A 143,424-nucleotide genomic window follows, 5' to 3' on the forward strand; every position below is an offset into this window, starting at 1 on the left:
CCACCAGCCGCAATCATTTACCTAGGCTGACCATATTCTGAAATCCCAAAAAGAGGACACATATATGCGTGCTAAGGCGGACAGCACGCCAAGGCCGGGGCTAGGTGAAAATTTGCCAATGATACTTGAACTTGCTTTATAAATAATATATTTATTTAAATAAAGCATTTTTTCTCCTCTGTTGACAATATAACAAAATAAGTCACACTTCTATTCTGTAACATTCACAGTTTTAGAAAAAGTACAGAGGTAGCAATATTCAAAATAACCTCTTGTATATAATATAAACATAAATTATGCCTCAAAACAGGTTAATTATATTTAAACAAAAAACAGGTAACAGCCCATTCTTTAAAATGTCTCTTCTCAGTCTAGTGGACCATTCTAATGTAAAAAATATAAATAATGCCTCAAAACATTTGAAACAAAAACAGATGTTTTCAGAGAATACACCATAGGTGAAGAGTATTTCACAAATCAGTTAAAACAACAAAAACAGAGGTAGCATTTCTGAGCCAATTATTTTAGGCTTCTGTAAAAAAAATAAAAAAAATAATGCAGAGTCAACATTTAAAACAAATAAAAGGAGAAGTAGTGTATTGCGTTTCTTCTTATTTAGTCGTCTTGGCCTTATCTCCTTGGTTTTCCTCCTCATCTCCCGGGTCTTCATCCTCGTCTCCCTGGCCTTCCTTGTTTGCCCATGCATATTTAGCTGAAGAGCTTATTTTCCCCAGCAGTTTCCGGTTGCTCATCAAATAAGCATGGAAGTCCGTGCAGGATGTTTCTTTGAAGTTGTATTGTACAAATAGAAGCCCTTTCAATGACTCAACAGACAACCTGCTCTTTTCCTTGGTCCACTGGCTCTGCATCAGTGAGAAAACCCTCTCAACATTTGCATTGTGAGAAGGAAGGGCAAAGACAAACTGTGCAATCTTCAGCGGCTCTGAGTAACATGCAATGCTTTTGGCCTTCTCAAAATATTTGCACCACTTCTGGTGCACTTGCAGGCCATTGAACTCTCCAGCACTGTTGCTACTCTCAGTGAATTTCTTGAGATTGGTGACCATTATCAAAACACTTGGCATCATCAATTGGCACCCCCTTTTCTCCAAGGTACTTGATGCAGGCTTCCACATCATTCCAACTAGGTGTCTGACTCAGATCCATCCACATGAATGGGGTGAATTCTTCCATGGGTGTCATCCACTTCTGGAGATACTGCAGGCATGCACTGTAGAGACCCTGCACATCAGCATAGAACTGTTCACATTCTTTTCCACGCCCATCTGTGCGCTTCTGTGCCAGGAGTCCCTTAACTTTCAGGGACATGAAGTTGTTTCTCTGCCGTTCCTCAAGTGTTGTGTGGACTCTCTGCAAGATGTTACGCACTTCAACAATGGAATTATTTTCCTTTTCCATTTCTTTAATGGGTGAGTGGAACACACACATGAGTGAATGCATGTGCCAGAGGTACATTTCACTGAATTCATTTTCAAAAAACCTCTTGATCAGTGCAGGTGTTTTTTCCTGTGACATAAAATATCCCTTTAATGCTGGAAACATCTGCAGCAGCCTCTCGATTCCAGGGAATAATGACAGCCATCGTGTCTTGCTGTGGGAAAGGAGCTTTCTGTATTCAACATCTACAAAGTCACAGTACTCCTTCAAACTCTCAGTGCGCACAGTGTAAATGTGGAAGTACTGGTAGATTTTGAACATGATATTCTCAATTTCAATATCAAGTGTGTCTGCACCATGATGGACACAATTGTTCATTATGTGTGCTGGGCAACCCACACCGATCAGCGTCTTATTCCCGGTGCTGCTTCTTCAAATTTGCATACACATTCTTCCCCCCTTCATCACGTCTGATTCCTCCGAAGTTTGTGTTGCAGTTGTCACCAGTAAATGCTATACATTTTTCTGACAAATTATTTTTTCTCAGTGTTTCAATCAACAAGTTTGCAATGGTGTCCGCTGTCTCATTAGGTGTGTCTTTGACCTCAAGCAATGTTGATTGTACACCACCTTTCTTCCAGTCAAAATACTGGATTATGATTGGGAATATTTTCACTGCACCATGGTTACTCACATCTGTAGCGATGCCACAGTACTTTATTTCTTTGAGCGCCTCTAGCGCAATGTCGATGCTGTGGGGTGCTATAACACTGTTGACTATCGCCTCTGTTTTGGTGCGTGCACTTGAAAACTTTTTTGCCGTGTCTGAGTCTGGGAATGCTTTTTTCAGCAAAGCACTGATACAATCCATCGACCTGTAACTGTTATGGTGTTTGACTGTGTGGAATGCTAAAACACCCTCTGCTGCGTTTACAACGTCTTCTCCTTTTCCAGGTCGCACAAAGTACTCTGTCAATTTAGTAGACAAGCTCTCGCCCTGCACAGCTGTTTTGTGCTTTTTAGTGTCAATATGGGCTTGTAGATCTTTAGCCCCTTTATTTGGCAAAGATACGTACGTTCCTGCTTTGCACACGGTGCATTCTGCTTCCCAGGTGTCACGGCTGTTTCACTCTAGTCCGTTATATTCCCAACCATAAAGAGTGGACGGTTAGAGCAGTATAGTTGCTCCCTTGTACTTTATTGGCAACTTCCGTGCAGGTACAATTCCAGGTGACTCACTCACACTAGCCCGCTTACTTCCTGTACAGTGTGTCTCACTCTAAACGTTCCCCCCTGCAACATATATTAATATGCTGGAGTATCATATTGTAACATCCTTTCTCTTTTCTTTTTTTTCTTTTTTCAATAGAGATTACTTTACCTTAACACTATCCTGCCTAATTATATAGAAAAACATTGTATTGCCAAAATACAATAAAACTTAGATTGTAGACATTCTATAAAACAATTACAGTAGAACATGAAAGTATCATCTTACTTACAAACCAACCCAGGATGACAACAATAAATAACAGTATCACCTGTCATTGTTTACTTTTACAGTATGGTTTTCTTTTCGTCTTAACAGAGACATTTCACATCACATAGCAAGATATTTGCATCTTCCCTTTTTTTTTTTTCAAACACAACTAAAATAACATTTAACCCAGCAACTTGTTACAACTTTCTTTTTTTTTCAGCTTCAAAAGTCATTGTGTATAGTCTTTCAGAAAATGTGGACGAAAAACTCTACGACCTGCTCTGGTCACAGCAACCGACTGGTCATCTCTACGTTGTTGAATATCCATCGTAGTCGTGTCATTGAATGTTCCTGATTGTAGAGGCGGGGCAGGTGTTTCATGGCTGCGCCTGAGGTGTCACAGCACCTGACTCCAACTTCACCTCGTAAGACCTGGGGTGCACCTCCTTCACCACCTTTGCGACTTTCCAGACTTTACACGGCTCAAAGGGCTGAACTCTCACACTGTCTCCACTCTTGAGACCATCCAAGTCCTTGACTGAGCAGTTGTAATATCTTTCCTGCCTCACTCTGTTGCCTTTCAGTCCCCGCTCACAGTCCATGACCCTTGGTGTCAAGAGGGTATCTTTTGTTGGCAGTAGGGTCCGAGTCCTCCTACTAAACAGTCTCTGTGCAGAGCTTGTCTCCAGGCCTTGACTGGGTGTGTTTCGATGATCCAGCATAGCCAAGTACGGATCTTGCCCGGCAGCTTCAGCTTTTAGCATAAGTCGCTTGGCTGTCTTTACAGCAGACTCGGCCATCCCATTGCTCTGTGGGTATCCCGGTGATGAAGTTCTGTGCACAAACTCCCACCTTAGGCTGAATCTCTGGAACTCTTCGGACGAATATTGTGGCCCATTGTCTGACACAACCACATCCGGTATGCCATGTCTTGCAAGATCCGTACTTGGCTATGCTGGATCATCGAAACACACCCAGTCAAGGCCTGGAGACAAGCTCTGCACAGAGACTGTTTAGTAGGAGGACTCGGACCCTACTGCCAACAAAAGATACCCTCTTGACACCAAGGGTCATGGACTGTGAGCGGGGACTGAAAGGCAACAGACTGAGGCAGGAAAGATATTACAACCGCTCAGTCAAGGACTTGGATGGTCTCAAGAGTGGAGACAGTGTGAGAGTTCAGCCCTTTGAGCCGTGTAAAGTCTGGAAAGTCGCAAAGGTGGTGAAGGAGGTGCACCCCAGGTCTTACGAGGTGAAGTTGGAGTCAGGTGCTGTTCTGCGGAGGAACCGTCGACACCTCAGGCGCAGCCATGAAACACCTGCCCCGCCTCTACAATCAGGAACATTCAATGACACGACTACGATGGATATTCAACAACGTAGAGATGACCAGTCGGTTGCTGTGACCAGAGCAGGTCGTAGAGTTTTTCGTCCACATTTTCTGAAAGACTATACACAATGACTTTTGAAGCTGAAAAAAAAAGAAAGTTGTAACAAGTTGCTGGGTTAAATGTTATTTTAGTTGTGTTTGAAGAAAAAAAAAAGGAAGATGCAAATATCTTGCTATGTGATGTGAAATTTCTCTGTTAAGACGAAAAGAAAACCATACTGTAAAAGTAAACAATGACAGATGATACTGTTATTTTTTGTTTTCATCCTGGGTTGGTTTGTAAGTAAGATGATACTTTCATGTTCTACTGTAACTGTTTTATAGAATGTCTACAATCTAAGTTTTATTGTATTTTGGCAATACAATGTTTTTCTATATAATTAGGCAGGATAGGGTTAAGGTAAAGTAATCTCTATTGAAAAAAGAAAAAAAAAAGAGAAAGGATGTTACAATATGATTGTTACGTTGATACTCCAGCATATTAATATATGTTGCAGGGGGCAATGTTTAGAGTGAGACACACTGTACAGGAAGTAAGCGGGCTAGTGTGAGTGAGTCACCTGGAATTGTACCTGCACGGAAGTTGCCAATAAAGTACAAGGGAGCAACTATTCTGCTCTAACCGTCCACTCTTTATGGTTGGGAATATAACGGACTAGAGCAGGGGTCACCAACGTTTTTGAAACCAAGAGCTACTTCTTGGGTACTGATTAATGCGAAGGGCTACCATTTTGATACACACTTAAATAAATTGCCAGAAATAGCCAATTTGCTCAATTTACCTTTAACTCTATGTTATTATTGATAATTAATGATATTTACACTTAATTGAACGGTTTAAAAGAGGAGAAAACACGAAAAAAATGACAATACAATTTTGAAACATAGTTTATCTTCAATTTCGACTCTTTAAAATTCAAAATTCAACCGAAAAAAAGAAGACAAAAACTAGCTAATTCGAATCTTTTTGAAAAAATAAAAAAAAGAATTTATGGAACATCATTAGTAATTTTTCCTGATTAAGATTCATTTTAGAATTTTGATGACATGTTTTAAATAGGTTAAAATCCAATCTACACTTTGTTAGAATATATAACAAATTGGACCAAGCTATATTTCTAACAAAGACAAATCATTATTTCTTCTATATTTTCCAGAACAAAATTTTTAAAAGAAATTCAAAAGACTTTGAAATAAGATTTAAATTTGATTCTACAGATTTTCTAGATTTGCCAGAATAATTTTTTGGAATTTTAATCATAATAAGTTTGAAGAAATATTTCACAAATATTCTTCGTCGAAAAAACAGAAGCTAAAATGAAGAATTAAATTAAAATGTATTTATTATTCTTTACAATAAAAAAAATAAATTTACTTGAACATTGATTTAAATTGTCAGGTAAGAAGAGGAAGGAATTTAAAAGGTAAAAAGGTATATGTGTTTTAAAATCATTTTTAAGGTTGTATTTTTTCTCTAAAATTGTCTTTCTGAAAGTTATAAGAAGCAAAGTAAAAAAATTAATGAATTTATTTAAACAAGTGAAGACCAAGTCTTTAAAATATTTTTTGGATTTTCAATTTCTATTTGAGTTTTGTCTTTCTTAGGATTAAAAATGTTGGGCAAAGCGAGACCAGCTTGCTAGTAAATAAATAAAATTAAAAAAATAGAGGCAGCTCACTGGTAAGTGCTGCTATTTGAGCTATTTTTAGAACAGGCCGGCGGGCTACTCATCTGGTCCTTACGGGCTACCTGGTGCCCGCGGGCACCGCGTTGGTGACCCCTAGACTAGAGTGAAACAGCCGTGACACCTGGGAAGCAGAATGCACCGTGTGCAAAGCAGGAACGTACGTATCTTTGCCAAATAAAGGGGCTAAAGATCTACAAGCCCATATTGACACTAAAAAGCACAAAACAGCTGTGCAGGGCGAGAGCTCATCTACTAAATTGACAGAGTACTTTGTGCGACCTGGAAAAGGAGAAGACGTTGTAAACGCAGCAGAGGGTGTTTTAGCATTCCACACAGTCAAACACCATAACAGTTACAGGTCGATGGATTGCACCAGTGCTTTGCTGAAAAAAGCATTCCCAGACTCAGACACGGCAAAAAAGTTTTCAAGTGCACGCACCAAAACAGAGGCGATAGTCAACAGTGTTATAGCACCCCACAGCATCGACATTGCGCTAGAGGCGCTCAAAGAAATAAAGTACTGTGGCATCGCTACAGATGTGAGTAACCATGGTGCAGTGAAAATATTCACAATCATAATCCAGTATTTTGACTGGAAGAAAGGTGGTGTACAATCAACATTGCTTGAGCTGGTCAAAGACACACCTGATGAGACAGCGGACACCATTGCAAACTTGTTGATTGAAACACTGAGAAAAAATAATTTGTCAGAAAAATGTATAGCATTTACTGGTGACAACTGCAACACAAACTTTGGAGGAATCAGACGTGATGAAGGGGGGAAGAATGTGTATGCAAATTTGAAGAAGCTGCTCCTGGATAAGACACTGATCGGTGTGGGTTGCCCAGCACACATAATGAACAATTGTGTCCATCATGGTGCAGACACACTTGATATTGAAATTGAGAATATCATGTTCAAAATCTACCAGTACTTCCACATTTACACTGTACGCACTGAGAGTTTGAAGGAGTACTGTGACTTTGTAGATGTGAATACAGAAAGCTCCTTTCCCACAGCAAGACACAATGGCTGTCATTATTCCCTGGAATCGAGAGGCTGCTGCAGATGTTTCCAGCATTTAAGGGATATTTTATGTCACAGGAAAAAACACCTGTACTGATCAAGAGGTTTTTTGAAAATGAATTCAGTGAAATTTACCTCTGGCACATGCATTCACTCATGTGTGTGTTCCACTCACCCATTAAAGAAATGGAAAAGGAAAAAAATTCCATTGTTGAAGTGCGTAACATCTTGCAGAGAGTCCACACAACACTTGAGGAACGGCAGAGAAACAACTTCATGTCCCTGAAAGTTAAGGGACTCCTGGCACAGAAGCGCACAGATGGGCATGGAAAAGAATGTGAACAGTTCTATGCTGATGTGCAGGGTCTCTACAGTGCATGCCTGCAGTATCTCCAGAAGTGGATGACACCCATGGAAGAATTCACCCCATTCATGTGGATGGATCTGAGTCAGACACCTAGTTGGAATGATGTGGAAGCCTGCATCAAGTACCTTGGAGAAAAGGGGGTGCCCATTGATGATGCCAAGTGTTTTGATCAGGTCACCAATCTCAAGAAATTCAGTGAGAGTAGCAACAGTGCTGGAGAGTTCAATGGCCTGCAAGTGCACCAGAAGTGGTGCAAATATTTTGAGAAGGCCAAAAGCATTGCATGTTACTCAGAGCTGCTGAAGATTGCACAGTTTGTCTTTGCCCTTCCTTCTCACAATGCAAATGTTGAGAGGGTTTTCTCACAGATGCAGAGCCAGTGGACCAAGGAAAAGAGCAGGTTGTCTGTTGAGTCATTGAAAGGGCTTCTATTTGTACAATACACCTTCAGAGAAACATCCTGCACGGACTTCCATGCTTATTTGATGAGCAACCGGAAACTGCTGGGGAAAATAAGCTCTTCAGCTAAATATGCATGGGCAAACAAGGACGGCCAGGGAGACGAGGATGAAGACCCGGGAGATGAGGAGGAAAACCAAGGAGATAAGGCCAAGACGACTAAATAAGAAGAAACGCAATACACCACTTCTCCTTTTATTTGTTTTAAATGTTGACTCTGCATTATTTTTTTTATTTTTTTTACAGAAGCCTAAAATAATTGGCTCAGAAATGTTACCTCTGTTTTTGTTGTTTTAACTGATTTGTGAAATACTCTTCACCTATGGTGTATTCTCTGAAAACATCTGTTTTTGTTTCAAATGTTTTGAGGCATTATTTATATTTTTTTACATTAGAATGGTCCACTAGACTGAGAAGAGACATTTTAAAGAATGGGCTGTTACCTGTTTTTTGTTTAAATATAATTAACCTGTTTTGAGGCATTATTTATGTTTATATTATATACAAGAGGTTATTTTGAATATTGCTACCTCTGTACTTTTTCTAAAACTGTGAATGTTACAGAATAGAAGTGTGACTTATTTTGTTATATTGTCAACAGAGGAGAAAAAATGCTTTATTTAAATAAATATATTATTTATAAAGCAAGTTCAAGTATCATTGGCAAATTTTCACCTAGCCCCGGCCTTGGCGTGCTGTCCGCCTTTGCACGCATATATGTGTCCTCTTTTTGGGATTTCAGAATATGGTCAGCCTATATAACATACATCCATAAATGTGGATGCATATGCAAAAGTGCAATATATTTATCTGTACAGTAATCTATCTATTTATATATGCACCTTATTGTTTTTTTTATCCTGCACTACCATGAGCTAATGCAATGAAATGTCGTTCTTATCTGTACTGTAAAGTTCACATTTGAATGACAACAAAAAGGAAGTCTAAGTCTTGTTCCACACTGTGATTATTGTAATTATTATTGTCTGATCCAGTGGTTCTCAAATGGGGGTACGCGTACCCCTGGGGGTACTTGAAGGTATGCCAAGGGGTACGTGAGATTTTTTTTTAAATGTCTGTCAAAAAGAACTGTGAAAAGAAATGCAACAATGCAATATTCAGTGTTGACAGCTAGAATTTTTGTGGACATGTTCCATAAATATTGATGTTAAAGATTTCTTTTTTTGTGAAGAAATGTTTAGAATGAAGTTCATGAATCCAGATGGATCTCTAATACAATCCCCAAAGAGGGCACTTTAAGTTGATGATTACTTCTATGTGTAGAAATCTTTATTTATAATTGAATCACTTGTTTATTTTTTAACACGTTTTTAGTTATTTTTATATCTTTTTTTCCAAATAGTTCAAGAAAGACCACAACAAATGAGCAATATTTTGCACTGGTATACATTTTAATAAATCAGAAACTGATAACATAGTGCTGTATTTTACTTCTTTATCTCTTTTTTTCCAACCAAAAATGCTTTGCTCTGATTAGGGGGTACTGGAATTAAAAAAATGTTCACAGGGGGTACATCACTGAAAAAAGGTTGAGCGGTCTGATCCTTTTGTTTTCTACTTTGCTTTTATCTTTATTTTTATTTGTTATAATTTATTTTCCATTTTCTATACTTGTTTTTACCATGTTTTTACTAAATCATGTCTTTTACTGCTGTGAAGCACTTTGAGCTGCAATTCTGTATGAAAGGTGCTACACAAATAAAGTGTATTATTATTTATTACTAAAGTGACTGGATATGCACGTTCTTATTCACATTTCTCATATTTGACATGTGAGGGGGATGTACAAAATGTAGTTACATTGCAGAGTTATTACGTGCCAAGTTATGATACAGATAGTGAAGAAGTCCCGCCCACTATCAATGCTCCAATCAGATGGCGGCATGTAAACCACTTCCTGTTTACTTCCGTGTTTGGGCTCAGTTGTCGGCTAGCAATGGTAAGCGCGTCTTTTTCTTCATGTCAATTAACATTATTTTACAGTCACTGCTTGAAAATACATTTTCGCTACCTATAATTAATGTATAAAACGATATCGTACCGCTCAGACTACCGCTGATGTAGTCTTGTTTCGCTAATAAGCTAGTAGCTGTATTAGCATAGGTTGCTAGACGACGTTCGATCATCTTGTGATGTCTTTCTCGCTCAGCGGTTCCGTTTCTGCGGGGATTTGGACTGTCCGGACTGGGTCCTTGCCGAAATCAGCACGCTGGCAAAAATGGTAAATAAAAGCAGGTTTTTTGTTTTGTGATGACAATCGTCCATCCATCTTCTTCCGCTTATCCGAGGTCGGGTCGCGGGGGCAGCAGCCTAAGCAGGGAAGCCCAGACTTTCCTCTTCCCGGGGGATCCCGAGGCGTTCCCAGGCCAGCCGGGAGACATAGTCTTCCCAACGTGTCCAGGGTCTTCCCCGTGGCCTCCCACTGGTTGGAAGTGCCCTAAACACCTCCCTAGGGAGGCGTTCGGGTGGCATCCCGACCAGATGCCCGAACCACCTCATGTGGCTCCTCTCCATGTGGAGGAGCAGCGGCTTTACTTTGAGCTCCCCCCGGATGGCAGAGCTTCTCACCCTATCTCTTAAGAGAGAGCCTCGCCACCCGGCGGAGGAAACTCATTTCGGCCGCTTGTACCCGTGTGTGGGGAGGCGTGGCCGGCAGACCGACAGCGAGGCGGGGCACGCCGGGGACGACTCTGAGACGGCGGCGAGGAGGCCTGGCCGGCGGATCAGCGGCGAGGAGGGACGCGGAATAAACGTCAGGTGCGTGGATCGCCCAGCTGGGACAATCCAGTAATCTCCTCTCACTCAAATGTGACAGACTCTTTCTGTCCGGGTTCCACTGACCACCAAAGATCGACATGACGGCGAGCAGATTGCGACTTTGCTTTATTATTTCATTAATGCTTCGTCTGTCTGGTCACTTTTCAACTCCTCCTCGCTCTGCTCGCTCCGCCTCCGGTGGTCCAGCCGAGTTGGGCGCCAAATTGTGGAGGTCTTGCTCCTCCGGGTTCGTCGGACCACCAATCATCGACATGCCAGGCTCTTCCAGGTTTACAAAAGGGTTTTATTTTACAATAAAACGTGCAAAGTCTTTTGGGTGCTTTTCAACAGCTGTCTTTTTCTCAAGTGAGCACTCGAATGGTTTTTCTCCAGTGTCGTGTCTCACTCTCGCTCGGCTTCGCTCTCCACCATCAACAACACCTTGCTCTCCTTCCCGACTGCTGCCTTTAAAGGCCTACTGAAAGCCACTACTACCGACCACGCAGTCTGATAGTTTATATATCAATGATGAAATCTTAACATTGCAACACATGCCAATACGGCCGGGTTAGATTAGTAAAGTGACAATCATTGGTACTTTAATCTTTAATCTTAATCTTAAAGTGCAATTTTAAATTTCCTGCTAAACTTCCGGTTGAAAACGTCTATGTATGATGACGTATGCGCGTGACGTCAATCGTTGAAACGGAAGTATTCGGACACACAATGTATCCAATACAAAAAGGTCGGTTTTCATCTCAAAATTCCACAGTATTCTGGACATCTGTGTTGGTGAATCTTTTGCAATTTGTTTAATGAACAATGAAGACTGCAAAGAAGAAAGTTGTAGGTGGGATCGGTGTATTAGCGGCTGGCTGCAGCAACACAAACAGGAGGACTTTGACTTGGATAGCAGACGCGCTATCCGACGCTAGCCGCCGACCGCATTGATGATCGGGTGAAGTCCTTCGTCGCTCCGTCGATCGCTGGAACGCAGGTGAGCACGGGTGTTGATGAGCAGATGAGGGCTGGCTGGCGTAGGTGGATAGCTAATGTTTTTAGCATAGCTCTGTGAGGTCCCGTTGCTAAGTTAGCTTCAATGGCGTCGTTAGCAACAGCATTGTTAAGCTTCGCCAGGCTGGAAAGCATTAACCGTGTAGTTACATGTCCATGGTTTAATAGTATTTTCTGCCTATCCTTCCAGTCGGGGGTTTATTTCTTTTATTTCTATCTGCAGTTAAGCCCAATGTTATCACGTTAGCTCCGTAGCTAAAGTGCTTCGCCGATGTATTGTCGTGGAGATGAAAGTCACTGTGAATGTCCATTTCGCGTTCTCGACTCACGGGACGGCGTGGCGAAGTTGGGAGAGTGGCCGTGCCAGCAATCTGAGGGTTACTGGTTCAATCCCCACATTCTACCATCCTAGTCACGTCCGTCGTGTCCTTGAGCAAGACACTTCACCCTTGCTCCTGATGGGCCTGGTTAGCGCCGTGCATGGCAGCTCCCGCCATCAGTGTGTGAATGTGTGTGTGTGAATGGGTGAATAGTGTCAAAGCGCTTTGAGTTCCTTAAAAAGGTAGAAAAGCGCTATACAAGTACGACCCATTTACCATTTACCATTTTCAAGAGGATATAGTATCCGAGGTGGTTTAAAATACAAATCCGTGATTCTCAATAGAAAAAGGAGAGAGTGTGGAATCCAATGAGCCAGCTTGTACCTAAGTTACGGTCAGAGCGAAAAAAGATGCGTCCTGCACTGCACTCTAGTCCTTCACTCTCACGTTCCTCATCCACGAATCTTTAATCCTGGCTCAAATTAATGGGGTAATCGTCGCTTTCTCGGTCCGAATCGCTCTCGCTGCTGGTGTAAACAATGGGGAAATGTGAGGAGCCTTTCAACCTGCGACGTCACGCTACTTCCGGTACAGGCAAAGCTTTTTTTATCACCGACCAAAAGTTGCGAACTTTATCGTCGATGTTCTCTACTAAATCCTTTCAGCAAAAATATGGCAATATCGCGAATTGATCAAGTATGACACATAAAATGGATCTGCTATCCCCGTTTAAATAAAACAATTTCATTTCAGTAGGCCTGTAACAGAGCGACAGGTGATCAGACAAACACTCTCATCTACACACCTGCCTCTGATCTCGAAGCCGGTCCTGGCACGCCCCGCTTCGCTGCAGGTCCGCAGGCCACGCCCTCCCACACCGTGATCTTGTCCTTTCGGTCATAACCCAACGCTCATGACCATAGGTGAGGATGGGAACGTAGATCGACCGGTAAATTCAGAGCTTTGCCTTCCGGCTCAGCTCCTTCTTCACCACAACGGATCGATACAGCGTCCGCATTACTGAAGACGCCGCACCGATCCGCCTGTCGATCTCACCATCCACTGATCGTGCAGCGGTTTATTTTGATGTCCTCTTTATTGCAGTCCAGTGTCAAGATGAAACTCCTCTGTGTTCAAGTGCTGAAGGGTTTGCTCGGTGAGGGCATTGATGTAAGTTTGACTGCGTCCTACATTCTTTTATTCACATTTCCCTAAAACTAACCTGTGCTTTATAAAAACCTTTCTAGTATGATAAGGTCACAAAGCTTACAGCAGATGCAAAGTTTGGTAAGGAATAAGAATCTTCTTTTCTGCTACTAAGATATGCACTCAGTATTGCAGATTGCTTGTAGAAAATGCAAATGTTGTGTCTTTTGCTGCAATGTTTTTATGAAACAATATGAAAATGGATGGATGATATTGTGCCATTTACTGTTTCAGAGAGTGGAGACATCAAAGCCAGTGTGGCCGTGCTCAGCTTCATTTACTCCAGCGCAGCCAAGCATGATGTTGACAGTGAATCTTTGTCCAGTGAGCTACAGCAGCTTGGTCTGCCTAAAGGTTGGTCTACTAAATGTTTGACGATTGGTCCTCCTATATTAGAGCTCGACCGATTATCGGCGCCCAGGATTGGCATTTTTACGTATATCTGTATCGGCCTCTTTTTTATCAATATCAGTATTTTTTTTTTTTTTTCACAAGTTGCATCAGCAGATACAATACATACAGTACAGGCCAAAAGTTTGGACGCACCTTCTCATTCCAGTGTTTCCCACACATTCATTTATTTGTGGCGGCCCGCCACGAAAGAATTACGTCCGACACAAATAAAAAATAAAATTTTTGTTGTTGTTGTTGTTGTCCTGTCCAGCTTCTCAGTCAAATCATATAGTTGATGTAGATGCCCATATAGGCTGTTCAGATTTACTTTACAAAAGAGAAGTGTAGGATACTTCTCTTGTTTGTATTTGACCACTACTGTTTTCTGTTTATTTGTTACTGACTGTGGCAGGACACCTCTGCCTCTGTTTCACTTTATGTTGCTGGTAAATAATATGGTTGTAGTAGTAGACTAAAGTTTAATTATTTAGTATGCACTAATTAAAGGGGCAGAGCTTTAAGAGACATTTTAGGTTTTATATTTTGTAAGAACCACAATTAATAAATATATTTCAGTGAATAACTTATTGTTCAAATCTGTATATAAATATGTACATAAAGTGTTGTAATTATATTGTAAAATGGATGGATGGCTGGATTGATGGACGTTTAAAACAAAACTGTTATTAATTAGTAAGTATACATTTTTTTAGCCTTTTTAGAGAAAATCATATCATTGTAGTAAATTATGCAAATTACTCGATGATGTCATGTTGATCACGCCCATAGCCACGCCCCCACCGCCACAGGTATCTTGGCAGTTTATGGGAAACACTGCATTCAATGCGTTTTCTTTATTTTCATGACTTTTACATTGTCATCATCGGCGGTCACTCAAAGCGAGTATGACGATCCTCCTGCTAGGGGACTATCCCTTTATGGAGGATGCTTGTGCGTGACTTTGTTTAACGTGGGGAGACTGGTGCACAGACAGTCACCACTGGGTCAGGGTCCAGGGGCATGGAGTCCAATACGACTGGGGACCCTTTTCTGCTGCAGCCTTCATCCGCCATCGCAGCCGTAGTGACGCTCCATAGCGTTAGCAATCATCCTCCGCCTGTTCCACCGTTGAGGTCTCGGGTTGTTATTTCCCCATAACTGGGCCCACATGGATGTGGGGGTGCCTTTTTCTGCCACTGCAGCCATTGTGGTAGTTCTTACGTCTTCCGCCTGCTCCGCCGTTGAGGTCTTCACCGTATCCCTGGCTAGGGTGCAGTCAGGTACTAGGCCTTTGCCAAGGGCCACCTGGGGTAAAACTAGTAAAGAGGTTAACCTCCTAGTGCCCCAAGACCCCATAGAGGAGCCTCCACTGCCGGATGCACTTTAACGTCATGCCCAGGACATAAAAATGTACATTGTAGATTGTGACTGAAGGCATCAAAACTATGAATGAACACATGTGGAGTTATGTACTTAACAAAATAAAAGGTGAAATAACTGAAAACATGTTTTGTATTTTAGTTTCTTCAAAATAGCCACCCTTTGCTCCTCTTCAAGAGGTCGTCACCTGAAATGGTTTTCACTTCACAGGTGCGCTTGAAGCTCATGGAGAGAATGCCAAGAGTGTGCAAAGCAGTAATCAGAGCAAAGGGTGGCTATTTAGAAGAAACTAGTATATGAAACATGTTTTTAGTTATTTCACCTTTTTTTGTTAAGTACATAAAGTTATAGTTTTGATGCCTTCAGTGACAATCTACAATGTAAATAGTCATGAAAATAAAGAAAACACATCGAATGAGAAGGTGTGTCCAAACTTTTGGCCTGTACTGTACACATATGACATCAGTATTTAAAGGCCTACTTAAATGATTTTTTTTTATTTAAACGGGAATAGCAGATCCATTTTATGTGTCATACTTGATCATTTCGCGATATTGCCATATTTTTGCTGAAAGGATTTAGTAGAGAACAACGACGATAAAGATCGCAACTTTTGGTATCTGATAAAAAAAAGCCTTGCCTCTCCCGGAAGTCGCGTGACGTAGTCAGTTGAAAGGCTCCTCACATTTTCCTATTGTTTTCAATGCAGCTAGAGCGATTCAGACCGAGAAAGCGACGATTACCCCATTAATTTGAGGGAGGATGAAAGATTCGTGGATGAGGAACGTTAGAGTGAAGGACTAGAATGCAGTGCAAGACATAACCTTTTTCGCTCTGACCGTAACTTAGGTACAAGCTGGCTCATTGGATTCCACACTCTCTCCTTTTTCTATTGTGGATCACGGATTTGTATTTTAAACCACCTCGGATACTATATGGGGCGGCATGGCGTAGTGGGTAGAGCGCCCGTGTCAGAAATCCGAGGGTTGCCGGTTCGCTCCCCGCCTCTTACCGGGCCGTTGTGTCCTTGGGCAGGACACTTCACCCTTGCCCCCGGTGCCGCTCACACCGGTGAATGAATGTTGAATGCATGATAGGTGGTGGTCGGAGGGGCCGTAGGCGCAAATTGGCAGCCACGCTTCCGTCAGTCTACCCCAGGGCAGCTGTGGCTACGAAAGTAGCTTACCACCACCATGCGTTGTGAATGAATGTTGGGTTTTTAACATGTAAAGCGACTTTGGGTACTTAGAAAAGCGCTATATAAATCTCAGGTATTATTATTATTATTATTATATCCTCTTGAAAATGAGAGTCGAGAACGCGAAATGGACATTCACAGTAACTTTTATCTCCACGACAATACATCGACGAAACACTTTAGCTACGGAGCTAACGTGATAGCATCGGGCTTAACTGCATATAGAAACAAAATAAATAAACCCCTGACTGGAAGGATAGACAGAAGATCAACAATACTATTAAACCATGGACATGTAACTACACGGTTAATGCTTTCCAGCCTGGCGAAGCTTAACAATGCTGTTGCTAACGACGCCATTGAAGCTAACTTAGCAACCGGACCTCACAGAGCTATGCTAAAAACATTAGCTATCCACCTACGCCAACCAGCCCTCATCTGCTCATCAACACCCGTGCTCACCTGCGTTCCCGCGATCGACGGAGCGACGAAGGACTTCACCCGATCACAGATGCGGTCGGCGAGACGGAGGAAGTTAAGGTGAGTTCGGCGGCTAGCGCGTCTGCTATCCATCTCTGTCCTCCTGGCTGTGTTGCTGTAGTCCGCCGCTAATACACCGATCCCACCTACAGCTTTCTTCTTTGCAGTCTCCATTGTTCATTAAACAAATTGCAAAAGATTCACCAACACAGATGTCCAGAATACTGTGGAATTTTGAAATGAAAACAGAGTTTTTTTGTATTGTATTCAATGGGGTACCAATACTTCTATCAACCGTTTACGTCACGCGCATACGTCATCATACATAGACGTTTTCAACCGGAAGTTTAGCGGGAAATTTAAAATTGCACTTTATAAGTTAACCCGGCCGTATTGGCATGTGTTGCAATGTTAAGATTTCATCATTGATATATAAACTATCAGACTGCGTGGTCGGTAGTAGTGGCTTTCAGTAGGCCTTTAATATTTAAAAAAATAACTAGTCAAGTAGATAGTTATAAACTCTGCTCAAGCACCAGCCTGTTTTTCATACATGAAAAACTGCAGAGCTTACTCCTATTCCCCCCCCAGAAAAACGTTCAATATTTACCAAGAGACCAATTAAAGACGGGGAGTTTTTGCAGTTAATTTGCTGATTAGAGCGTGCAAACTTTTTGTATGATTTTTGCAGGATTCTATGCCAAGTGGACAACATTACACTATTATAGGGTGGAGGATGTTTACTTAGGGATGGAAATGGAAAAGCGGTTCTGATTCAGAACCTGTTCCCAATGTATCAATTCCTTGGAATCGCTTGCCATTTTGTCAACCGATTCCGTAAACGGTTCTTTCGGGTGAGGATGATGTCATCACGCAACGTGCGTAGTGACGTCAGACAGCGCCAGAGAGCGACGGGGCGTAACCGAGCGAAAGAAGCGCTCCGAAGTTTTTACTTACACTTTACCAAAAAAAGATTGCAACAGCGCTACTTGTAATAATTATGGTGTAATAATGTGATAATGAAGTAATGATAATGGTAGCTATTTCATCAAGCAATACGCTGAAACATTTGAACACACAGCATGCAACCAATGAATTTTGAACGGCGCCGATCATCTGACGTAAATACAACAGGTACTAATAGCACCTATAGTGTTAGCGCTAGTACCTGTTAAATTCAAAAGGAATACCTTCTCATTCAGATGAGCATGAGGAGACGTATTCTGACTGGAAAAGTAATAGCTCCAGTTCACCGCGGCAGGAAGGAGTACCAGGTGAAGTTGCCTGGAGGTGTTGTTTTAGTGCGGTTTTGAAGGAGGATAGAGATGCCCTTTCTTTTACACCTGTTTGGAGTGCATTCCATATTTATGTGGCATAGAAAGAGAATGAGTTAAGACCTTTGTTAGTTCGGAATCTGGGTTTAACGTGGTTAGTGGAGCTCCCCCTGGTGTTGGGGTTATGGCGGTCATTTACGTTAAGGAAGTAGTTTGACATGTACTTCGGTATCAGGGAGGTGTAGCGGATTTTATAGACCAGGCTCAGTGCAAGTTGTTTTACTCTGTCCTCCACCCTGAGCCAGCCCACTTTGGAGAAGTGAGTAGGAGTGAGGTGTGATCTGGGGTGGAGGTCTAGAAGTAATCTGACTAGCTTGTTCTGGGATGTTTGGAGTCTAGATTTGAGGGTTTTGGAGGTGATAGGGTACCAGGAGGTGCATGTTCAATTGTACATAGTCAGAGAAAAGTTGCATGTTTATCCTCCAACATTTAAATGATAAATGATAAATGGGTTATACTTGTATAGCGCTTTTTCTACCTTCAAGGTACTCAAAGCGCTTTGACAGTATTTCCACATTCACCCATTCACACACACATTCACACACTGATAGCGGGAGCTGCCATGCAAGGCGCTAACCAGCAGCCATCAGGAGCAAGGGTGAAGTGTCTTGCCCAAGGACACAACGGACGTGACTAGGAAGGTAGAAGGTGGGGATTGAACCCCAGTAACTAGCAACCCTCCGATTGCTGGCACAGCCACTCTACCAACTTCCCTCATATTTTAAAGGTGGAGCTCATAAAAGGAGAATATCGTGTAAAAGTTCATTTATGTCAGCAATTCAACTTCAAATGTGAAACTAATAAGTTATATCAACTCATTACATGCAAAGTGAGATATGTCAAGCCTTTATTCATTATCGTTTTGATGATCTTGGCTTACAGTTTTTGAAAACCACACATTTTCTGAGATTTTAAATTCAAGGTTTTCATAAGCTCTAAGCCATAATCATCAAAGTTATATAAAAAGAAGGCTTGAAATATCTTGTGTTGCCTGTTAGGAGCCCATGTCATTATATTAGTTTCATCTTGTAAATCTAAACAAACCTTTGAACAGTACATTTTCTAGGCAGATTACAAAGATTCTTAAATTTTAAAAATATTACGAATGTTACATTCTGTTGTAATTTCCACATATGTTTTCTTTTGTTAAATTCTACAGAATAATGCATATTATTTTCAAAATATTTTTTCTGTGCAATGTGCCTTTAAAGGCCTACTGAAAGCCACTACTACCGACCACGCAGTCTGTTTATATATCAATGATGAAATCTTAACATTGCAACACATGCCAATACGGCCGGGTTAACTTATAAAGTGCAATTTTAAATTTCCCGCCAAACTTCCGGTTGAAAACGTTTTTTTATGCTGGCGTATGCGTGTGACGTCAAGGGTTGGTACGGAAGTATACGGACCCATTGAATCCTATTCAAAAAACTCTGTTTTCATCTCAAAATTCCACAGTATTCTGGACATCTGTGTTGGTGAATCTTTTGCAATTTGTTTAATGAACAATGAAGACTGCAAAGAAGAAAGTTGTAGGTAGGATCGGTGTATTAGCGGCTGGCTGCAGCAACACAACCAGGAGGACTTTGACTTGGATAGCAGACGCGCTATCCGACGCTAGCCGCCGACCGCATCGATGATCGGGTGAAGTCTTTCGTCGCTCCGTCGATCGCTGAAATGCAGGTGAGCACGGGTGTTGATGAGCAGATGAGGGCTGGCTGGCGTAGGTGGATAGCTAATGTTTTTAGCATAGCTCTGTGAGGTCCCGTTGCTAAGTTAGCTTCAATGGCGTCATTAGCAACAGCATTGTTAAGCTTCGCCAGGCTGGAAAGCATTAACCGTGTAGTTACAGGTCCATGGTTTAAAAGTATTGTTGATCTTCTGTCTATCCTTCCAGTCAGGGGTTTATTTATTTTGTTTCTATCTGCAGTTAAATGATAAATTATAAATGGGTTATACTTGTATAGCGCTTTTCTACCTTCAAGGTACTCAAAGCGCTTTGACAGTATTTCCACATTCACCCATTCACACACACATCCACACACTGATGGCAGGAGCTGCCATGCAAGGCGCTAACCAGCAGCCATCAGGAGCAAGGATGAGGTGTCTTGCCCAAGAACACAACGGACGTGACTAGGATGGTAGAAGGTGGGGATTGAACCCCAGTAACCAGCAACCCTCCGATTGCTGGCACGGTCACTCTACCAACTTCGCCACGCCGTCCCCAGTTAAGCCCGATGCTATCACGTTAGCTCCGTAGCTAAAGTGCTTCGCCGATGTATTGTCGTGGAGATAAGTCACTGTGAATGTCCATTTCGCGTTCTCGACTCTCATTTTCAAGAGGATATAGTATCCGAGGTGGTTTAAAATACAAATCCGTGATCCACAATTGAAAAAGGAGAGAGTGTGGAATCCAATGAGCCAGCTTGTACCTAAGTTACAGTCAGAGCGAAAAAAGATGCGTCCTGCACTGCACTCTAGTCCTTCACTCTCACGTTCCTCATCCACGAATCTTTCATCCTCGCTCCAATTAATGGGGTAATCGTCGCTTTCTGGGTCCAAATCGCTCTCGCTGCTGGTGTAAACAATGGGGAAATGTGAGGAGCCTTTCAACCTGTGACGTCACGCTACTTCCGGTACAGGCAAGGCTTTTTTTTATCAGCGACCAAAAGTTGCGAACTTTATCGTCGATGTTCTCTACTAAATCCTTTCAGCAAAAATATGGCAATATCGCGAAATGATCAAGTATGACACATAGAATGGATCTGCTAACCCCGTTTAAATAAAACAATTTCATTACAGTAGGCCTTTAAGACCTCACTGGTGGCTTTGTAAGGTCATGATAGCTCCAAACAAAACAAAATGAATTCTAATCCACCTTTTAGTTATTTTTTTTCTCCAAATAAGAATCGATAAGAGAACCGATAAAGAACCGAATCGTTTAGCAGAATCAGAACCGAAAACATCTTATCAATTGCCAGCCCTATGTTTACTCATTATTAACTGTTACGTCATGATGATACGTTAGCACATTTTGGTAACACTACTTTCATGGTCTTGTGCCAGAGTACATCTCTGACCTGTACTTTTCTGTAAAACATTTTCTGAGTGGTGCTCCATAAATAAACTCGCCTCGCCTACTACTAATGTTGTTTAACGTTTTGAGATGCCTTTGTGATTAATCAAACAAACTCTTTTAGAACACACAACAGGGCTGTGCAAGTCGTATGAAGAGAAACACACTGCAGTGCAGGACAAACTAAGAGAGACCAGCTTGAGATGTAAGTACAATATTGATGTGGGTCTTACTGTGGAGTGTTCTCTGGTGACATTTGCTGTGGGCTTCATTTCAGTGGGAAGATTGGAGGCCGTTTCCTGGCGCGTGGACTACACTCTCAGCTCCAGCGAGCTGAAGGAGGTCAATGAGCCAGTTGTTCAGCTGAAGCTGCAGACTCAAGGAGCAGAGTCAGGCTCCTCGGAAACCACTGTAGTCTCACTTTCTGCTGACAAGTTCAGAGTCTTGCTTTCAGGTTTGTTGTGCGTCCATTCTTTATAACAATGTGCGATACCACTGATTTTCTTTCCAGTTCGATACAGAGTAAAAGTCAGGCTGGTAGCTGACCAATACATTTTGTGCAAATGTGTCTAATGTGTCTGGTAAAATTTAAAAAATATTGTATTTCAAATAGTATTTAAAATGTAATATCGGAAATTATCGGTATCGGTTTCAAAATGGTCGGTATCGGTTAGAAAAAGTAAAATGCATGACTTTTTAAAAGGCCGCTGTGTACACGGGCGTAGGGAGAAGTACAGAGCGCCAATAAACCTTCAAGGCACTGCCTGTGCGTGCCGTCCCAGTCACATAATATCTACGGCTTTTCACACACACAAGTGAATGCAAGTCATACTTGGTCAACAGCCATACAGGTCACACAGAGGGTGTCCGTATAAACAACTTTAACACTGTTACAAATATGCGCCACACGGTGAACCCACACCAAACAAGAATGACAAACACATTTCGGGAGAACATCCGCACCGTAACACAACAGAACAAATACCCAGAACCCCTTGCAGCACTAACTCTTCCGGGACGCTACAATATACACCCCCCGCTACCCCCTACCCCGCCCTCCCCAACCCCGTCAAACTACTTCCTTAACGTAAATTATTTGATTGTAGATTATAAATAATCAAATGTAAACAATCAAATGTAGACACTTTTTCTTATACTTTCTGATCTCTCTCTCTATGTCCACTACTTGCTGTACATATCCTACCAAGTCAGTCCTACACTGTTTCAATATCCATTTCTCTGATGATGCAATTGTTGATGACTGAAGTGTTGATACCAACCAAACCTAACCCCCCCTCCTCCATATCCCACACCCCGAATTGTAAATAATGTAAATAATTCAATGTATATACTCTGATGATTATCTTGTGTGATGACTGTATTATGATGTTAGTATATATTTGATAGTATTTGATAGTATATATCTGTATCATGAATCAATTTAAGTGGACCCCGACTTAAACAAGTTGAAAAACTTATTGGGGTGTTACCATTTAGTGGTCAATTGTACGGAATATGTACTGTACTGTGCAATCTACTAATAAAAGTTTCAATCAATCAAAACCTCAACCTCCTCATGCTCTCTCAGGGAGAGTGTGTCCCAAATTCCAAGCTGCTGTTTTGAGGCATGTTAAAAAAAATAAAAAAATAAAAAAAAATATGGCAGTGCCATGTTGGCTTTTTTTCCCATAACTTGAGTTGATTTATTTTGGAAAACCTTGTTACATTGTTTAATGCATCCAGTGGGGCATCACAACAAAATTAGGCATAATAATGTGTTAATTCCACCACTGTATATATCGGTATCGGTTGATATCGGAATCAGTAATTAAGAGTTGGACAATATCGGATATCGGCAAAAAAGCCATTATCGGGCATCTCTAATTTCAAGTGTTGCTGCTCTTAAGGGGAATTCTCTTCAAACAAAATAAAATCACAGGGCGTAAAAAATGAGGGCGTTCTCTTATTTCTTATATTCAACTCTGAAGTAGTCTCTCTAATACCCTACAATAAAAGGATAAATACACCTGCTGTTTTACAATACTAATAGTCTTTAATTATGTAGTTACTTTACACCAGGGGTGTCCAAACTTTTTCCACTGACGGCCGCACATGGAAAAATTAAAGCATGTGGGGGCTTTTTTGATATTTTTCATTTTCAAAACATAACAAAATATATGGATTTTTTATTTATTTTACCTTTAGGGGTCCCGAGGACCATAAAGGGTCTCAGTCATTAAAATTTTAAAAATAAGTAAAATTATAATTTTTTATTTAACGCTTACAGTCAATCTCTATATCAACTTCAAGTTCAAATAAAGTAATTAAAAAAAAAGGTTTTATGGCTTTTCTGTTAAAAACAACTTAGTTTTTTTATAGTAAAACTGAAATATGCAGTATTTAGTAATTACAGCCTTAAAAGATCAATAATGCAGGACACCATTGATTTTAATTCTTTCATATTTTTGAGTACGGTAGTCACAGTGAAAAGATAAATACAATACCACTAAATATATTTGGGTTCCAAAAGGTGCCCCACTCATAAAGTGATACATTTTTATTAGGTTTTTCTTTTACTTTCAACACTTAAGTTACAGGATCAACTTCAGATATATCTGTCCATTTTACGTTTAAACTACTATTTTTTTGTTTTATGCTCTTTTGTCAAATGGGGCGGCATGGCGTAGTGGGTAGAGCGGCCTTGCCAGAAACCTGAGGGTTGCAGGTTCGCTCCCCGCCTCTTACCATCCAAAAATCGCTGCCGTTGTGTCCTTGGGCAGGACACTTCACCCTTGCCCCCGGTGCCGCTCACACCGGAGAATGAATGATGAATGAATGAGTTGTAAAAATGAATGATGGGTTCTCACTTCTCTGTGAAGCGCTTTGAGTGTCTACAAAAGCGCTATATAAATCTAATCCATTATTATTATTATTATTAAAACTGTAATGTTTTTATATGGCATCTGCACAATATATGCAATATTTACCACATAAGACATTTTAAAGTGGAATATTTGAAGTAACTGAAGCCTTGAAAATAATTCATTATTACATGGATTTTTTTTGTCATTATTATTTTTTTTAACCAATTGCAAAAAAAGAAAAAAAGAAAGACAAAATAAAATAAAAAAACAGCCTGCATGGCAGCTCTGTGTCAACTTTTTCTCGTTACATTTCACCTCATTCCACTTTTTTGAATGTTCTTTGTTTATTTTTGCAATAGCATTTCCAGAATGGATTGTAAATAATGTAAATAATTCAATGTGATTATCTTGTGTGATGACTGTATTATGATGATAGTATATATCTGATAGTATATATCTGTACCATGAATCAATTTAAGTGGACCCCGACTTAAACAAGTTGAAAAACTTATTTGGGTGTTACCATTTAGTGGTCAATTGTACGGAATATGTACTTCACTGTGCAACCTACTAATAAAAGTCTCAATCAATCAATCAAAGCGCATAAAGATCTGGTATCGGCGGTATTACTATTTCAGTATCAATCCGGACATCAAAAACTCTTAATGCCACCAGTTATGGTTTAATATTTCTATTTTATGTGCTTTTTTTCCAGAGCTCAAACAAGCCCAGACAATGATGAACGCTCTACAATGACCAAGAGTTTGAAGACACAAATGCTGAAAGTGCCATTTATACATGTTTGGAATATTGTTTTTCTTATAAAATGGAGTTGTGTTGATGATAATGAATGTACTTTCTAGATCACATGTGTCAAATTCCGTGTTATGTAACTCATTTGAATTGTTAATAAAAGATGTGTTCAACGGGTTGTGCTACAGATAACTACACTTCCCATCATGCATTGCGCTGCTCACACAGTACTTCCGCCAATATAATACTTGGTTTTAATTGAAGCTAACATAAAAAAATGGATGGATGGAGGATTTTTAGTTAACAGTAATATAATATGTGTTTTATGACAAATGTAATGTGGTGGAGAAAGTTGAAAGATGGTAGAAAAGCTTACCTACAAAATCTCGCGATATCTTCGCATTGTTCAATGGCTGGTTGGCGGTAACGTTACACAACATGTTTGGTAACATGCACGCGGTGGTAAAGCCATGACGTCACTGACGACGCCTTCCTGAAGCATATGAAATATAAACACATCAAATATAACTTGGCGTGAAAAAACGGAATATAAAAAGTGCTCTCAAATACAGTTAAGATGGCTGCGGCGTCTACTTCAGGTAAGTCGTTTAATTTGTAATGTCTCAGCAAAAGTGCACTAAAAGGCTTGCTTATTCAACGTGCTAACAAAATAAATGAAGAATTTCATTACGTGCGCGCAAAGTATGTATTTTACAGGACGTGTGGTCTAAAAATACAATATAAATTGAGGTTGTACCTGCGATGTTTGACTATCTCCAATGCTACCTGAAGTCATCTGATGTTAAATACAACAAAAAAAAGGTTATCGTAACTTTTTTAGTTAACGGGTTACAATCAGTATAACATTGCCGAGCTTGTGTGCAACATCTAATCATGAGGTCTAAGATATTCATGAAATAATTCAGAGACTTAAGCTCACCTTTTGACTGATTGTCAAAAGAAAGAAAAAAACATGCAACAACCAGATTCATTCTGGGTAAAACAGTAAAGTAGAAACCCTGTTTCCATATGAGTTGGGAAATTGTGTTAGATGTAAATATAAACGGAATACAATGATTTGCAAATCATTTTCAACCCATATTCAATTGAATGCACTACAAAGACAACATATTATATGATGTTCAAACTCATAAACTTTATTTTTTGCAAATAATAATTAACTTAGAATTTCATGGCTGCAACACATGCCAAAGTAGTTGGGAAAGGGCATGTTCACCACTGTGTTACATGGCCTTTCCTTTTAACAACACTCAGTAAAGGTTTGGGAACTGAGGAGACACATTTTTGAAGCTTCTCAGGTGGAATTCTTTCCCATTCTTGCTTGATGTACAGCTTAAGTTGTTCAACAGTCCGGGGGTCTCCGTTGTGCTATTTTAGGCTTCATAATGCGCCACACATTTTCAATGGGAGACAGGTCTGGACTACAGGCAGGCCAGTCTAGTACCCGCACTCTTTTACTATGAAGCCACGTTGATGTAACACGTGGCTTGGCATTGTCTTGCTGAAATAAGCAGGGGCGTCCATGGTAACGTTGCTTGGATGGCAACATATGTTGCTCCAAAACCTGTATGTACCTTTCAGCATTAATGGCGCCCTCACAGATGTGTAAGTTACCCATGTCTTGGGCACTAATACACCCCCATACCATCACACATGCTGGCTTTTACACTTTGCGCCTATAACAATCCGGATGGTTCTTTTCCTCTTTGGTCCGGAGGACACGACGTCCACAGTTTCCAAAAACAATTTGAAATGTGGACTCGTCAGACCACAGAACACTTTTCCACTTTGTATCAGTCCATCTTAGATGAGCTCAGGCCCAGCGAAGCCGACGGCGTTTCTGGGTGTTGTTGATAAACGGTTTTCGCCTTGCATAGGAGAGTTTTAACTTGCACTTACAGATGTAGCGACCAGCTGTAGTTACTGACAGTGGTTTTCTGAAGTGTTCCTGAGCCCATGTGGTGATATCCTTTACACACTGATGTCGCTTGTTGATGCAGTACAGCCTGAGGGATGGAAGGTCACGGGCTTAGCTGCTTACGTGCAGTGATTTCTCCAGATTCTCTGAACCCTTTGATGATATTACGGACCGTAGATGGTGAAATCCCTAAATTCCTTGCAATAGCTGGTTGAGAAAGGTTTTTCTTAAACTGTTCAACAATTTGCTCACACATTTGTTGACAAAGTGGTGACCCTAGCCCCATCCTTGTTTGTGAATGACTGAGCATTTCATGGAATCTACTTTTATACCCAATCATGGCACCCACCTGTTCCCAATTAGCCTGTTCACCTGTGGGATGTTCCAAATAAGTGTTTGATGAGCATTCCTCAACTTTATCAGTATTTATTGCCACCTTTCCCAACTTCTTTGTCACGTGTTGCTGGCATCAAATTCTAAAGTTAATGATTATTTGCAACAAAAATTTTTTTTTATGAGTTTGAACATCAAATATGTTGTCTTTGTTGCATATTCAACTGAATATGGGTTGAAAAGGATTTGCAAATCATTGTATTCCGTTTATATTTACATCTAACACAATTTCCCAACTCATATGGAAACAGGGTTTGTAGAAACAGATGTGTCCAAACATTAATAGACATCCGTCAAGTCTCCCATAACAGTGTAAATGACAACAACACTGTAGAAAGGACATAACCTCATTGTTCTTTTTTTTTGTTGTTGCAGTTGCATAACTTCTGACTTCCTTCCAACCAAAATGCCAGAGGGACCCGAACTCCACCTGGCCAGCCTTTATGTCAACAAAATGTGCAAGGGTGTGGTGTTTGCTGGACCTGTCATGAAGTCTGATGTCAGCAAGAGCCCCGACGTGGCCTTCACCTGCGATGCGTACCGCATCAACGCCACTTCCAGAGGGAAGGAAGTGAAGCTCACGCTGACGCCCATCAAGAGTGACGCCAAAGAGGCGCAGCAGCCGGTGGACGTTGTCTTTCGCTTTGGCATGTCAGGGTTCTTCCGCTTCACCGCCGTGGATGAGCTTCCCAAGCACGCCCATCTGCGCTTTTATTCCAAGGAGGATCCTGGCAGAGTGCTGAGCTACGTGGATGCACGCAGGTTCGGCAGCTGGCAGCCAAATGGGAAGTGGCAGCCTGACAGAGGACCCTGCATCATGTTTGAGTACAGAAGCTTCAGGTTGGGACCGCATCCATTACAATCACACACACTAAAAACCAAACGGTCATTTCCCTGACTTGCACTTGGCAGGGAGAAAGTGGTGTCGCATCTGTCTGACCGTGTCTTTGATCGACCCATCTGTGAAGTCCTGCTCAACCAGAAGTACTTCAACGGCATTGGGAACTACCTCAGGGCTGAAATCCTTTATAGGTATGTATTCAGGCAGGTCTAAAACTACTCGTAAAGTGCAAATATCGCCATGGTGGAAAGGATGTGGTCTGCATATCTACACAAATGATTCCCCATTCTATAAACCCCGTTTCCATATGAGTTGGGAAATTGTGTTAGATGTAAATATAAACGCAATACAATGATTTGCAAATCATTTTCAACCCATATTCAGTTGAATATGCTACAAAGACAACATATTTGATGTTCAAACTGATAAACCTGTTTTTTTTTTGCAAATAATCATTAACTTTAGAATTTGATGCCAGCAACACGTGACAAAGAAGTTGGGAAAGGTGGCAATAAATACTGATAAAGTTGAGGAATGCTCATCAAACACTTATTTGGAACATCCCACAGGTGAACAGGCAAATTGGGAACAGGTGGGTGCCATGATTGGGTATAAAAGTAGATTCCATGAAATGCTCAGTCATTCACAAACAAGGATGGGGCGAGGGTCACCACTTTGTCAACAATTGCGTGAGCAAATTGTTGAACAGTTTAAGAAAAACCTTTCTCAACCAGCTATTGCAAGGAATTTAGGGATTTCACCATCTACGGTCCGTAATATCATCAAAGGGTTCAGAGAATCTGGAGAAATCACTGCACTCAGTTCCCAAACGTTTACTGAGTGTTGTTAAAAGGAAAGGCCATGTAACACAGTGGTGAACATGCCCTTTCCCAACTACTTTGGCACATGTTGCAGCCATGAAACTGTAAGTTAACTGAGGAGACACATTTTTGAAGCTTCTCAGGTAGAATTCTTTCCCATTCTTGCTTGATGTACAGCTTAAGTTGTTCAACAGTCCGGGGGTCTCCGTTGTGCTATTTGAGGCTTCATAATGCGCCACACATTTTCAATGGGAGACAGGTCTGGACTACAGGCAGGCCAGTCTAGTACCCGCACTCTTTTACTATGAAGCCACGTTGATGTAACACGTGGCTTGGCATTGTCTTGCTGAAATAAGCAGGGGCGTCCATGGTAACGTTGCTTGGATGGCAACATATGTTGCTCCAAAACCTGTATGTACCTTTCAGCATTAATGGCGCCTTCACAGATGTGTAAGTTACCCATGTCTTGGGCACTAATACACCCCCATACCATCAAAGATGCTGACTTTTGAACTTTGCGAGTATATCAATCCGGATGGTTCTTTTCCTCTTTGGTCCGGAGGACACGACGTCCACAGTTTCCAAAAACAATTTGAAATGTGGACTCGTCAGACCACAGAACACTTTTCCACTTTGTATCAGTCCATCTTAGATGATCTCAGGCCCAGCGAAGCCGACTGCGTTTCTGGGTGTTGTTGATAAACGGTTTTCGCTTCTACATAGTAGAGTTTTAACTTGCACTTACAGATGTAGCGACCAACTTTAGTTACTGACAGTGGGTTTCTGAAGTGTTCCTGAGCCCATGTGGTGATATCCTTTACACACTGATGTCGCTTTTTGATGCTGTACCGCCTGAAGGATCGAAGGTCACAGGCTTAGCTGCTTACGTGCAGTGATTTCTCCAGATTCTCTGAACCCTTTGATGATATTACGGAGCGTAGATGGTAAAATCCCTCAATTCCTTGCAATAGCTGGTTGAGAAAGGTTTTTCTTAAACTGTTCAACAATTTGCTCAGGCATTTGTTGACAAAGTGGTGACCCTCGCCCCATCCTTGTTTGTGAATGACTGAGCATTTCATGGAATCTACTTTTATACCCAATCATGGCACCCACCTGTTCCCAATTAGCCTGTTCACCTGTGGGATGTTCCAAATAAGTGTTTGATGAGCATTCCTCAGCTTTCTTAGTTTCTTTTGCCAGTTTTTTTTTTAAACATGTTGCAGGCATTAAATTCCAAATGAGCTAATATTTGCAACAAAAAAAAAAGTTTCTCAGTTCCAACATGAAATATCTTGTCTTTGCAGTCTATTCAATTGAATATAAGTAGATTTTCAAATCATTGTATTGTCTTTTTATTTACCATTTACACAAGGTGCTACTTCACTGTACATGTTGACGCTACATTGCAGTGTTACTTTGTTACAGCTGTGTCTACTGTGTGAAGCACTTTTGCAAGTGAAAAGAAAGGAAGCAATAATATTACACTACACCAAAGAGCCTGCAGCATAACAAATGACCGTTGAATGAAGATAAATTCTCAGGTCACCGCCTAAACTTTGTGATCTGAAAAGGAGAGTGAAGAATGTTTTTGTACTCCCCAGATTCTAATCAGCCCTCACAAGTTCCCCTTTCATCGTGGATGAATAAACAACCAATTCATCATTTCACTTGGAATTGTGTTTACTATGAAAGTGTAGCACTGTTTCCACACAAAATACCTTCTGTTGTTGGCAAGAAGCGCATGTGTGTCTTCCAGGTTAAACATCCCACCCTTTGTGGCTGCCCGGACTGTTCTGGAAGGCCTCCAGTCAGAGGATGCGTGTGAAGACAAGAAAGATGTAAAAAAGGAGATCCATAGCAAAAAGGTGAACGAAGTACAAACAAGTATTTGACCCACATTATTAACAGTTTGTTTTGCCAACAAATGTTAAGGGAGCCAAAAAGGCCAAAATGGAAGAGGAGAATGCAGACCTGCTCAGACTTTGCCACACAGTCCCGCTGGAGGTGGTCAACTTAGGTAAGAATCCGTGTTTAAAGGTTGATCGGGGTGGGGGGGAGACAGCGACACAAAGGTGCTCCTCTTATTTAGACTGTTTGTTTATGGAGGTGGGAAAGGTTACGATCCACAGAAGGCAGACTACTCCGATTTTGAGGCGTGGTTGCAGTGTTACTACGTGGATGGAATGAAGTCTGTACGCGACCACAACGGCAGGACTATGTGGTTTCAAGTAGGCGGACACATTTTTATACCTAACAACTACATTTGTGGCATGTATTGACTAATGCAAAATGGTGTCATTCCAGGGCGATCCAGGTCCTCTGGCTCCTAAAGGTAAACGCCAGAAAAAATGGTGGAGATACCAATTACATACAAACCCCGTTTCCATATGACTTGGGAAATTTTGTTAGATGTAAATATAAACGGAATACAATGATTTTCAAATCCTTTTCAACCCATATTCAGTTGAATGCACTACAAAGACAACATATTTGATGTTCAAACTGATAAACTTTTTTTTGTTGTTGCAAATAATCATTAACTTTAGAATTTGATGCCAGCAACACGTGACAAAGAAGTTGGGAAAGGTGGCAATAAATACTGATAAAGTTGAGGAATGCTCATCAAACACTTATTTGGAACATCCCACAGGTGAACAGGCAAATTGGGAACAGGTGGGTGCCATGATTGGGTATAAAAGTAGATTCCATGAAATGCTCAGTCATTCACAAACAAGGATGGGGCGAGGGTCACCACTTTGTCAACAAATGCGTGAGCAAATTGTTGAACAGTTTAAGAAAAACCTTTCTCAACCAGCTATTGCAAGGAATTGAGGGATTTCACCATCTACGGTCCGTAATATCATCAAAGGGTTCAGAGAAATCACTGCACGTAAGCAGCTAAGCCTGTGACCTTCCATCCCTTAGGCTGTACTGTATCAACAAGCGACATCAGTGTGTAAAGGATATCACCACATGTGCTCAGTAACACTTCAGAAACCCACTGTCAGTAACTACAGTTGGTCGCTACATCTGTAAGTGCAAGTTAAAACTCTCCTATGTAAGGCGAAAAACGTTTATCAACAACACCCAGAAACGCCGTCGGCTTCGCTGGGCCTGAGCTCATCTAAAATGGAATCATGCAAAGTGGAAAAGTGTTCTGTGTTCTGACGAGTCCACATTTCAAATTGTTTTTGGAAACTGTGGACGTCGTGTCCTCCGGACCAAAGAGGAAAAGAACCATCCGGATTGTTCTAGGCGCAAAGTGTAAAAGCCAGCATTTGTGATGGTATGGGGGTGTATTAGTGCCCAAGACATGGGTAACTTACACATCTGTGAAGGCACCATTAATACTGAAAGTTACATACAGGTTTTGGAGCAACATATGTTGCCATCCAAGCAACGTTACCATGGACGCCCCTGCTTATTTCAGCAAGACAATGCCAAGCCACGTGTTACATCAACGTGGCTTCATAGTAAAAGAGTGCGGGTACTAGACTGGCCTGCCTGTAGTCCAGACCTGTCTCCCATTGAAAATGTGTGGCACATTATGAAGCCTAAAATAGCACAATGGAGACCCCCGGACTGTTGAACAACTTAAGCTGTACATCAAGCAAGAATGGGAAAGAAATCCACCTGAGAAGCTTCAAAAATGTGTCTCCTCAGTTCCCAAATGTTTACTGAGTGTTGTTAAAAGGAAAGGCCATGTAACACAGTGGTGAACATGCCCTTTCCCAACTACTTTGGCACGTGTTGCAGCCATGAAATTCTAAGTTAATTATTATTTGCAAAAAAAAAATAAAGTTTATGAGTTTGAACATCAAATATCTTGTCTTTGTAGTGCATTCAACTGAATATGGGTTGAAAAAGATTTGCAAATCATTGTATTCCGTATATATTTACATCTAACACAATTTCCCAACTCATATGGAAACGGGGTTTGTATAAGAGAAAGTGTGTCTTATCTTTTCTCACACACCAGATTCAAAGTCTCCAAAGGCCAAAAAGAGAAAAGATACAGATGTGGACCATGATTACACCCACACGAAAAAGGTATATACAGTAGGTAATCACCACCAGCACATACAGTCGCGATCAAAAGTGTACATACACTTGTAAAGGACATCATGTCATGGCTGTCTTGAGTTTCCAATCATTTCTACAAGTCTTATTTTTTTGTGATAGAGTGATTGGAGCACATACTTGTTGGTCACAAAAAACATTCATCAAGTTTGCTTCTTTTATGAATTTATTATGGGTCTACTGAAAATGTGAGCAAATGTGCTGGGTCAAAAGTATACATACAGCAATGTTAATATTTGCTTACATGTCCCTTGGCAAGTTTACCTGCAATAAGGCGCTTTTGGTAGCCATCCACAAGCTTCTGCTGGAATTTTTCACCACAAAATTGCTGCAGTTCAGCTAAATGTGTTGCTTTTCTGACATGGACTCGTTTCTTCAGCATTGTCCACACCTTTAAGTCATGACTTTGGGAAGGCCATTCTAAAACCTTCATTCTTGCCTGATTTAGTCATTACTTTACCACTTTTGAGGTGTGTTTGGGGTCATTGTCCTGTTGGAACACCCAACTGCGCCCAAGACCCAACCTCCGGGCTGATGATTTTAGCTTGTCCTGAATAATTTGGAGCAAATCCTCCTCTTTCATTGTCAATCAATCAATCAATGTTTATTTATATAGCCCTAAATCACAAGTGTCTCAAAGGGCTGTACAAGCCACAACGACATGTATGTGTGAACAAGAGAGGAAGTAGAAAGAGTCACACGTTGTTTTGCAGACTCTAATTATTTTGTGATATATTTTATTTTATACGCTAGGCTAAGCCACAGCGCCTCAAATGTTATCTTTTTTTTGTAAACTGAATTTATTAGGAAAAACATGAAAAAAAAGAAGTATTTTCTGATTTTTTGTCTCATTTAAAGCAGCAGTTCCATTGGCAGCAAAACAGGCCCAGAGCATAATACTACTACCACCACCATGCTTGACGGTGCAGTGTTTCCCACACATTCATTTATTTGTGGCGGCCCGCCACGAAAGAATTAAGGCCGCCACAAAAAAAAGTGTTTTTTTTTTTTTAATTGGTTTTTTTTTTGTGTGTCCTGTCCAGCTTCTCAGGCAAATCATATAGTTGATGTAGATGCCCATATCGGCTGTTCAGATTTACTTTACAAAAGAGAAGTGTAGGATCAAGATTTTTGGAGCTCTTTGTTCAGTGGATCAGATGTTTGATGAAGCTTTATGTCTATCTACCACCACTACTGTTTTCTGTTTATTTGTTACTGACTGTGGCAGGACACCTCTGCCTCTGTTTCACTTTATGTTGCTGGTAAATAATATGGTTGTAGTAGTAGGCTAAAGTTTAATTATTTAGTATGCACTAATTAAAGGGGCAGAGCTTTGAGACATTTTAGCTTTTATATTTTTATAAGATATATTTTTTGTAAGAACCACAATTAATAAATATATTTCAGTGAATAACTTATTGTTCAAATCTGTATATAAATATGTACATAAAGTGTTATAATTATATTGTAAAATGGATGGATGGACGTTTAAAACAAAACTGTTATTATTAATTAGTAAGTATACATTTTTTGAGCCTTTTTAGAGAAAATCATATCATTGTAGTAAATTATGCAAATTACTCGATGATGTCATGGTCACCACGCCCAAAGCCACGCCCCCACCGCCACAGGTATCTTGGCAGTTTATGGGAAACACTGCGGTGGGCATGGTGTTCCTGGGATTACAGGCCTCACCTTTTCTCCTACAAACATATTGCTGGGTATTGTGGCCAAACAGCTCCATTTTTGTTTCATTTCCTCCAGAAGGTCTTATCTTTGTCCATGTGATGTCAGATGAAACAAAAGCTGAGCTGTTTGGCCACAATACCCAGCAATATGTTTGGAGGAGAAAAGGTGAGGCCTTTAATCCCAGGAACACCAGACCTACCGTCAAGCATGGTGGTGGTAGTATTACCGTATTTTTCGGACTATAAATCGCAGTTTTTTACATAGTTTGGCCGGGGGTGCGACTTATACTCAGGAGCGACTTATGTGTGAAATGATTAACACATTAGCGTAAAATATCAAATAATATTATTTATCTCATTCACGTAAGAGACTAGACGTATAAGATTTCATGGGATTTAGCGATTAGGAGTGACAGATTGTTTGGTAAACGTATAGCATGTTCTATATGTTATAGTTATTTGAATAACTCTTACCATAATATGTTACGTTAACATACCAGGCACGTTCTCAGTTGGTTATTTATGCCTCATATAACGTACACTTATTCAGCCTGTTGTTCACTATTCTTTATTTATTTTAAATTGCCTTTCAAATGTCTATTCTTGGTGTTGGCTTTTATCAAATAAATTTACCCCAAAAATGCGATTTATACTCCAGTGTGACTTATATATGTTTTTTTCCTTCTTTATTATGCATTTTCGGCCGGTGCGACTTATACTCCGGAGCGATTTATACTCCGAAAAATACGGTATGCTCTGGGCCTGTTTTGCTGCCAATGGAACTGCTGCTTTAAATGAGACAATGAAATAGGAGGATTAGCTCCAAATTCTTCAGGACAAGCTAAAATCATCAGCCTGGTTGGGTCTTGGGCGCAGTTGGGTGTTCCAACAGGACAATGACCCCAAACACACCTCAAAAGTGGTAAAGGAATGGCTAAATCAGGCTAGAACGAAGGTTTTAGAATGGCCTTCCCAAAGTCCTGACTTAAACGTGTGGACAATGCTGAAGAAACAAGTCCATGTCAGAAAAGCAACACATTTAGCTGAACTGCAGCAATTTTGTGATGAAAAATTCAAGCAGAAGCTTGTGGATGGCTACCAAAAGCGTCTTATTGCAGGTAAACTTGTCAAGGGACATGTAAGCAAATATTAACATTGCTGTATGTATACTTTTGACCCAGCCCATTTTCAGTAGACCGATAATAAATTCATAAAAGAAGCAAACTTTATGAACGTTTTTTGTGACCAACAAGTATGTGCTCCAATCACTATCACAAAAAAAACAAGACTTGTAGAAATGATTGGAAACTGAAGACAGCCATGACATGATGTTCTTTACAAGTGTATGTAGACTTTTGATCGCGACTGTAGAAATGTAACCCCACTGCGGCTGTACTTCAGGTGTCCAGGAAACAGAACTCTGACAGCACAGTGAAGAAAAAAGCAGGCAAAAAGCCAACAAAAGCAGCAAAGGAAGAAGAAAATGTACCTGAAGAAGAAGCCAGACCCAGAAGAAGATCTGTCAAGTCCTCGGAAGCAAACACACCTCAGCGAGAACCGACATCCACTTCAGGCAGGAGGAAAAAGAACAACACAGAGCCAGCAGCAGGTCTGATTAGAACAATATTCACATTTTTGAAAATATTGGGAGCCTGATCTTTGAGGATCCAAATACCACACGCTTAACTGTGTGTGCAAACTATAAAATAGCGTGTACTCTTTGTGGACGTGTTGTATGTGATCTACTATGTGCAATTGATAACTGCAAAAGTGGCGCAGACCACCCTATTATTGTGTACCAGCAGCATTATTATTGTGTACCAGCAGCATTATTATTGTGTACTAGCAGCATTATGTGCCCTTGGAATTACTTCTTTCCCTCTACATTCATGTTATTATGCTCTCCAACTGGAGGGAGGCTTATATTAGACTATAGCACATTTTCTGCAATATAGAATCACTATATGTATACTATTTGCAGCAGAAATGATCAAAATGCAAGAAAATGCTTATTGCAAGACCTTTTTGAAGGAGTTATACTAAATACAAAAAAATTAAAGGCCTACTGAAATGATTTTTTTTTATTTAAACGGGGATCGCAGATCCATTCTATGTGTCCTACTTGATCATTTCGCGATATTGCCATTTTTTTGCTGAAAGGATTTAGTAGAGAACATCGACGATAAAGTTCGCAACTTTTGGTCGCTGATAAAAAAAGGCCTTGCCTGTACCGGAAGTAGCGTGACGTCACCGGAGGAAGGGCTCCTCACATTTCCCCATTGTTTACACCAGCAGCGAGAGCGATTCGGACCGAGAAAGCGACATTACCCCATTAGTTTGAGCCAGGATGGAGGATTCGTGGATGAGGAACGTGAGAGTGAAGGACTAGAGTGCAGTGCAGGACGTATCTTTTTTCGCTCTGACCATAACTTAGGTAAAAGGGCTCATTGGATTCCACATTCTCCTTTTTCTATTGTGGATCACGGATTTGTATTTTAAACCACCTCGGATACTATATCCTCTTGAAAATGAGAGTCGAGAACACGAAATGGACATTCACAGTGACTTTTATCTTCGCGACAATACATCGGTGAAGCACTTTAGCTACGGAGCTAACGTGATAGCATCGTGCTTCAATGCAGATGGAAACAAAATAAATAAGCCCCTGACTGGAAGGATGGACAGCAGATCAACAATACTACTATCAGGAGACACCGAACCAAACACTGGACCTGTAACTACACGGTTAATGCTGTGCCGCCTGTCGAAGCCTAGCAATGCTGTTGCTAACAACGCCATTGAAGCTAACTTAGCTACGGGACCTTGTCAGAGCTATGATAAAAACATTATCTCTCCACCTACGCCAGCCCTCATCTGCTCATCAACACCCGTGCTCACCTGCGTTCCAGCGATCGACGGCGCGACGAAAGACTTCACCCGATCATCGATGCGGTCGGCGGCTAGCGTCGGCTAGCGCTTCTGCTATCCAAGTCAAAGTCCTCCTGGTTGTGTTGCTGCAGCCAGCCGCTAATACACCGATCCCACCTACAGCTTTCTTCTTTGCTGTCTCCATTGTTCATTAAACAAATTGCAAAAGATTCACCAACACAGATGTCCAGAATACTGTGGAATTTTGCGATGAAAACAGAGCTGTTTGTATTGTGATACAATGTGTCCGAATACTTCCGCTTCAACCATTGACGTCACGCGCATACGTCAATGGTTCCACCGGAAGTGTGGCGGGAAATTTAAAATTGCACTTTATAAGTTAACCCGGCAGTATTGGCATGTGTTGCAATGTTAAGATTTCATCATTGATATATAAACTATCAGACTGTGTGGTCGGTAGTAGTGGCTTTCAGTAGGCCTTTAAAATAAAAACGCAACACTTTTGTCCTTGCTCCCATTTTTCATGAGTTGAACTCAAAGATCTAAAACTTTGACTGTAAACACAAAAGACCTATTCCTCTCAAATATTGTTGACAAATCTGTATACATGTGTTAGTGAGCATTTTTTCTTTGCCAAGATAATCCATCCCACCTCACAGGTGTGGCATATCAAGATGCTGATTAATCAGCATGACTACTGCACAGGTGTGCCTTAGGCTGTCCACAATAAAAGGCCACTCTGAAATGTGCAGTTTTATCACACAACACAATGCTTCAGATGTGGCTAGTTTTGAGGGAGCGTGCAGACTGCAGGAATGTCCACCAGAGCTGTTGCCCGTGAATTAAATGTTCTTTTCTCCACCATAAGCCGCCTCCAAAGGTGTTTCAGAGAATTTGGCAGTACATCCAACTGGCCTCACAGCCACGGACCACATGTAACCACACAAGCCATCATTGTCTGAGACCTGCCACCCGGACAGTTGCTGCAACAATTGGTTTGCATAACCATAGCATTTCTGCACAAAACTGTGAGAAACCGTCTCAGGGAAGCTCATCTGCATGCTCGTGGTCCTCATCAAGGTCTCGACCTAGCTGCAGTTCGTCTTCGTAACCGACTTGAGTGGGCAAATGCTCACACTCGATGGCGTCTAGCACAACACAGAGGATATGGTATGGGCAGGGGTATGTTATTATGGACAACGAACGTATGTGCATTTTATTGATGGCATTTTGTATGCACAGAGATACTGTGACGAGTCCCACTGTTGTGCTATTCACCCGAGGCCATCACCTTTACAAAAAAAATGTACAAACCCCGTTTCCATATGAGTTGGGAAATTGTGTTAGATGTAAATATAAACGGAATACAATGATTTGCAAATCATTTTCAACCCATATTCAATTGAATATGCTACAAAGACAACATATTTGATGTTCAAATTCAAACATTTTTTTTTTGTGCAAATAATCATTAACTTTAGAATTTGATGCCAGCAACACGTGACAAAGAAGTTGGAAGAAAAACCTTTCTCAACCAGCTATTGCAAGGAATTTAGGGATTTCACCATCTACGCTCCGTAATATCATCAAAGGGTTCAGAGAATCTGGAGAAATCAATGCACGTAAGCAGCTAAGCCCGTGACCTTCCATCCCTCAGGCTGTACTGCATCAACAAGCGACATCAGTGTGTAAAGGATATCACCACATGGGCTCAGGAACACTTTAGAAACCCACTGTCAGTAACTACAGTTGGTCGCTACTAGGGTTGGGTATCGAGTATCGATTGGAACCGGGACTAACTTTCCGATTCTCCCGGAATCGTTCAAAAGTTTAAATTTCGATTCCTAGTTTCGATACCAAGTCCGCCGACCGGAAAAAAAGAATAAGTCTGCTGACCGGAAGAAGAAGCCGCTGAACACCAACGAAGAAGCGCCCACCGTCGGAAGTGTTAGCATAGCCGAGCCTATGTAGCCGAGCGAGTCAGTCAAGCATGGATAGCGGGCGTCGGCGGTCGAAAGTGTGGCTTTATTTTACTAAAAAAAATGAAATATCGGCGAAATATAACACGTGCGACAGGACTGTTTCGTGCTTAGGAGGGTGCACGTCGAACATGATGAAGCACCTCCGAGTTCATGAAGTACAAATATATGCATATCCCGTCTTCGACGCGCTGCGCCGACCGTCCTCCTCCTGCTGTCAGGGGCCGTATTTATCAAGCTTCTTAGAATTACTCCTAAGAAGTCTGCTAAGAGTTAACTTAAGAGTAAATAAATTCTTCGCTGAAAGCTGCACTTGAAAGTTAGTTATCAAGCGTCTTACTCACACTTTCAGCGAAGTGTAGGACTGAATCTTAAGTGTCACACTCAGAGCTGAATTACAACATTACTATGTGCCATAGACAGAATTTTAGGTGACGTAATTTCTGTGTCCATAGAAATGACCAATCACGGAAGGGAATCCCTTGTCTAAGAATAAAGAAATATCTTAGAAATATTTAAGTGGACAATGGGAGTGTATATTTTGACAATAAACTACAAAATAATACAAAACAAACTAGTCCCCGCCCGCACTCACGCTACCGCCCCCTCTCTTCTCTCGCCCACACACTCACTGACGTCACTCACCTCACACATACGCTACTCTCAAAACATTTTTTTTCCAATTCATTAATTACGCAACTAATTTGAAACTGGTGTGGGTTGTTCTATATATAATATACCACTGCAGCCACATACAGTAATCAACAAGCAATCGAAAATTATTAAATCTATGACAAAAATAATACCTGCTCTGTCTAAACGATACCGTTTGATCAGCTGCTCGTCATCAAACAAAGCCAGGACATCCTTCCCTCCCTGAACGTTCACGCACGTCTCTCTCGCCTCAGTGCCATCCCCCGCTGGCAACTCCTAACCACTTATGACACCTCTGAAGGTCTCTTAAATATCGTGGAGAGTAGGAGTGATTCTTAGACTTAAGAAAGTTGATAAATAGCTTTTATTCTTAAGTTTGAGAGTAGGACTAAATTTCGCAAATTCTCAGCACTTAAGTGTAAAATGGCACTCTAAGACGCTTGATAAATACGGCCCCAGATCTTGCTTTCTCCTATTTATGCGTTCAAGCTTCTTCCACACCCAGCGGACGTGTATTTTCCACAGCAGGAGACACTATCTGTCCAGAACGCTCACGCATCCTGCCTGAGAAGGCGGATATGGTCATTTTCCTAAACAAGAACTGTCTCTGATTTTATACTGTACCTGCTGCTAGTCTGGACTGGGTTTTGCAAGTTGTTTCTTATTGTTTATTTGCTTTTCTGCACCAGGTTAGCCCATCAGTGGGAGCACGGTAACATGTTTAAGTACCTGCAGCATCATACACTTGTGTGTGTAAATGTGTTTTCATGAGGTTTCCTGCAGCATCATACACTTATGTGTAAATGTGTTTTCATGAGGTTTCCTGCAGCATCATACACTTATGTGTAAATGTGTTTTCATGAGGTTTCCTGCAGCATCATACACTTATGTGTAAATGTGTTTTCATGAGGTTTCCTGCAGCATCATACACTTGTGTTTTCATGAGGTTTCCTGCAGCATCATACACTTGTGTGTGTAAATGTATTTTCATGAGGTTTCCTGCAGCATCATACACTTATGTGTAAATGTGTTTTCATGAGGTTTTCAAAAATAAAGCTCTCTTGAGGAAAGTGTACCCCTGTGAAAATGTATTTATAATATTTATATTCAAGTTCATAGATTTGATATTTATGTTCTAGTTGAAAACAGCCCTGTGAGGAATTTATAGTAAAGTTCATAAAAAGTTAATAGAATTAAAATTGATGGAGAATGTCAGACTATTTCATTCAGAAAGACTGTATGTAGGTTAGCTAGCTCATTTAAAATATCCTAAACTTTTTTTGACCCTGCCTCTTAAAAGAATCGGAATCGAGAATCGTCAGGAATTGGAATTGAAACAAAGAATCGGAATCGGAATCGTTCGAATTCAAACGATACCCAACCCTAGTCGCTACATCTGTAAGTGCAAGTTAAAACTCTCCTATGCAAGGCGAAAACCGTTTATCAACAACACCCAGAAACGCAGTCGGCTTCGCTGGGCCTGAGCTCATCTAAGATGGACTGATACAAAGTGGAAAAGTGTTCTGTGGTCTGACGAGTCCAGATTTCAAATTGTTTTTGGAAACTGTGGACGTCGTTTCCTCCGGACCAAAGAGGAAAAGAACCATCCGGATTGTTATAGGCGCAAAGTGTAAAAGCCAGCATGTGTGATGGTATGGGGGAGTATTAGTGCCCAAGACATGGGTAACTTACACATCTGTGAAGGCACAATTAATGCCGAAAGGTACATACAGGTTTTGGAGCAACATATGTTGCCATCCAAGCAACGTTACCATGGACGCCCCTGCTTATTTCATCAAGAGGATGCCAAGCCACGTGTCACATCAACGTGGCTTCATAGTAAAAGAGTGCTGGTACTAGACTGGCCTGCCTGTAGTCCAGACCTGTCTCCTATTGAAAATGTGTGGCGCATTATGAAGCCTACAATAGCACAAGGGAGACCCCCGGACTGTTGAACAACTTAAGCTGTACATCAAGCAAGAATGGGAAAGAATTCCACCTGAGAAGCTTCAAAAATGTGTCTCCTCAGTTCCAAAACGTTTGCTGAGTGTTGTTAAAAGGAAAGGCCATGTAACACAGTGGTGAACATCCCTTTCCCAACTACTTTGGCACGTGGTGCAGCCATGAAATTCTAAGTTAATGATTATTTGCAAAAAAAAAAAAAAGTTTATGAGTTTGAACATCAAATATGTTGTCTTTGTAGTGCATTCAACTGAATATGGGTCAAAAAGGATTTGCAAATCATTGTATTCCGTTTATATTTACATCTAACACAATTTCCCAACTCATATTGAAACAGGGTTTGTACTAACTCACGTTGCAGCATGACAATGCACGGCTCCATGTTGCCAGGATCTGGAAGCTGAAAACATCCCAGTTCTTGCATGGCCAGCATACTCAAACCAGACATGTCACCCATTAAGCATGTTTGGGATAATGTGGATCGGCATATATGACAGCGTGTTACAGTTCTTGCCATAATCCCCCCAATAAAGCAAAACTGCACATTTCAGAGTGGCCTTTTAATGCGGGCAGTCTAAGGCACACCTGTGCAATAATCATGCTGTTTAACCAGCATCTTGATATGACACACCAGTGAGGTGGGATGGATCATCTTGGCAAAGAAGAAATGCTCACTAACACAGATTTTTGTGAGGAATAGGTATTTTGTGGGAGCAAAAACAAAAGTGTTGCGTTTATATATTTGTTCAGTATACAGGTAAAAGCCAGTAAATTAGAATATTTTGAAAAACTTGATTTATTTCAGTAATTGCATTCAAAAGGTGTAACCTGTACATTATATTTATTCATTGCACACAGACTGATGCATTCAAATGTTTATTTCATTTAATTTTGATGATTTGAAGTGGCAACAAATGAAAATCCAAAATTCTGTGTGTCACAAAATTAGAATATTACTTAAGGCTAATACAAAAAAGGGATTTTTAGAAATGTTGGCCAACTGAAAATTATGAAAATGAAAAATATGAGCATGTACAATACTCAATACTTGGTTGGAGCTCCTTTTGCCTCAATTACTGCGTTAATGCGGCGTGGCATGGAGTCGATGAGTTTCTGGCACTGCTCAGGTGTTATGAGAGCCCAGGTTGCTCTGATAGTGGCCTTCAACTCTTCTGCGTTTTTGGGTCTGGCATTCTGCATCTTCCTTTTCACAATACCCCACAGATTTTCTATCGGGCTAAGGTCAGGGGAGTTGGCGGGCCAATTTAGAACAGAAATACCATGGTCCGTAAACCAGGCACGGGTAGATTTTGCGCTGTGTGCAGGCGCCAAGTCCTGTTGGAACTTGAAATCTCCATCTCCATAGAGCAGGTCAGCAGCATGAAGTGCTCTAAAACTTGCTGGTAGACGGCTGCGTTGACCCTGGAAAAAAGAGCTGGACTGCTGCTGAGTGGTCCAAAGTCATGTTTTCTGACGAAAGCAAATTTTGCATTTCCTTTGGAAATCGAGGTCCCAGAGTCTGGAGGAAGACAGGAGAGGCACAGGATCCACGTTGCCTGAAGTCTAGTGTAAAGTTTCCACCATCAGTGATGGTTTGGGGTGCCATGTCATCTGCTGGTGTCGGTCCACTCTGTTTCCTGAGATCCAGGGTCAACGCAGCCGTCTACCAGCAAGTTTTAGAGCACTTCATGCTTCCTGCTGCTGACCAGCTCTATGGAGATGGAGATTTCAAGTTCCAACAGCACTTGGCGCCTGCACACAGCGCAAAATCTACCCGTGCCTGGTTTACGGACCATGGTATTTCTGTTCTAAATTGGCCCGCCAACTCCCCTGACCTTAGCCCCATAGAAAATCTGTGGGGTATTGTGAAAAGGAAGATGCAGAATGCCAGACCCAAAAACGCAGAAGAGTTGAAGGCCACTATCAGAGCAACCTGGGCTCTCATAACACCTGAGCAGTGCCAGAAACTCATCGACTCCATGCCACGCCGCATTAACGCAGTAATTGAGGCAAAAGGAGCTCCAACCAAGTATTGAGTATTGTACATGCTCATATTTTTCATTTTCATACTTTTCAGTTGGCCAACATTTCTAAAAATCCCTTTTTTGTATTAGCCTTAAGTAATATTCTAATTTTGTGACACACGGAATTTTGGATTTTCATTTGTTGCCACCTCAAATCATCAAAATTAAATGAAATAAACATTTGAATGCATCAGTCTGTGTGCAATGAATAAATATAATGTACAAGTTACACCTTTTGAATGCAATTACTGAAATAAATCAAGTTTTTCAAAATATTCTAATTTACTGGCTTTTACCTGTATATGTTCTAAATTAAAAAAGGAATACCATTTTAAAAAAAACACCGGCAGACATCAAAATACATTAATTTTATTTGTTTTAATCGGCCCCTTAAGTCATCCAGCAGCTATAAAATTATATTGCTGAATATATTTATTTTTATTTCTAACAGTCCAAATATGACATGCACACGTAGAACAAAGGCTTCTCTGTCCAGCTGTCTTTGCAGCGTGATCGCCTCATTTCAGTTTGCACGCAGACTTCAGACTTTTTAAGATGCAAAATACTGCCTGCAGGACATTTTCAGCATTGATAAATCTCACTGCGCATGTTGAGTGATTTATATTTGCATTTTTGCCTTCCAGTATTGCGGGCGTTCTGATAATCAACATATATTCTGCATATATCATTAAGACAAAGATATTAAATGGATTGCACTCCTTATTTTGCTCATTAATCGACAAATATTTAAATCAGCTTTGCGTGTGCTATCAAGTTTGCATGTGTTTTGATACACGTAAACCTTTCGTCGATTATGCCCTAAGTGTGGTGAACTTTCTTTTTGTTGCAGGCTTGAAGAAACGCAGTGGGAGACTGACAAGACAGAATGTCAAGTAAAAACATCTATTGGGAAATACTGTTTTTATTCCATGATACATATTTTTAATAAACATTTTACAAGCTTATTCTTGGCATACTGTTCAATCACAATTTACAATACAGTAAATCATTTGCTCTAATGCACCAGATTGCACACCCAGGCTGCGTTTGATGAATAAAGTATGGCCTGGGATCATTTTGTACACACACAGCAAAAAATATACCGTATTTTTCGGACTATAAGTCGCAGTTTTTTTCATAGTTTGGCCGGGAGTGCGACTTATACTCAGGAGCGACTTATGTGTGAAATTATTAACACTTTAGCGTAAAATATCAAATAATATTATTTAGTTCATTCTCGTAAGATACTAGACCAGGGGTCGGCAACTCGCGGCTCCGGAGCTGCACGCGGCTCTTTGACCACTCTGATGCGGCTCAACTGCATACTTGCCGACCCTCCCGATTTACCCGGAGACTTCCGGATTTCAGTGCGTCTCCCTGTAATTATTATTCTCCGATTTTCACCCTGTCATCTATAATAAGGGGATACTGTGATGACACAGCATTTAGCGCCCTCTATAGCCGGCAGTATCAGCGTGCCAGTCCAGGTACATGTTGTATGCAGCTTCTGCTTGCACACGTACGTAACAGCAAGGCATACTTGGTCCACAGCCATACAGGTCACACTGACGGTGACAATATAAACAACTTTAACACTCTTACTAATATGCGCCACACTGTGAACCCACACCAAACAAGAATGACAAACACATTTCTGGAGAACATCCGCACTGTAACACAACATAAACACAACAGAACAAATACCCAGAATCCCATGCATCCCTAACTCTTCCGGGCTACATTATACACCCCCTCTACCACCAAACCCCGCCCCCCACACATCAACCCCCCCCCCCCCCTCCTCTGTGCGTCGGTTGAGGTGGGCGGGAGCTGCATACAACATGTACCTGGACTGGCACGTTGTCAATGTTGGTTATAGAGGGTGTTATTATTGTTGTTTGGGTGATAATCAGCAGACATTCGAGAGTAAAGTGGACTTAAATTTCGGGGATCTCCCGGTAAAATCGGGAGGGTTGGCAAGTATGACGCTGTCAAGCGCCATTCATATAAAACTCGTGGTCCGCACTAACATTACATTTTCATATTAAGATGCGGGCTGCATGTTTGAAACCCCTGGTTTATACATAGCATAAAGCAAAAAAAAACCTTTGTATGCAGTGTTATTTCATTTTAAATTTCAAAAGACTTTTGTGGCTCCCATTGTTATCTTTAATTTGTGAAACTGGTCAAAATGGCTCTTTGAGTGGTAAAGGTTGGCGACCCCTGGACTAGACGTATAAGATTTCATGGGATTTAGCGATTCGGAGTGACAGATTGTTTGGTAAATGTATAGCATGTTCTATATGTTATAGTTATTTGAATGACTCTTACCATAATACGTTACGTTAACATACCAGGCACGTTCTCAGTTGGTTATTTATGCCTCATATAACGTACACTTATTCAGCCTGTTGTTCACTATTCTTTATTTATTTTAAATTGCCTTTCAAATGTCTATTCTTGGTGTTGGCTTTTATCAAATACATTTCCCCAAAAAATGTGACTTATATATGTTTTTTTTTCCTTCTTTGTTATGCATTTTCGGCCGGTGCGACTTATACTCTGGAGCGACTTATACTCTGAAAAATACGGTAAGCTTGACAAAGCCTCTAATCAAGCAGTGAACAGAAATGATGGCTACCGAGCTCCACTCTTTCCTCTCTCCCTCTTGAGTACAGGTAAAAAAAAAAAAGCTTCTTTATGGTGACGGCCACCTATGTCACGTGACACATGCTTCTGTTCCTCGTGTACACATCCACAAACACCACGTGACATACACACATGATCTTGCTCCTACAATGACTAACATGGCTAATTTGCATAAGACACTAAAAACTACTACTACACACCGACGTGTGTTATCAGTATTCTTCTATTGTGACATCACAAAAAAAAACCCACATGTACATTTAAATTAAATTATGTCACTTGAGGACAATTTGTGCAACTTAAGGCAAACCTTCCCTAAAAAATACCTTAAGAGGTTCCACTCTTTACCTGATGACTTGCTGTTTCAAATATAAGCAGCAGCGATCTAACTTGGAATGGAGTGAAGTGGAGAATGATCCCATCTGCAGTCACACATGCTGGCTGAGTCGTGTCTGTTTGCTCTAAAAGATCACAACTGAAAGGAAAGAGTATATTGTAGTCAACACACATACGTTTTATTGAATAATATTCTACAAACCCCGTTTCCATATGAGTTGGGAAATTGTGTTAGATGTAAATATGAACGGAATACAATGATTTGCAAATCCTTTTCAACACATATTCAATTGAATGCACTACAAAGACAAGATATTTGATGTTCAAACTCATAAACTTTATTTTGTTTTTGCAAATAATAATTAACTTAGAATTTCATGGCTGCAACACGTGCCAAAGTAGTTGGGAAAGGGCATGTTCACCACTGTGTTACATGGCCTTTTCTTTTAACAACACTCAAACGATTGGGAACTGAGGAAAGTAATTGTTGAAGCTTTGAAAGTGGAATTCTTTCCCATTCTTGTTTTATGTAGAGCTTCAGTCGTTCAACAGGGTCTACGCTGTCGTATTTTAGGCTTCATAATGCGCCACACATTTTCGATGGGAGACAGGTCTGGACTGCAGGCGGGCCAGGAAAGTACCCGCACTCTTTTTTTACGAAGCCACGCTGTTGTGACACGTGCTGAATGTGGCTTGGCATTGTCTTGCTGAAATAAGCAGGGGCGTCCATGAAAAAGACGGCGCTTAGATGGCAGCATACGTTCTTCCAAAACCTGTATGTCATACTTGCCAACCTTGAGAACTCCAATATCGGGAGGTGGGGGGGGCGCCTTGGTCGGGGTGGGGGGCGTGGTTGGGCTGGGGGGCGTGGTTAAGAGGAGAGTATATTTACAGCTAGAATTCACCAACTCAAGTATTTCATACATATATATATATATATATATATATATATATATATATATATATATATATATATATATATATATATATATATATATATATATATATATATGTGTATATATATATATATTTATTTTATTATATATATAAATAAAATAAATACTTGAATTTTAGTGTTCATTTATTTACACATTTCCACACACACACAACCAACACTCATCTACTCATTGTTGTACTTGAAAGTACAATGCTTTGTTAAGGGTTGAATTGTCCATCCTCTTTCTATTCTCTGTCACTATTTTTCTAACCATGCTGAACACCCTCTCTGATGATGCTTTGCTGTGTGGCACGCACAAAAGTGCTTTCATCAAATGCACGAGAGTGTGGAATCTTCCATCTCTCCCTAGCATGGCCCAAAACCGGTCAATCCTTGCTTCCTGGGGAAGATCTTCCCTGGCAAGCAATTGGTACTCCAGTACTTGTACCCGGAGGCTGGTCAGGTCCAATCGCAGCTGCGGCAGACTTTTTATTTTTTGGGGCGTGGCCTCCAGCTTCGGCTGAATGCCGGGAGTTTGTCGGGAGAAAATCTCTGTCGGGAGGTTGTCGGGAGAGGCGCTGAATATCGGGATTCTCCCGCTAAAAACGGGAGGGTTGGCAAGTATGCTGTATGTACCTTTCAGCATTAATGGTGCCTTCACAGATGTGTAAGTTACCCATGCCTTGGGCACTAATGCACCCCCATACCATCACAGATGCTGCCTTTTCCACTTTGCGTCGATAACAGTCTGAATGGTTCGCTTCCCCTTTGGTACGGATGACACAATGTCGAATATTTCCAAAAACAATTTGAAATGTGGACTCGTCAGACCACAGAACACTTTTCCACTTTGCATGAGTCCATCTTAGATGATCTCGGGCCCAGAGAAGCCGGCGGCATTTCTGGGTGTTGTTGATAAATGGCTTTCGCTTTGCATAGTAGAGTTTTAACTTGCACTTACAGATGTAGCGACCAACTGTATTTAGTGACAGTGGTTTTCTGAAGTGTTCCTGAGCCCATGTGGTGATCTCCTTTAGAGATTGACGTCGGTTTTTGATACAGTGCCGTCTGAGGGATCGAAGGTCACGGTCATTCAATGTTGGTTTCCGGCCATGCAGCTTACGTGGAGTGATTTCTCCAGATTCTCTGAACCTTTTGATGATATTATGGACCGTAGATGTTGAAATCCCTAAATTTCTTGCAATTGCACTTTGAGAAACGTTGTTCTTAAACTGTTTGACTATTTGCTCACGCAGTTGTGGACAAAGGGGTGTACCTCGCCCCATCCTTTCTTGTGAAAGACTGAGCATTTTTTGGGAAGCTGCCAATCATGGCACCCACCTGTTCCCAATTAGCCTGCACACCTGTGGGATGTTCCAAATAAGTGTTTGATGAGCATTCCTCAACTTTATCAGTATTTATTGCCACCTTTCTCAACTACTTTGTCACGTGTTGCTGGCATCAAATTCTAAAGTTAATGATTATTTGCAAAAAAAAATTTTTTAATCAGTTTGAACATCAAATATGTTGTCTTTGTAGCATATTCAACTGAATATGGGTTGAAAAGGATTTGCAAATCATTGTATTCAGTTTATATTTACATCTAACACAATTTCCCAACTCATATGGAAACGGGGTTTGTATATAAAATGTGACATTGCAGAAATGCCACTTACTGCCAGGCCTCCCTGATTGGAAGAGTCGTGTGGAGGGTTGCGGTCACACCTCCGCCGTAAGCCTCGTACATTCTGACAACGAGGGCTCCCTTCCTGCCTTCCGCCTGTTGTTGTGAATGCAGACTGAGCATACTTATTCAATATAGGTCAAGGTTATGGTCCGTGTGATACCTGTTTAACAGTCTCTAGGATGACGGCTGCAGGGCTGATGGAAAAGGCGCTCCAGAGCGCCAAGTCAGAGGAACACGGGGTTAACCTTAAAGGGAAATTGAGGTTGTACGCACACTGGATGACTGCGGCATCTTGGAAGGTCCCTGCAATACAAAATAGGATAAAAGTGAACATTTCAACGTGGGAAATACAACCTCAAGTGGGACTAACCTGCGTGTGGCATGATGGCATAGGTGAAGTGGTGACATCCCATATCAGCGTTGGCATCTGGAGCCTTTGGTGCCCTCAACCTGAGATAAAGAAGTATTCAAATGAACTGTTAGCGATTCGCGAACGAGCTGAGTCTTTTGAACGGATCTTTTAAGTGAACGATATGAACCAATTCCCATTTAGGAGTTGAAGTTTGTATGCCATTTTTATATCAAACTTGCCCCCACTAGCTACAGTACATGTGTGCACATTTACTGCCTACCAGGAAGGAGGAGAATTGACTATAGTGCCTGAAAACAAATAGTTCAGCAGGTAGGGTAGTACAGTTGTGCATTAATCTTTATTATGTGAATATTTATATTCTAGTTGTATTTATATGTATTGTAAATATGTACATTTAATTTTTAATTCATATTTTTTCTGTGTTAGTAGTAGTTTGCATTGACTTTATCTGTGGGATCTGTAGTATTTTTAAGTAAGGGAAAATACAACAGCATGAGGCTATGGTATGTGAGAATGAGATATTTTTAAGCGTTCTTTTTTAATCCATAGTCATGTTTAATGCAGGTAGTATTTTCCCATGTAGTGCGTCTTCTCGTGACCTCCTTGCTTTTATCTTATGTCCGCTAGTACTTTTTGGTCCGTCTTAAAGGCCTACTGAAATGAAATTTCCTTATTTAAACGGGGATAGCAGATCCATTCTATGTGTCATACTTGATCATTTCGCGATATTGCCATATTTTTGCTGAAAGGATTTAGTAGAGAACATCGACGATAAAGTTCGCAACTTTTGGTCACTGATAAAAAAGCCTTGCCTGTACCGGAAGTAGCGTGACGTCACAGGTTGAAAGGCTCCTCACATTTCCCCATTGTTTACACCAGCAGCGAGAGCGATTCGGACCGAGAAAGCGACGATTACCCCATTAATTTGAGCGAGGATGAAAGATTCGTGGATGAGGAACGTGAGAGTGAAGGACTAGAGTGCAGTGCAGGACGTATCTTTTTTCGCTCTGACCATAACTTAGGTACAAGGGCTCATTGGATTCCACACTTTCTCCTTTTTCTATTGTGGATCACGGATTTGTATTTTAAACCACCTCGGATACTATATCCTCTTGAAAATGAGAGCCGAGAACGCGAAATGGACATTCACAGTGACTTATCTCCACGACAATACATCGGCGAAGCACTTTAGCTATGGAGCTAACGTGATAGCATCATGCTTAAATGCAGATAGAAACAAAAGAAATAAGCCCCTGACTGGAAGGATAGACAGAAGATCAACAATACTACCAAACACTGGACCTGTAACCACACGGTTAATGCTGTACCGCCTGGCGAAGCCTAGCAATGCTGTTGCTAAGGACGCCATTGAAGCTAACTTAGCTACCGGACCTCGACAGAGCTATGCTAAAAACATTAACTCTCCACCTACGCCAGCCTTCATCTGCTCATCAACACCCGTGCTCACCTGCGTTCCAGCGATCGACGGCGCGACAAAGGACTTCACCCGATCATCGATGCGGTTGGCGGCTAGCGTCGGATAGTGCGTCTGCTATCCAACTCAAAGTCCTCCTGGTTGTGTTGCTGCAGCCAGCCGCTAATACACCGATCCCACCTACAACTTTCTTCTTTGCAGTCTTCATTGTTCATTAAACAAATTGCAAAAGATTCACCAACACAGATGTCCAGAATACTGTGGAATTTTGCGATGAAAACAGAGCTGTTTGTATTGAGATACAATGTGTCCGAATACTTCCGCTTCAACCATTGACGTCACGCGCAAACGTCATCATACATAGACGTTTTCAACCGGAAGTTTCCCGGGAAATTTAAAATTGCACTTTATAAGTTAACCCGGCCGTATTGGCATGTGTTGCAATGTTAAGATTTCATCATTGATGTATAAACTATCAGACTGCGTGGTCGGTACTAGTGGGTTTCAGTAGGCCTTTAAGGGCTCCTGTTTGTCGGCTTACACAGCTGTTTTGGCCAGTTTCTTATCTGTTTTGAAGAAGCAGCTGTGCTCCTTTCTGGGCGAGAGGGGCTGTTTTTGCTCTACATAAATGACTCTTTTTGTTTGGATTTAGACCTCTTCTTGCTGATGCTATTGTCGCACTGTAAGGGCTGGTCTCCTGAAGCTTCAGTAAAACTTGGCATTGTACTATTCTGTCTCTGGGGTCCTTTTTACTCAACCTATATGTCATCCAGAAGAACTTGGGATCGACAAGTGTGTTTTATTACCTGAGAGGAAGACTCAGGGAAGGCGCAACAGGTACCAGCCAATGTAATGTATACAATAAAAACTCAAATTGTAATAATATTTCAGAATAATTTCCACCAACAGAGTAAATATTGGTGAGATATGTAAGTTTTAATTACTAAAAGATCAATCTTTTAACTGCTGCAAGTGATGTTTGAGTTCCAGCAAACAAAATATAACGAGCCAGTCTTTTTAACGGCTCTTTTGACACGAATGGCACCACAAGATCGGTCTCCCTTGAAGGAGCCATACCTCCCATCTCTTTTAACTGCGACTCAGCAGTGTAATTCGTGTTTTATTCAAACGTTGACTTACAGCGAGAGCGTCATTGTGTTCTTGAAGACCGAATACCCGTACTTGCAGTCATTGAGCAGTGCCACTCCAAAATTGTGCTCTGACAAATCGGCCCATTTATGACCCCACACCTGAGGAGAAAAGAAACATGGTGGCAAATAGAAAAAGAGGAAAAAGCATTATTCAAAATAACTATATTACGCTAGTTGTAGTGTTTTGATAAGGTGTATGGACAAAAGTACTGTATTGAGACACCCTTTTTATTTACTGTAGTTCTATTGTCAACCTGTGTAAGTCTACAGTCCAGTTAATTTTTCACTTTTAGTAGGTGTACCAATACATTTGCATGGAAGAAAATGAAGCAAATGCCAGAGGCGTAGAAACCAGAGTGCTGGGAGCCGGGCCCTTCAGAGTGGGGACCTAACCGAAACAGGGACTAAAGGGGCAGGGGAGGACGAGCCTCTACCACAGCTTGGGCCTGGAGGAGCTCAGATCAAGTGTCCATCCATCCATCCATTTTCTACTGCTTGTCCCTCTCCAGCATTCTAATCACCACCGATAAAAGAGCTGGATGTATGTGGGCTTACAGGTTGCTCCAGTCAGGATGAGTCATGGTTGCTATGTTACATAAAATCAAAAACTCCGTAAATCAAAAGGCTCTTAACATGTTATATAATTCTTTCGTACTCCCTTATCTTAATTATTGTGTTGAAATCTGGGGTAACAATTACAAAACAAACATTAACTCTATATTCTTACTTCAAAAGAAAGCGATTAGAATTGTAAATTATGCAGATTATCATGACCATACCAATGCTCTGTTTATTAAATTAAAAACATTAAAACTGCACGATCTTGTTGACCTCAACACTGCTATTGTATTGTATTGTACAAAGCTCATAACCACATGCTGCCTGGGTGTCTACAGGAGAGGTTCAAACCCAGAGAGAATCCCTATGACCTCAGAGATTCAGCTGTCTTCTAGAAAGCTAAGATAAGAAGGAGCTTAAAAAGTAGATGTGATTCTGTCAGGGGGGTTCAACTGTGGAACAGCTTGGATGATTCCTTAAAATGTTCCAGTTCCATTCACACATTTAAAAAACACTTTAAGACATACTTGCCAACCTTGAGACCTCCAATATCGGGAGGTGGGGGGTAGGGGGTGGGGGCGTGGTTATTTACAGCTAGAATTCACCAACTCGAGTATTTAATATATATTTCATATATATATATATATATATATATATATATATATATATATATATATATATATATATATATATATATATATATATATATATATATTAAATACTTCACTTTCAGTGAATTCTAGCTATACATATATATATATATATATATATATATATATATATATATATATATATTAAATACTTCACTTTCAGTGAATTCTAGCTATATATATATATATATTTATTTTATTTACATATAAATAAAATAAATACTTGAATTTCAGTGTTCCGGTGGCTATTGTCCTGTTTAACTTCTCCGTTCATGATGAGTATATCATTTCGGCCACCGTGTTCAATGGAGAAGTCTGTTCTACAAAATTTACAGGCAGCATACCCCTTCCCCTTCGAACTGTCCTGGATGAACTGAAATTCTTGTTTCCATTCGTTTTGGAACTTGCAAGCGTATTTCTTCATCTTGCTCGTCGACGGCGTCGCCATGTCTGTAATTTCCTCGTTCTTCTGCTTTGTCTCCTTGTTGTGTGCGCAGTTGTGCACTCTACTCTCTAAAAGCCGTAGATGTTATGACGTCATTGGGCAGGCAAGCTGTTTATATTGTGGGAAAGCGGACGTGAGAACAGGCTGTCCCCACTCAGGTCCGCAGTGAGCTGGAGGGGGCGTGGCCTCCAGCTCCGGCTGAATACCGGGAGTTTGTCGGGAGAAAATCTCTGCCGGGAGGTTGTCGGGAGAGGCGCTGAATACCGGGATTCTCCCGCTAAAAACGGGAGGGTTGGCAAGTATGCTTTAAGACCAATGTCTTGAAAAATATATCACTCTTGAATCAACACAGTAGTTGATATTATGATCAATGTTAATTCAAATACTAAATGTGGGATATAAATAATAATGGAAGTATAATTGTTTGTATATAGTATATAAATTGGTGCAAAGGTTTAACTCGTGTACAAGGATATTTCACATGCCTTTACTGTGTATATAATTGAACTGTGTTTATGTTGTGTATTATGTGTATTTATAATATGTTGTACAAAGGACATTTCATAATTTTCGGAAGTTCATCTTGTACTTGACATTGTTTATAGGGTTAGGCGCAACAAGTGTTCAACTTCAGCCTAAACCCTTTCGGTCTGCAACATTTTCATTTTCAATTTATGAATGTACAACTGTTTGTTTATTTTGTTGACCATTGACCGAAGAATAATAATAAACTAAACTAAAAACTTTACAAGACTGACTCTAGTAGGTGTAAATATTAGGGGTGTAAAAAAAATAAACGATTTTTAGATTCATCGCTTTATATATTTGTAACTATTCTTACTTTTCTCTCTGGCACTCATGGAGGGTGGACGCTCCCCTTTCCTCTCCTGCTTGCTTCTTTGTCTTGTCTTAACTTTTTTGTTGCCTCTTTTTGCACTGCTCTCCAAATCAACTTTGGAACTATTTAACTGGCCTCAACAAAATTGGGTTTAGGGGAACCTGCTTGTCGTGACGGAGCGGTTGTTGCTGGACACACCACGGACTTTTGGGAGAAGGAGTGCCGCGTGCCTGGCGACCCTTTTCTGGGAACTGGAGCGAGAGCGAGAGTGTGACGGTCACGGACAAAAAACAATTGCTAGAAAGCAACCCGCTAAACTATACCAAATAAAACTATTGTAACTCATGTCGGTGCTTGGTGGTCCGAAGAACCCCCTGGAGGGCAACCTCCACAATGATAAACATATAATATATAAGTATATACAGTATCATATACTGCACATATATTATGTAAATATTACATATATGTTATATTTTATATTGCTACGACGGTACATTTTTAGTCTATTTTATACCTGCATTGTCCTCTCCATCCTTACACTTTCCATCCTTTGTAACTGAGCTACTGTGTGGAACAATTTCCCTCGTGGATCATTAAAGTTTGTCTAAGTCTAAGTGATTTTGATGATTATTTTTAATATTTTACCTTTCTGTTTTAATCTGTACAGCACTTTGGGGCAGTAGTCTGTTTTATAAATGTGCTATAAAAACACCTTGAGTACCCAACTACAAGCCTGTGCTGTTTCGCTCGATATCACAGGGTTTAAGGGCCCCTAGCCTGGCTCTGATTTGTTCCGCCACTGGCAAATGCAGTACACATACTTCAAACCTGGCCCAGTCCCACGATGTGTTCCTGTGTGTAGGTCTCTGCAGATGACCAAACTGAATCTCATACGTTGCGTTGGGACTGTGCACTCGCACTGGGAATTCAACCTTAAGAAACTTGTGTGACTCGGCCCAGTTCACCTGGCAATGGAGAAAGTTGGCATTTTTATCTGACGCTACGCTGTCATCAAAAGAGTTGCGTTTGAATCAATTAAAGAGCAAAAAGGAGCATACCTGCGTGTTGAACTTAATGTAAGGACACATGGCGTCCATCACAATCTCCTGTGTGACTGTACTTTTGTCGCTGATCCTCAGCGTGAAGCTGACACTTCCTCTGAGTTCATGCGAAGAGAGCACATGAGCAGGCTGCACCACTTCCACCACAGGCCTCCTGTGGGAAGTCATTGAACCATCAAAACTACACAACAGTTGTTAAGTCACAAAGAATGACGTGGAAATGGGTGTAGTAGTCATAACTCAGACCTTGTCTGAAGATGGTAGTCCATGACATCCCATGCATCCCAGTACATAGGTACGTCATCAAACATGACAAACTGGTTACCACAGCAGCCAACCGAAAGGGCTTCCCTGAAACCAAGAGCATCGAGAGATTACATTGTTGCACTCCCTACAGTTGAATGTAGTTGAAGGGGACCTATGATGATTTTTATCTACATTTAAAAAACCTTCTTTGTGGTCTAAAACATGAGTCTTCAATGTTTTCTAGACCAAAGACCCCCAAACTAAGGAAGGTGAAGGGGGAACCACTTATACAAACCCCATTTCCATATGAGTTGGGAAATTGTGTTAGATGTAAATATAAACGGAATACAATGATTTGCAAATCCTTTTCAACCAATATTCAGTTGAATGCACTACAAAGACAACATATTTGATGTTCAAACTCATGAACTCTTTTTTTTTTGCAAATAATCATTAACTTTAGAATTTGATGCCAGCAACACGTGACAAAGAAGTTGGGAAAGGTGGCAATAAATACTGATAAAGTTGAGGAATGCTCATCAAACACTTATTTGGAACATCCCACAGGTGAACAGGCAAATTGGGAACAGGTGGGTGCCATGATTGGGTATAAAAGTAGATTCCATGAAATGCTCAGTCATTCACAAACAAGGATGGGGCGAGGGTCACCACTTTGTCAACAAATGCGTGAGCAAATTGTTGAACAGTTTTAAGAAAAACCTTTCTCAACCAGCTATTGCAAGGAATTTAGGGATTTCACCATCTACAGTCCGTAATATCATCAAAGGGTTCAGAGAATCTGGAGAAATCACTGCACGTAAGCAGCTAAGCCCGTGACCTTCGATCCCTCAGGCTGTACTGCATCAACAAGCGACATCAGTGTGTAAAGGATATCACCACATGGGCTCAGGAACACTTCAGAAACCCACTGTGAGTAACTACAGTTGGTCGCTACATCTGTAAGTGCAAGTTAAAACTCTCCTATGCAAGGCGAAAAACGTTTATCAACAACACCCAGAAACGCCGTCAGCTTCGCTGGGCCTGAGCTCATCTAAGATGGACTGATACAAAGTGGAAAAGTGTTTTGTGGTCTGACGAGTCCACATTTCAAATTGTTTTTGGAAACTGTGGACGTTGTGTCCTCTGGACCAAAGAGGAAAAGATCCATCCGGATTGTTATAGGTGCAAAGTGTAAAAGCCAGCATGTGTGATGGTATGGGGGTGTATTAGTGCCCAAGACATGGGTAACTTACACATCTGTGAAGGCACCATTAATGCTGAAAGGTACATACAGGTTTTGGAACAACATATGTTGCCATCCAAGCAACGCTACCATGGACGCCCCTGCTTATTTCAGCAAGACAATGCCAAGCCACGTGTTACATCAACGTGGCTTCATAGTAAAAGAGTGCGGGTACTAGACTGGCCTGCCTGTAGTCCAGACCTGTCTCCCATTGAAAATGTGTGGCGCATTTTGAAGCCTAAAATAGCACAAGGGAGACCCCCGGACTGTTGAACAACTTAAGCTGTACATCAAGCAAGAATGGGAAATAATTCCACCTGAGAAGCTTCAAAAATGTGTCTCCTCAGTTCCCAAACGTTTACTGAGTATTGTTAAAAGGAAAGGCCATGTAACACAGTGGTGAACATGCCCTTTCCCAACTACTTTGGCACGTGTTGCAGCCATGAAATTCTAAGTTAATTATTGTTTGCAAAAAAAAATAAAGTTTATGAGTTTGAACATCAAATATGTTGTCTTTGTAGTGCATTCAACTGAATATGTGTTGAAAAGGATTTGCAAATCATTGTATTCCGTTTATATTTACATCTAACACAATTTCCCAACTCATATGGAAACAGGGTTTGTACTTAACAAAAAGGTGAAATAACTGAAAACATGTTTTGTGTTCTAGTTTCTTCAAAATAACCACCCTTTGCTGATTACAGCTTTGCACACTCTTGGCATTCTCTCGATGAGCTTCAAGAGGTAGTCACCTGAAATGGTTTTCACTTCACAGATGTGCTTAAAGCTCATCGAGAGAATGCCAAGAGTGTGCAAAGCAGTAATCAGAACAAAGGGTGGCTATTTAGAAGAAACTAGAATATAAAACATGTTTTCAGTTATTTCACCTTTTGTTGTTAAGTACATAACTCCACATGTGTTCATTCATAGTTTTGAAGTGACAATCTACAATGTAAATAGTCATGAAAATAAAGAAAACACATTGAATAAGAAGGTGTGTCCAAACTTTTGGCCTGTACTGTATGCCTCTACCTAATATTAAAATAGTGTTTTCTTAACATTAGGTGTAAGTTATTTTGTTTTAATCAGCTTCACTTAGTAACTGGAGTACCTGTTTGCAGAGATCAAATGCAGTGATGCCATTGTGCCATCTTTCTTCACAACAGTACGTATGATGCCGTTTTCCATGAGGACACTGCCGTCCTCCTGTAATAATAGAGAATAAATTACTTGAGTAAATTCTCCAAAAAAAAAAAAAAAGACCTGAGATACATTTTGACAAATTGGCAAAAAGATTGGTAGAAAATTGTGAAAGGGTTGTGTATCCATTTGACCTTTTTGAATCAAATATTCACAACTCTACTTGGTCTTTGTTTGAGAACACTTTTAGAGCTAACACTGGACAATATATGTGGATATAATGGACTCATGGGTTCAATGTACCTGAACAGTAACACAAACTGGAGTCGCAGGCTTTGTTTCTTGAATTAAATTCACACCAATACTGGGAACTTGCACCAGAGCTGTAGTGAAGCAGATAAAAAAAAGGGCAGTGGGCATGGAATAGCTGGAAAAACTACCACAGTAACAAACATACCCAACTCATTGCTGGGGCCATCTTGAATCTGAATAACTTCAAAGCGCTCCCAGGACAGAGAGTTGAAGACACCTGTGGCATCGCCCTTTGACACCAGAGCACTAAGGCTATCTTGCAGGAGTGCGGCTCCTCTCCTACGAATATCTACGACACAAAATAAAGAATGTCGGTATTTCTGGGAAAACAACAACATATCTTTATAAAGTCATGCTTTAAACGCTGTGCCGTCATTAATCGTCTGGTGAGTGATTCACTTAAACAAACGCCTACTGTGTCTCCCTTGAGTGCGAAAGCTGTGAGTAGCCATGTTTCTATCAGGCAGTTGAATAAATAGTGGGACCTCTTAACAGCAGGAAGCGTCTATAGATGGAGATGAACTCAAGGAAAAACAATTTCAGCTAGTGAGGGCATTGTCTGTAAACAGGAAACACAAACGTTTCCGTTTTTAAATTTTTTTATAAACAGCACATTTTGTAGTGGCCAAAACCTCGGGTTTGGCTTTAAAAAAGATGGTGCTTCATTCTTTCGACGAGTCAATTTTTTTGTAATAAAACAAAACAAACATTATTACAACATATTACAAACATTACCCATTTGCATGGTGAAACCTTGATGCGTAACTCCCCTTAGATAAACACTTGGTACCGGTTGGTCGAGTAAATTAACAACAACAACATCAGCACGTACATATATAAACCAGTGGTTCTTAACCTTGTTGGAGGTACCGAACCCCACCAGTTTCATCTGCGCATTCACCGAACCCTTCTTTAGTGAAAAATAAAATGTTTTGGTTTTTTTTCAAATTCAAGACAAAGTTATATGTTTTTGGTAACACTTTAGTATGGTGAACATATTCTAAGTAACAACGACTTAATTTAGAGTTATTTTTTTACACTAGGGGAACATATTCTAAGTAATAAAGACTTAATTTAGAGGTATTTGGTTAGGGTTAGTAGGGATGATGATCGAAAACGGTTTTCCCGGTTGTTCGATAAGAAAAGAACTGAGTCCTCATACTCGAATCCCTTTTTGAGAACCGGTACCCGTTATCGAGACCACTATAGTAAAGAAAAACAGTTGGTTCTTTATTCGAATCCCTGGGAACGAATCCCGTCCTGACAAGAAATGCTCCGTGGGACATCACAAGAAATGACGTCACGTAGCTCAGTCATTAGGCGCAGATAGCGAAAGCAGGAAAAAAATGGACCGGAAAAAGCGCTCCAAGGTGTAATAAAGTTCAAAACAAAAGGTATAATCCAATGAATAACTTTACTGAGAGATTTGAGCAGGGTACAAACACATGACCAACACTTTTACGACCAACCGGAAACATAGCAACCAGGCTAGCAACGCACCTCCTTTACGGCAGCTGTCGCAACGTTCTTACAGCAACCGCAGCACATACATATATATACAACACATCTCCCTTTTTTAACTTTTGTTTTTCTTTCCTTGTAAACAAAACAAAATCACACTGTATATGTGTTGTCTGTCTAATTATAAATAATGCAGACGAGGCGTGTTGGCTGAATTCTTGACGTTCTTGCGTGCTCATAACCTCATTCTTAGCTGCCGGGTGGCGACATGCAACAACACTTTTCGGGGCTACCGCGCATGCTCGTCACTCCCGTTACATGCTGGGTAGTGTAGTTGTTGTATTCCCTAGCTCATAACATCACATCTTTCCCCCTATAAAGAATTAATGTTAACTCAATAAAGTGTATTTCTTTTTTTAGCTTTAACTTTTCATTTTTTAGCATTGTAACCACATTTGCAAACAACTTTTCTCTTCATAGAATTTTCTTTCAATAAAGAAATTAAGTGCAAACATGTCAAAGCACCATAACAAACAGTTATGTCAACACTTTTTTTAAATTTATTTAATTATTTTTTTAAACAACTCGAAAAAACCACGAGTTCTTAACAACTCTCAATCAGCCTCTTAGGTGGCTGAACATGTCTTTTAGGTCAAGACAGTCTCTCAACAGCAGGTGACGCGGACACTGCTGTCAGTCCTTGGTCAGCACTTGCTCCGTGTCAGCAAGTTCTGCAGGTCCAGCTGAGTCCTGTTGAGCCTTTTCCTGAGTAATAGCTGTAGTTAGTATGTTCCAATAGCAGCAGAAGTGCACTTTTTGGAGAGCTGTATTATTTTCAGTTTTGTGCCCAAGGGACTGATTTTTATTTAAAACTATATTATTATTTATACACCTATAGTGATCACAGAGACAGATTGTTTTTGTGTTACTGTATATATTTGTTTTTCTGAAAAATCCCACTTAATATACTTTGGGTAACAACAGTCAATATTTATTTATTTTATTTTTTTAGGGGGGTAACAGTCAATTTTTATTTATTTATTAGATTTTACTTTTTTCTTATATAATAAAAGTGAGCTTTTGTTAAACCAAATATTGTGTTTTTTTTTTCCATATACAACAACCTATCTGGACTCGATAAGAGAATCGATAAGGAATCGGTTCGATAAGAGGATTCGATAATAGGCTCGAACTCGATAATTTCTTATCAAACATCATCCCTAAGGGTTAGGGTCAGGGTTAGGGTTATAATAAGGCCATGCCGAATAAGGCATTAATAAGTACTTAATAATGACTAGTCAAGAGCCAATATGTTACTAATTTGCATGTTAATAAGCAACTAATTAATGGTGAATATGTTCCCCATACTAAAGTGTTACCATGTTGTTTTACTGGTGCATAAAATGAACCGTGCATGAACATCACCTTGTTCAAACAACAAAACCAACACAGTGCATAAACTCACAACAAATTACACACCTGCAAACCAGTCAGCTGTTGCCGTATCCGTAATACGCCGATAGGGAGAAGTTTGTATTTACACGATGAGCCTTGACGCTGTGTTGTCAGGAACAGGCTGTTCTGAAAAACACCCCCGAGGACACCTCAACGATGGACGCTTTTGACCTCCCTTTCTCTCAACAACACCTGGTGTCGAACTCTGCAGATCGGCCCCAGTCCACAAAAACATTTCAACATCACACCCAAGATAATTGGGCATACATGCACGCACTCTCCCCTCCCCCACGCCACGCCTTCACCACCGCTTGTTTGCTCCAACTCCCCCTCTCTCTGTTGCGAGTTTGTTGTGATTACATGTAACGTGTTTATGTGTGCATTGCAAATGAGGTTTTTTCCCTTGGACTCAGTCTGGACCCCCTCCTGTGGGTCCAGCCTTTGACTGATATTTTTTTACTCTTCCCCCGCCGTAAAAATGGCTGCTCCGTTGGCGGTCTCGTCTTGTCTCCCTGTAACGCAGGGGTCACCAACCTTTTTGAAACCAAGAGCTACTTCTTGGGTACTGATTAATGCGAAGGGCTACCAGTTTGATACACACTTAAATAAATTGCCAAAAATTGCCAATTTGCTCAATTTACCTTTAACTCTAAGTTATTATTAATAATTAATGATATTTACACTTAATTGAACGGTTTAAAAGAGGAGAAAACACCAAAAAAATGACAATTAAATTTTGAAACATAATTTATCTTCAATTTCGACTCTTTAAAATTCAAAATTCAACGGAAAAAAAGAAGAGAAAAACTAGCTATTCGAATCTTTTTGAAAAAAAAATAATAATAATTTATGGAACATCATTAGTAATTTTTCCTGATTAAGATTAATTTTAGAATTTTGATGATATGTTTTGAATAGGTTAAAATCCAATCTACACTTTGTTAGAATATATAACAATTTGAACCAAGCTATATTTCTAACAAAGACAAATCATTATTTCTTCTAGATTTTCCAGAACAAAAATTTTAAAAGAAATTCAAAAGACTTTTGTAATAAGATTTAAATTTGATTCTACAGATTTTCTAGATTTGCCAAAATATTTTTTTTGAATTTTAATCATAATAAGTTTGAAGAAATATTTCACAAATATTCTTCGTCAAAAAAAAAAAAAAGCTAAAATGAAAAATTTAATTAAAATGTATTTATTATTCTTTACAATAAAAAACAATTAAATTGTCAGGAAAGAAGAGGAAGGAATTTAACAGGTAAAAAGGTATATGTGTTTAAAAATCCTAAAATCATTTTTAAGGTTGTATTTTTTCTCTAAAATTGTCTTTCTGAAAGTTATAAGAGGCAAAGTAAAAAAAATTAATGAATTTTTATAAACAAAAGAAGACCAAGTCTTTAAAATATTTTCTTGGATTTTCAAATTCTATTTTAATTTTGTCTCTCTTAATGTCGGGCAAAGCGAGACCAGCTTGTTAGTAAATAAATAAAATTTAAAAAATAGAGGCAGCTCACTGGTAAGTACTGCTATTTGAGCTATTTTTAGAACAGGCCAGCGGGCTACTCATCTGGTCCTTACGGGCTACCTGGTGCCAGCGGGCACCGCGTTGGTGACCCCTGCTGTAACGTATGTCTGCTCTTAGTGGGACTGTGCCGAAAATGTACTTTTCAGTTCTTATGTGTCTTGTGCATGTTAAGAATTGACAATAAATCATCTTGAATCTTGACTCTTGAGTCGGGTGTGTTTTGACCTCCGCCGAACCCCTGAGGCCGACTCACCGAACCCCTAGGGTTCCATCGAACCCAGGTTAAGAACCACTGATATAAACAAACAAATCCATACATAAGCCGGCGGAGCAGTTATCCAGTCCTGGAACCCACCGTCCACTGAGAACCAGCCGATCCATTCCCCACTTCCCACGGGTCTGACCGCCCGCCTCCCCGCCCCAGGGACAAGCCCACACCCAGATGACAGCACGATATCGAGCACGAGGGACGGCGCAGCAGAGTGTGAGAGCAGGCTCGGGCCGACACCCGACATGCCAACCAACACGACAACAAACAAAAAAATGCCAGCAAGTCGGCCAGCCCTAACAACCACCACGTGCACACGCCGCTACAAGCCACAACAGCGGCCACCCCTTTGCACCGAACCCAACAGCCCCCACCACAAACGGTAGCAAAAACGACGGCTGCAAAACCCCGACAACCAGCACCAATCAAATCAAAATGACCGAAAAACCACGACCGACAACCACATGCAGATAAGACCTTGGAGACCAGCCAGCGCCAGACCGCCAACACGCAAACAAGAAACAGCAGCACCAACCCCCAACAATAAACTCCAACTCCCAATCCAAACCTGTACAAACACCGCTGCCCAAAAAACTGAGCCACAGCACTCACACCAAATAAGAAGGCTGCGCTTCCCCCGCACCAAGCCACCACCACAAACCGCACAGCGCAAAGCCGGAACAGAAGGACATGGGCCCCGCCCAACAGGAAGCAAAACAAGCTCGGGGTCGGCAGGTCACTATACCGCAGTCCCCGGAGCCTGTGCCGGTCGAGGAGGCAATGTAGGACGTGCCACACCCCAACCCCATCCCACCCGTACATGTGATGTGGGAGTGTATAAGGCCTCCAGAGTATCTACTGTATTTTTCGGACTATAAGTCGCAGTTTTTTTCATAGTTTGGGGTGCGACTTATACTCAGGAGCGACTTATGTGTGAAATGATTAACACATTAGCGTAAAATATCAAATAATATTATTTATCTCATTCACGTAAGAGACTAGACGTATACGATTTCATGGGATTTAGCGATTAGGAGTGACAGATTGTTTGGTAAACGTATAGCATGTTCTATATGTTATAGTGCTTTGAATGACTCTTACCATAATATGTTACGTTAACATACCAGGCACGTTCTCAGTTGGTTATTTATGCCTCATATAACGTACACTTATTCAGCCTGTTGTTCACTATTATAAATAAATGATAAATGGGTTATACTTGTATAGCGCTTTTCTACCTTCGAGGTACTCAAAGCGCTTTGACAGTATTTCCACATTCACCCATTCACCCATTCACACACACATTCACACACTGATGGCGGGAGCTGCCATGCAAGGCGCTAACCAGCAGCCATCAGGAGCAAGGGTGAAGTGTCTTGCTCAAGGACACAACGGACGTGACTAGGTTGGTAGAAGGTGGGAATCGAACCAGGAACCCTCCGATTGCTGGCACGGCCACACTACCAACTTCGTCACGCCGTCCCTATTCTTTAGACATTTTAAAGTGCCTTTCAAATGTCTATTCTTGATGTTGGCTTTTATCAAATACATTTCCCCAAAAATGCGACTTATACTCCAGTGCGACTTATATATGTGTACAGCTCCACTAATGGACGGTGGAGTGTTACTTTCAAAGGCAAAATTAAAGTATTGCTAGAAACATAATTTTATATGGGACTTTATTGTATTATACATGTTCCAAAAAGAAAAAAGCATAAAACACAGTATATTTAAATATACTAAATGTAAAAAAGGGAATAAATATTCAAAATAATCTAGTTTGGTTACGCCATCATGAGCGCAACACAAGGTTGTAAAAGTTTCAACTACAATTCTAAATAAGATGTCAAAAGCAAACTGAAATCAAATACACACAGCTTAAAGATTGATCAATACCTATTTATGATGATTTATCAAAATATAAAATAAATATACCTGAACAGAACGCTCATGATGGTTACACCAAAAAGTAACACTATGAATCTCGTTTTTCCAAGTTTTTGGGGTATTTTTATGCTATTTCCAAGCATCTCCTTTTTAATATCGTTGATTTTAAATGGTCAAACTAATGCATATTATATATGCATGCCCTAGTACAGTGGTTCTCAAATGGGGGTACGCGTACCCCTGGGGGTACTTGAAGGTATGCCAAGGGGTATGTGAGATTTTTTTTAAATATTCTAAAAATAGCAACAATTCAAAAATCCTTTATAAATATATTTATTGAATAATACTTTAACAAAATATGAATGTAAGTTCATAAACTGAACATCAAATCAAGTAGGCTATTCCATTCATTACAATGCAACAATGCAATATTCAGTGTTGACAGCTAGATTTTTTGTAGACATGTTCCATAAATATTGATGTTAAAGATTTATTTTTTTGTGAAGAAATGTTTAGAATTATGTTCATGAATTCAGATGGATCTCTATTACAATCCCCAAAGAGGGCACTTTAAGTTGATGATTACTTCTATGTGTAGAAATCTTTATTTATAATTGAATCACTTGTTTATTTTTCAACAAGTTTTTAGTTATTTTTATATCTTTTTTTCCAAATAGTTCAAGAAAGACCACTACAAATGAGCAATATTTTGCACTGTTATACAATTTAATGAATCAGAAACTGATGACATAGTGCTGTATTTGACTTATTTATCTCTTTTTTTCAACCAAAAATGTTTTGCTATGATTAGGGGGTACTTGAATTAAAAAAATGTTCACAGGGGGTACATCACTGAAAAAAGGTTGAGAACCACTGCCCTAGTAAACAAAAAAAGTCATATTTATTTTTGATTGTTACATTTTGAAGTACATTTGTGCAGGTGGGTGCGAATGTACCCATTACCAGAGCTGTACACATGTTTTTTTTCCTTCTTTATTATGCATTTTCGGCCGGTGTGACTTATACTCCGGAGCGATTTATACTCCGAAAAATACAGTACTCTGTAGTTGAAATGAACAGGTCAGTCATTACAGCCGACCTCCAGTCCCTATTGATGTGTGTGCTGTAGCGTGAGGGAGATATGTATGCGGGTGGCGACTAATGATGCAATTAAAATTGGGGGACATGCCAAGCCCCCCAAACCCTAAGTGTCTAACATGCAGTTGAAATTGAGGGATGGACGAGCAGGGGACAAGTCAGGAGGACTGGAGCCTCACAGAGCCTTCCTCATCCCCCCGCCAAGCCTCCCTGTAGGCCATTCCCGTAAAGTCCTACAGGTGTGCGCTCGCTGTCAGTCGAAGAAGCAGAGGACCCAGACACAGCCCCAAAGACCCTCCAGTCCATGCAGGAGGCAACCGAGATATACGTACGGCCAGGAGGCCAACACACACAACCCAGGACCCCGCAGGTGCCTCAAAGCAAACAGAATAAACTTCTTATTACACGCTATTTAGGCTCTTATTACACGCTATTTAGGGAAACGTGGCAGGTTTGCTATGGATGAAAGTTTAAAAAAGGTTTTACCTTCATAATATCTCAGTGCATCCTCTACAACCATCTCTATACAGCTGCCTGGGATTACATCATGGAACTGGTTTAGTAGCAGAAGCCTGTAAGAGAATTTTAAGCATTCACCTTTGGCATTGCAAAGCACAAAAGCCACCAAGCTTAACAACTGAACTCTGACCTCCAGAGTTCTCTCAGCCTCCCTACGGGATACTGAAAAGTTGTGTCCTGACACAGTGCCAAGCTGCTGGCTATCTCAATGTCATGCAGGAGTGTCTCACACTGGCGGTTTCCCCGCTTGATCTAAAAAGCAGAAGATCTAAATTAGTATTGTGGAAAAAAAAGTGATGTTTCTTTAACATGTTTTATTATTGGAGTCGGCATGGACCTGTGCCTGTGTGGTGTACGTGCCGTTGTGCAACTCCAGGAACAGCTCCCCTGCCCAAGTGCACAGCAGATGTGAGTCAGCCCAAAGCTGAGAGAAAAACGTGTCAGGAGAGGACATTCGAATCCTAAAACAGACAAGTAGTGTTACTAATATAAACACCTTAAACAAAACAATAATGACGACATAAGTTGACGTGAATCATTTCCTTTTGCATGAAAGCAGCATGAGTGTGGTTAAAAAAAAACAAGCGAAATTCACATTTGACTGGTGACTAGTTCATTTTGGAAAGGGTTTGGGCTTCAATTGGTGACATGCAGGAAAAAGGAACTGACTTAGGAAGGCCATCTGTGTCCTGGACCCGCTTCAGTCTGTCCAGCATCAACTGCGTGGGACCACCACCACCGTCACCAAAGCCAAACAACATGACACTGTGGTTTGCCCTGCCCTTGTCTTTGTTTTGCTTTACAGTTTTTACAAGCTGTGGACAGAACAGAAACAGAATGTAAGCTTGGGGAAGTTTGTAAACAGTTTCTTCTTAGACTAAACAATTCAATACCAACACTCACGTCTTCAACCTTGCCTTTGGTTTCATAGGAATTGCCAGGTGGAAAGTGAGTCAAGACCTTGGAGCCGTCGAGGCCTTCCCAAAAAAATGTGTTATGCTTTAAGAAAGATATTTTTAAAACATGTTTTAGGTTGTTGTTTCTATCTGTATTTACACAATCCCCAAACCTTTACTTACAGGGAAGGTGTTCACGAGGTTCCAACTTAGTTTCTGTGTTAAGAAATTGGAAATTCCGCAGCCCTGCATTATCTGAGGGAGTTGGGCCGAGTATCCAAAGGTATCTGGAAGCCAGAACTAAACAAAACTGAGAAAAGTAGTACAAACACACAAACGTTTGCATCAAACTTCGAAGATGTTAGCTACCTACTTCTTTACACCTCATCCCAAACTCTTGCTCAAAAAAAAGCTGTCCCTCCAGGAACTGCCTGACCATGGACTCTCCTGAGGGTAGATTACCATCCTGACAGACAAGATACATGGGCAAATAATTTGCTGCATAGAAATACCAAACATCGCAATAAGATGAATGATATGTTGTTTATTTGTACAAATCAGGCTTTCACCATCTCCACCCACGTCCCTCCGACTGGAATGAACCGGCCAGCCTTAATGTATTGCTGAACCTCTGAGAAGAGTCCTGGGTACCAGCACTTAACCCACTCAAACTGCTGGGCCTGGGCAGACAGGAAATTGGTTTAAAATATAAATAATTCCTTGGATTGGCAGGCACTATTTGTATTGAACACTGCCTTTGCTAAGGAACTGACCTGAGAACATGTAAACACAAAATCTGGGTTCTTTTTCATGAGATGGATCACCGTCACCCAACTCCTGGCACACTTACGAATAGTTTCTTCATAAGGCCACAGCCAAGCTAGATGAAACACATACAAACAACAATGGGCGTAACATTAAACATAAACCAGCACAATATAGTGCTACAAGATGTGTATGTTTGATATGTGGGTTTATAATGGCCAACTTCAGGGATGTGAACACCCATTGAAGAATAAGAGGAACATTTCTATTAGCATTAAGTGCTGCCACGTAAACCCCAAATTTGATTTATTTATTGTTTAAATCAGGACGGCATTTCCTGTAATTGGGTGCATTTCTACACTATATTTTACCTTTAGATTTATTATCATCTTTATCTTTTTCATATTTAAAATATTTTATTAAAGCTGATACATATAACCGGTAAAACATCGTTCAGAAAATACACAAAAAGACAAACTGTTCATCCTTACTTTGCAGTTCAAGGTTGAGTTCATATCTACTATAAATATCAAATGAACATGCATAGGCTATTTCATGAAATTATTATCACTTTACTGAGTATTGTTTGTTTTCTGAATGTGAACGAGTTCCTTGTGCTTCGATCCAGTAACATTATCCTCGAGTGCTATTATTAATATTCTTGCGGCAAATCTTACATTTCGCAAAGCCAGGTTTATCAATCTTGTCAAACACAAGTCAAGTTGTATTTTATCAAGTTTTTTTTCCAGACAAGACCGGCGCCATGGATTTTAAACTCCCACATCAATTTTCGTAACATCAGACTTCCAGTTAACTTTTGCCACGTTGGTCCTCTGAGCTTGCAACCTCGCTTACTACCAAAGCACATATTTTAGTGATAAGGGTAAACACTACTCAAGTCTGTCTGCCCGTCATCACCATCAGTCATCAAAACAAGAAAGGCGGATACCTGCGGTGGCCGAGAAAGGTCACAACAAAGGTAAACGCCACAAGACAATATCATAAAGCCAAAACACAACAACTTTCAGCTACAGCACGACTGCAAAAGCCACAAGAAATACAAACACCACAACACAATAATGTAAATCAGCAACACAACTTTAAGCCCCAAAGGAACGAACAAAACGGAAGTTTCCCTGATGGACCGACTTCCTAAGGGTGGAAGTTGAAAACTGCGTAATTAACCTATTATATTCGCCATGGTCGTCCTATTATGTTTAGCTCGCAACCTTGCTAGCTTCTAGCTTACTTGTATCTTAAACCTTCCTGGGCTTGTTCAAATTTCGACAGAAACCAAAATACTAACATTGTCTTTGCATTGTATTTTTATTGATATTTCATTAAAAAAACATGGAGGTTGTTGCGAAAATTAACGTTTAAAAACGCATATTTCCGCGGAAATGTTTCATGCTTGCAAAATATAGACTCACACTGGTAGAACTTGTTTTCCTTGATATGATTACTAATGTCTGATTAATACAAATATGTCATGTGAACTTGTTTTCTCAGAAAACTTCCCTTTTTAAATGTTGCCCTTTATCCAAAATCCTTTTGTGAGACCAGAACATACATCTTTCTCTTTTATGCGAGTTCTGCTTGAAAAACTTCTAGTACGAGTCAGCTAAAAATGCAAAGCAATTGGGATTCATCTACTCCGCCTATAAAGCGCTCTAAAAACCATCTAAAAACTGCCAACAACGCTTTACTTACATGTCTATTTACAGTAAATAAATAGACATTTTACAAAGTCTGCCCTTACACAGAAGCTACTTACTATCTTCACTGGAGGTATTGTTGACGGAAGTAGCGTTTTTTGCTCTGTGCTCTGATTGTTAAAGGCGCAAAGTTCAAAAGCCAGCATGTGTGATGGTATGGAGGTGTATTAGTGCCCAAGACATGGGTAACTTACACATCTGTGAAGGCACCATTAATGCTGAAAAGTACACACAGGTTTTGGAGCAACATATGTTGCCATCCAAGCAACGTTATGATGGACGCCCCTGCTTATTTCAGCAAGACAATGCCAAACCACGTGTTACAACAGCGTGGCTTCATAATAAAAGAGTGCAGGTACTAGACTGGCCTGCCTGTAGTCCAGACCTGTCTCCCATTGAAAATGTGTGGCGCATTATGAAGCCTAAAATGCCACAACGCAGACTGTTGAACAACTTAAGCTGTACATCAAGCAAGAATGGGAAATAATTCCACCTGAAATGCTTCAAAAATGTGTCTCCTCAGTTCCCAAACGTTTACTGAGTGTTGTTAAAAGGAAAGGCCATGTAACACAGTGGTAAAATTCCCCTGTGCCAACTTTTTTGCAATGTGTTGCTGCCATTAAAAAAAAAATGTTGTTTCTCAGTTCGAACATGAAATATCTTGTCTTTGCAGGCTATTCAATTGAATATAAGTTGAAAAGGATTTGCAAATCATTGTATTCTCTTTTTATTTACGAATTACACAACGTGCCAACTTCACTGGTTTTGGCTTTTGTACATTTTATCATCACCTGTTACTCATAACATACAGTACTTACTGCATGTGGAGTTGTAAGTTTTTGGATGTTTTTAGAGTGCATTGTTAAATGCCTTGTACTAGCAGTTTTTCCACTATTTAGAATGCACAAAAAAGGGAAAGACATGGGTTTTTGTTTCACACAGGAATTATGGATGATGGGCAAAATAAAAAGTGCTGTTTTACTTGCAAGCAAGAATCACGAGAATACTGTTACTAAGGCCAACTGATTAGATATAAGGTTTGACTAAAATTATATACACTACCGTTCAAAAGTTTGGGGTCACATTGAAATGTCCTTATTTTTGAAGGAAAAGCAGTGTACTTTTCAATGAAGATAACTTTAAACTAGTCTTAACTTTAAAGAAATACACTCTATACATTGCTAATGTGGTAAATAACTATTCTAGCAGCAAATGTCTGGTTTTTGGTGCAATATCTACATAGGTGTATAGAGGCCCATTTTCAGCAACTATCACTCCAGTGTTCTAATGGTACAATGTGTTTGCTCATTGGCTCAGAAGGCTAATTGATGATTAGAAAACCCTTGTGCAATAATGTTCACACATCTGAAAACAGTTTAGCTCGTTACAGAAGCTACAAAACTGACCTTCCTTTGAGCAGATTGAGTTTCTGGAGCATCACATTTGTGGGGTCAATTAAACGCTCAAAATGGCCAGTAAAAGAGAACTTTCATCTGAAACTCGACAGTCTATTATTGTTCTTAGAAATGAAGGCTATTCCACAAAATTGTTTGGGTGACCCCAAACTTTTGAACGGTAGTGTAAATATGTGACCTTTCATCCCAGATACTTAAATGAGCAGTGCAATCAGGATAAAGCTGTGGAGTGGAGGAATTCTTAATCGTATTAGGTAGCACACCTTCAAATACTAAGTTCCATACGTCTCAGACAGCGTATTTGAAGTTAGGGTTAATCAGTACTCGATTGTGATAAAAATGTGAGACCTGAGTCAATGTGGCAGTGGCCCATGGCGTGGACAGTGTGCTGGCTTTGTCCGTTATGTTGGCTGAAAAACTTCTGAGCCAAACTGCGTGCTCCAGAGAAAGAGCTGGGGTCAGTGGGGTCGCTCACGTTCACCATCTCATTGACGGTGAACAGAGCCTGGTAGCTTCGCTGCTCGCCCTCGCCAAGTTCCTACAATGGAAGAGAGAACAACCCAGAAGAGGTTACCTTTTTCTTTTTAAAGGCAGATTGTTTTCAGCTACTGTACCTTGACAATGTCAATCAGCATCTCAAAATCAGTCATCAGCTCCCTGACTTCCCGGTTGAAGATCACAAGCTCTGCTTTTTGCACAGAAAACTTCCTGTTTGGGTCTGGAGGTGCGATCATTGACCCGTTACCGGCTCCAAAGAGTCCATTACAGGCCATCTCCACATAGATGGTAACACTAAAAGAATACAAGGTGTCACATATAGAGAATCACACACAAATGTGGACAATTTACAATCGTCAATTAATCTAACATGCATGTTTTAGGACTCTGTAATGAAACCCAGGAGATCATGCAAAGTCCACACAAAGGTTTCCGAGACAGATTCAAACCCAGAATCACCTGGCTGTGAGGCAGACACGCTACCCACAAGCACCACTGTTTTACCATACATAACCATATTATCCTCAATAATTACAAATATGAAAACCAATCATGATTAATCAGAGGTTATTACTCTCTTGAATAATTTAAATTAACTTAAAATAAGTGTCATATATTGGACACAAATGCAATTTTATGGCCAAAATGCCATCCATAACCCTTTCTGAACTGTTTTACTTGAATGCAAATCATTTATTTGCTCAACATTTGCAAACCGTGCCACCGTTCAGGTAACAATCAGCGGTTAAAATAAAGAAGCATGTGCAGACAAATTCAATTGTGTGAATAATCTGTGCATATAAATGATCAATGCAATAATTTTTTGTGATTATTCACAAGTTAACTTGTTATTTTTGACAGCCATATTAAAGGCCTACTGAAAGCCACTACTACCGACCACGCAGTCTGATAGATTATATATCAATGATGAAATCTTAACATTGCAACACATGCCAATACGGCCGGGTTAACTTATAAAGTGCAATTTTAAATTTCCCGCTAAACTTCCGGTTGAAAACGTCTATGTATGATGACGTATGCGCGTGACGTCAATCGTTGAACCGGAAGTATTGGTACACCATTGAATCCAATACAAAAAGCTCTGTTTTCATCTCAAAATTCCACAGTATTCTGGACATCTGTGTTGGTGAATCTTTTGCAATTTGTTTAATGAACAATGAAGACTGCAAAGAAGAAAGTTGTAGGTGGGATCTGTGGATTAGCGGCGGACTACAGCAACACAACCAGGAGGACTTTGAGATGGATAGCAGACGCGCTAGCCGCCGACCTCACCTTGACTTCCTCCGTCTCCGGGCCGCCGACCGCATCGGTGATCGAGTGAAGTCCTTCGTCGCTCCGTCGATCGCTGGAACGCAGGTGAGCATGGGTGTTGATGAGCAGATGAGGGCTGGCGTAGGTGGATAGCTAATGTTTTTAGCATAGCTCTGTGAGGTCCCGTTGCTAAGTTAGCTTCAATGGCGTCGTTAGCAACAGCATTGTTAAGCTTCGCCAGGCTGGAAAGCATTAACCGTGTATTTACATGTCCATGGTTTAATAGTATTGTTGATTTTCTGTCTATCCTTCCAGTCAGGGGTTTATTTATTTTGTTTCTATCTGTATTCAAGCCCGATGTGCTATCACGTTAGCTCCGTAGCTAAAGAGCTTCGCCGATGTATTGTCGTGGAGATAAAAGTCACTGTGAATGTCCATTTCGCGTTCTCGACTCTCATTTTCAAGAGGATATAGTATCCGAGGTGGTTTAAAATACTAATCCGTGATCCACAATAGAAAAAGGAGAAAGTGTGTAATCCAATGAGCCCTTGTACCTAAGTTACGGTCAGAGCGAAAAAAGATACGTATTTCTTTCTTTAAAACATTTATTCAGTATTTTTTGACTTTAGAAAATTATATGGTTGAAAACGACAATGATGCCAAAAAACATAAAAAAAAGATGGGAAGTCCTCAAAGGCTTATTTTGAAAATGTAATTTTGTTTATATATGATATGCAATCTGTTGTTGTATTCCCTATTTTAAGTGTACATAAATGAAGGTGTGTGTTGCTGAGTTCGACTTGGATGTGATCTGGACTGTACATGGGTGCTTAATTTGAAAATGTATTTTTGTATGTGGATTGTATGCAACCTGTTGTGTTCCCTGGTTTTTGGTGTACATGGGTGAAGGTGTGTGTTGCTGAGCCCGATCTGGACGTTATCTGAACTGGACCTGGTTTTAAGAACCCTTTTGAACAATCTGATTTCATTGACAACCCTGTCTGGTGAAGTTAAGGTCCTTTGTTTGTTTTGTTTGAAAGTAAAGCAATATAAAAACAATTACATAAAAGATAGTAATTAATGAAAATGTTAGTGGACCAGCACCATGCACAATCATGTGTGCTCTAAAGACTGTATCCCTTGCAGACTGTATTATTCTATATTGTAGGAACCAGAAGATTTTTATTTTTTTTAATAACAGAAAGAGACAGCCCCTTTTGTGTAAATGAGTGTGGATGAGTGTGAATGGGGGAGGGAGGGTTTTCTTGGGTTGATGCACTAATGGTAAGTGTATCTTGTGTCTTTTTTTATGTTGTTTAAAATACATTTAAAAAAAAAAAAAAAAAGATACGTCCTGCACTGCACTCTAGTCCTTCACTCTAACGTTCCTCATCCACGAATCTTTCATCCTCGCTCAAATTAATGGGGTAATCGTCGCTTTCTCGGTCCGAATCGCTCTTGCTGAATTGTAAACAATGGGGAAATGTGAGGAGCCTTTCAACCTGTGACGTCACGCTACTTCCGGTACAGGCAAGGCTTTTTTTATCAGCGACCAAAAGTTGCGAACTTTATCGTCGATGTTCTCTACTAAATCCTTTCAGCAAAAATATGCCAATATCGCAAAATTATCAAGTATGACACATAGAATGGATCTGCTATCCCCTTTTAAATAAAAAAAAATCATTTCAGTCGGCCTTTAAGTAAATATATACTGTATATTTCAATATTTTTGCATGAACAACTTAAGCAGGAGCACTGGTGACAGACCTGTGCGGTTCTTTGTCTGTGAGGCAGTCAGACAAAATGTAACTCGTCTTTTCACCTTCTTTAGTCAAACCCTGGATAAATCAAGACAGGAAATTCATCTTAAAGTGGTTCGAATAACGAATCTAAATAAAAAAAACATGGTTTCTTTACCTGAACTGCTTGTCCATCCCTCCAAACCATCGCCTCTCCATCACTTTCCCACAGAACATGAACCTCCTTACCTCTCCAGCATTCTGGAATGTTCAGGGTTGCTTTAAACCAACAAGTCCACCACCTAAAATAAACGTATGTGTTAATAAAAAAAACATGCCACTTTTTAAAACAAAGGTGACCAAAATACTTACGTTGGTCCAAAGGTATCGCCTACATTGTAAGGTGTAAAACTCTGTGTTTGAGCTTCCATCAATGTTATCCGTTTAGGAGACATAAATTGGCTGAGGGATTCCAGTGGGTAAGATTCTCCATACAGCCTTTATGAAAAGATAAAACCGTACAGTTTTATGCATAGTTAATGCAAGACGCAACACAATGTAGCAAAGCAAAACATTTGTAATGGTTTATTCGGAGAGGCATATCCTAGATCAGGGGTGTGCAAAATGTTTTAAGCAAGGGCCGCTACATAAAAATTGAAGGGGCCACGTTGATACATTTTGTACAGTAAAGTTACTATAACCTATACAGTGTAGGTCAATTAATATATGCAGTGTTTCCCACACATTCATTTATTTGTGGCGGCCCGCCACGAAAGAATTAAGGCCGCGACAAAAATTATTATTATTATTATTTATTTTTTTTTGTCCTGTCCAGCTTCTCAGGCAAATCATATCGTTGATGTAGATGCCCATATCGGCTGTTCAGAATTACTTTACAAAAGACAAGTGTAGTATCAAGATTTTTGGAGCTCTTTGTTCAGTGGATCAGATGTTTGATGAAGCTTTGTGTCTATCTCCCACCACTACTGTTTTCTATTTGTTTGTTACTGACTGTGGCAGGACACCTCTGCCTCTGTTTCACTTTATGTTGCTGGTAAATAATATGGTTGTAGTAGTAGGCTAAAGTTAAATTATTTAGTATGCACTAATTAAAGGGGCAGAGCTTTAAGAGACATTTTAGCTTTTATAAGATATATTTTTTGTAAGAACCACAATTAATAAAAATATTTCAGTGAATAACTTATTGTTCAAATCTGTATATAAATATGTACATAAAGTGTTGTAATTATATTGTAAAATGGATGGATGGATGGATGGAAGTTTAAAACAAAACTGTTATTATTAATTAGTAAGTATAAATTTTTTGAGCCTCTTTAGAGAAAATCATATCATTGTAGTAAATGATGCAAATGACTTGATGATGTAATGGTGACCACGCCCATAGCCACGCCCCCACCGCCACAGGTATCTTGGCAGTTTATGGGAAACACTGATATGCTAAACTATCTGAACAACTATACCTATCTTTGTGTTACAGGATTTGAAGCAAATTAGTGTAAAATATAATTTAACGCACTTGAGATATTTAATTTATTGTTTTTTGTTTTTATTACAAAAAATATTATTCCACAACTACAAACTTTTTGAGGTCTTAGCTTACATATTTTGCAACAAATGTATAGACATGTTTATCATGACAGGATGCACGGAAATTATTAAAGACCATATACAGCACAGGTGTCAAACTCAAAGCCCGGGGGCCAGATCTGGCCCGCCACATCATTTTGAATGGAAATAATATGCATCAATAAAGTACTTTATTTTTCTTTCTTTTTCTATTTTGACAGAAAAAAAGACATGTACTGCATGCAGTTATATATCTTTTAAACTGTATCTATCTAATAAAGAAAAAGAAATTATATTATCATTAGGGATGTCCGATAATGGCTTTCTGCCGATATCCGATATTCCGATATTGTCCAACTCTTTAATTACCGATACCGATATCAACCGATACCGATACTGATATATACAGTTGTGGAATTAACACATTATTATGCCTAATTTGGACAACCAGGTATGGTGAAGATAAGGTCCTTTTTTTTTATATTAATAAAATAAAATAAGATAAATAAATTAAAAACATTTTCTTGAATAAAAAAGAAAGTAAAACAATATAAAATCAGTTACATAGAAACTAGTAATTAATGAAAATTAGTAAAATTAACTGTTAAAGGTTAGTACTATTAGTGGACCAGCAGCACGCACAATCATGTGTGCTTACGGACTGTATCCCTTGCAGACTGTATTTATATATATTGATATATAATGTAGGAACCACAATATTAATAACAGAAGGAAACAACCCTTTTGTGTGAATGACTGTAAATGGGGGAGGGAGGTTTTTTGGGTTGGTGCACTAATTGTAAGTGTATCTTGTGTTTTTTATGTTGATTTAATAAAAATAAAAAATAAAATAAAAAACAACAACAAAAAAAACGATACAGATAATAACAAAAACGATACCGATAATTTCCGATATTACATTTTAAAGCATTTATCGGCCGATAATATCGGCCGGCCGATATTATCGGACATCTCTAATTATCATACATTCAAAACATTTTTGGGGGAAACATACATAAATATCCACTTAGCCTTATGATTTCAAAGCAAGTAATCCATCAAATGGTACACTGTAAACATCCATCCATCCATTTTCTACGGTTTGTCCGTTTCAGGGTTGCGGGGGGTGCTGGAGCCTATCTCAGCTGCATTCGGGCAGAAGGCGGGGTACACCCTGGACAAGTCGCCACCTCATCACAGGGCCAACACAGATAGACAGACAACATTCACACTCACATTCACACACTAGGGACCATTTAGTGTTGCCAATCAACCAATCCCCAGGTGCATGTCTTTGGAGGTGGGAGGGGCCTATCCCCAGGTGCATGTCTTTGGAGGTGAGAGGGGCCTATCCCCAGGTGCATGTCTTTGGAGGTGGGAGGAAGCCAGAGTACCCGGAGGGAACCCACGCAGTCACGGGGAGAACATGCAAACTCCACACAGAAAGATCCCGAGCCCGGGATTGAACTCAGGACTACTCAGGACCTTCGTATTGTGAGACACAAAATAATAATAATAATAATGGATTAGATTTTATATCGCGCTTTTCTATTGTTAGATAATCTAAGCGCTCACAGAGAAGTGGGAACCCATCATTCATTCACACCTGGCGGTGGTAAGCTACATTTGTAGCCACACCTGCCCTGGGGTAGACTGACGGAAGCGAGGCTGCCAGTTTGCGCCTACGGCCCCTCCGACCACCACCTATCATTCATTCATCATTCATTCACCAGTGTGAGCGGCATTGGGGGCAAGGGTGAAGTGTCCTGCCCAAGGACACAACCGCAGCGATTTGGATGCCAAGAGGCGGGGAGCGAACCTGCAACCCAAAGGTTTCTGGCACGGCCGCTCTACCCACTACGCCATACCGCCCATACCATCTTTGTGTTCATTCCCCGCCGTGCTCATTTGAGTCCCGTGTCGTGTCGTTGCACACAAACAACTATGAAGAATACAGCCAATATTAAATAGTTAATGTGTCATGAGACATGCAAATATAAATTAAATACACAGAGGACATAAGTAAAGGAAATTAAATGAGCTCAAATATACCTACAAACGAGGCATAATGATGCAATATGTACATACAGCTAGCCTAAATATCATGTTAGCATCGTTTAGCTCGCAGTCATGAATTGACCAAATATGCCTGATAAGCACTCCAGTATGTCAATAAAATCAACAAAGGTCACCTTTATACATTCACGCACAGCATAAAATATTTGGTGGACAAAATTAGACAAAGAAAGAGTGGCATAAAACCCGTCTTTCGCACTAACCCCTGTGCCACCGTGCTGCTGTAAACATGACAATGTATATTTTTTAAAACAGCTCGGTCTTCAGAATCCTACCGTAAGAAAAAAACTGGTACCATCTTTAAATTTACAGGGTTGCACAGTGAAAACAGCAACCATAATTTTTATGCAAAAAAACAAACAAAAAAAACTGGCAGCTCAATCGCCAGAATTTTACAGTAAAATAGAGTGTGACCATTTTAATGTAAATTTTATGGTAAAATGTTGCTATTTTTTGGACCGCAAAACCCACAGATTTTTTTTCTTACAGTGTAGGTAAAGTTTACATTTACTAATCAAATGCATAGGTGTGACAATATCATGCGGCTATTCCTTATGCATGTATGTTTATTTTATTAATGCTGATATACAGTAAGACACCTAAAATACTGTAAGACACCTGATATACTGTAGGACACCTGATATACTGTAAAACACCTGATATACAGTAAGACACCTGATATACAGTAAGACGCACAGGTTGTTGGCCATTTTGGTTGTCAAGGACAAACCCCGTTTCCATATAAGTTGGGAAATTGTGTTAGATGTAAATATAAACGGAATACAATGATTTGCAAATCCTTTTCAACCCATATTCAGTTGAATGCACTACAAAGACAAGATATTTGATATTCAAACTCATAAACTTTATTTTCTGCAAATAATAATTAACTTAGAATTTCATGGCTACAACATGTGCCAAAGTAGTTGGGAAAGGGCATGTTCACCACTGTGTTACATGGCCTTTCCTTTTAACAACACTCAGTAAACGTTTGGGAACTGAGGAGACACATTTTTGAAGCTTCTCAGGTGGAATTCTTTCCCATTCTTGCTTGATGTACAGCTTAAGTTGTTCAACAGTCCGGGGGTCTCCCTTGTGCTATTTTAGGCTTCATAATGCGCCACACATTTTCAATGGGAGACAGGTCTGGACTACAGGCAGGCCAGTCTAGTACCTGCACTCTTTTACTATGAAGCCACGTTGATGTAACACGTGGCTTGGCATTGTCTTGCTGAAATAAGCAGGGGCGTCCATGGTAACGTTGCTTGGATGGCAACATATGTTGCTCCAAAACCTGTATGTACCTTTCAGCATTAATGGTGCCTTCACAGATGTGTAAGTTACCCATGTCTTGGGCACTAATACACCCCCATACCATCACACATGCTGGCTTTTACACTTTGCGCCTATAACAATCCGGATGGTTATTTTCCTCTTTGGTCCCGAGGACACAACGTCCACATTTTCCAAAAACAATTTGAAATGTGGACTCGTCAGACCACAGAACACTTTTCCACTTTGTATCAGTCCATCTTAGATGAGCTCAGGCCCAGCGAAGCCGACAGCGTTTCTGGGTGTTGTTGATAAACGGTTTTCGCCTTGCATAGGAGAGTTTTAACTTGCACTTACAGATGTAGCGACCAACTGTAGTTACTGACAGTGGGTTTCTGAAGTGTTCCTGAGCCCATGTGGTGATATCCTTTACACACTGATGTCGCTTGTTGATGCAGTACAGCCTGAGGGATCGAAGGTCACGGGCTTAGCTGCTTACGTGCAGTGATTTCTCCAGATTCTCTGAACCCTTTGATGATATTACGAACCGTAGATGGTGAAATCCCTAAATTCCTTGCAAAAGCTGGTTGAGAAAGGTTTTTCTTAAACTGTTCAACAATTTTCTCACGCATTTGTTGACAAAGTGGTGACCCTCGCCCCATCCTTGTTTTGTGAATGACTGAGCATTTCATGGAATCTACTTTTATACCCAATCATGGCACCTACCTGTTCCCAATTTGCCTGTTCACCTGTGGGATGTTCCAAATAAGTGTTTGATGAGCATTGCTCAACTTTATCAGTATTTATTGCCACCTTTCCCAACTTCTTTGTCACGTGTTGCTGGCATCAAATTTTAAAGTTAATGATTATTTGCCAAAAAAAAAATGTTTATGAGTTTGAACATCAAATATGTTGTCTTTGTAGCATATTCAACTGAATATGGGTTGAAAATGATTTGCAAATCATTGTATTCCGTTTATATTTACACTTAACACAATTTCCCAACTCATATGGAAACAGGCGTTGTATTTATGAGAATTTTCTTAGTCTGTGATGTGTTTATTCAACCCCAAAAGAGACAAGCGGTTGAAAATTAAAGGATAGAATGTGTTGTGGGCCAAATAAAAACGAGCCGCAAATGGCCCCCGGGCCAAACTTTGGACACCTAGATGTCCTAGATGTTTGAATGAATCAAATGTGGACTCGGTTATCATTATCTTAACATAGCAACTGTTATTAAATAGTGTTGGGAAGTAGAGTCCAACTACATGATAGGCACAAATGTAAGATCGGAATAAAAAGGTCAATAAGGTACAATCTACTAATAAAAGTCTCAATCAATCAATCATGAAGTAAAAGTACCGTCCTCGCAGGTTGCAGTCTGTGAAGTAAGCATCAGAAATGAACTTCTCGGCTCTCTCCAAAAGTGTCCGCCTGTTCTTCAACACAGGTTGGTGATACATAGCAAAAAAAGCAACGTTGGCAAATGTTTGCCGGTGCAAAAATGAAAAGTAAAGTTAGAAACGACAACAATATTGACTCACTCCGTACCCGGAAGTAGAAACACATACCCGGAAGTAGACACAGATACCCGGAAGTAGAAATAGATTAATGTCTTTATCTTCTTTTTTGTGTTTAACGGCGGTTGGCCTCCATCATTTGGTGCATTAGCGCTCCCTGCAGTATTATTATTATTTTGTTTCTTGTGCTTCCTCTTCTTCTTTGTGTTTTATGGCGGTTGGCATCCATCTTCATGTTGCATTAGCGCCCCCTGCAGTATTACTCTTCTTGTGCTTCTTGTGCTTCCTCTTCTTCTTTGTGTTTAACGGCGGTTGGCATCCATCATTTGGTGCATTAGCGCCACCTGCAGTATTATTATTATTTTGCTTCTTGTGCTTCTTCCTCTTCTTTGTGTTTTATGGCTGTTGGCATCCATCTTCATGGTGCGTCACTGCAACCTTCTGCTCAGGAGTGTGGGTCAGACAATAATTCACAATCTAAATACCCATTTCACAAAATAATTGGAACAAACACAAATACATGAAATGACCTACACTACTGTTCAAAAGTTTGGGGTCACATTGAAATATCCTTATTTTTGAAGGAAAAGCACTGTACTTTTCAATGAAGATAACTTTAAACTAGTCTTAACTTTAAAGAAATACACTCTATACATTGCTAATGTGGTAAATGACTATTCTAGCTGCAAATGTCTGGTTTTTGGTGCAATATCTACATAGGTGTATAGAGGCCCATTTCCAGCAACTATCACTCCAGTGTTCTAATGGTACAATGTGTTTGCTCATTGGCTCAGAAGGCTAATTGATGATTAGAAACCCCTTGTGCAATCATGTTCACACATCTGAAAACAGTTTAGCTCGTTACAGAAGCTACAAAACTGACCTTCCTTTGAGCAGATTGAGTTTCTGGAGCATCACATTTGTGGGGTCAATTAAACGCTCAAAATGGCCAGAAAAAGAGAACTTTCATCTGAAACTCGACAGTCTATTCTTGTTCTTAGAAATGAAGGCTATTCCACAAAATTGTTTGGGTGACTCCAAACTTTTGAACGGTAGTGTATGATTTTGCCTCTGGATTTCATTATTAATTATGTAAATTGTTTGAAGTAGACTGTCGATTTTACAGTAAAAACTTTACATTTACAAAGTTTTACTGTAAAATATAGTGTTGTTATTGTTTTTTTTACAACATTTAATGGTAAATGGAAAAACAGTACCACTTTTTTTTGTGTGGGGTTTAACGGAAAAAGCTGGCAGCTTCAGTAGGCCTTTAACACACTATAAAAACAACAACCGTAGATTTTATTGTGGAAAAACTGGCAGCTCTGTTGCATGAATTTTATTGTAAAACGAAATAAATAATTATAAGGAATATAAGGAATATTTATAACTGGAGATCGTCGTTGACTTCAGGAAGCACCAGTCCAGCCACGCTCCACTCTACGTCGACGGTACAGCGGTGGAGATGGTAAGCAGCACCAAGTTCCTGGGGGTGCAGATAACTGACAATATGACCTGGTCCCTACACACTGGAGCTCTTGTCAAAAGAGCTCAGCAGCGCATGCACTTTTTGCGTCGGATGAAAAGAGCACACCATTCTCACCACATTCTACAGAGGCTCTATAGAGAGCCTACTGACCAACAGCATCTCTGTCTGGACTGGAGCATGCAGTGCCTCAGACTGGAAGTCTCTCCAGAGAGTGGTGAGGACGGTGGAAAAGATCATCAGGACTCCTCTTCCTTTTATCCAGGAGATGGCAAAAAGCCACTGCCTGACCAGGGCTCAGAAAATCTGCAAAGACTCCCCCCGCCCCCAAGGACTGTTTTCACTGCTGGACTCTAGAAAGAGGTTCCGCAGCCTCCGAAGTAGAACCTCCAGGTTCTGTAACAGCTTCTTCCCTCAGGCCGTAAGACTCTTGAACGCATCATAATTAAATTATCCCCTCAACTCCCCCCAAAATGGATTAACTTGCTGGAATAAAAAAGACAATACAACATACATCCATAAACTTGGATGCATATGAAAAAGTGCAATATATTTATCTGTACAGTAATCTATTTATTTATTTATATATGCACCTTATTGCTTTTTTATTCTGCACTACCATGATCTTATGTAACGAAATTTCGTTCTTATCTGTACTGTAAAGTTCAAATTTGAATGACAATAAAAAGGAAGTCTAAGTCTAAGTCTAAATGTGTTTTCTTTTGTATTCTTTTTTTTAATGAATGAAGTAACGTTTACGACAACCTTTTTCCAAAACACAATATAGAATGTGAGATGTAACAGGATAATGCATACAAACGTACATTTATCATTTGTTTACAAACGGTTACAAATAAGTGGGACCCCAAAAATGTACTGTGGGACCCCATTTTTATGACTTGATGGGCTCCCTGGGACCCCATTTTGAAAATTCCTAGCGCCGACACTGATGGAGTATTGGTGCGTGCAAAACAGCAGCAGGCGGCTGTGGCCTGCGGGCCGGTTCTAATACTTTGATTGATAGATTGAAACTTTTATTAGTAGATTGCACAGTACAGTACATATTCCGTACAATTGACCACTAAATGGTAACACCCGAATAAGTTTTCAACTTGTTTAAGTCGGGGTCCACGTTAATCAATTCATGGTAAAAGGAGTTCCCTGACCGGGAATCGAACCCGGGCCGCGGCGGTGAGAGCGCCGAATCCTAACCACTAGACCACCAGGGACATGATCCACTAAATAAATATTATCTTGGGGTTCATAGATAATTCATTTGCGGCCCAGTTCTGGCCCGCAGGCCTTGACTTTGACACCCCTGATCTAGGCCTTTCTTGTTTCATTCTCTCGCCTGAGTCCATTATGTTTCTCTCTTTCGTAAAACCATCCATCCATCCATTTCTACCGCTTGTCCACTTTGATAATAATCCTTTCTTTTTGATGACATACATTAACCTTTCTGTCACCATCATCTGCATTATTTTACACAGGTTGGACGATCTTTTATCCCCTTTGAACACAATATCTCCGTAGCTTGTGTTGCTCGCAAGTAGAAATAGATGAGTGTGCTTCACAAACACGGCCAGCAGATGGCAGTGTTGTGAAGCGACTGCTGTGGGAGAGTATGTTACCTTTAAATACATTTACGTCACAATCACGCCAGAATACCTGCATATTTCTGTACATTTGGAAGATATTTCCATAGATATTTAACCAAGGTATGTAACGTTGTTTGTAAGCAAAACATACACAGCATGTATTGTGATATATTACATCGACAATTTGAAGTTACTGCACACCCGGAAGTAAACATATTAAATGTATTGTACGATTTCAGCACTTAAATGTTGTACAGGGACTGGAAGGAGTGAATAAGAAGTCTAACTTTTTTAATAAGTACTAGCTAAACACGTAAATATCACTCTAATGCTTGAGATATCAGAATATGTGCATATTTCTGTAAGTTTAGAAGATATTTAAGTTGATACTCAACCAAGGTTTATACAGTACAGGCCACAGGTTTGGACACACCTAATCATTTTAATGCGTTTTCTTTATTTTCAAGACTATTTACATTGTAGATTGTCACTGAAGGCGTCAAAACTATCACACCTGTGAAGTGAAAACCATTTCAGGTGACTGACTACCTCTTGAAGCTCATGGAGAGAATGCCAAGAGTGTGCAAAGAAGTAATCAGAGCAAAGGGTGCTTTTTTGAAGAAACTAGAATATAAAACATGTTTTCAGTTATTTTACCTTTTTTTTGTTAAGTACATAACTCCACATGTGTTCATTCATAGTTTTGATGTGACAATCTACAATGTAAATAGTCATGAAAATAAAGAAAACACATTGAATGAGAAGGTGTGTCCAAAATTTTGGCCTGTACTGTATAAATGTGCAAACCCCGTTTCCATATGAGTTGGGAATTTGTGTTAGATGTAAATATAAACGGAATACAATGATTTGCAAATCCTTTTCAATACATTTTCATTTGAATGCACTACAAAGACAAGATATTTGATGTTCAAACTCATAAACTTAATTTTTTTTTTGCAAATAATCATTAACTTAGAATTTCATGGCTGCAACACATGCCAAAGTAGTTGGGAAAGGGCATGTTCACCACTGTGTTACATGGCCTTTCCTTTTAACAACACTCAGTTTGGGAACTGAGGAGACACATTTTTGAAGCTTCTCAGGTGGAATTCTTTCCCATTCTTGCTTGATGTACAGCTTAAGTTGTTCAACAGTCCGGGGGTCTCCGTTTTGCTATTTTAGGCTTCATAATGCACCACACATTTTCAATGGGAGACAGGTCTGGACTACAGGCAGGCCAGTCTAGTACCCTCACTCTTTTACTATGAAGCCACGTTGATGTAACACGTGGCTTGGCATTGTCTTGCTGAAATAAGCAGGGGCGTCCATGGTAACGTTGCTGGGATGGCAACATATGTTGCTCCAAAACCTGTATGTACCTTTCAGCATTAATGGCGCCTTCACAGATGTGTAAGTTACCCATGTCTTGGGCACTAATACACCCCCATACCATCACACATGCTGGCTTTTCTACTTTGCGCCTATAACAATCCGGATGGTTCTTTTCCTCTTTGGTCCGGAGGACACGACGTCCACAGTTTCCAAAAACAATTTGAAATGTGGACTCGTCAGACCACAGAACACTTTTCCACTTTGTATCAGTCCATCTTAGATGAGCTCAGGCCCAGCGAAGCCGACGGCGTTTCTGGGTGTTGATAAACGGTTTTCGCCTTGCATAGGAGAGTTTTAACTTGCACTTACAGATGTAGCGACCAACTGTAGTTACTGACGGTGGGTTTCTGAAGTGTTCCTGAGCCCATGTGGTGATTGCCTTTACACACTGATGTCGCTTGTTGATGCAGTACAGCCTGAGGGATGGAAGGTCACGGGCTTAGCTGCTTACGTGCAGTGATTTCTACAGATTCTCTGAACCTTTTGATGATATTACGGAGCGTAGATGGTGAAATCCCTAAATTCCTTGCAATAGCTGGTTGAGAAAATTTTTCTTAAACTGTTCAACAATTTGCTTACGCATTTGTTGACAAAGTGGTGACCCTCGCCCCATCCTTGTTTGTGAATGACTGAGCATTTCATGGAATCTACTTTTATACCCAATCATGGCACCCACCTGTTCCCAATTTGTGTGCACACCTGTGGGATGTTCCAAATAAGTGTTTGATGAGCATTCCTCAACTTTATCAGTATTTATTGCCACCTTTCCCAACTTCTTTGTCACGTGTTGCTGGCATCAAATTCTAAAGTTAATGATTATTTGCAAAAAAACATTTTTTTATCAGTCTGAACATCAAATATGTTGTTTTTGTAGCATATTCGACTGAATATGGGTTGAAAATGATTTGCAAATCATTGTATTCCGTTTATATTTACATCTAACACAATTTCCCAACTCATATGGAAACGGGGTTTGTACATATGTACCGTAATTTCCGGACTATAAGCCGCACCCGACTATAAGCCGCAGGGTTTTGATGTGTAATTACCGTAGTATATAGGGGTTCCTGCTACCATTGTCGGGACAGAGATGACTGTTTGGGAACGCAAAGCGTCCCATTTATAAACAATAAATCTTTCAATCATTCAATCAAACTTTCACATCTTTGACATGGCGAACAGCATGCAGAGTACAAATAATACAACGGTGCAAAGTAATACAAAGTGCTCGCCTGTACGTTATCAAAATAACCAGCCTACCGGTATATGAAAAGTCAGTCTTTAATCATTGTGTCATCGTCTTCCTCCTGCGTACTACAACCACCGAAATCCTCTTCGTCGGTGTCGGAGAAGAACAGGCCGTAAATAAGCCGCACCGTTGTATAAGCCGCAGGGACCAGAACGAGGGGAAAAAGTAGCGGCTTATTGTCCGGAAATTACGGTATTTGGATAATGCGTTTTGGGGGAAGTTTCAACCCTATACTTACAATGTATCTAATCTATTCAGTTTATTAGAACTATAATAATTGTGTAACATTGGTTATGATTTATTCAGACATGTTTAATCAAGTTATTTTGGAACTTCTCGTGCAGGTTACATTTGCACAATTCTGTATAATTATCTTAAAAAGGAGTAGGAAGAAGCCCATCATTTTAAGGTAATTGTTCTCTCTTCTTCTCCTTGTCTTTTACTGATAATTCATTCACAGCATATCATTTACTTGTTTAAATTAAGTTAAATATTAGTAACTTCTAATGACTTGGCCATGAAGATGTTATAATAGAGTCCAGGGCCGGCCTGTGGCATAGGCCGTATAGGCAAATGCTAAGGGCGCCTTCCATCAGGGGGCGCCACGCCAGTGCCACAAATGTTGGAGAAAAAAAAAAAAAATGTTGGTACTATTATTTCTGAATACAAAAAATAATCCCACGTTAATTAAATTGCAAAGTAAAAACTATTTAATAGAAATATTATTTGTTACAACATTAATCCCACAGTAATCACTAAAATAATTCAATGCTTAATCCATCCATCCATCCATTTTCTACCACTAGTCCCCTTAGGGGTATCGGGGGTGCTGGAGTCTAACTCAGCTGCATTCGGGCGGAAGGCTGTTTATACCCTGCCACCTCATCGCAGGCCCAACACAGATAGACAGTCAACATTCACATACTAGGGCCAATTTAGTGTTGCCAATCAACCTATCCCCAGGTGCATGTCTTTGGAGGTGGGAGGAAGCCGGAGTACCCGGAGGGAACCCACGCAGTCACGGGGAGAACATGCAAACTCCACACAGAAAGATCGCGAGCCCAGGATTGAACCCAGGACCTTTGTGTTGTGAGGCACACGCACTAACCTTTTAGAAATGACTGGAATTTGCCTAAATCTATGTTGATTAGTACACACAGCTTCTCGGAGATGGATCAGTCATATGAACTCTATGTTTACAGATGCAACAAGAAATTATACCTACTGCTTTGCTGCATCTGACACATGGTGTCTTTAATCTGTACAGCATACAATGGAAACTCAAATCTATCAAGGCATTCTGGTTCAGAATGTGTTGCCCAGAGTCAGAAAGCTTAGCCTCAGTTGCAGGTGGTGGTGGGTCCTCCAACAGGTCAATGACCCCCAAAAAACACACATCCAAAAACACTTAAGTATGGCTAAGAGTGAAACCTTGTCTTATTCTAAAGTGGCCTTCTGTGAGCCTGGTCTTAAATCCAATCAAACATATTGCTTGATTGTCGTAATTGCTTCGAGAGGTTGTGCAACAAAATATCAGGTTAGGGGAACCATCATTTTTGTCCAGGCCAGTTTCATTAGATTTTTAAAAAGTTCTCTCAAACCCCAAATCAAAAGCAATGTCCGATATCCATCCATCCATCCATCTTCTTCCGCTTATCCGAGGTCGGGTCGCTGGGGCAGCAGCCTAAGCAGGGAAGCCCAGACTTCCCTCTCCCCAGCTACTTCATCCAGCTCTTCCTGGGGGATCCCGAGGCGTTCCCGGGCCAGCCGGGAGAGATAGTCTTCCCAACGTGTCCTGGGTCTTCCCTGTGGCCTCCTACCGGTTGGACGTGCCCGAAACACCTCCCTAGGGAGGCGCTCGGGTGGCATCCTGACCAGATGCCCGAACCACCTCATCTGGCTCCTCTCCATGTGGAGGAGCAGCGGCTTTACTTTAAGCTCCTCCCGGATGACAGAGCTTCTCACCCTATCTCTAAGGGAGAGCCCCGCCACCCGGCGGAGGAAACTCAATTCGGCCGCTTGTACCCGTGATCTTGTCCTTTCGGTCATGACCCAAAGCTCATGACCATAGGTGAGGATGGGAACGTAGATCGACCGGTAAATCGAGAGCTTTGCCTTCCGGCTCAGCTCCTTCTTCACCACAACGGATCGATACAGCGTCCGCATTACTGAAGACGCCGTACCGATCCACCTGTCGATCTCACGATCCACTCTCCCCTCACTCGTGAACAAGACTCCGAGGTACTTGAACTCCTCCACTTGGGGCAAGATCTCCTCCCCAACCCGGAGATGGCACTCCACCCTTTTCCGGGCGAGAACCATGGACTCGGACTTGGAGGTGCTGATTCCCATTCCAGTCGCTTCACACTCGGCTGCGAACCGATCCAGTGAGAGCTGAAGATCCTGGCCAGATGAAGCCATCAGGACCACATCATCTGCAAATAGCAGAGATCTAATCCTGCAGCCACCAAACCAGATCCCCTCAACGCCCTGACTGCGCCTAGAAATTTTGTCCATAAAGGTTATGAACAGAATCGGTGACAAAGGGCAGCCTTGGCGGAGTCCAACCCTCACTGGAAACGGGTCCGTTGTATTAATGTTCAATATACAGTCTCTAATTTTTTGTATGTTTTTCCGTATTATCACTTTTGTCAGTTTCCAATTATTTCAGTGATTCTTGTGAGTTTTTCCTTCTCAAGCGTAAAAGTAGCAACACTTTTGATCATGTGTATTTCACAGAGAATATAATACTGCTAGGGCCTCCCGTACACTTTGCAAAACAGATTTTGTGGAGCAAATGATGTCGTGTTCTGCTCTTTTCTCTTTTGACGGTTTAGGCGCTCGCTGTAGGAACTAAAAAATCCATTCATTTTGCCCGACTTACAGTGACTGAAGTTGTCTTAACAGAATTGAAAACAATGTTCTTTCTTTATTTTTCTCGAGCTGCTTGCGACCCCGGAAGTCTGCAATTGACAATGCTTGTTACACCTTGGACCTTTTGATTCCTGGTATCGGTCGACAGTGAGTCTCTGACTGTAGCCATCCTTTCCTGTTTTCTTCCGCTGTCGTCCATCTTGTTCCAGGTTGTATGTGTTTAGAAAAGCCTTCTGCATTCCCCAGTAAGAACACGGGCTATTTGAGGTACTGTTGTCTTTAATTAAGCGGCATTCATATTGACCTTTCTCCTCGGACCGCTGTCATCACAAGACATTTTTTCCACTGGACATATTCTCTTTAGGGACTATCCCTAAAATTGCAACAGGAATACATAAACACCATGCATTTTTGTAATTGCTATGATGTACTGGGGTTGTCTTTGTGGATTTAAACTTGCAGGATGGGACAGAAATGTCTCTCTAACCACATAGACAGAGATGTGTCTTTAATGAAGTATTGACCTGTGGTTGATTACTGCCCCAGAAGATGATACTCCTAAACGCTGAAGATAAAAAGCATCTTTGTGTTTAAAGTATTATAGAAACCATGAGCCTCATATGGTCTATACATAGAATTATATGGTCCATACACTAACCGCATGAAGTGGGTACAAACTGAGTATGTTGTTCATTTTTACTTGGAATCACAAATTTACTTTACACACCAACTGCAATGCCACATTCCTTGCTAGTGACTTCTGCTACTAATGTGTAGATCATTTTGACCATGACTCTGTTCATCATGCCTTAATGCATTGGTTGGAAGATAGTTGCATTAGCCAGAAGTTAGGAAATTGTGCTCAGTTAAAGGCCTACCGAAACCCACTACTACCGACCACGCAGTCTGATAGTTTATATATCAATGATGAAATCTTAACATTGCAACACATGCCAATACGGCCGGGTTAACTTATAAAGTGCAATTTTAAATTTCCCGGGAAACTTCCGGTTGAAAACGTCTATATATGACGACGTATGCGCGTGACGTCAATCGTTGAACCGGAAGTATTGGTACCCCATTGAATCCAATACAAAAAAGCTTTGTTTTCATCTCAAAATTCCACAGTATTCTGGACATCTGTTGGTGAATCTTTTGCAATTTGTTTAATGAACAATGAAGACTGCAAAGAAGAAAGTTGTAGGTGGGATCGGTGTATTAGCGGCTGGCTGTAGCAACACAACCAGGAGGACTTACTTGGATAGCAGACGCGCTAGCCGACGCCAGCCGACGCTAGCCAACGCTAGTCGCCAACCGCACGGATGATCGGGTGAAGTCCTTCGTCTTTCCGTCGATCGCTGGAACGCAGGTGAGCACGGGTGTTGATGAGCAGATGAGGGCTGGCGTAGGTGGAGCGCTAATGTTTTTATCATAGCTCTGTGAGGTCCCGTTGCTAAGTTAGCTTCAATGGCGTCGTTAGCAACAGCATTGTTAAGCTTTGCCAGGCTGGGAATTATTAACCGTGTAGTTACATGTCCATGGTTTAATAGTATTGTTGATCTTCTGTCTATCCTTCCAGTCAGGGATTTATTTATTTTGTTTCTATCTGCATTTGAGCCCAATGCTATCATGTTAGCTCAGTAGCTAAAGAGCTTCGCCGATGTATTGTCGTGGAGACAAAAGTCACTGTGAATGTCCATTTCGCGTTCTCGACTCTCATTTTCAAGAGGATATAGTATTCGAGGTGGTTTAACATACAAATCCGTGATCCACAATACAAAAAGGAGAAAGTGTGGAATCCAATGAACCCTTGTACTTAAGTTACGGTCAGAGCGAAAAAAGATACGTCCTGCACTGCCTCTCTAGTCCTTCACTCTCACTTTCCTCATCCACAAATCTTTCATCCTCGCTCAAATTAATGGGGTAATCGTCGCTTTCTTGGTCCGAATCTCTCTCTCGCTGCATTGTAAACAATGGGAAAATGTGTGGAGCCCTTCCCCCGGTGACGTCACGCTACTTCCGGTACAGGCAAGGCTTTTTTTTATCAGCGACCAAAAGTTGCGACCTTTATCGTCGATGTTCTCTACTAAATCCTTTCAGCAAAAATATGGCAATATCGCGAAACGATCAAGTATGACACATAGAATGGATCTGCTATCCCCGTTTAAATAAAAAAAAATCATTTCAGTAGGCCTATAAGGCCAGCGAGTTTGTATAAAAAGTCCAATGATACCTCTCATTACTTCTCTTTATTTTAACAGGATACAAACAGTAATTGGGGTCAAGAGCAGCAAAGATGAGACATACCACTGAATCACTTTAGCGTATTTGACATTCGAGTGTCAGCATGTGCACTAATCAAACTAGTCAAAAGACGTCCTATAAAGATGATAAGGTAATGAGTTTCCAGCAGTCCTGTGATCAAGTGGACAAAGAGTGCTGCTGGGAAATCAACGTGGGTTCGGGGTCATCCTAAAAACCACAAAAGCCGTCTTTCTCAGCAGTATTCACCAGGGCAGGACCTGTTTGTTCCAGCGTTTCTGTGGAGTCTTTTATTATGATATCATGGAGCAGGTCTAAGTACAGGGTTGGGGCAAATGCGGCATAGCCGGTCCTTCTCATGTCACCCTACCATCAAGGATGCCTGATGACTCCTGTCCCCTGATTGTATGGACTGTGGTCCGCACATGGTTCCACCGAGTCAGGAAGGCCCAAGGGAACGGATGACTCGGTCCGACTTGACCCGGGACTTTCAGCGGCCCAGCGCTGGCCTGACGTGCCTTAGGGGCTCACCACATCATGGTGGATAATGTGCGAAGGGATTTGAAGGGGACAGATCCTAATGCTGTGAGGAAGCATCAAACTGAATTAAGACACTGCAAAAGGACCACAATCACATAAGGAGGGCATCCCAAAACCTTCTCTTGTGATCCACATTGCATGTTACCACATCTCATTCCAAAAAGACCTCTTCGGAGTTTGAGTCAGGGAAAAATGTGTCTTAAAAGTCGGCCAAAACCACTGAATTTTTACAGCATATTTCCTTGACCCCAGAAAATCTTACAAGATGTCCAGTGCAAAGATGACTAAGGAGACGGCCACTGGGGTGCTCGCTGGCACATTTAACTTGACTGGACTTTATATAAAACTGTTTGCAAAAATATATTTTAAAAAAAGTTTCTTTATCCGCTCAGTGAAAAGATAAAGCTAAACCCATCTAATGCAGGTCAAGATAGACAAAGCACCTAAAGATCTTTTTGAGAACCAGCATCCTGCCAGTGGACATTTGTGTTTTTCTGTCACTGGTACACATTTCGGTAAAAATAGCCAAGTGTCCACTGCAGAGGACGCTTGATCTCGGGAGGATATTTAAAAAAAAACTACTTACACTTCAGTTTTGTTATATGACAATGCAAGTTGTTAAAACATTTAAACGGGTCAATAAAACACTGAGCTCTTGGTCCGCACTTTAGACACACAGGGCCTGATCTACTAAGATCCAAATACCACACGCTAAACAGCGTATGCAAACTATAAGATTGTGTGTACTATTAGAGGGCGTGTTGCGAGTTATCTACAAACCCCGTTTCCATATGAGTTGGGAAATTGTGTTAGATGTAAATATAAACGGAAAACAATGATTTGCAAATCATTTTCAACCCATATTCAGTTGAATATGCTACAAAGACAACATATTTGATGTTCAAACTGATAAACATTTTTTTTTTGCAAATAATCGTTAACTTTAGAATTTGATGCCAGCAACACGTGACAAAGAAGTTGGGAAAGGTGGCAATAAATACTGATAAAGTTGAGGAATGCTCATCAAACACTTATTTGGAACATCCCACAGGTGAACAGGCAAATTGGGAACAGGTGGGTGCCATGATTGGGTATAAAAGTAGATTCCATGAAATGCTCAGTCATTCACAAACAAGGATGGGGCGAGGGTCACCACTTTGTCAACAAATGCCTGAGCAAATTGTTCAACAGTTTAAGAAAATCCTTTCTCAACCAGCTATTGCAAGGAATTTGTGGATTTCATCATCAGTGGCCTAGTGGTTAGAGTGTCCGCCCTGAGATCGGTAGGTTGGAGTTCAAATCCCAGCCGAGTCATACCAAAGACTATAAAAATGGGACCCATAACCTCCCTGCTTGGCACTCAGCAACAAAGGGTTGGAGTTGGGGGTTAAATCACCAAAATGATTCCCGGGCGCGGCGCCGCTGCTGCCCACTGCTCCCCAAGGGGATGGGTCAAATGCAGAGGACAAATTTCACCACATCTAGTGTGTGTGTGACAATCATTGGTACTTTAATCTTAATCTTAATCTACGGTCCGTAATATCTTCAATGGGTTCAGAGAATCTGGAGAAATCACTGCACATAGGCAGCTAAGCCCGTGACCTTCGATCCCTCAGGCTGTACTGCATCAACAAGCGTCATCAGTGTGTAAAGGATATCACCACATGTGCTCAGGAACACTTCAGAAACCCACTGTCAGTAACTACAGTTGGTCGCTACATCTGTAAGTGCAAGTTAAAACTCTCCTATGCAAGGCGAAAACCGTTTATCAACAACACCCAGAAACGCCGTCGTCTTCGCTGGGCCTGAGCTCATCTAAGATGGACTGATACAAAGTGGAAAAGTGTTCTGTGGTCTGACGAGTCCACATTTCAAATAGTTTTTGGAAACTGTGGACGTTGTGTCCTCCGGACCAAAGAGGGAAAGAACCATCCGGATTGTTATAGGCGCAAAGTGTAAAAGCCAGCATGTGTGATGGTATGGGGGTGTATTAGTGCCCAAGACATGGGTAACTTACACATCTGTGAAGGCGCCATTAATGCTGAAAGGTACATACAGCTTTTGGAACAACATATGTTGCCATCCAAGCAACGTTACCATGGACGCCCCTGCTTATTCCAGCAAGACAATGCCAAGCCACGTGTTACATCAACGTGGCTTCATAGTAAAAGAGTGCGGGTACTAGACTGGCCTGCCTGTAGTCCAGACCTGTCTCCCATTGAAAATGTGTGGCGCATTATGAAGCCTAAAATAGCACAACGGAGACCCCCGGACTGTTGAACAACTTAAGCTGTACATCAAGCAAGAATGGGAAAGAATTCTACCTGAGAAGCTTCAAAAATGTGTCTCCTCAGTTCCCAAACCTTTACTGAGTGTTGTTAAAAGGAAAGGCCATGTAACACAGTGGTGAACATGCCCTTTCCCAACTACTTTGGCACGTGTTGCAGCCATGAAATTCTAAGTTCATTATTATTTGCAAAAAAAAACAAGTTTATGAGTTTGAACATCTAATATGTTGTCTTTGTAGTGCATTCAATTGAATATGGGTTGAAAAGGATTTGCAAATCATTGTATTCGTTTATATTTACATCTAACACAATTTCCCAACTCATATGGAAACGGGGTTTGTAATAATCAGCATATATTATGCATTAAGACAGACACGCTGAATGGATTGCACTTACTATTTTGCTCATTTGAGGGATACAATCCTCTGCGCACATGTTTAAGAGTTCAGTTTTGCGTGTGATATCAAGTTTGCACGTGTTTTAATACACGCAAACCTTTAGTAGATCAGGCCCCATATTATTTTTGCGATGCTATGCCATGATGAGTACCAGTGATGGGAGAGACCACATAATTTCTAATGGAACATAGTGCGACATAGGAAAGGGGTAAACGTGTCTATGTTGTGGCTGCTCAGTACAACACATTTACTAATGAAAGAAATATGGAATATACACTGAAAAGTGAGCTGCTTTTAGTTTAGCCTCAAAATAAGAAGGAACAGTAGTAGCTGAAGTTACTCTAGCTCGGCAACTAGCAAGAATAATATACATTTTACATGCAGTTGGCAGTTTGACTCTTGGATAGTTTGGCATTTGGGGTTGGACTGTATAGTACAAGTGATGCAAAAGGACGAGGATACCAAGGTTTTCCTGACACTTCATCCGATGGACGTCCAAGATGAGGAGCTACAAGCTTGAGCCATACTCGTCTCGCTCTTCACTGTTATAAGCAACACTTTTGCTTCTGTCCTCTTCAGTACCGCACCTGGAGAATAACAGGACCAACCAATTTAGAGAATAATTTAAGTCAAATAATAATTTCTAAACTTTGTATAGTGTCAATCAAACCAGCTATCTAAAGTCGATGTTTATGTTCTCATCATTTGCCACAAATAGAAGGGGCCTTTTTTAGTTTTGACACAAAAAGCCTTCAGCTGATGCTTAAAGGCCTACTGAAACCCACTACTACCGACCACGCAGTTTGATAGTTTGTATATCAATGATGAAATCTTAACATTGCAACACATGCCAATACGGCCGGGTTAACTTATAAAGTGCAATTTTAAATTTCCCGCTAAACTTCCGGTTGAAAACTTCTATGTATGATGACGTATGCATGTGACGTCAATCGTTGAAACGGAAGTATTCGGACACATTGTATTCAATACAAAAAGCTCAGTTTTCATCGCAAAATTCCAAAGTATTATGGACATCTGTGTTGGTGAATCTTTTGCAATTTGTTTAATGAACAATGAAGACTGCAAAGAAGAAAGCTGTAGGTGGGATCGGTGTATTAGCGGCTGGCTGCAGCAACACAACCAGGAGGACTTTGACTTGGATAGTAGACGCGCTATCCGACGCTAGCCGCCGACCGCATCTATGATCGGGTGAAGTCCTTCGTCGCTCCGTCGATTGCTGGAACGGAGGTGAGCACGGGTGTTGATGAGCAGATGAGGGCTGGCTGGCGTAGGTGGAGAGCTAATGTTTTTAGCATAGCTCTGTGAGGTCCCGTTGCTAAGTTTGCTTCAATGGCGTCGTTAGCAACAGCATTGTTAAGTTTCGTCTGGCTGGAAAGCATTAACCGTGTAGTTACAGGTCCATGGTTTAATAGTATTGTTGATTTTCTGTCTATCCTTCCAGTCAGGGGTTTATTTATTTTGTTTCTATCTGCAGTTAAGCCCAATGCTATCACGTTAGCTCCGTAGCTAAAGTGCTTCGCCGATGTATTGTCATGGAGATAAAAGTAACTGTGAATGTCCATTTCGCGTTCTCGACTCTCATTTTCAAGAGGATATAGTATCCGAGGTGGTTTGAAATACAAATCCGTGATCCACAATAGAAAAAGGAGAGAGTGTGGAATCCAATGAGCCAGCTTGTACCTAAGTTACGGTCAGAGCGAAAAAAGATGCGTCCTGCACTGCACTCTAGTTCTTCACTCTCACGTTCCTCATCCACGAATCTTTCATCCTGGCTCAAATTAATAGGGTAATCTTTGCTTTCTCTTTCCGAATCGCTCTCGCTGCTGGTGTAAACAATGGGGAAATGTGAGGAGCCTTTCAACCTGCGACGTCACGCTACTTCCGGTACAGGCAAGGCTTTTTTTTATCAGTGACCAAAAGTTGCAAACTTTATCGTCGATGTTCTCTACTAAATCATTTCAGCAAAAATATGGCAATATCGCGAAATGATCAAGTATGTCACATAGAAGGGATCTGCTATCCCCGTTTAAATAAAACAATTTCATTTCAGTAGGCCTTTAACTTTTAACCCCTAAAAGTAGAATTTACCTAGTTATCGTAAACAAAAAGGTGAGGACATTCACACAGGAGGTATCACTGTTAAACAGCACATCCACACTCCCTGTGGGAAATCCCTGTGGGCTGTGACACGTTTCTTTACAGTACAGCTTTGTCTAAATAGGCAGACAACGTCGAGCAATATTGAAATAAGTGAGTAAATCTACACGATGTAGTGCACGTTGCGTAAGGACGTTCTAATTATTTATAATTCATAATCTAATTACTCATTAATTATGCAAGACTTTAATGTATTAAATGAGTTGCCTTCAACAAAATAGACACTTATTTTTTTTACCTCTAAGACAGTGTTGTCCAAACTTTCCCCCCTTAAAAGACAAAGCAAGCAGGGGCCATTTTGATATTATATAATATTATATATTATATCATACTATTTATTTTGTAAAAAATGTGTTAATATTAGTTATTAGTATCAAAATCACCGCTTATTACATTACGTGTTTTTGCTTACTTTTTAAAAAATTCGATAATAAGCCAAGGGTCAACAAAACTTGAGCTTCGGGCCACAAATGGCCACATTTTGCAATGCAATGCGCAATAGATTTACAAAACCCAAAACCAGTGAAGTTGGCACATTGTGTAAATTGCAAATAAAAACTAAATACAATGATTTGCAAATCCTTTTCAACTTATATTCAGTTGAATAGACTGCAAAGACAAGATATTTAATGTTCAAACTGAGAAACTTAATTTATTTTAGCAAATAATCATTAACTTAGAACTTAATGGGAGCAACACATTGTAAAAAAGTTGGCACAGGGGCATTTTTTATCACTGTGTTACATGGCCTTTCCTTTTAACAACACTCAGTAAACGTTTGGGAACTGAGGAGACACATTTTTTAAGCTTTTCAGGTGGAATTATTTTCCCATTTTTGCCTGATGTTCAACCGTCTTCATATTGCACCACATATTTTCAATGGGAGACAGGTCTGGACTACAGGCAGACCAGTAAATATTTGAGAAGCACTGCTTTAAAGGCCTACTGAAATGAATTTTTTTATTCAAACGGGGATAGCAGATCCATTCTATGTGTCATTCTTGATCATTTCGCGATATTGCCATATTTTTGTTGAAAGGATTTAGTAGAGAACATCGATGATAAAGTTCGCAACTTTTGGTCGCTGATAAAAAAGCCTTGCCTGTACCGGAAGTAGCGTGACGTCGCAGGTTGAAGGGCTCCTCACATTTCCCCATTGTTTACACCAGCAGCCAGAGCGATTCGGACCGAAAAAGCGACGATTACCCCATTAATTTGAGCGAGGATGAAAGATTTGTGGATGAGGAACATGAGAGTTAAGGACTAGAGTGCAGTGCAGGACATATCTTTTTTCGCTCTGACCGTAACTTAGGTACAAGCTGGCTCATTGGATTCCACACTCGCTCCTTTTTCTATTGTGGATCACGGATTTGTATTTTAAACCACCTCGGATACTATATCCTCTTGAAAATGAGAGTCGAGAACGCAAAATGGACATTCACAGTGACTTTTATCTCCACGACAATACATCGGTGAAGCACTTTAGCTACGGAGCTAACGTGATAGCATCGTGCTTAAATGCAGATAAAAACAAAATAAATAAGCCCCTGACTGGAAGGATAGACAGCAGATCAACAATGCTACTATCAGGAGACACCGAACCAAACACTGGACCTGTAACTACACGGTTAATGCTGTGCCGCCTGTCGAAGCCTAGCAATGCTGTTGCTAACGACGTCATTGAAGCTAACTTAGCTACAGGACCTCATCAGAGCTATGATAAAAACATTAGTGCTCCACCTACGCCAGCCCTCATCTGCTCATCAACACCCGTGCTCCCCTGCGTTCCAGCGATCGACGGCGCGACGAAGGACTTCACCCGATCATCGATGCGGTCGGCGGCCAGCATCGGATAGCGCGTCTCCTATCCCAGTCAAAGTCCTCCTGGTTGTGTTGCTGCAGCCAGCCGCTAATACACCGATCCCACCTACAGCTTTCTTCTTTGCAGTCTTCATTGTTCATTAAACAAATTGCAAAAGATTCACCAACACAGATGTCCAGAATACTGTGGAATTTTGCGATGAAAACAGAGCTGTTTGTATTGAGATACAATGTGTCCGAATACTTCCGTTTCAACCATCAACGTCACGCGCATACGTCATCATACATAGACGTTTCCAAACGGAAGTGTGGCGGGAAATTTAAAATTGCACTTTATAAGTTAACCCGGCCGTATTGGCATGTGTTGCAATGTTAAGATTTCATCATTGATGTATAAACTATCAGACTGCGTGGTCGGTAGTAGTGGCTTTCAGTAGGCCTTTAAGGAAATGTAAATGTGCAATTTCATGTTATTATAGATGACTCGCACGTGTTTGCGTTCAATCACAAAGCTGAGGACACAACCACTATTTCTTTTTATGTTATTCCCAAAATTCCAAATATACAGTTCGTTCGAGTTTAACCATCTAATGAAAGCAAATAGGCACTATATTTTTTTCCCCATTAAAATAAGTAAAAAATGCGGGATTAGCTCCCTAAAATATTTTATTGCTGCTGCATGGCGGGTCACTCAATGTTAAAGGTACATAACCGCCACCAACTGTATTGGATTGTGAACCAGAGTTCCTTCCTTTCTCCCTCCCTCACTTATAGGAACATGTATACATAAATTATTTTCCCTAACCCTGTCTCTTGTAGAATCTTCACTAAAGACAGCATTCAAGTTTTACTAACTACAGACCAGTTTCATTACTTCCACAGTTCTCCAAAATCATGGAAAAATTATTCAATAGTCGATTAGATTTATTTATTAACAAAAGTGGGACGCTCGTGGAGAATCAATATAGATTTCGAGCAAATATCTCAACATCAATAGCATTAATCAAAATAACAGAGGAAATTACCAATGCAATAAATGGTGAAGAATGTGCGGCCGCAGTATTCATGGACTTAACAAAAGCATTTGACACAATTAATCATGATATTTTAATACGAAAATTACAACTATATGGCATCAGAGGTTTGGTCTTGAACTGGGTAAGAAGCTATCTAACCAACAGGAAGCAATATGTGAAGATGGGTGAAAATATGTCAACACGGCTTGATATATCTTATGGTGTACCCCAGGGATCAATACTGGGACCAAGATTGTTTAATCTTTATACAAACGACATTTGTAAAGTTACAAAGGACTTAAAGTTAGTTTTATTTGCAGACGACACAACTGCTTTCTGTTCAGGAGAGAACACACAGAAGATAATACAAATAATAACAGAAGAAATGAACAAATTAAAAAGATGGTTTGACAAAAACAGACTATCTTTGAATCTCAGTAGACGGAGTAGACATCGAAAGGGTAAAAGAAACCAGATTTTTGGGAGTATTAATAGATGATAAAATGAACTGGAAATCTCATATACAAAACACAACATAAGGTGGCAAAAAACATTTCAATAATGAATAAAACAAAACACGTCCTGGGCTAAAAATCACTTCATATTCTCTACTGCTCGCTAGTGTTACCATATCTGAGTTATTGTGCAGAAATATGGGGAAATAACTACAAATGTGCGCTACATTCGCTAACCGTGTTACAAAAAAGATCAGTTAGAATAATACATAATGTTGGATATAGAGAACATACAAACCCTTTATTTATTAAGTCAAAAATATTAAAGTTCGGTGATTTGGTAAAATTGCTAACAGCTAAAATTATATACAAAGCAATCTATAACCTGCTACCAAAGAATGTACAACAATTCTTCTCAACTAAAGAGGAGAAATATAACCTTAGAGGAAAAAATAATTTAAAACATTTATATGCACGTACAACACTTAAAACTTTTAGCAGGGCCGGCCCGTGGCATAGGCCGTATAGGTAAATGCTAAGGGCGCCGCCCCCCCCCCCCCCCCCCCCCCCCCCGCACGGTGCGCCCCCTCCCTTCCCGTATCATGACTTTTTTTGGACGTCACCACATCAAAAAATCAACACAAGATGTCAAAACGGCCAAAACTGTCAGGTGCCCAGGGAAGAGAAAAGAAGAGGAGGAGAAACGAGAAAAAGACAGAGGTAGCAGGTAGGTAACGTTAGCCTACATGAAATTATTTGTCTGTTACAGAATGTGATAGTAACCTGGCTTTTTAGCATAAAGCTAATGTTACATGATTCGGCAATTGCTAATCAATAAATAGCTAGTTCTGTTTTAACGTCGGGTTAATATTGTGGAGGGGGCTAAATTGTTATGGAAAATAATAATGTAACGTTAGGTAATTACAGTAGTCCCACCTTACATTCCTCAGGGACATTTGTATTAGATCTTTTAAGCAGGTGTTTTTTGTTTACATTGTTATTGCCTTCTGGTTAGCTAATGTTTGCCCTGCAGGTAATAGTCACTTTTCCACCCCTTTATATATTAGGTATAGTTGTAAGCCTAGTTGTTAAAGTGCACATCATTAATGTTAATAAAGCAATATCACATGAGAGGGAATGCTGTTTTTTAATTTGAGCACTGCTGTGATTCGGTTAAAGATAATCATAACGTAACATTCTCATATAATATATTAATTTGCTTTCTTTAAGTAAAAAAATATAGTATATACACTTCACTGCCGATGTGGGGGGGCGCCACCTAAAATCTTGCCTAGGGCGCCAGATTGGTTAGGGCCAGGCCTGACTTTTAGCATATCAGTATGTGGAATTAAATTATGGAATGGATTAAGTAAAGAAGTTAAAAATTGTACTGATATGATCCAGTTTAAGAGGTTGTTCAAAATAATAGTGCTTAGAAAGTACAAAGAAGAAGAATTATGAGAAATACTTCCAACCTTGTTGAAAATAAGATATTCTTCATCTCAGTATGTTAATAATGACTGAATTAATTCATTACATATTACAAAACTGTTGTATATACTAATTCATAGATGTTATTTTATTATATAAAAAGGTCAGTAAATGATTTTATATAATTGTAAACGCTTTGAAGTGGGAAAGGAGTAGGATTAAATAAGCTTTGCTTCTTCCTACTCCTTTTCGGGCATGATGTAAAATGAAATTATATGATTTTTTGTGATGTATTATGATGTAAGTGTGTTCATGTTCGAAATAAACTAAAGAAAGAAAGAAAGAAAGAAGAAAGAAGGGTGTAAAACAGACTTTTAGGCGTCCTAGCATTTGATGCGAGTCAGTGAGTGGTGACTTGAAGCAGTAGGCTTTCTTGCCTGGTTCTGCTCACTTACCCTTTTTGTCTTAACAGGCAGCATATAAAGGATACGAGGAAAATGAGTCCCAGTGCAGAGCCAACAAGAATGGGAAGCAGCAAACCTGCAGTGCATGGAAGCGTAAGAAGTTTGTTATACAGTGTACACAAATACAACTCAGGGACGGGGGTAGTCCACTAACATTCAAGTGGGTGTAGTTTGTAATGTTCCTCCTCACCCTCACCCACAACCACTACACCCTCAAAATTAAGCAACAAGGAGTAGAGTTTTGTAATCTTCCCTAGGAATTGGGACACCACTGCTTAGTTTACGTTCGGGCCCGTAAGCGACGACTTAGTTACGTTTGCACATTCTTCCCTCTTACTTACTTAGTTCCTCCCATTCCTGTTGGAACATTGGGCGACGAGTCCCCTCCTTTTGTTCCGGTCACTGGCGACCCTTCTTGCTCCATGCCAGCTGACTCACATCTCTCTCAGGTCTTCCTTGGCTGTTTGTCTCCACGTCTTCTTTGGCCGTCCTCTCTTCCTCTTTCCCCCTTCTGGCACCCAGTCCATTGCCACACTTGCCGGTCTCTCTTTTGGCAGTCGGAGTACGTGTCCAGCCATTCTCCTTCTCATGTCAGAGACTATGTCAGACAATGGTGCTACCCCTGCCCTTCTCATCACCTCTTCATTGGTGATGTGGTCTCTCCATGAGATCCTCAAGATGTATCTGAGGCACCGTCGGTGGAAGACATCCAGCTTGTTGGTAATGCTTGATGTCTTCATCCACGTCTCACAGGCATAGGTCACTGTAGGCATGACCACTGACATATAGAGGCACAGCTTTGTGGACGTACTGATAGATTTTGATGACCAGATGTTCCGGAGGCGTTGGAAGACTCCTGCAGCTTTTCCGATTCTGGTCTGTACATCCTTTTCTGCGTCTCCAGTGTTTGAGAAGTTGCTTCCAAGATACGTGAAGTTCTCAACGTGGTGAATCACTGTGGCAGATCCTCCAGCTATACGGTATACCATCAAAGTACGTCAACATCTTCAGAGCCCTGTACCACATCTCCACCTGTCGAGTGAAAACCACCAACAGGACAACCGACGACTTTGACATTGTGACCGGGGTAAGACAGGGTTGCATCTTGTCTCCCTTACTGTTCATCATTGTCATAGACTTTGTCATGAGGAAGTCTGTCGTCGCCCCAAAAATTGACCAACAATCTGCATGAGCAAGGGGAAAAAGTCGGCCTATGTATAAGCCAAGAGAAGACCAAGGCCATGACCGTCGCACAAGACCAAAAAGTTCCACTGCTCACCGTAGGCGAACAAGGCATAGAGATGAAGATGAAGCTCAGTCCATTCTTCCCTCATAGGGTTAATAATAATACAATTAATAAAATAGATTTATACCCCCTACCCGTTTTGATGCCCACTACCTCTATATGCAAAGAGTAATTGGGACACCACTCGTCACGGGAATGAGCAAAATGTAGGGAACAGGCTAAAAAGTTGGGAGAGCGGGTGTATTGGGACTGGGCCTTAGAGAACATAAAGCAAAGATCGCAGTGTTGGGTTATGAAGTAGTGCAGTGTTATTTAACCGGTATCCTGGGGGCCAAATCTAGCTCGGGTATGACACGATATTGGACCCCGAGTTCCGTTCAAAACTTGGGAGACAAACATTTTTGCAGCAAATTCCCCCAAAACATTAGAGTTCTCCTGTTGTATCGAAGGACTTGGATCACTGCAAACACTTGGGCAGATCTTTACATTGACATTTTAACCTTGCTAGCAAACAGAACACTGGGTTGCACACTTGTGATGGTGTTCCTCAAGGCAACCTTTTAAGTCCTCTTCTTTTTACACGTTTTTCATATTGTGACTTATGTAACTAGAGTGTTGATGTAGCTTGTTTACTTCAGATAGAGTTAGTAGTCAGTAGTTTGTTCAACTTCTTTATCTCAGAGCGTTCAATCATTCGTAACTGGACTGCTTGGTTTGTCCTGGAAGACGTTTCGCCGCTCATCCGAGTAGGCTTCATCAGTTTGTGCTCATAGACTTAGATTGGTTAGATGTAGTCCAAACGGTTGGTGCCAAAACCCCAAATATTTATACACCAAAGAACCAGGAAGGTGTGCCTGGGCAAGGATGGTTTCACTCTATTGTAGTGAGAAGAACAACTGTTTTAATGCAAACAAGCAATCCTAACTGTCAAATAAATTTGTCAGGAAGTGGTGGTGACAAACCCCAAGATGCAGAGATGGCAGGCTTGGCGCAGGAAAACATGGTTTTAATGTCCAAAAAATGCAGGTAAAACACGAACCAGGAGGCAGGAAACAGCAAACAGGAACAGGAATCAGGAACCAGGGAATAGCTCACAGCATACAAGAGGCAGGGAGAACTGGAGACAGCAAGCAGTCCACAGCAAACAATATTCCCGCACTGACTAGAGGGCAAGGCAGGTATAAATAGCAGCCGACTGATTGACACCAGGTGTGGCCAGGTGCCAATCAGCCGCAGCTGAGGGGAAACAGCGCTAAGGGAGGCAAGCAGGAAACTGAACAAAAATAAGAGCGCTGACAGGAAATAAAACACAAACAGAGGGAAAACTGAAACCAAACTGTCAGTGACAAACCTGACACCATTGACAGTCGTTGAAGTGTAAATTCCCCTCGTTAGCATTGAGGTATCTCCCACATACAACACTGTCCTTTCAACCATTCCTAAAATACTCTGCAATTTAGCCTCCAACAAATAACAGGAGTTAGAAACGTTCTGGTCATAGAACGTGACCAGAAAAGTGACCAGATTGCAATGAATGGAATGCTTATGCGGGGGGAATTCTGACTATTTTGGACTGGAAGTAGTCGAACCACAGCGATAGTTCTGCCACACATTACCTCAATGCTAACGAGGTGAATTTACACTTCAATGACTGTCTTGGCTTTGACAGTACGATTGCTCGTTTGCATCAAAACAGTTGTTTTTCCCACTAAGATAAGGCGAAACCATCCTTACCCAGGCACACCCTCCTGGTTCTCTGGAGTATAAATATTTGGTTTTATTTGGCACCAACCGTTTGGACTAGATCTGACCAATATAAGTCTATGAGCACGAACTGATGAAGCCTACTCGGATGAGCAGCGAAACGTCTTCCAAGACAAACCAAGCAGTCCAGTTGGACAACAATGACAACAACCTGGATGATTGAGAACCTTCATAGGTATGTTCAACTTCTTTAGTTATACTAGTAGTGTTCCTCAAGGTTAAATTTTATGTCCACTCTTTTTCATCATTTGGGCTATTCAACTGGTGGCCCGTGAGTTCAGTTAAAGGCCTACTGAAATGAAATTTTTGTATCTAAACGGGGATAGCAGATCCATTCTATGTGTCATACTTGATCATTTCGCCATATTGCCATATTTTTGCTGAAAGGAATTAGTAGAGAACAACGACGATAAAGTTCGCAACTTTTGGTCGCTGATAAAAAAAAAAAGCCTTGCCTATACCGGAAGTAGCGTGACGGCACAGGAGGAAGGGCTGCTCACATTTTCCTATTGTTTACAATGCAGCGAGAGAGATTCGGACCGAGAAAGCGACGATTACCCCCTTAATTTGAGCGAGGATGAAAGATTCGTGGATGAGGAACGTGAGAGTGAAGGACTAGCGTGCAGTGCAGGACATATCTTTTTTCGCTCTGACCGTAACTTAGGTACAAGGGCTCATTGGATTCCACACTTTCTCCTTTTTCTATTGTGGATCACGGATTTGTATTTTAAACCACCTCGGATACTATATCCTCTTGAAAATGAGAGTCAAGAACGCAAAATGGACATTCACAGTGACTTTTATCTCCACGACAATACATCGGCGAAACACTTTAGCTATGGAGCTAACGTGATAGCATCGGGCTCAAATGCAGATAGAAACAAAATAAATAAACCCCTGACTGGAAGGATGGACAGAAGATCAACAATACTATTAAACCATGGACATGTAAATACACTGTTAATGCTTTCCAGCCTGTCGAAGCTTAACAATGCTGTTGCTAACGACGCCATTGAAGCTAACTTAGCAACGGGACCTAACAGAGCTATGCTAAAAACATTAGCTCTCCACCTACGCCAGCCAGCCCTCATCTGCTCATCAACACCCGTGCTCACCTGCGTTCCAGCGATCGACGGAGCGACAAAGGACTTCACCCAATCACTGATGCGCAACGGAGGAAGTCAAAGTGAGGTCGGCGGCTAGAGCGTCTGCTATCCATCTCAAAGTCCTCCTGGTTGCGTTGCTGTAGACCGCCGCTAATACACCGATCCCACCTACAGCTTTCTTCTTTGCAGTCTCCATTTTTCATTAAACAAATTGCAAAATATTCTCCAACACAGATGTCCAGAATACTGTGGAATTTTGCAATGAAAACAGAGCTTTTTTGTATTGGATCAAGTGGGGTCCGAATACTTCCGTTCTCTCCGTGACGTCACGCGCATACGTCATCATATCGAGACGTTTTCAACCGGAAGTGTCGCGGGAAATTTAAAATTGCACTTTATAAGTTAACCCGGCCGTATTGGCATGTGTTGCAATGTTAAGATTTCATCATTGATGTATAAACTATCAGACTGCGTGGTCGGTAGTAGTGGGTTTCAGTAGGCCTTTAACACATCTTGTTAGAGACTCACATTTTTGCAGAAAATTCTTAAAAACACTACAGTGTTGTCATAAAGATTATCTTTGACTAGCTTTTTTTGTAGAAGGTCCTAAAACAGCAAAGCGCTCTTGTAACTCTGACAAAAGAAACAGACCAAAATTAAATGTCCACGATTGTCCATGCTGGTTCTCTGCAATATACAGTACAAAATAAGACTAATAGTGAAGTGAAGGGAAAAGTCACACCCCCCGGTCCTTAACTTTCTGGAAATGTGGCCCCCAAAACTATTTAGTTAAATATCCCTCATGTATTGTGTGATGAAATATAGCAATGTCTGCATGTAATCGGGATTTAGCTTTCCTGCAATGATTTGAAAGCTGGTCTGAGGGAACATTCATTAGCAGCTACTCCGTTGGGCCCTGAATGAACGGGTCAGGATTCGGCTGCATTGCTCATATTTAGACTGCTTATTTTCTGCGACCTCAGTTTAGGCTTGAGTCATTATGTCTGGTCAAAAACGTTGTGCTTTGTGTCATTTCACAATACCACTTTTTATGAGAGCCACGATCTCAGAGAATGTGAGACAGTCTGGTTTTGCGCTTCCAGAGGGATAAAAAGGAAGATAAATGAGATACTCTATTTTAGGTTCAAAGCTCTATTATCAAAATCTACTTTTCCCTTCTCAAAGAAAGCCATGTCTATTGATTTGTCTGTGGTCTCTGTCTCACGCGTCTCGTTTGCATCGTTCATTCGTTGCCCTCTTCCTTTACTGTATCGCTCTCAGTCTTCCCAGTTTCTCCTCTTTCGTCTGTCTCCGTATTTAGAGTGTCAATGTTTAGTATGGAATGCACAGATTTGATTGTATGTAAAAAATACACTTGCGCTCGTTGTCCATAAAATACGCCGGCCCATAGCATAACCCCACTCAATTCACAACGTTGACATCAGCAAATCGCTCTCCCACGCGATGCCATACAGGCTGTCTGCCATCTGCCCTGAACAGTGAAAACCAAGATTCATCTGTGAAGAGAACACCTCTCCAACATGTCGGTTACGACGACGAACTGCAGTCAGGTAGAAACCCCGATGAGGACGACGAGCATGCAAATGAGCTTCCCTGAGATGGTTTCTCACACTTTGTGCAGAAATTATTTGGTTATGCAAATCAATTGTTGTAGCAGCTGTCCGGGTGGCTGTCCTCAGACAATCATGGATGCGCACCTGCTGGATGTGGAGGTCCGGGAGTCATTACACATGGTCTGCGGTTGTGACGCCGGTTGTACCGCAAAATTGACGAGCGACAGCTGTGGTGGACATTCCTGCAGTCAACATGCCAATTGCACGCTCCTTCAAAACTTGCAACGTCTGTGGCATTGTGCTGTGTGATAAAACTGCACATTTCCGAGAGGCCTTTTATTGTGGGCAGCCTAAAGCACACCTGTGCAATAATCATGCTGTTTAACCAGCATCTTGATATGCCACACCTGTGAGGTGGGATGGATTAGCAAAGAAGAAATGCTCACTAACACAGATTTAGACAGATTTGTGAACAGTGAAAAATGGGAGCAAGAACAAAAGTGTTGTGTTCATATTTATTTTTCTTTTTATATATGGTATTGTATATATGTGTATATACATTTATATGCATATATATATATATATATATATATATATATATATATATATATATATATATATATATATATATATATATATATATATATATATATATATATATATATATATATATATATATATATATATATATATATATATATATATATACACTACCGTTCAAAAGTTTGGGGTCACATTGAAATGTCCTTATTTGTGAAGGAAAAGCACTGTACTTTTCAATGAAGATAACTTTAAACTAGTCTTAACTTTAAAGAAATACACTCTATACATTGCTAATGTGGTAAATGACTATTCTAGCTGCAAATGTCTGGTTTTTGGTGCAATATCTACATAGGTGTATAGAGGCCCATTTCCAGCAACTATCACTCCAGTGTTCTAATGGTACAATGTGTTTGCTCATTGGCTCAGAAGGCTAATTGATGATTAGAAAACCCTTGTGCAATCATGTTCACACATCTGAAAACAGTTTAGCTCGTTACAGAAGCTACAAAACTGACCTTCCTTTGAGCAGATTGGGTTTCTGGAGCATCACATTTGTGGGGTCAATTAGACGCTCAAAATGGCCAGAAAAAGAGAACTTTCATCTGAAACTCGACAGTCTATTCTTGTTCTTAGAAATGAAGGCTATTCCACAAAATTGTTTGGGTGACCCCAAACTTTTGAACGGTAGTGTATATATATATATATATATATATATATATATATATATATATATATATATATATATATATATATATATATATATATATATATATATATATATATATATATATATATATATATATATATATATATCAGTGACGTGCAGTCACTGGAGGCAGGTGAGGCGGGGCCTCACGTGCCATCATGGAAAGAAAAAAAATGTAAAAAGAAAAAAAAAAATTAAATTGTTATATGTATCCAGTGATTATACTATAAAGTTATTTTCCATTTAACTTCACCAGTTTTAGATTATTTTTTATTCAAAATCGTTGAATTTTCACATTTGCCGTTCAAATACTGAGAAGAGACTTGCTGTTATCAGCAGCCAGTTGAGGCACGTCACTGCGTTGTGCCTCAACATGGATTGCGGACTCGGCTAACTGCTGGCCTGCTGTGCAGTGAGACCGTATTGCTATATGAATTATATTATACATTTCCATAGTTTAGTTAGCTGAGGTATAGAATGTACAGTGTATTTTGTCAACAACTGTATGTGTGTAACGTATTTCTTGTGCTGAGCAATCATAAAACTGTTGCGAAGACGCACTGGCTGAGGCTCGCAGTAATCCCGCCTCCTGGTGATAGAGAATGCACCCCCGCCGTAGAATGCACCCCCTGACGGGAGTGTTATATCAATTAAAGCCCACACTTAAACTTTCCACGTGCAAGATTGAATCTATTTAAAAAAGTTATTTAATAAGAAGCCAAAAAGTGCAAAAACAATAATGTTCATGTTGGAGGAGTTGTGAATGACTGCAGGGCCACAGCATTAGGTACGCCTGCAGACTGCAGCACGGATTTCATATTTCATTCATTCACAACTCCTCCAACACGAACATTTTCAATTGACACTGTCTGAGAGGTATTGTATGTGCAGTATTAGTGTGTGTGAGCTGTAAGACACCTAATATGGGGGCTGACCTCTCATTGTTACTTTTTTATGATGACCTAACTTTGTATTGGGTATTATATTGTTCAAGCGTACCTGACTGATTGTTTGGTTAATGAGTGAATGCACTTTAAACAGAGATTATATTGTAATGAGTTTGTTTTACAAAACCCAAAAGCAGTGAAGTTGGCACGTAGTGTAAATGGTAAATAAAAAGAGAATACAATGATTTGCAAATCCTTTTCAACTTATATTGAATTGAATAGACTGCAGAGACAAGATATTTAATGTTCGAACTGAGAAGCATTTTTTTTTTTTGGCAAATAATCATTAACTTAGAATTTAATGGCAGCAACACATTGCAAAAAAGTTGGCACGGGGGCATTTTTACCACTGTGTTACTGTCATGTTCTGTGGTCATGTTTTGTTTAGTTATGTTCTGTTGGTTTAAGACTTCTTTTAGTTCCTGTTTACGCTCCGCTGTTTGGTCACCATGGCAACTCATAGTTTTCACCTGTCTCATTTGTTTGAATCACACCTGTCGCTAATGAAGACTTTATTATTTAAGCCTGTAGTTGCCAGGTAGTCGGCCTGGCGACATTGCTCATTTCATACTCTGTATCTGCTCTGTTCATGCTCGTTTCATGCCGTAGATTCCTGCTCTGCCAAGTAAGTTTTTGTTTATTAATACCACAGTTAGTGACTTTTGTTTCATGTCCATAGTCGGCCTAAGTGGTAGTTTTTGTTTCCCACGCTAAGTTTGTGCCTCCGCTGTGAGCACTTTTTGTTTGTACCCCTTTTTGTATAGATAAATTAAATCATGTATTTACCTTCAAGCCATGACTGGTCTGGTCCGATTGCATTCCGGGAAAACAATCCACGCAGTAAGCTGCATCATAGTCCACGTCGTGACTGTTACATGGCCTTTCCTTTTAACAACACTCAGTAAACATTTGGGAACTGAGGAGACCAATTTTTGAAGCTTTTCAGGTGGAATTCTTTCTCATTCATGCTTGATGTACAGCTTAAGTTGTTCAACAGTCCGGGGGTCTCCGTTGTGGTATTTTAGGCTTCATAATGCACCACACATTTTCAACGGGAGACAGGTCTGGACTACAGGCAGGCCAGTCTAGTACCCGCACTCTTTTACTACGAAGCCACGCTGTTGTAACACGTGCATAATGTGGCTTGGCATTGTCTTGCTGAAATAAGCAGGGGCGTCCATGAAAAAGACGTTGCTTGGGTGGCAACATATGTTGCTCCAAAACCTGTATGTACCTTTCAGCATTAATGGTGCCTTCACCGATGTGTAAGTTACCCATGTCTTGGGCACTAATACACCCCCATACCATCACACATGCTGGCTTTTACACTTTGCGCCTATAACAGTCCAGATTGTTCTCTTCCTCTTTGGTCCGGATGACACAACGTCCACAGTTTCAAAAAACTATTTGAAATGTGGACTCGTCAGACCACAGAACACTTTTCCACTTTGTATCAGTCCATCATAGATGAGCTCGGACTCAGCAAAGCCGGCGGCGTTTCTGGGTGTTGTTGATAAAATGTCTTTGGCTTTGCATAGTAGAGTTTTAACTTGCACTTACAGATGTAGCCACAAAGTGTAGTTACTGACAGTGGTCTTCTGAAGGGTTCCTGAGCCCATGTGGTGATATCCTTTACACACCGATGTCGCTTTTTGATGCAATACCGCCTGAGGGATCAAAGGTCACGGCCTTGCCGCTTACGTGCAGTGATTTCTTCAGATTCTCTGAACCTTTTGATGACATTACAGACCGTAGATGGTGAAAACCCCAAATTCCTTGCAGCAATAGCTCGTTGAGAAATGTTGTTCCGACAATTTTCTCACTCATTTGTCGACAAAGTGGTGACCCTCGCCCCGTCCTTGTTTGTGAATAACTGAGCATTTCATGTAAGCTGCTTTTATACCCAATCATGGCACCCACCTGTTTCCAATTAGCCTGTTCACCTGTGGGATGTTCCAAATAAGTGTTTGATGAGCATTCCTCAACTTTTTCAGTCTTTTTTGCCACTTGTGCCAGCTTTTTTGAAACATGTTGCAGGCATCAAATTCCAAATGAGCTAATATTTGCAAAAAATTAAGTTTACCAGTTTGAACGTTAAGTATCTTGTCTTTGCAGTCTATTCAATTGAATAGAAGTTGAAAGGGTTTTGCAAATCATTGTATTCTCTTTCTTTTTACCATTTACACAACGTGCCAACTTCACTGCTTTTGGGTTTTGTAACTTGATTAAAAGCACTTGAGATGTACTGTATTTAAAAAAGACATGCCATTAAAAAAAAATGTTAAGCACACATAAGGCCCACATACCAGAGTTCATCCAAGTTTGAGCAGCTGAGTGACACAGAAAAGAAAAAAGGTGAAAAAGATTGTCAACTGAACATACACAAACATCATTTCATCCTAACAACACGTTGAAGGTTTTGATTATAGAAAATAATAAAACTTGAGTGACTTTTTGTTTTTCTTGCAGTTTATTGAAAGGTTTTTCAAGAAAATAGCAAGCAAGGGAAATCTGGAAAGCAAGAACCTAAAGTCCATTACATTTCACATTTTTCCCAATTTCACGACACACGTATTAAAAAAACACTAATTACAGATCAATATTAATGACCAATATTTCAGTGGGTACACACTTTCAGACTTTAAATGGTTACAAAAGTATGTATTCTGAATATGTGCATGAACTTGGATGAATAATTTAACTTTGACTACACATCCTGGAAGTCCAAAAGTTTACCAGAAGATGAAGAAGTAGTCTTTTATTATGCAAGGCACACAAGGCAGTGACAGAACACGACGTAGGAGCCTCTACTATGTGGGGAATCTCTCTAGTCCTCCATTGAAAAAAGCCAGGGATACAGAATACTACTGCCACTGATGTATGGGTCAAGCAGGAATGAATCCTCAGTGTCTATCTCCAGGGGCCCGCCACTGACCAGATATCTGATGGTCGCAGGAGCAAGGGATGCCTTACAGGTCAGGTAACTCCTCAGGTTGAGTTTAGGCAGAATTGCCTTGCCGAGAGCGGCAGGCAGACTCACTTGGGTCGTGGATTGTTTGGCTTCAAGGGACTTCAGTTGCAGCAAAGTGCCAAAGGCTAATATTGGATTGGCAATTTCCTTCATCTTCTTCAGCTTACTTGTTATTGCTACCACTTGATCTTTGAGTGTCTTTGGTGGTGTCTTCACTTGCTGTTGGAGAAGCAGTTTGGCAGCACTGGGAGTGAGGAGCCCATGTTCTATAACTTCATCAAAGTCACCGTGCAGCAGCTGCTTGACAATGGCCTTCCTCTTGAATGGACACGTGGCATACTGAATTTTGGTCACTCCTGCATCAGATATAGAGCCAGTCACAGTTTGTTGTACACCCCAGCACTGGGAGAGAGTTTTTGTTGTAACACAGAAGCACACAGAGCCCCTTGCAAAAATAAGGGAACTCCACACCGCCATGTTAGAAAAGTATAGCTCTAATTGTGACGCATTGAAATTTACACAGGTGTTATTTCTGTGGGAGAGCCAGACCACCTTAAAGGCCTACTGAAATGAAATGTTTTTATTTAAACAGGGATAGCAGGTCCATTCTATGTGTCATACTTGATCATTTCGCGATATTGCCATATTTTTGCTGAAATGATTTAGTAGAGAACATCGACGATAAAGTTCGCAACTTTTGGTCGCTGATAAAAAAAGGCCTTGCCTGTACCGGAAGTAGCGTGACGTCGCAGGTTGAAGGGCTCCTCACATTTCCCCATTGTTTACACCAGCAGCGAGAGCGATTCGGACCGAGAAAGCGAGGATTACCCCATTAATTTGAGCGAGGATGAAAGATTCGTGGATGAGGAACGTGAGAGTGAAGGACTAGAGTGCAGTGCAGGACGTATCTTTTTTCGCTCTGACCGTAACTTAGGTACAAGGGCTCATTGGATTCAACACTTTCTCCTTTTTCTATTGTGGATCACGGATTTGTATTTTAAACCACCTCTACTATATCCTCTTGAAAATGAGAGTCGAGAACATGTGACTTTTATCTCCACGACAATACAACGGTGAAGCACTTTAGCTACGGAGCTAACGTGATAGCATCGTGCTTAAATGCAGATAGAAACAAAAGAAAAAAGCCCCTGACTGGAAGGATAGACAGAAGATCAACAATACTACTATCAGGAGACACCGAACCAAACACTGGACCTGTAACCACACGGTTAATGCTGTGCCGCCTGTCGAAGCCTAGCAATGCTGTTGATAATGACGCCATTGAAGCTAACTTAGCTACGGGACCTCGTCAGAGCTATGATAAAAACATTAGCGCTCCACCTACGCCAGCCCTCATCTGCTCATCAACACCCGTGCTCACCTGCATTCCAGCGATCGACGGCGCGACGAAGGACTTCACCCGATCATCGATGTGGTCGGCGGCTAGCGTCGGATAGCGCGTCTGCTATCCAAGTCAAAGTCCTCCTGGTTGTGTTGCTGCAGCCCGCCGCTAATACACCGATCCCACCTACAGCTTTCTTCTTTGCAGTCTCCATTGTTCATTAAACAAATTGCAAAAGATTCACCAACACAGATGTCCAGAATACTGTGGAATTTTGCGATGAAAACAGAGCTGTTTGTATTGTGATACAATGTGTCCGAATACTTCCGCTTCAACCATCGACGTCACGCGCAAACGTCATCATACATAGACATTTTCAACTGGAAGTTTCCCGGGAAATTTAAAATTGCACTTTATAGGTTAACCCGACCGTATTGGCATGTGTTGCAATCAGACTGCGTGGTTGGTAGTAGTGGGTTTCAGTAGGCCTTTAAAGACAAATGCTATACTGTTAGTTTGTTGGAAATCTATGGAGTGAAACATAAAAGCACAACCAGGTGACCCCAAGAGAGCCACACGTCATTACATGCAATAGCCATGCACCCTTCACTAAGCAAGATTCAAATGGACAGTATTCTTACCAGCCTCAAAGGACGTCAGGACAACTCGGTTTTCAGTGGGCAGCGGATTCCTGAAGTTGCCTATAAGAGGAACAGGTGTGTTCTGCTTGGCTCCGGAGGCAAAGAGAGCTGTCGTCAAGGTTTTATACTGCAGAGACAAAAGTGTTCAGTGGTCAGACTGTACATTTTGACTACCATATTTCCTTGAATAGCTGCTGGGGCGCTAATTAATTTAAAACCTCTTCTCACTCCTGCGCTTACCAAAAGCATGCGGGATAGGCAAGCATGCGCTAATTATTTTAAAACCTCTTCTCACTCCGGCGCTTACCTTATCATGAAAAGCACATTTAATAAAAAAAACTTTATTATGGTCTTACCTTTACTTATAAATGAGTCCATGTGCAGCTGCTTCTGATCAAAAGCATTGTTTATCTTTCTTCAGTTTTAAAAGTCTCTGTCTCGATGGAGATATTCCTTTAATTATTACCTCCTGCTTCGATTAAAAGTCCAGTTTAGAAAACGTTTTTATTTTAGATATGTAATCCTCCATGTTACAAGTGCAAGCAAACGATCGCTTCCTTGTTGCTGCTTGTTGTCTTCTTCTGCAGCACCGGTCTTCTGCAGTACCGGTAGTCGCAAGAAGGATCACTAGCGCCCTCTACCACCAGGAGGCGGGAGTAATTTAATGACTCATATTTGACACACGCAGCTACGGTATATTAATAAAACATACGGTAGCTGCTTACTGTTCTTTTTAGCATATTCAATAGCTTGGACCTTAAATCCTACCGAATAGTTCTGTATCTTCTGAAGTGTCACTCGTGACGTGACAAGTTTGACCCGGCGGTGAAACGAGGCATACCGGTTTTTCAAAATAAAGCGCTCTGAAAGACGCAACTCCAACAACAAAAAGTCAGCTCTCCACCACTACAAACTAACAATATTAATAATAAGAATTGTAATTACCGGTATATAATAACACAATATTGATTTTTCTTCCCTTTATGCGATTTCAAATGACTGAAATCAGCTTCCTCCATTTTGAAAATGATGACAGGGGAAGTGTCACTCGTGACGTGACGAGTTTGACCCGGCGGAAATTCTAGGCATATGCTACATATTTTGCGAAACGAGTTTGACCCGGCTGAAGTGCCAAGCATGCGCTAATTATTTTGCGAAACGAGTTTGACCCGGCTGTAATTCTAGGCAGGCGAATACTATATTCCCGGCGGCAATTCAAGGAAATACGGTATGCACTAAAAAGGTTAACACAAAGGAAGCACCTGCTCCTTAGAGATGGTGACGTGATTCTTGAACACGGTCCACAGTACACTTGCGTAGCATGGAGGAGCTGTCAGTGAGCCGTCATAGCGGTAATACTCATCCAGACGAGTAGGCATGAGCTTTCTGATGTTGAAGGCAGGGATTTTTGTTTTTGTCCCTACAAATAACACACAGAGAAGTCATTCACCTGTCTGTAAACCACAAGCAACAAGCAAAGCACACTGTGTTGGACTCACCTTTGTTTGAGATTTTACTGAGGTGCTTGATGAATTTGTCGTAGGCTGGATTAAACTCACCAATCTGTTTGGGAAAATACATTTCAGTTGAGTCTGACGGACACATATTCCTAATCCGAAGGACATGGAAATATTGTCACCTCAATGAAAATACCCAGCACAGCCAGACCGTCAGACTTGTCAAAAGCCATGGCCACGTCAGTGTACTTCTCAGAGTTGAAGTGTACAATGTGCAGCTGTAAGAGAAGAGACAAATAGTTTAGGATGCACAGATACAGCATAACAATAACGGCAAATTTGTGTTAAAAATATCAAGCTAATCACTGTAGTATCATCCACAATATACTGATACCAGTGGTGTGCCGTCAGGGCCAGCAAGGCCTTCTCTGCTGGCCTAACATAACCAGAAATCATGATCATAATTAAAGATAAAAGTAATTTTTACTTTACTTTCCCTAAATATCTAAAAGTATTCATATTCTCTTCTTGTCATATTATGCTATTTCCAGTGCTGTGGTTTTTAGGTTAGAGTTTTTATCCAATCAGAATTCAGCTAGCTTATGTTGCCATGCTGTACCAAATCTGCCCGAGGCCTTCAGAATCAACAATGTAGGTATCTGTGCACTGTAAGTGAACGGGCACATACAGTTGATAGATAATTGCGATAGCCAATCAGATCACGAGTTGTTGTGAGTAAGGCCTTCTAGCTGGCCTTACGCTGTGATTGGATACTCACTTGGGAGTCCCAAGTGAGTATCCAGTCACAAGTTGCGAAAACAGGAAGTGGCACCGGAGCCATACGAGCCATTGAAAGCCACAGAAAATTCACAAAGAAGAAGAGCAACATGTTGATTAGGTGGCAGATATATATTTGCAAGGCCATTTTCAAGAAGGATATTTAAAGAGAAACTATATCTTGTGAGACGAGGTCGGCCGACACCGGAAGCCGTGAAATGGTTTGCCCGCGACTTTCACACGGATCAACAGACTACGACCAACTACCGACTATGACGGTACCACTGGCTTATACGGCGTCGAATGGGTGCTACCAATTTATTTCTTAATTTTTTTCATGTTTCATTTGTTTTATGCAATTATTTTAATTTTGACAGTACCACCTAAGATACTGTATGTTTTAATTGCTGAAATGGGTTTATTGAATGGTAAATGTGCCGAAAAATAGACTGTTTTGTACACTGTTGAGGGGTTTCAATTCCCAGTAGTGTGCAAGTGGGTTTCTGTATAGTATCTCCAACCGTGTCCATGTGGTGACATCAATTACGGTATTTTGAGAGGTGAATTTGGACTAAGTAGGACATCACTGAAGGCGGAGGTGAGAAACGCACAGCCCGCAACTGACTGATACTATCAACCGATCTCTGTTAACATTCAAGAGCTCTAGCTTAACAGTTAGCATGGCTTACTGAATGCTCCTATGTTGTGTAGTGTAGCATATTTACATATTCCTGGTCCTCCAAGGATTGCTGACTAAGAAGCAACTTTGCATTGTGAAGAGACATTTGTAACTCTACATTGCGTCAAAGCCATTCTCTTGTCGCTATCAAATTTGCTACAATGCATTATCACAACATAACAATAGTATTAAAGGCCTACTGAAATGAAATGTTCTTATTTAAACGGGGATAGCAGATCCATTCTATGTGTCATACTTGATCATTTTGCGATATTCCCATATTATTGCTGAAAGGATTTAGTAGAGAACATCGACGATAAAGTTTGCAACTTTTGGTTGCTGATAAAAAAAGCCTTGCCTGTACCGGAAGTAGCGTGACGTCGCAGGTTGAAAGGCTCCTCACATTTCCCCATTGTTTACACCAGCAGCGAGAGCGATTCGGACCGAGAAGTGACGATTACCCAATTCATTTGAGGGAGGATGAAAGATTTGTGGATGAGGAACGTGAGAGTGAAGGACTAGCGTGCAGTGCAGGACGTATCTTTTTTCGTACTGACCGTAACTTAGGTACAAGGTCTCATCGGATTCCACACTTTCTCCTTTTTCTATTGTGAATCAAGGATTTGTATTTTAAACCACCTCGGATACTATATCCTCTTGAAAATGAGAGTCGAGAACGCGAAATGGACATTCACAGGGACTTTTATCTCCACGACAATACATCGGTGAAGCACTTTAGCTACGGAGCTAACGTGATAGCATCGGGCTTAACTGCAGATAGAAACAAAAGAAATAAGCCCCTGACTGGAAGGATAGACAGAATATCAACAATACTATTAAACCCTGGACCTATAACTACACGGTTAATGCTTTCCAGCCTGGCGAAGCTTAACAATGCTGTTGCTAACGACGCCATTGAAGCTAACTCAGCTACGGGACCTCACAGAGCTATGATAAAAACAATAGCTATCCACCTACGCCAGCCCTCATCTGCTCATCAACACCCGTGCTCACCTGCGTTCCAGCGATCGACGGCGCGACGAAGGACTTCACCCGATCATCGATGCGGTCGGCGGCTAGCGTCGGATAGCGCGTCTGCTATCCAACTCAATGTCCTCCTGGTTGTGTTGCTGCAGCCAGCCGCTAATACACTGATCCCACCTACAACTTTGTTCTTTGCACTCTCCATTGTTCATTAAACAAATTGCAAAAGATTCACCAACACAGATGTCCAGAATACTGTGGAATTTTGCGATGAAAACAGAGCTGTTTGTATTGGATACAATGTGTCCCAATACTTCCGCTTCAACCATTGACGTCACACGCATACGTCATCATACATAGACGTTTTCAACCGGAAGTTTCCCGGGAAATCTAAAATTGCACTTTATAAGTTAACCCGGCCGTATTGGCATGTGTTGCAATGTTAAGATTTCATCATTGATATATAAACTATCAGACTGCGTGGTCGGTAGTAGTGGCTTTCAGTAGGCCTTTAATTAAAAGCTATATTGTCGGCCGAATTCATATAATTTATATCGTTTAGCATCTATATTGCGTAACCCTAACTCACACCTACGTCTTTTTTGTTACCACCTAGAGTTTGTGGCAATAAGTGAGTTGAAATTGACAGCTTTGTCTTTAAGCTCAGCTCTTTCTTCGCCCCAGCAGTCCGATGTTGATATTACGATCCACCTTCCACTGCTCTAATTCCCTCACTCCAAACCCAGAAGGAAAATTCCACCTTTTTTCTGACAGTCCAGTAAACCCTGAGAGTCACAGTTACTGGGTTGAGCTTTTTAATCCACCAACCTAACACTGGCTGCACCCACAGAATTTGGACCATAAAGGAAATTAACAGAACTGGTGAGTGATTTGGTTTGCATCGCAGGCAGGCAGTTGAACTTGTTTACATTGGTCTACAACTAAAAGCGTATTTAAACCCTGCGTGAATAATTATCTACAAAATACAGTATTTGAAAGAAAGCACATACAAAAAGCATGATATTACCCCTGATGGTTCATTACATAGACATTTTATAAGTAGACGCAGCATTGGCTGCTCTAACGCGAGAAATTCGGCCACCATCTTGAAGTGGTGATGAGGAGCCGGCGAGCAGCCTAAACTGACAGTTGACAGGTAGAAAACAAAGATGGTGTTCAGCGTTTTCCTGCCCAAATGAGCGGACTGTTGAAAATAGGAATCGAGGGATTACTTTTCACAAGTAAGATTTAACATTAACGTACTATTGGTTGTATTTTGTGAAAAGAATATTAGCACAGAGTTGAGAAGGAGCAAAGATCTTCAATAGTTCTGAAATCGTAGCCGCTAGCAAACAAGAGTATGACCATAATAGAATTGCTTGTCAATTAAATTAATTACATTTAAAAATTGAATAACATGAAGTTGAAATAAATTAATAAATATTCAAATACTAACATTGTTGGGTAAGACAGAATTTGGTTTTATTCTGAATGCAGTGAAACAGATTGGTGGTTTTAGCTGATATAAAGACTTTCAGGTGTTTATATACTGTATGTTTATGTTGAAGTATTTGGCAGACCAAAGCGACATACTGTACATAAAAAATACATATAAAACAATCAGTGTAATTATGATCATTTAAGGAAAGAATGTAATACAAAATATCAATACAAAGTGTCAAGACAGAATAAACTCTCTGCTGCTGCAGCAACAGAGATACAGTCTATAACAGGGGTCACCAACCTTTTTGAAACCAAGGGCTACTTCTTGGGTACTGATTAATGTGAAGGGCTACCAGTTAGATACACACTTAAATAAATTGCCAGAAGTAGCCAATTTGCTCAATTTACCTTTAACTCTGTTATTATTAATAATTAATGATATTTATCTTTGTGGAAACACTGATCATCTTAATGATTTCTCACAATAAATATATATAGAAACAGATAAATATCAATATGCAACACTTTATTTTTATATTTTCTCTAAGTGCACATTTTTCAAATTGACAATTTTCAAATGATCACTTCTAAGACAGTCTTGTGAAATCACAATATCCCATTTTAACTAGCCAGCCACTAACATTTTTTAACAAATCATGAATTACTTTGCACCATGTTTGTACAAATAATAACTCATGTAAAATACAAAAGTAAACTCTCAAATTTTTAAATCATGTCACACTTTGAACTGGACACCAAATCTGTTATCTGTTTCTTTGTCAGTTAGTGGGAAGCCTGGCATTGCATGCTGTTAACTAGTGTGTTGTACTCTGGTGTGTAACTTGACACTGCAACTCTGAGTGAGTCTTGCAGATGTGCATCAGTGAGGCGTGTTCTGTGTTTGTTCTTGATGAAGTTCATGTCAGAAAAGGCTGATTCACAAAGATAAGATTTTTCCTCATTGTTTGCGGAACCTTCTTAATCTTTTGGACATATTTTCACAGCAATCTGGCCTTAAAGGCCTACTGAAATGAATTTTTTTTATTTAAACGGGGATAGCAGATCTATTCTATGTGTCATACTTGATCATTTCGCGATATTGCCATATTTTTGCTGAAAGGATTTAGTATAGAACAACGACGATAAAGATTGCAACTTTTGGTATCTGATAAAAAAAAGGCTTGCACCTACCGGAAGTAGCGTGACGTAGTCAGTTGAACATATACGCAAAGTTCCCTATTGTTTACAATGATGGCCGCATGAAGTGAGAGAGATTCGGACCGAGAAAGCGACAATTTCCCCATTAATTTGAGCGAGGATGAAAGATTTGTGGATGAGTAAAGTGCAAGTGAAGGACTAGTGGGGAGTTGAAGCTATTCAGATAGGGAAGATGCTGTGAGAGGCGGGGGTGACCTGATATTCAGCTGGGAATGACTACAACAGTAAATAAACACAAGACATATATATACTCTATTAGCCACAACACAACCAGGCTTATATTTAATATGCCACAAATTAATCCTGCATAAAAACACCTGCGTGTTTGTTATGCTAGCTCCTAGCTCCTCTGCTAGCTCCTAGCTCCATAGAACACGCCAATACAATTCAAACACCTGATCAACACACACAATCACTCAGCCCAAAAGACCGTTTACCTAACCCAAGGTTCATAAAGCTTATATATTTTTAAAAAGTTACGTACGTGACGCGCACATACGGTCAAGTTATCGAATGTTTAGCAGCCAAGGCTGCATACTCACGGTACCTGATATTCAGCTGGGAATGACTACAACAGTAAATAAACACAAGACATATATATACTCTATTAGCCACAACACAACCAGGCTTATATTTAATATGCCACAAATTAATCCTGCATAATAACACCTGCGTGTTTGTTATGCTAGCTCCTAGCTCCTCTGCTAGCTCCTAGCTCCATAGAACACGCCAATACAATTCAAACACCTGATCAACACACACAATCACTCAGCCCAAAAGACCGTTCACCTAACCCAAGGTTCATAAAGCTTATATGTTTTTAAAAAGTTACGTACGTGACGCGCACTTACGGTACGGTACGTGTTATGCTAGCTCCTAGCTCCTCTGCTAGCTCCTAGCTCCATAGAACACGCCAATACAATTCAAACACATGATCAACACACACAATCACTCAGCCCAAAAGACCGTTCACCTAACCCAAGGTTCATAAAGCTTATATATTTTAAAAAAGTTACGTACATACGCAAAAAAAAGCCAAAGCTGCATACTCACAGTAGCACGTCTGCGTCTTTGTCATCCAAATCAAAGTAATCCTGGTAAGAGTCTGTGTTGTCCCAGTTCTCTACAGGCGTCTGTGTATCCAAATCAAAAGTCCTCCTGGTTAGAGTCTCTGTTATCCGAGTTCTTCCATCTTGACTGCATCTTTCGGGAATGTAAACAAAGAAGCGCCGGCTGTGTACTGTTGTGGCTGACTACGTTCGAAAAATACGTCCATTTCGCACCGACAACTTTCTTCTTTGCTTGCTTGGCTTCCTTCTCCATAATGCAATGAACATGATTGAAACAGATTCACGAACACAGATGTCCAGAATACTGTGGAATTATGAAATGAAAACAGAGCTTTTTCGTATTGGCTTCAATGTGGAAGGCATACCCGTGTTCGCCGGGCAACGTCACACGCATACGTCATCCTCAGAGGCGTTTCGAACCGGAAGTTTAGCGGCAAATTTAAAATGTCACTTTATAAGTTAACCCGGCCGTATTGGCATGTGTTATAATGTTAAGATTTCATCATTGATATATAAACTATCAGACTGCGTGGTCGGTAGTAGTGGGTTTCAGTAGGCCTTTAAGCTTAATTATGATGAATGTAAAATGTTAAGGATCGGAAATCTAAAGGGAACGTCCTTTCGAATGGAATGCAAAGTGCCTGTTTTGTGGACAGATGGACCAGTTAACATACTTGGTGTTGTTGTCCCAGAAAATCTGGAAGATCTAGGCTCAGTAAATTATGATAATCGACTAAGAAAGCTGGACAAAATTATGCAATTATGGAAAGGGAAATCCCTAACCTTGTATGGTAAAATGTCTATTGCCAACTCGTTAATTATTCCTCAATTTATTTATTTGTTTTTGTCATTACCAGCTCCATCACAAAACTTTTTTAAGATTTATGAGCGGAGGGTCTTCGATTTTGTCTGGAACGGCAAACCAGAAAAGATTAAAAGAAAGGTTTTGTACAAAGACTATGAATATGGGGGCCTGAAACTTCTCAACCTTGAAGCTATGTGTCTGTCTTTAAAAGCATCAATTGTTCCAAAGATGTATTTAAACATTGAGTGGTACACAAATGTCCTGTTGGACAAAAAACATGTACTATATCAAAAGAAATTGTATCCTTTTTTACAAGTGATCCCCTCCCAGAGAGTCTGCTGGGAAACATGGCGGGGTTCATAAAGGAAACAATCCACTCATAATGGTGTTTTCAATTTTATGTGCCAGAAAAAAGAGAGGATATTTTGCAGCAGTTAATATGGATGAACTCTAATATTGTAATAGATGGAAAGCCTTTCTTTTGGAAAAATATGTTTGAAAGAGGAATCATTTTTGTCAATGATATTATCAATGAGAATGGTAAATTTATGAAGTATGATGAATTTAGAGCTATGTATGGTGATGCTTGCTCAAGCTTTTCATTTTATCAACTAACTGGAGTAATTGGGAAAAGATGGAAACAAATAATTAATTATGGAACAACTAAATTATTAGTTTGTAAACCTCTAATAAGAAATTCTAGTTGGCAAAAAGGAACTAAAATAAATAGAAAAATATATAATTTTTATTTAATAAAGAAATCTTTGAAGGCTGCCTCATACAACACAAATGCAAAATGGGAGGACTTTTTTGACTGCCCGTTGCTATGGGATGCCATATTCAAACTAATCTATAAAACCACTATCGATGTGCAAAATCGTTATTTTCAAATTAAAATTATTTATAACTTTTTACCCACAGGGAAAATGTTAAAATTATGGAATATGACAGAGTCAGATGATTGCCGATTTTGTTGTCAGGAGCCTGAATCCACCCTGCATTTGTTTTGGTATTGTCATATTGTGTCTTTGTTTTGGGTGGAAGTTGAAAAAATGTGTTTAAGGATTGGTTTGTTTATGAAGCTTAATGTGGTTTCTGTTATTTTAGGAGAGTTCATTGACAATCATGATTTAGTCAATTTAATTATAGTACTCGGTAAAATGTTTATTTTTAAGGCCAAAAACAGATATTCACTTAGTATTACTTTCTTTAAAACATTTATTCAGTATTTTCTAACTTTAGAAAGTTACATGGTTGAAAACGATAATGATGCCAAAAAACATTAAAAAAAAGATGAGAAGTCCTCAAAGGCTTATTTTGAAAGTATAATTATGTTTATAGATTATATGATATCTGTTGTTGTGTTTCGTAATTTGAGTGACCTGGACATAATCTGGACTGTACATAAATGCTTATTTTGAAAATGTAATTTTGTTTATAAATTATATGCAATCTGTTGTGTTCCCTAATTTTTTTCTGTGTACATGAATGAAGGTGTGTGTTGCTGAGTCCGACTTGGACATTATCTGGACTGGGCCTGGTTTAAAAAACCCTTTAAACAACTCTAATTTCATTGACAACCTGGTCTGTTGAAGATAAGGCCCTTTTTTAAAAAATAAAATAAAATAAGATAAATAAATAAAAAACATTTTCTTGGATAAAAAAGAAAGTAAAACAATATAAAAATAATTACATGAAAAATAGTAATTAATGAAAATTTTAGTGGACCAGCAGCCTATACAATCATGTGTGCTTCAGGGACTGTGTCCCTTGCAGATGTGTTGTCTATGTTGTGGGAACCAGAATATTGGTAGCAGAATGAAATAACCCCTTTTGTGTGAGTGGGTGTGGATGAGTGTGCATGGGGGAGGTTGTTTGGGTTGATGCACTGATTGAAAGTGTATCTTGTGTTTTTTCTATGTAGATTTAATTTTTTTTTTTTTTTTTTTTTTTTAAATTAAATTTTTAATTTTTTTAATTTTTTTATTTTTAGAACAGGCCCGCGGGCGACTCATCTGGTCCTCACGGGCGACCTGGTGCCCGCGGGCACCGCGTTGGTGACCCCTGGTCTATAAGATATATAGAGATCTAATGTATTCATACATTGTTTATGTAGCATGTATATATAACACAATCATATTGTTTCTTAAATTTAAAAATAGCTGATTGTTTTTTTTCCCCCTTCTCTGGGATTATATTCCCAGTTTTGATCTCGGACGTCTGCTCACTTATAGCATATAAGAATATTCTATTACTGTTAAGCAAACTATGAATAATAAAACACGTCAAAACATATGTCCTTTATCATAGCTACACGTATGACAAAAAAGCACGTGAAAATCGGTGGTATTCAGTGAGGTAAGATGAATTAAATGCGCTGACAGTTCATTGCTCCTGCCAAATGAATTGCACTGAGTGGAGCGGATCACCACTCCAAGATGTCGGCCCTGCGTCTCGTCAGCACCAGTAGGAAGTAGCGGTCCATGCTGCGTCTACTTATAAGATGTCTGTGGTTCATTACGTCACTTGGGTGGCCAGAAGACAAATACCAAACTGTCATGTGTTTGGCAGTGCATTGTCATAATAGTCATTTCAAGTAAGAGTTCAATTCCCCATCCTGCCATGAGTCCAAAACAACATGTCATCAAAATAATTGTGGTTGTGGAGTTTGAAGTGACTTGAAACGATTGCATGGATAACTGACATCCTGTGTCCAGTGTGGACAGACTCAGGTCAGACCACAGCACCTTATATGTGGCTGTGCAGTCGCTGGGATGCAGACATGTGGATACATTTGGGCGGCAGTGGCTCAGGAAACAAATAAGGTCTTCCGGTAACTGATCGGTTCCATGTTCAAAACCTGCTTTCCCCTTCCCGGTCCCTGCTTCTCTGTCCTTGCCCAAGACACTTCCCCCACCTTGCCTCCAGTGCAGCCCACACTGGTGTATAACTGTGAGTGAATGTTGAGTGATGGTTGAAGAGGGTGTTGCCGCAAGTTAGCAGCCACGTTTTCATCAGTTTACCCCATGGCAGCTGTGGCCACAAACGCAGTGTTGCCAACTCCTCAGCAAGGAAAGTCGCTATTGGCTGTCCTAAAAGTCGCTGCCAATCAGCCTATCCCCAGGTGCATGTCTTTGGAGGTGGGAGGGGCCTATCCCCTGGCGCATGTCTTTGGAGGTGGGAGGAAGCCCGAGTACCCAGAGGGAACCCACGCAGTCACGGGGAGAACATGCAAATTCAATCGAATCCAGCACCTTCTTATTGTGAGGCACCAGCACTAACCCCTGTTGTGCCGTGCTGCCCTAAACGCACTCCCGTAAACTTATTTTGGTGCAGCGAGTTCATTTGAAATATGTAACAAACACACTCATTCAACATTAGTTCAACATACACAGGAAGCATCTTTTGCATAAATCGATGTGCTGTGTCAAATGATATGGAAATGCAGAATTTCTTAGTTCGCATGTTAACAAGTGTTGTCATTTCACTTAAAGGCCTACTGAAAGCCACTACTACTGACCACGCAGTCTGATAGTTTATATATCAATGATGAAATCTTAACATTGCAACACATGCCAATACGGCCGGTTTAACTTATAAAGTGCAAATTTAAATTTCCCGGGAAACTTCCGGTTGAAAACGTCTATGTATGATGACGTTTGCGCGTGACGTCAATGGTTGAAGCGGAAGTATTGGGACACATTGTATCTCAATACAAACAGCGTCTGTTTTCATCGCAAAATTCCACAGTATTCTGGACATCTGTGTTGGTGAATCTTTTGCAATTTGTTTAATGAACAATGGAGACTGCAAAGAAGAAAGTTGTAGGTGGGATCGTATCTGGTTGTGTAGCTGCAGCAACACAACCAGGAGGACTTTGACTTGGATAGCAGACGCGCTATCCGACGCTAGCCGCCGACCGCATCGATGATCGGGTGAAGTATTTTGTCGCGCCGCCGATCGCTGGAACGCAGGTGAGCATGGGTGTTGATGAGCAGATGAGGGCTGGCGTAGGTGGAGCGCTAATGTTTTTATCATAGCTCTGAGGAGGTCCCGTAGCTAAGTTAGCTTCAATGGCGTCGTTAGCAACAGCATTGCTAGGCTTCGACAGGCGGCACAGCACTAACCATGTATTTACAGGTCCAGTGTTTGGTTCGGTGTCTCCTGATAGTAGTATTGTTGATCTTCTGTCTATCCTTCCAGTCAGGGGCTTATTTCTTGTGTTTCTATCTGCATTCAAGCACGATGCTATCACGTTAGCTCCGTAGCTAAAGTGCTTCACCGATGTATTGTCGTGGAGATAAAAGTCACTGTGAATGTCCATTTCGCGTTCTCGACTCTCATTTTCAAGAGGATATAGTATCCGAGGTGGTTTAAAATACAAATCCGTGATCCACAGTAGAAAAATGAGGGTGTGTGGAATGCAATGAGCCCTTGTACCTAAGTTACGGTCAGAGCGAAAAAACATACGTCCTGCACTGCACTCTAGTCCTTCACTCTCACATTCCTCATCCACGAATCTTTCATCCTCGCTCAAATGAATGGGGTAATCGTCGCTTTCTCGGTCCGAATCGCTCTCGCTGCTGGTGTAAACAATGGGAAATGTGAGGAGTCTTTCAACCTGTGACGTCACGCTACTTCCGGTACAGGCAAGGCTTTTTTTTATCAGCGACCAAAAGTTGCGAACTTTATCGTCGATGTTCTCTACTAAATCCTTTCAGCAAAAATATGGCAATATCGCGAAATGATCATGTATGACACATAGAATGGATCTGCTATCCCCGTTTGAATAAAAAAAATTCATTTCAGTAGGCCTTTAAATGTACTGAGCAACTGATGACACGTTTAGCATCCCTGCTGTGCAGTATTGTGTTTGTTTACCTCTGCAGCATACTGCTTGCTGTTGACCGTGTGCTCGGAGCCCAAAGGCCTGGTGACTGAGCCCCAGTGGAGGTGCAGCTGGGCTGCAGAGTAGCGTTGAGGCAGGTTTGAAATGTACATTGTTGACGGGAGTGATAGAAGTACTGTGGAACAGAGGACACACAAAGCAGTAACGTTTTCACTTTCATTGTGACTGAAAATTCAGTTTGTTTGCCTGTACTAGTGTTGTCCCGATACCAATATGTTGGTACCGGTACCAAAATGTATGTTGATACTTTTCGGTACTTTTCGATAATTTTCTAAATAAAAGGGACCACAAAAAATGGCATGATTGGCTTTATTTTAACAACAAATCTTACGGTACATTAAACATATGTTTCTTATTGCAAGTTTGTCCTTAAACAAAATAGTAAACATACAAGACAACTTGTCTCTTATTAGTAAGTAGGCAAACAAAGGCTCCTAATTTGACATATGCAGTAACATATTGTGTCATTTATCTACATATTATTTACTGGTACTTTTTAGAGGCGGTATAGTACCGAATATGATTAATTAGTATCCCGGTACTATACCAATACCAGTATACCGTACAACCCTAGCCTATACTTTAGTTATTAACATAAAATGTGCTAAATGACGTCCAAAGGTTATTTTTATGTAATCCTGCTGCATACTTAAACAAGCAACATATGTTTATTGCTGTTCATTAGTTCCGGACATGACTGCGATCATTTTTTTCCGGAAGAAGTATTATTTATATATCAAATATTGTCAAAGCTCCAGCATTAAAAAACTGTTTATGGCCTTCTAAATACATTTTTCAACATTATGAGAGCCCTTTGGACACAAAATAGCACACTTTACTCATCTTTACACTCTTTCAAACCAATATACTAATGTTGCCTGAGGTGAGCCAATCAAGGGTTTGTTTGGTCTTCTCTACTGGACAATACTACTACTAGTATTGATATTTTTTGTTATTTAGTCATTCTTATGCTTAAAAAATTCTTAATTTAGGACCAAAAAATTGAAGAATATGCTTTTACAAAATAACTAAATATCTGCGATGTGGTGAAAGTGCTACAGTGGAAGCGCGATCCAGCAAAAGACAACTGTAAAAGACGGTTGTTTTGCAAAATTGGTGTCGTAAACTTTAAGTGACTTTAAGCCAAGAGGTGACGAATGTCTTCTAAAGAAAAAGTCTTCACTTTTATTCGTGCATAACAAATATTTTGAAATGAAAGTCTGTCAGCACATTCCAGACTGGTGATGAAGACACTCTGTGCCACTGTGGCACCATGTGGACAATACACTTACTGGTAGATCAGCAGATTTTTGGCATTGTTGAGCTAAAGAATCACCAGACTTATATATTGTATGTTCCAGACCATAGGGCGCACCAGATTATAAGGCGAATTAAAGGGGTCATATTGTGATTTTTTTCTACATTTAAAAGACTACCTTGTGGTCTACATAACATGTAATGGTGGTTATTTGCTCAAAATGTTGCATAGATGATGTTTTACACATCATCTTCAAGTCACTTTCTCACAGTCTCTTCAGGATGCCGTTTTGTGGGCGGTCTTATTTACGTGGCTCCACTTCGACAGCGTCTTCTCCCCGTCAGCTTTATTTGTACCGATAGCTTTTAAGCAAGTCTACTGACAAATATAAGTTAGAATCAGTGACGTGCAGTCAGGGGAGGCAGGTGAGGCGGGGCCTCACGTGCCATCGTGGAAAGAAAAAAAATGTAAAAAGAAAAATAAATAATTAAATTGCTATATGTATCCAGTGATTATACTATAAAGTTATTTTCCATTTAACTTCACCAGTTTTGGATTATTTTTATTCAAAATCGCTGAATTTTCACATTTGCCGTTCAAATACTGAGAAGAGACTTGCGGTGATCAGCAGCCAGTTGAGGCACGCCATGGATTGCGCAATGACTCGGCTAACTGCTGGCCTGCTGTGCAGTGAGACCGTATTGCTACATGAATTATATTATACATTTCTATAGTTTAGTTAGCTGAGGTATACAATGTACAGTGTATTTTGTCAACAACTGTATGTGTGTAACGTATTTCTTGTGCTGAGCAATCATAAAACGGCTGCGAAGACGCACTGGCTGAGGCTCGCAGTAATCCCGCCTCCTGGTGGATAATGCACCCCCGCCGTAGAATGCACCCCCTGACGGGAGTGTTATATCAACTAAAGCCCACACTTTGAAGTTTCCACGTGCAAGGTTGAATCTATTTAAAAAAGTTATTTAATAAGAAGCCAAAAAGTGCAAAAACAATAATGTTCGTGTTGGAAGAGTTGTGATTGACTGAAATATGAAATCCGTGCTGCAGTCTGCAGGTGTACCTAATGTTGTGGCCCAGCAGCGGCACATGGACTTCATTTATAAGTAAAGGTAAGAGCATAATAACGTTTTTTTTTATTAAATGTGCTTTTTTGTGTGCTACAGTTTGTATGTGTAAAGTTAAAGTTAAGTTAAAGTACCAATGATTGTCACACACACACTAGGTGTGGCGAAATTTGTCCTCTGCATTTGACCCATCCCCTTGTTTACCCCCTGGGAGGTGAGGGGAGCAGTGGGCAGCAGTGGCGCCACGCCCAGGAATCTTTTTTGGTGATTTAACCCCCAATTCCAACCCTTGATGCTGAGTGCCAAGCAGGGGAGAATGCTGGTATGAGCTTTTAAACATAACCCGTTAACTGCTGCCAATCAAATGGTGAATAAGATACTCTTTAGGGTTCATATGTTTGTAAATCTGACTGTGATGAAGTCAGTGCCTCACCAGCCATGAACCTCACCACACGTCACTGGTTAGAACTGTACGCTACTTCATATTAGCAATGGCAACAGCGGAAGATGAATGTCCTACAACAAGAAGATAGAGAAAAAGAAGAAGCTTATCAACAACAGCGCGGACTACAGTGGTGGACGTGCGCTAATTTATGGGACTTATTGGGGTCCCAAATGCACATCAGCAGGTACCAATAGGTAAGAAAAGTTGGTTTTGCATAATATTGCGAAACAAAATACCGGGTAATGTCTCCTCAAAATTGCGATTTTGGGGTCGTTACACACACACACCATAATAATATCTGTATGTGAAAACACAGTACGTCTGACTATGGTAGTCGTAATGCCCTGACCATCCAAAGCTTCAAAGCGTTTACCAAAGTCGTACTAAAACTTTTTGACAGGTTTTTGAGCGTCATGTGCAATGTTGTATATTCTCAATAAGACGTCAACATTTTGGGCTTGCTTGCCTGCCTGTACATGCTCATGTCATGTATGGCATAGGTTTCAACCTGCAGTCCACACGTATGTGTGACTGCCATCTACTGGTCACGCTTATCATTACATTTACCACATAAAATTGCTTCGAGGTCGGTAAACACAACCAGAATTAATATGTACCGTATTTTCCGGACTATAGGGCGCACTTAAAATCTTTTTTTTTTCCTCAAAACTCGACAGTGCGCCTTATAACCCGGCGCGCCTAATGTACAGAATAATTCTGGTTTTGCTTACCGACCTCGAAGCAATTTTATTTGGTACGTGGTGTTATTATTTTTTTTGTTGAAAGGACTAGTTGGTACAATCCCTGGGGACTCTGCATGGCAGGGGCGTCCTCCTCCCTGAGCCAGGCTTGCACCTGACCGCATACCTAAGTGAGGCTAGGTGACACTGCTGGGAGGTTTTTCCACCATTGGGACACATCTTCAGTTGTGTGCCCCAGCGTCACGGGGTGTTTCGGCCCGGCTTACCACAAGACACCCTCTGCTGAGGAAGGGCCCACCCCAGGGTGATCAAATCCCTGGGTGTGTGCGTCCCATTAGGTGTTAGCCTTAGCAGCCCAGCTGGTGTCACTTCTCCTCAACCACAACCAATGCGTCCTCTCTGCTGTGTTGGCCAGCTCTTTAATGGCCTGTCTGTGAGCCTGCCCCCTGACTCCAACCTCCCTAAGGAGCTTTGCTGTTGTGCTAGCTACAAAGCCCCTACAGCCCACCTCCACTGGGCGCACCCTTACCCTCCAGCCTCTGTCCTCTGCCTCAGCTGCAAGGTTGGAGTACCGCAGCTTCTTGCGTTCATACGCTTCTTCGAAGGCATCCTCCCACGGAACTGTCAGTTCAATGATATAGACAATATGGCAGGTTTCAGACCATAGGACGATAAGTGATAAGTGTGACCAGTAGATGGCAGTGAAACACAAGAGATACGTGTAGACTGCACTATGATGGCATTATGACTCAAGTAAACAACACCAACATTTTATATTTTCCATTGAAAGTATAGAACATTACACACGGCGCTCAAAAATCTATCAAAATGTTTTAGTAGGACTTTGGTAAGCTATGAAGCCACACCGCTTGATGGATTGTACTGTGCTTCAACATACCAGTATTATTAAGGTGAGTGTATAAGGTAAGACATATTATCTGGCATTTTGTTTTGCAATATTATGCAAAAGAAACTTTTCTTACCTTTTGATCTGTATTTGGGATCTGCATAAGTCCTGAAAAATTGCACGCGTCCGCCTTTGTAGTGCGTAGTCGATAAGCTTCTTCTTTTTCTCTATCTTCTTGTTATGTGACATTCATCCTCCACTGTTGCCATTTCTAATATAAAGTAGTGTAAAGTTCTTACTTTATATCTGTCAGTAAACTCGCCATGAAAGCGCTAAAACATACCGGTATAGTGAGTTTACATTATCCACCTAAGGAACTTTAGTTATTAGAGAGTTCGGGTCGGACGTTTTTTTCTCGGGTGTTGTTGTTTTCGGATGAGGAGATGCTGCTCCGTTATTGATTTAAGTAAAGTCTGAATGTCATTTTGATTGATTGATTAAGACTTGTATTAGTAGATTGCACAGTACAGTACATAATCCGTACAATTGACCACTAAATGGTAACACCCCAATAAGTTTTTCAACTTGTTTAAGTCGGGGTCCACGTTAATCAATTAATGGTAATTAATTAAAACAGTTAGCTCCATCTTTTGACACTTCTTCCACTCCCGTCCTTGCACGCTACACCGCTACAACAAAGATGACGGGGAGAAGACGCTGTCCAAGGTGAGCCACGTGAATAAGAGCGCCCACAAAACTGCGAATCTGGAAGAGACTGTCAGAAAGCGGCTTGAAGATGATGTGTAAAACATCATCCATGCAACATTTTGACCAAAGAACCACAAGGAAGTGTTTTACATTTAGGAAACAAAAAATATAATAATAATATGACTCCTTTTAATGCGCCTTATAGTCCGGTGAGCCTTATATATGAAAAAAGATCAAAATTAGACGATTTATCGGCAGTGCGCCTTATAATCCGGTGCGTCATATAGTCCGGAAAATACGGTATAGGCGCACCAGGTTATAAGGTGCACTGTCAATTTTGGAGAAAATGAAAGGATTTTAAGTGTGATTTATAATTTAAAAAATACACTACTCGTATAGCAGATGATTCATCTTTCCTTGAATAATTGTGGTGTTCTATCATTTGGTTGACAATAAGAGTGTGTGAAAAATAACCTCTCATTTTCTGCTCCATATTTGCTCCCAAATGAGGAAAGTGTGACGTTGACACGCCTTATGTGCTTTAACGTTAACGATATACTCACGTGTATGTCCGTTGTTTCCTAGAACGAGCTCTTCACTAGCTGGCAAGGCATAGTTGTGAACCCCAATTGGAAGTAAAGTAGGGTCGAACACCAGCTTCTCTGTCTTGAAGTCCACTGGCGACTGCACCGCTCCACCACAGTAAGGAAAGTTTTTCAACCACTGACTTTCTCCATTTGACCCTGGAAGTAGAATCCATCCATCCAGTTTTTCTTCAGCTTTAGAGTCATGACAGGAGATGCTAATGCCTTTTTTAATACACTACACACAATGTAGCTGTGTATGGTTCTCCTTTAAAGGCCTACTGAAAGCCACAACTACCGACCACGCAGTCTGATAGTTTATATATCAATGATGAAATCTTAACATTGCAACACATGCCAATACGGCCGGGTTAACTTATAAAGTGCAATTTTAAATTTCCTGCCACACTTCCGGTTGAAAAAGCCTTCGAAGGATGACATATGCGCGTGACGTAGCCCGAGGAACAGAGGTATGCCTTCTCCATTGAATACAATACAAAAAAGCTCTGTTTTCATTTTATAATTCCAAAGTATTCTGGTCATGTGTGTTGGTGAATCTTTTGCAATTTGTTTAATGAACAATGGAGGCTGCAAAGAAGAACGTTATAGGTGGCTGTAGCAACACAAGGACCACTTACTCGGATAGCAGATGCCTAGCCGATGCTAGCAGACGCCTAGCCGATGCTAGCAGACCCACCGCACAGATGATCTGGTGAAGTCCTTCGTCGCGCCGTCAATCGCTGGAACGCAGGTGAGCACGGGTGTTGCTGAGCAAAGCAGATGAGGGCTGGCTGGCGTAGGTGGAGCGCTAATGTTTTTATCATAGCTCTGTGAGCTCCGGTTGCTAAGTTAGCCTTAGCGTCGTTAGCAACAGCATTGTTAAGCTTTGCCAGGCTGAGATCTATTAACCGTGTAGTTACATGTACATGGTTTAATAGTATTGTCGATCTTCTGTCTATCCTTCCAGTCAGGGATGTATTTATTTTGTTTCTATCTGCATTTGAGACAGATGCTGTCACGTTAGCTCATGCTAAAGATGCTAAAGAGCTTCGCCGATGTATTGTCGTGGAGATAAAAGGCACTGTAATGTCCATTTCGCGTTCTCGACTCTCATTTTCAAGAGGATATAGTAAAAATACAAATCCGTGATCCACAATAGAAAAAGGAGAGAGTGTGGAATCCAATGAGCCAGCTTGTACCTAAGTTACGGTCAGGGCGAAAAAAAATATGTATTTCACTGCATTCTAGTCCGTCACTCTAACGTTCCTCGTCCACGAATCTTTCATCCTCGCTCAAATTAATGGGGTAATCGTCACTTTCACGTCCGAATAGCTCTAGCTGCGTTGAAAACAATAGGAAAATATGAGGGAGTGAACAACTGACAACGTCACGCTACTTCCGGTAGGGGCAAGGTTTTTTTTATCAGAGACCAAAAGTTGCGAACTTTATCGACGTTGTTCTATACTAAATCCTTTCAGCAAAAATATGGCAATATCGCAAAATGATCAAGTATGACACATAGAATGGATCTGCTAAACCCGTTTAAATTTAAAAAATTCATTTCAGTAGGTCTTTAAAGGTCCCCCATTATTAAAGGCCTACTGAAACCCACTACTACCGACCACGCAGTCTGAGGATAGCAGACTCGCTATCCGAGGCTAGCCGCCGACCGCATCGATGATCGGGTGAAGTCCTTCGTCGCTCCGTCGATCGCTGGAACGCAGGTGAGCACGGGTGTTGATGAGCAGATGAGGGCTGGCGTAGGTGGAGCGCTAATGTTTTTATCATAGCTCTGACGAGGTCCCGTAGCTAAGTTAGCTTCAATGGCGTCGTTAGCAACAGCATTGCTAGGCTTCGACAGGCGGCACAGCATTGACCGTGTAGTTACAGGTCCAGTGTTTGGTTCGGTGTCTCCTGATAGTAGTATTGTTGATCTGCTGTCCATCCTTCCAGTCAGGGGCTTGTTTCTTTTGTTTCTATCTGCATTTAAACACGATGCTATCATGTTAGCTCCGTAGCTAAAGTGCTTCACCGACGTATTGTCGTGGAGATAAAAGTCACTGTGAATGTCCATTTCGCGTTCTCGACTCTCATTTTCAAGAGGATATAGTATCCGAGGTGGTTTAAAATACAAATCCGTGATCCACAATAGAAAAGGGAGAAAGTGTGGAATCCAATGAGCCCTTTTACATAAGTTACGGATAGAGCAAAAAAAAGATACGTCCTGCACTGCACTCTAGTTCTTCACTCTCACGTTTCTTATCCACGAATCTTTCATCCTGGCTCAAATTAATGGGGTAATCGTCGCTTTCTCGGTCCGAATCGCTCTCGCTGCTGGTGTGAACAATGGGGAAATGTGAGGAGCCTTTCAACCTGTGACGTCACGCTACTTCCGGTACTGGCAAAGCTTTTTTTTATCAGCGACCAAAAGTTGCGAACTTTATCGTCGATGTTCTCTACTAAATCCTTTCAGCAAAAATATGGCAATATGGCGAAATGATCAAGTATGACACATAGAAAGGATCTGCTATCCCCGTTTAAATAAAAAAAAATCATTTCAGTAAGCCTTTAAATATTGATATTTTATTGATGTTCTAACCGTAAGATGTGTCACTGGAGCCAAAACTTAATGTGTCAAAATGTAATCATCTCCCTCACTTTTGAGAGAAGAGGCGCTCAAATGGTACCTTTTGAAGCTCTGGCTAGCGAGATAGCTCCTAGCCATGCTCTCCTTATAAAAAAAGCAGACTTCGCCGCACATCTTAAATTAAAGCCTAGAGAAACAATAATTATATGAAGCTTCAGCTGTAATTCTGATGGTTATCTTCAGAAAATATACTAACCTACCATCATTTTGCTGTAATGTGACTGTAATGTTAGCACTGTGGCTAACATGACTATGCTAGTGCCAGCCTGTCCCACTCCTTAATGTTACTTTGTTGCATGTAACATATGACATCTTTACATCGGACAAGTGCAGTGAGTCAGAGACAGGCGTGAACAAATAGCTCATTAGCATTAAAGCTACAAAACTGTGCTCCCATTACAGCAGGGGTATCCAAACTTTTTCCACTGAGGGCCGCACACTGAAAAATCAAAGCAAGCGGGGGCCATTTTGATATTTTTGTATTTTGAAAACCAATACAATATATGTATAAAAAAGATACATTTAGGCCTCCACTCAGACTTGATCCCGGGGACCCCAAAAGGTTTTGGTCAAAAAAAATATTACAAATGTGTCATTATTTAGTATTATTATTATTATTATTATTATTCAAGGTTTAAATCTCTAGATCAACATTAGGTCTATCTGTCAACATAACGCTTTTAAAGATTTAAGTTGTATGCCATTTTTGTCAAGGAAAACCGCGTTTTTTTATGGAAAAAAACACAAAATATGCAATGTTTTCCCCCAATAAAATTTTGAAGTGGAATATTTGAGATTATATAATAATAGGAGTCTTAAAAAGGTCAATAACTCACAACAACATTGATTTTAATTCATTATTTTTTTGAGCAATAACACTTAAAAAAAAAAAAAAGTCCCACTAAAATTATTAGGGTACTGCTCAGTAAAGTTTAAAAAAAATAAATCCAACATTTTTTTTTACTTTTACCACAATAGTCTCAAGATCAACTTCAGATCTATCCGTCAAAAATAAGTTTTATTGTTTTTTATGTTTTTTGTTTGTTCGTTTTAGGCCCTTCTTTAAAAAACTTTGTTTTTTAAATGGCAACCAAAAAATATGCAACATTTTCCCTCCAAAATATCTCAAAGTGGAATATTTAATGTGAAGTAAATGGAGCCTTGAATAGGTCAATAATTCATAATGACATTGATTTTGATTCATTATTATTTTTTTAAGAAAGAAACAGCCTGCATGGCAGCTTTGTGTTATTAGAGTAAATAATGCAACATTTTCTTGTTACATTTCACCTGTTTACTCTTTTATACCACTTTTTATGTTTCTCTTTTTTTTTTTCATCATATTTTTAGAATGTGCCGTGGGGCCGTTAAAAAATTACCTGCGGGCCGCAAATGGCCCCCGGGGCCGCACTTTGGACACCCCTGCATTAGAGCTTAACATAGTACTTTTAAAGTGTCTAAATTACAGCGTTAAAGTAAGTAAACTAAGTAACTTTTCAACCTTCATGAAATATTTGCATAACTTTTGGGACGATACATCGACTTACAACTAGTTGAATGACACCTCGGTCATGGCCTTAGCGACATAGAGGAGGGTGGCAGGAACCCTGCCGCACAAAAAACTACAAATGTGCTGACTTGCTTTACGGCATAGGTCACTCCCCCTTTTACCCATTTTTAAAAAGACGGAAGTCGATGCAAACCAGAGGTGGGTAGTAACGCGCTACATTTACTCCGTTTCATCTACTTGAGTAACTTTTGGGATAAATTGTACTTCTAAGAGTAGTTTTAATGCAACATACACTACCGTTCAAAAGTTTGGGGTCACCCAAACAATTTTGTGGAATAGCCTTCATTTCTAAGAACAAGAACAGACTGTTGAGTTTCAGATGAAAGTTCTCTTTTTCTGGCCATTTTAAGCGTTTAATTGACCCCACAAATGTGATGCTCCAGAAACTCAATCTGCTCAAAGGAAGGTCAGTTTTGTAGCTTCTGTAATGAGCTAAACTGTTTTCAGATGTGTGAACATGATTGCACAAGGGTTTTTTAATAATCAATTAGCCTTCTGAGCCAATGAGCAAACACATTGTACCATTAGAACACTGGAGTAATAGTTGCTGGAAACGGGCCTCTATACACCTATGTAGATATTGCACCAAAAACCAGACATTTGCAGCTAAAATAGTAATTTACCACATTAGCAATGTATAGAGTGTATTTCTTTAAAGTTAAGACTAGTTTAAAGTTATCTTCATTGAAAAGTACAGTGCATTTCCTTAAAAAATAAGGACATTTCAATGTGACCCCAAACTTTTGAACGGTAGTGTACTTTTACTTTTACTTGAGTATATTTATAGAGAAGAAACACTACTTTTACTGCGCTCCATTTATCTACATTCAGCTTGCTACTCGCTACTGATTTTTATCCATCTGTTAATGCACGCTTTGTTTGTTTTGGTTTGTCAGACAGACCTTCAAAGTAGGATCTACGGCATGCCTGCGTTTCACCAATGAAATAGTCACTGGTGACGTTGACTCCGTTTCACCAATCAAATGCAGTCACTGGTGACGTTTCACTCCGTTTCACCAATCAAATACAGTCACTGGTGACGTTTGACTCCGTTTCACCAATCAAATGCAGTCACTGGTGACGTTTGACTCCGTTTCACCAATCAAATACAGTCACTGGTGACGTTTGACTCCGTTTCACCAATCAAATACAGTCACTGGTGACGTTTGACTCCGTTTCACCAATCAAATACAGTCACTGGTGACGTTTGACTCCGTTTCACCAATCAAATGCAGTCACTGGTGACGTTTGACTCCGTTTCACCAATCAAACAGAGCCAGGCGGTCACGTGATTAACTGCACAAAGTTTCAGCAGCAACAAGCTTAAGCTTACATGAACTCAACATCAAATTTGAGGAAGCACATGGCGGTAAGTAACGTTAGTAGATATTTTGGCTGTCACCGTAGGCTGATGTTAGCTTCCCTGCTATGAATCACTGCCAATTTTGTCAAATATACATCGTGTGGGGACATACACACACACACACACACACACACACACACACACACACACACACACACACACACACACACACACACACACACACACACACACACACACACGCACGCATAGAAACACCAATCAGAAGTGCACACTGTGTTCTCAGGTGCAGCCCACACCTATCAGTTTATGGTTTGCGTAAAGGCTAACTTGTTATTTTCCTTTGTAATCTCTGCCTACTGAGCCTATGTTGCTGTTAAGTTATTGTGGCTCAATTTGCCTTCATTTTTTTTATGTTAATGTATTATTATTTAATATATATTATTGTTTTAGTTGCTTAAGAGATATTTCTGGCTCGGAATTTGCTCATTGCTATTTTTATGTTTTTGTGCATTATTTGTTGCCGTCATCATTAAACGAACAGGTTACATCAGTTACTCAGTACTTGAGTAGATTTTCACAACATACTTTGTACTTTTACTAAAGTAAATATTTGGGTGACTACTCCTTACTTTTACTTGAGTAATAAATCTCTAAAGTAACAGTACTCTTACTTGAGTACAATTTCTGGCTACTTTACCCACCTCTTGTTTCAACACACTTCCAATACACTTTGTGGGACTTCTAAAGGCCTACTGAAATGAAATTTTGTTATTTAAACGGGGATGGCAGATCCATTCTATGTGTCATACTTGATCATTTCGCGATATTGCCATATTTTTGTTGAAAGGATTTAGTAGAGAACATCGACGATAAAGTTCGCAACTTTTGGTCACTCATAAAAAAAAGCCTTGCCTGTACCGGAAGTAGCGTGACGTCACAGGTTGAAAGGCTCCTCACATTTCCCCATTGTTTACACCAGCAGGGAGAGCGATTCGGACCGAGAAAGCAACGATTACCCCATTAATTTGAGCGAGGATGAAAGATTTGTGGATGAGGAACGTGAGAGTGGAGGACTAGAGTGCAGTGCAGGACGTATCTTTTTTCGCTCTGACCGTAACTTAGGTACAAGGGCTCATTGGATTCCACACTTTCTCATTTTTCTATTGTGGATCACGGATTTGTATTTTAAACCACCTCGGATACTATATCCTCTTGAAAATGAGAGTCGAGAACGCGAAATGGACATTCACAGTGACTTTTATCTCCACGACAATACATCGGCGAAGCACTTTAGCTACGGAGCTAACGTGATAGCATAGGGCTTACATGCAGATAGAAACAAAAGAAATAAACCCCTGACTGGAAGGATAGACAGAAAATCAACAATACTATTAAACCATGGACCTGTAACTACACGGTTAATGCTTTCCAGGCTGGCGAAGCTTAACAATGCTGTTGCTAACGACGCCATTGAAGCTAACTTAGCAACGGGACCTCACTGAGCTAAGCTAAAAACATTAGCTATCCACCTACGCCAGCCAGCCCTCATCTGCTCATCAACACCCGTTCTTACCTGCGTTCCAGCGATCGACGGAGCGACAAAAGACTTCACCAGATCATCGATGTGGTCGGCGGCTAGCGTCGGATAGCGCATCTGCTATCCAACTCAAAGTCCTCCTGGTTGTGTTGCTGCAGCCAGCCGCTAATACACCGATCCCACCTACAACTTTCTTCTTTGCAGTCTCCATTGTTCATTAAACAAATTGCAGAAGATTCACCAACACAGATGTCCAGAATACTGTGGAATTTTGCGATGAAAACAGAGCTGTTTGTATTGGATACAATGTGTCCCAATACTTCCGCTTCAACCATTGACGTCACGCGCATACGTCATCATACATAGACGTTTTCAACCGGAAGTCCATCCATCCATTTTCTACCGCTTATTCCCTTTTGGGGTCGCGGGGGGCGCTGGAGCCTATCTCAGCTACAATCGGGCGGAAGGCGGGGTACACCCTGGACAAGTCGCCACCTCATCGCAGGGCCAACACAGATAGACAGACAACATTCACACTCACATTCACACACTAGGGCCAATTTAGTGTTGCCAATCAACCTATCCCCAGGTGCATGTCTTTGGAAGTGGGAGGAAGTCGGAGTACCCGGAGGAAACCCACGCAGTCACGGGGAGAACATGCAAACTCCACACAGAAAGATCCCGAGCCCGGGATTGAACCCAAGACTACTCAGGACCTTCGTATTGTGAGGCAGATGCACTAACCCCTCTCCCACCGTGCTGCCCGGAAACCGGAAGTTTAGCGGGAAATTTAAAATTGCACTTTATAAGTTAACCCGGCCGTATTGGCATGTGTTGCAATGTTAAGATTTCATCATTGATATATAAACTATCAGACTGCGTGGTCGGTAGTAGTGGCTTTCAGTAGGCCTTTAAGGCTTATTTGAAAGATTGAAAACTAGAATAACCATGCTAATTTATTGCAGCTATAATCAAAAGAAAGCATTTTGTCTGCATGTGTAGATGATGTTTGTTCTTTAAGAGTGGAAACCATGACTGTTGTGTAACAGTTGTTCTCAAAATGAGAGGTTTCTAGAAAGAAAAGGATGTCCCAAATTTAGTCAAGTTGTTCATTTTGTAATATGACCTCTAACACATCCGCGTTGTGAACATGAAGCATGACAATAAGGT

At 40.6% G+C, this 143,424-nt stretch overlaps 4 protein-coding genes and 1 non-coding gene across 11 annotated transcripts in view; 2 read left to right on the plus strand and 3 right to left on the minus strand.

Annotated features, from left to right (window-relative positions):
* Positions 1-9,708: 9,708 nt before the first annotated feature.
* commd4 (COMM domain containing 4) lies at positions 9,709-24,796 on the plus strand. Of its 3 annotated transcripts, XM_062061141.1 has the most exons (8): positions 9,709-9,769; positions 9,980-10,051; positions 13,026-13,091; positions 13,169-13,208; positions 13,362-13,481; positions 21,116-21,196; positions 21,269-21,445; positions 24,571-24,795. In XM_062061141.1, exons 1-8 carry the CDS (start codon positions 9,767-9,769, stop codon positions 24,609-24,611), a joined length of 600 nt encoding a protein of 199 aa, XP_061917125.1. In that variant the 5' UTR covers positions 9,709-9,766; the 3' UTR covers positions 24,612-24,795. The 3 variants fall into 3 exon arrangements, with proteins under 3 accessions (XP_061917125.1, XP_061917126.1, XP_061917128.1); XM_062061142.1 differs by lacking the exon at positions 9,980-10,051 and having other exon boundaries at positions 9,711-9,769; positions 24,571-24,796; XM_062061144.1 differs by lacking the exons at positions 9,709-9,769; positions 9,980-10,051 and adding an exon at positions 10,445-10,587.
* Positions 24,797-24,995: 199 nt separating this feature from the next.
* On the plus strand, positions 24,996-44,843 carry neil1 (nei-like DNA glycosylase 1). 2 transcript variants are annotated; one of them, XM_062061139.1, is made up of 10 exons: positions 24,996-25,207; positions 27,316-27,780; positions 27,853-27,972; positions 30,359-30,467; positions 30,535-30,619; positions 30,709-30,830; positions 30,907-30,934; positions 32,582-32,661; positions 35,772-35,979; positions 44,729-44,843. In XM_062061139.1, exons 2-10 carry the CDS (start codon positions 27,347-27,349, stop codon positions 44,773-44,775), a joined length of 1,233 nt encoding a protein of 410 aa, XP_061917123.1. In that variant the 5' UTR covers positions 24,996-25,207; positions 27,316-27,346; the 3' UTR covers positions 44,776-44,843. The 2 variants fall into 2 exon arrangements, with proteins under 2 accessions (XP_061917123.1, XP_061917124.1); XM_062061140.1 differs by having other exon boundaries at positions 24,997-25,207; positions 32,582-32,652.
* A 918-nt stretch (positions 44,844-45,761) lies between these two features.
* On the minus strand, positions 45,762-82,104 carry man2c1 (mannosidase, alpha, class 2C, member 1). The gene is made up of 26 exons (XM_062061145.1): positions 81,757-82,104; positions 75,832-75,957; positions 75,638-75,761; positions 75,488-75,558; positions 72,565-72,742; positions 72,299-72,488; positions 68,829-68,935; positions 68,625-68,735; positions 68,429-68,521; positions 68,239-68,355; positions 68,063-68,158; positions 67,829-67,974; positions 67,497-67,620; positions 67,290-67,411; positions 67,127-67,212; positions 59,085-59,228; positions 58,931-59,010; positions 58,599-58,693; positions 56,245-56,349; positions 55,996-56,152; positions 55,759-55,902; positions 52,436-52,545; positions 49,858-49,937; positions 49,648-49,790; positions 49,477-49,580; positions 45,762-47,002 (listed from the first exon to the last, which is right to left on the minus strand). Exons 1-26 carry the CDS (start codon positions 81,855-81,857, stop codon positions 46,855-46,857), a joined length of 3,102 nt encoding a protein of 1,033 aa, XP_061917129.1. The 5' UTR covers positions 81,858-82,104; the 3' UTR covers positions 45,762-46,854.
* A 2,453-nt stretch (positions 82,105-84,557) lies between these two features.
* Positions 84,558-84,629, minus strand: trnae-cuc (transfer RNA glutamic acid (anticodon CUC)). Its single transcript has one exon. It is a non-coding gene; the product is annotated as a tRNA-Glu (tRNA).
* Positions 84,630-96,314: 11,685 nt separating this feature from the next.
* Positions 96,315-143,424, minus strand: part of ca12 (carbonic anhydrase XII) — a 52,465-nt gene continuing 5,355 nt past the window's right edge. For 2 of the 4 annotated variants that reach the window (XM_062062187.1, XM_062062186.1), the window contains exons 3-9: positions 135,156-135,335; positions 129,521-129,663; positions 117,846-117,941; positions 117,706-117,769; positions 117,469-117,626; positions 116,207-116,333; positions 113,828-114,579 (exon numbers count right to left, since the gene is read on the minus strand). In XM_062062187.1, coding sequence (XP_061918171.1) covers positions 114,080-114,579; positions 116,207-116,333; positions 117,469-117,626; positions 117,706-117,769; positions 117,846-117,941; positions 129,521-129,663; positions 135,156-135,335 — 1,268 coding nt within the window. In that variant the 3' untranslated portion in view covers positions 113,828-114,079. Of the gene's footprint in view, positions 96,589-103,357; positions 103,443-113,558; positions 113,583-113,827; positions 114,580-116,206; positions 116,334-117,468; positions 117,627-117,705; positions 117,770-117,845; positions 117,942-129,520; positions 129,664-135,155; positions 135,336-143,424 lie in introns of those variants that run through there. The other 2 variants (XM_062062188.1, XM_062062189.1) reach the window with 2 other exon arrangements.

The sequence above is a fragment of the Entelurus aequoreus genome, linkage group LG10, assembly GCF_033978785.1.
Source record: "Entelurus aequoreus isolate RoL-2023_Sb linkage group LG10, RoL_Eaeq_v1.1, whole genome shotgun sequence".
NCBI classification, from domain to species: Eukaryota; Metazoa; Chordata; class Actinopteri; order Syngnathiformes; family Syngnathidae; genus Entelurus; species Entelurus aequoreus.

Bases quoted from the DNA above. Each gene is read 5' to 3' on its own strand.
- neil1 (XM_062061139.1), top strand. From the start codon at position 27,347: ATGCCAGAGGGACCCGAACTCCACCTGGCCAGCCTTTATGTCAACAAA. The intron at 27,973-30,358 runs GTATGTATTCAG...TGTGTCTTCCAG, and splicing joins AGGGCTGAAATCCTTTATAG to GTTAAACATCCCACCCTTTG. The intron at 30,468-30,534 runs GTGAACGAAGTA...ACAAATGTTAAG, and splicing joins AGGAGATCCATAGCAAAAAG to GGAGCCAAAAAGGCCAAAAT.
- commd4 (XM_062061141.1), top strand. The intron at 13,209-13,361 runs GTAAGGAATAAG...TTACTGTTTCAG, and splicing joins TACAGCAGATGCAAAGTTTG to AGAGTGGAGACATCAAAGCC. The intron at 21,446-24,570 runs GTTTGTTGTGCG...CTTTTTTTCCAG, and splicing joins GTTCAGAGTCTTGCTTTCAG to AGCTCAAACAAGCCCAGACA.
- man2c1 (XM_062061145.1), bottom strand. From the start codon at position 81,857: ATGTATCACCAACCTGTGTTGAAGAACAGGCGGACACTTTTGGAGAGA. The intron at 59,011-59,084 runs GTATGTTTGTTA...GCTTCACTACAG, and splicing joins TGGCCCCAGCAATGAGTTGG to CTCTGGTGCAAGTTCCCAGT. The intron at 58,694-58,930 runs GTACATTGAACC...CTATTATTACAG, and splicing joins CAGTTTGTGTTACTGTTCAG to GAGGACGGCAGTGTCCTCAT.